The following is a 143,825-nucleotide window of genomic DNA, read 5'->3' on the forward strand; positions in this document are numbered from 1 at the left end:
TAGTGCCGGTATGAAGTGCCTGCCGTTTTCACTGTAAAACCGAGTTGGAGCTTGTACCTCCCCATATATATGTATGGAGTGGAGTTGGCAACTGAAAAGAAACTTTGTGTTCCCTTCAAGCTAGGTGAAGGACGGCTTTCACACACACTTATCTCTCAGAACTGAGCATGAGGAGAGACGTTCTTTCATCCAGCACCAAGGGAACGGTTTGCAGGGGAAACACTTACTCTGGTTTCTCAGTCTGTTTCCTAGTGCCGGTTTCAAGTGCCTGCCGTTTTCACTGTAAAACGGAGATGGAGCTTGTACCTCCCCATATATATGTATGGAGTGGAGTTGGCAACTGAAAAGAAACTTTGTGTTCCCTTCAAGCTAGGTGAAGGACGGCTTTCACACACACTTATCTCTCAGAACTGAGCATGTGGAGAGACGTTCGTTCATCCAGCACCAAGGGAACGGGTTGCAGGAGAAACACTTACTCTGGTTTCTGAGTCTGTTTCCAAGTGCCGGTTTGAAGTGCCTGCCGTTTTCACTGTAAAACCGAGTTGGAGCTTGTACCTCCCCATATAAATGTATGGAGTGGAGTTGGCAACTGAAAAGAAACTTTGTGTTCCCTTCAAGCTAGGTGAAGGACGGCTTTCACACACACTTATCTCTCAGAGCAGAGCATGTGGAGAGACGTTCGTTCATCCAGCACCAAGAGAACGCGTTGCAGGAGAAACACTTACTCTGGATTCTCAGTCTGTTTCCTAGTGCCGGTTTGAAGTGCCTGCGGTTTTCACTGTAAAACCGAGTTGGAGCTTGTACCTCCCCATATATATGTATGGAGTGGAGTTGGCAACTGAAAAGAAACTTTGTGTTCCCTTCAAGCTAGGTGAAGGACGGCTTTCACACACACTTATCTCTCAGAACTGAGCATGTGGAGAGACGTTTGTTCATCCAGCACCAAGGGAACGGGTTGCAGGAGAAACACTTACTCTGGTTTCTCAGTCTGTTTCCTAGTGCCGGTTTGAAGTGCCTGCCGTTTTCACTGTAAAACCGAGTTGGAGCTTGTACCTCCCCATATATATGTATGGAGTGGAGTTGGCAACTGAAAAGAAACTTTGTGTTCCCTTCAAGCTATGTGAAGGACGGCTTTCACACACACTTATCTCTCAGAACTTAGCATGTGGAGAGACGTTCGTTCATCCAGCACCAAGGGAACGGGTTGCAGGAGAAACACTTACTCTGGTTTCTCAGTCTGTTTCCTAGTGCCGGTTTGAAGTGCCTGCCGTTTTCACTGTAAAACCGAGTTGAAGCTTGTACCTCCCCATATATATGTATGGAGTGGAGTTGGCAACTGATAAGAAACTTTGTGTTCCCTTCAAGCTAGGTGAAGGACGGCTTTCGCACACACTTATCTCTCAGAACTGAGCATGTGGAGAGACGTTCGTTCATCCAGCACCAAGAGAACGCGTTGCAGGAGAAACATTTACTCTGGTTTCTCAGTCTGTTTCCTAGTGCCGGTTTGAAGTGCCTGCCGTTTTCACTGTAAAACCGAGTTGGAGCTTGTACCTCCCCATATATATGTATGGAGTGGTGTTGGCAACTGAAAAGAAACTTTGTGTTCCCTTCAAGCTAGGTGAAGGACGGCTTTCACACACACTTATCTCTCAGAACTGAGCATGTGGAGAGACGTTCGTTCATCCAGCACCAAGGGAACGGGTTGCAGGAGAAACACTTACTCTGGTTTCTCAGTCTGTCTCCTAGTGCCGGTTTGAAGTGCCTGCCGTTTTCACTGTAAAACCGAGTTGGAGCTTGTACCTCCCCATATATTTGTATGGAGTGGAGTTGGCAACTGAAAAGAAACTTTGTGTTCCCTTCAAGCTAGGTGAAGGACGGCTTTCACACACACATATCTCTCAGAACTGAGCATGTGGAGAGACGTTCGTTCATCCAGCACCAAGGGAACGGGTTGCAGGAGAAACACTTACTCTGGTTTCTCAGTCTGTTTCCTAGTGCCGGTTTGAAGTGCCTGCCGTTTTCACTGTAAAACCGTGTTGGAGCTTGTACCTCCCCATATATATGTATGGAGTGGAGTTGGCAACTGAAAAGAAAGTTTGTGTTCCCTTCAAGCTAGGTGAAGGACGGCTTTCACACACACTTATCTCTCAGAACTGAGCATGTGGAGAGACGTTTGTTCATCCAGCACCAAGGGAACGGGTTGCAGGAGAAACACTTACTCTGGTTTCTGAGTCTGTTTCCTAGTGCCGGTTTGAAGTGCCTGCCGTTTTCACTGTAAAACCGAGTTGGAGCTTGTACCTCCCCATATATATGTATGGAGTGGTGTTGGCAACTGAAAAGAAACTTTGTGTTCCCTTCAAGCTAGGTGAAGGACGGCTTTCACACACATTTATCTCTCAGAACTGAGCATGTGGAGAGACGTTCGTTCATCCAGCACCAAGAGAACGCGTTGCAGGAGAAACACTTACTCTGGTTTCTGAGTCTGTTTCCTAGTGCCGGTTTGAAGTGCCTGCCGTTTTCACTGTAAAACGGAGATGGAGCTTGTACCTCCCCATATATATGTATGGAGTGGAGTTGGCAACTGAAAAGAAACTTTGTGTTCCCTTCAAGCTAGGTGAAGGACGGCTTTCACACACACTTATCTCTCAGAACTGAGCATGTGGAGAGACGTTCGTTCATCCAGCACCAAGGGAACGGGTTGCAGGAGAAACACTTACTCTGGTTTCTCAGTCTGTTTCCTAGTGCCGGTTTGAAGTGCCTGCCGTTTTCACTGTAAAACCGAGTTGGAGCTTGTACCTCCCCATATATATGTATGGAGTGGAGTTGGCAACTGAAAAGAAACTTTGTGTTCCCTTCAAGCTAGGTGAAGGACGGCTTTCACACACACTTATCTCTCAGAACTGAGCATGTGGAGAGACGTTCGTTCATCCAGCACCAAGGGAACGGGTTGCAGGAGAAACACTTACTCTGGTTTCTCAGTCTGTTTCCTAGTGCCGGTTTGAAGTGCCTGCCGTTTTCACTGTAAAACCGAGTTGGAGCTTGTACCTCCCCATACATATGTATGGAGTGGAGTTGGCAACTGAAAAGAAACTTTGTGTTCCCTTCAAGCTAGGTGAAGGACGGCTTTCACACACACTTATCTCTCAGAACTGAGCATGTGGAGAGACGTTCGTTCATCCAGCACCAAGGGAACGGGTTGCAGGAGAAACACTTACTCTGGTTTCTGAGTCTGTTTCCTGTTGCCGGTTTGAAGTGCCTGCCGTTTTCACTGTAAAACCGAGTTGGAGCTTGTACCTCCCCATATATATGTATGGAGTGGAGTTGGCAACTGAAAAGAAACTTTGTGTTCCCTTCAAGCTAGGTGAAGGACGGCTTTCACACACACTTATCTCTCAGAACTGAGCATGTGGAGAGACGTTCGTTCATCCAGCACCAAGGGAACGGTTTGCAGGAGAAACACTTACTCTGGTTTCTGAGTCTGTTTCCTAGTGCCGGTTTGAAGTGCCTGCCGTTTTCAGTGTAAAACCGAGTTGGAGCTTGTTCCTCCCCATATATATGTATGGAGTGGAGTTGGCAACTGAAAAGAAACTTTGTGTTCCCTTCAAGCTAGGTGAAGGACGGCTTTCACACACAGTTATCTCTCAGAACTGAGCATGTGGAGAGACGTTCGTTCATCCAGCACCAAGGGAACGGGTTGCAGGAGAAACACTTACTCTGGTTTCTCAGTCTGTTTCCTAGTGCCGGTTTGAAGTGCCTGCCATTTTCACTGTAAAACCGAGTTGGAGCTTGTACCTCCCCATATATATGTATGGAGTGGAGTTGGCAACTGAAAAGAAACTTTGTGTTCCCTTCAAGCTAGGTGAAGGACGGCTTTCACACACACTTATCTCTCAGAACTGAGCATGTGGAGAGACGTTCGTTCATCCAGCACCAAGGGAACGGGTTGCAGGAGAAACACTTACTCTGGTTTCTGAGTCTGTTTCCTGGTGCCGGTTTGAAGTGCCTGCCGTTTTCACTGTAAAACCGAGTTGGAGCTTGTACCTCCCCATATATATGTATGGAGTGGAGTTGGCAACTGAAAAGAAACTTTGTGTTCCCTTCAAGCTAGGTGAAGGACGGCTTTCACACACACTTATCTCTCAGAACTGAGCATGTGGAGAGACGTTCGTTCATCCAGCACCAAGGGAACGGTTTACAGGAGAAACACTTACTCTGGTTTCTGAGTCTGTTTCCTAGTGCCGGTTTGAAGTGCCTGCCGTTTTCAGTGTAAAACCGAGTGGAAGCTTGTTCCTCCCCATATATATGTATGGAGTGGAGTTGGCAACTGAAAAGAAACTTTGTGTTCCCTTCAAGCTAGGTGAAGGACGGCTTTCACACACACTTATCTCTCAGAACTGAGCATGTGGAGAGACGTTCATTCATCCAGCACCAAGGGAACGGGTTGCAGGAGAAACACTTACTCTGGTTTCTCAGTCTGTTTCCTAGTGCCGGTTAGAAGTGCCTGCCGTTTTCACTGTAAATCCTAGTTGGAGCTTGTACCTCCCCATACATATGTATGGAGTGGAGTTGGCAACTGAAAAGAAACTTTGTGTTCCCTTCAAGCTATGTGAAGGACGGCTTTCACACACAATTATCTCTCAGAACTGAGCATGTGGAGAGACGTTCGTTCATCCAGCACCAAGGGAACGGGTTGCAGGAGAAACACTTACTCTGGTTTCTGAGTCTGTTTCCTGGTGCCGGTTTGAAGTGCCTGCCGTTTTCACTGTAAAACCGAGTTGGAGCTTGTACCTCCCCATATATATGTATGGAGTGGATTTGGCAACTGAAAAGAAACTTTGTGTTCCCTTCAAGCTAGGTGAAGGACGGCTTTCACACACACTTATCTCTCAGAACTGAGCATGTGGATAGACGTTCGTTCATCCAGCACCAAGGGATCGGGTTGCAGGAGAAAAACGTACTCTGGTTTCTCAGTCTGTTTCCTAGTGCCGGTTTGAAGTGCCTGCCGTTTTCACTGTAAAACCGAGTTGGAGCTTGTACATCCCCATATATATGTATGGAGTGGAGTTGGCAACTGAAAAGAAACTTTGTGTTCCCTTCAAGCTAGGTGAAGGACGGCTTTCACACACACTTATCTCTCAGAACTGAGCATGTGGAGAGACGTTCGTTCATCCAGCACCAGGGGAACGGGTTGCAGGAGAAACACTTACTCTGGTTTCTCAGTCTGTTTCCTAGTGCCGGTTTGAAGTGCCTGCCGTTTTCACTGTAAAACCGAGTTGGAGCTTGTACCTCCCCATATATATGTATGGAGTGGAGTTGGCAACTGAAAAGAAACTTTGTGTTCCCTTCAAGCTAGGTGAAGGACGGCTTTCACACACACTTATCTCTCAGAACTGAGCATGTGGAGAGACGTTCGTTCATCCAGCACCAAGGGAACGGGTTGCAGGAGAAACACTTACTCTGGTTTCTCAGTCTGTTTCCTAGTGCCGGTTTGAAGTGCCTGCCGTTTTCACTGTAAAACCGAGTTGGAGCTTGTACCTCCCCATATATATGTATGGAGTGGAGTTGGCAACTGAAAAGAAACTTTGTGTTCCCTTCAAGCTAGGTGAAGGACGGCTTTCACACACACTTATCTCTCAGAACTGAGCATGTGGAGAGACGTTCGTTCATCCAGCACCAAGGGAACGGATTGCAGGAGAAACACTTACTCTGGTTTCTCAGTCTGTTTCCTAGTGCCGGTTTGAAGTGCCTGCCGTTTTCACTGTAAAACCGAGTTGGAGCTTGTACCTCCCCATACATATGTATGGAGTGGAGTTGGCAACTGAAAAGAAACTTTGTGTTCCCTTCAAGCTAGGTGAAGGACGGCTTTCACACACACTTATCTCTCAGAACTGAGCATGTGGAGAGACGTTCGTTCATCCAGCACCAAGGGAACGGGTTGCAGGAGAAACACTTACTCTGGTTTCTGAGTCTGTTTCCTAGTGCCGGTTTGAAGTGCCTGCCGTTTTCAGTGTAAAACCGAGTGGGAGCTTGTTCCTCCCCATATATATGTATGGAGTGGAGTTGGCAACTGAAAAGAAACTTTGTGTTCCCTTCAAGCTAGGTGAAGGACGGCTTTCACACACAGTTATCTCTCAGAACTGAGCATGTGGAGAGACGTTCGTTCATCCAGCACCAAGGGAACGGGTTGCAGGAGAAACACTTACTCTGGTTTCTGAGTCTGTTTCCTAGTGCCGGTTTGAAGTGCCTGCCGTTTTCACTGTAAAACCGAGTTGGAGCTTGTACCTCCCCATATATATGTATGGAGTGGAGTTGGCAACTGAAAAGAAACTTTGTGTTCACTACAAGCTAGGTGAAGGACGGCTTTCACACACACTTATCTCTCAGAACTGAGCATGTGGAGAGACGTTCGTTCATCCAGCACCAAGGGAACGGGTTGCAGGAGAAACACTTACTCTGGTTTCTCAGTCTGTTTCCTAGTGCCGGTTTGAAGTGCCTGCCGTTTTCACTGTAAAACCGAGTTGGAGCTTGTACCTCCCCATATATATGTATGGAGTGGAGTTGGCAACTGAAAAGAAACTTTGTGTTCCCTTCAAGCTAGGTGAAGGACGGCTTTCACACACACTTATCTCTCAGAACTGAGCATGTGGAGAGACGTTCGTTCATCCAGCACCAAGGGAACGGGTTGCAGGAGAAACACTTACTCTGGTTTCTCAGTCTGTTTCCTAGTGCCGGTTTGAAGTGCCTGCCGTTTTCACTGTAAAACCGAGTTGGAGCTTGTACCTCCCCATACATATGTATGGAGTGGAGTTGGCAACTGAAAAGAAACTTTGTGTTCCCTTCAAGCTAGGTGAAGGACGGCTTTCACACACACTTATCTCTCAGAACTGAGCATGTGGAGAGACGTTCGTTCATCCAGCACCAAGGGAACGGTTTGCAGGAGAAACACTTACTCTGGTTTCTGAGTCTGTTTCCTGGTGCCGGTTTGAAGTGCCTGCCGTTTTCAGTGTAAAACCGAGTTGGAGCTTGTTCCTCCCCATATATATGTATGGAGTGGAGTTGGCAACTGAAAAGAAACTTTGTGTTCCCTTCAAGCTAGGTGAAGGACGGCTTTCACACACAGTTATCTCTCAGAACTGAGCATGTGGAGAGACGTTCGTTCATCCAGCACCAAGGGAACGGGTTGCAGGAGAAACACTTACTCTGGTTTCTCAGTCTGTTTCCTAGTGCCGGTTTGAAGTGCCTGCCATTTTCACTGTAAAACCGAGTTGGAGCTTGTACCTCCCCATACATATGTATGGAGTGGAGTTGGCAACTGAAAAGAAACTTTGTGTTCCCTTCAAGCTAGGTGAAGGACGGCTTTCACACACACTTATCTCTCAGAACTGAGCATGTGGAGAGACGTTCGTTCATCCAGCACCAAGGGAACGGGTTGCAGGAGAAACACTTACTCTGGTTTCTGAGTCTGTTTCCTGGTGCCGGTTTGAAGTGCCTGCCGTTTTCACTGTAAAACCGAGTTGGAGCTTGTACCTCCCCATATATATGTATGGAGTGGAGTTGGCAACTGAAAAGAAACTTTGTGTTCCCTTCAAGCTAGGTGAAGGACGGCTTTCACACACACTTATCTCTCAGAACTGAGCATGTGGAGAGACGTTCGTTCATCCAGCACCAAGGGAACGGTTTGCAGGAGAAACACTTACTCTGGTTTCTGAGTCTGTTTCCTAGTGCCGGTTTGAAGTGCCTGCCGTTTTCAGTGTAAAACCGAGTGGGAGCTTGTTCCTCCCCATATATATGTATGGAGTGGAGTTGGCAACTGAAAAGAAACTTTGTGTTCCCTTCAAGCTAGGTGAAGGACGGCTTTCACACACACTTATCTCTCAGAACTGAGCATGTGGAGAGACGTTCATTCATCCAGCACCAAGGGAACGGGTTGCAGGAGAAACACTTACTCTGGTTTCTCAGTCTGTTTCCTAGTGCCGGTTAGAAGTGCCTGCCGTTTTCACTGTAAATCCTAGTTGGAGCTTGTACCTCCCCATACATATGTATGGAGTGGAGTTGGCAACTGAAAAGAAACTTTGTGTTCCCTTCAAGCTATGTGAAGGACGGCTTTCACACACAATTATCTCTCAGAACTGAGCATGTGGAGAGACGTTCGTTCATCCAGCACCAAGGGAACGGGTTGCAGGAGAAACACTTACTCTGGTTTCTGAGTCTGTTTCCTGGTGCCGGTTTGAAGTGCCTGCCGTTTTCACTGTAAAACCGAGTTGGAGCTTGTACCTCCCCATATATATGTATGGAGTGGAGTTGGCAACTGAAAAGAAACTTTGTGTTCCCTTCAAGCTAGGTGAAGGACGGCTTTCACACACACTTATCTCTCAGAACTGAGCATGTGGATAGACGTTCTTTCATCCAGCACCAAGGGATCGGGTTGCAGGAGAAAAACGTACTCTGGTTTCTGAGTCTGTTTCCTAGTGCCGGTTTGAAGTGCCTGCCGTTTTCACTGTAAAACCGAGTTGGAGCTTGTACATCCCCATATATATGTATGGAGTGGAGTTGGCAACTGAAAAGAAACTTTGTGTTCCTTTCAAGCTAGGTGAAGGACGGCTTTCACACACACTTATCTCTCAGAACTGAGCATGTGGAGAGACGTTCGTTCATCCAGCACCAGGGGAACGGGTTGCAGGAGAAACACTTACTCTGGTTTCTCAGTCTGTTTCCTAGTGCCGGTTTGAAGTGCCTGCCGTTTTCACTGTAAAACCGAGTTGGAGCTTGTACCTCCCCATATATATGTATGGAGTGGAGTTGGCAACTGAAAAGAAACTTTGTGTTCCCTTCAAGCTAGGTGAAGGACGGCTTTCACACACACTTATCTCTCAGAACTGAGCATGTGGAGAGACGTTCGTTCATCCAGCACCAAGGGAACGGGTTGCAGGAGAAACACTTACTCTGGTTTCTCAGTCTGTTTCCTAGTGCCGGTTTGAAGTGCCTGCCGTTTTCACTGTAAAACCGAGTTGGAGCTTGTACCTCCCCATATATATGTATGGAGTGGAGTTGGCAACTGAAAAGAAACTTTGTGTTCCCTTCAAGCTAGGTGAAGGACGGCTTTCACACACACTTATCTCTCAGAACTGAGCATGTGGAGAGACGTTCGTTCATCCAGCACCAAGGGAACGGATTGCAGGAGAAACACTTACTCTGGTTTCTCAGTCTGTTTCCTAGTGCCGGTTTGAAGTGCCTGCCGTTTTCACTGTAAAACCGAGTTGGAGCTTGTACCTCCCCATACATATGTATGGAGTGGAGTTGGCAACTGAAAAGAAACTTTGTGTTCCCTTCAAGCTAGGTGAAGGACGGCTTTCACACACACTTATCTCTCAGAACTGAGCATGTGGAGAGACGTTCGTTCATCCAGCACCAAGGGAACGGGTTGCAGGAGAAACACTTACTCTGGTTTCTGAGTCTGTTTCCTGGTGCCGGTTTGAAGTGCCTGCCGTTTTCACTGTAAAACCGAGTTGGAGCTTGTACCTCCCCATATATATGTATGGAGTGGAGTTGGCAACTGAAAAGAAACTTTGTGTTCCCTTCAAGCTAGGTGAAGGACGGCTTTCACACACATTTATCTCTCAGAACTGAGCATGTGGAGAGAAGTTCGTTCATCCAGCACCAAGGGAACGGTTTGCAGGAGAAACACTTACTCTGGTTTCTGAGTCTGTTTCCTAGTGCCGGTTAGAAGTGCCTGCCGTTTTCACTGTAAAACCGAGTGGGAGCTTGTTCCTCCCCATATATATGTATGGAGTGGAGTTGGCAACTGAAAAGAAACTTTGTGTTCCCTTCAAGCTAGGTGAAGGACGGCTTTCACACACACTTATCTCTCAGAACTGAGCATGTGGAGAGACGTTCGTTCATCCAGCACCAAGGGAACGGGTTGCAGGAGAAACACTTACTCTGGTTTCTGAGTCTGTTTCCTAGTGCCGGTTTGAAGTGCCTGCCATTTTCACTGTAAAACCGAGTTGGAGCTTGTACCTCCCCATACATATGTATGGAGTGGAGTTGGCAACTGAAAAGAAACTTTGTGTTCCCTTCAAGCTAGGTGAAGGACGGCTTTCACACACACTTATCTCTCAGAACTGAGCATGTGGAGAGACGTTCGTTCATCCAGCACCAAGGGAACGGGTTGCAGGAGAAACACTTACTCTGGTTTCTGAGTCTGTTTCCTGGTGCCGGTTTGAAGTGCCTGCCGTTTTCACTGTAAAACCGAGTTGGAGCTTGTACCTCCCCATATATATGTATGGAGTGGAGTTGGCAACTGAAAAGAAACTTTGTGTTCCCTTCAAGCTAGGTGAAGGACGGCTTTCACACACACTTATCTCTCAGAACTGAGCATGTGGAGAGACGTTCGTTCATCCAGCACCAAGGGAACGGTTTGCAGGAGAAACACTTACTCTGGTTTCTGAGTCTGTTTCCTAGTGCCGGTTTGAAGTGCCTGCCGTTTTCAGTGTAAAACCGAGTGGGAGCTTGTTCCTCCCCATATATATGTATGGAGTGGAGTTGGCAACTGAAAAGAAACTTTGTGTTCCCTTCAAGCTAGGTGAAGGACGGCTTTCACACACACTTATCTCTCAGAACTGAGCATGTGGAGAGAAGTTCTTTCATCCAGCACCAAGGGAACGGGTTGCAGGAGAAACACTTACTCTGGTTTCTCAGTCTGTTTCCTAGTGCCGGTTAGAAGTGCCTGCCGTTTTCACTGTAAATCCTAGTTGGAGCTTGTACCTCCCCATACATATGTATGGAGTGGAGTTGGCAACTGAAAAGAAACTTTGTGTTCCCTTCAAGCTATGTGAAGGACGGCTTTCACACACACTTATCTCTCAGAACTGAGCATGTGGAGAGACGTTCGTTCATCCAGCACCAAGGGAACGGGTTGCAGGAGAAACACTTACTCTGGTTTCTCAGTCTGTTTCCTAGTGCCGGTTTGAAGTGCCTGCCGTTTTCACTGTAAAACCGAGTTGGAGCTTGTACCTCCCCATATATATGTATGGAGTGGAGTTGGCAACTGAAAAGAAACTTTGTGTTCCCTTCAAGCTAGGTGAAGGACGGCTTTCACACACACTTATCTCTCAGAACTGAGCATGTGGAGAGACGTTCGTTCATCCAGCACCAAGGGAACGGGTTGCAGGAGAAACACTTACTCTGGTTTCTGAGTCTGTTTCCTAGTGCCGGTTTGAAGTGCCTGCCGTTTTCACTGTAAAACCGAGTTGGAGCTTGTACCTCCCCATACATATGTATGAAGTGGAGTTGGCAACTGAAAAGAAACTTTGTGTTCCCTTCAAGCTAGGTGAAGGACGGCTTTCACACACACTTATCTCTCAGAACTGAGCATGTGGAGAGACGTTCGTTCATCCAGCACCAAGGGAACGGGTTGCAGGAGAAACACTTACTCTGGTTTCTGAGTCTGTTTCCTGTTGCCGGTTTGAAGTGCCTGCCGTTTTCACTGTAAAACCGAGTTGGAGCTTGTACCTCCCCATATATATGTATGGAGTGGAGTTGGCAACTGAAAAGAAACTTTGTGTTCCCTTCAAGCTAGGTGAAGGACGGCTTTCACACACACTTATCTCTCAGAACTGAGCATGTGGAGAGACGTTCGTTCATCCAGCACCAAGGGAACGGTTTGCAGGAGAAACACTTACTCTGGTTTCTGAGTCTGTTTCCTAGTGCCGGTTTGAAGTGCCTGCCGTTTTCAGTGTAAAACCGAGTGGGAGCTTGTTCCTCCCCATATATATGTATGGAGTGGAGTTGGCAACTGAAAAGAAACTTTGTGTTCCCTTCAAGCTAGGTGAAGGACGGCTTTCACACACAGTTATCTCTCAGAACTGAGCATGTGGAGAGACGTTCGTTCATCCAGCACCAAGGGAACGGGTTGCAGGAGAAACACTTACTCTGGTTTCTGAGTCTGTTTCCTAGTGCCGGTTTGAAGTGCCTGCCATTTTCACTGTAAAACCGAGTTGGAGCTTGTACCTCCCCATACATATGTATGGAGTGGAGTTGGCAACTGAAAAGAAACTTTGTGTTCCCTTCAAGCTAGGTGAAGGACGGCTTTCACACACACTTATCTCTCAGAACTGAGCATGTGGAGAGACGTTCGTTCATCCAGCACCAAGGGAACGGGTTGCATGAGAAACACTTACTCTGGTTTCTGAGTCTGTTTCCTGGTGCCGGTTTCAAGTGCCTGCCGTTTTCACTGTAAAACCGAGTTGGAGCTTGTACCTCCCCATATATATGTATGGAGTGGAGTTGGCAACTGAAAAGAAACTTTGTGTTCCCTTCAAGCTAGGTGAAGGACGGCTTTCACACACACTTATCTCTCAGAACTGAGCATGTGGAGAGACGTTCGTTCATCCAGCACCAAGGGAACGGTTTGCAGGAGAAACACTTACTCTGGTTTCTGAGTCTGTTTCCTAGTGCCGGTTTGAAGTGCCTGCCGTTTTCAGTGTAAAACCGAGTGGGAGCTTGTTCCTCCCCATATATATGTATGGAGTGGAGTTGGCAACTGAAAAGAAACTTTGTGTTCCCTTCAAGCTAGGTGAAGGACGGCTTTCACACACACTTATCTCTCAGAACTGAGCATGTGGAGAGACGTTCGTTCATCCAGCACCAAGGGAACGGGTTGCAGGAGAAACACTTACTCTGGTTTCTGAGTCTGTTTCCTAGTGCCGGTTTGAAGTGCCTGCCGTTTTCAGTGTAAAACCGAGTGGGAGCTTGTTCCTCCCCATATATATGTATGGAGTGGAGTTGGCAACTGAAAAGAAACTTTGTGTTCCCTTCAAGCTAGGTGAAGGACGGCTTTCACACACACTTATCTCTCAGAACTGAGCATGTGGAGAGACGTTCATTCATCCAGCACCAAGGGAACGGGTTGCAGGAGAAACACTTACTCTGGTTTCTCAGTCTGTTTCCTAGTGCCGGTTAGAAGTGCCTGCCGTTTTCACTGTAAATCCTAGTTGGAGCTTGTACCTCCCCATACATATGTATGGAGTGGAGTTGGCAACTGAAAAGAAACTTTGTGTTCCCTTCAAGCTATGTGAAGGACGGCTTTCACACACAATTATCTCTCAGAACTGAGCATGTGGAGAGACGTTCGTTCATCCAGCACCAAGGGAACGGGTTGCAGGAGAAACACTTACTCTGGTTTCTGAGTCTGTTTCCTGGTGCCGGTTAGAAGTGCCTGCCGTTTTCACTGTAAATCCTAGTTGGAGCTTGTACCTCCCCATACATATGTATGGAGTGGAGTTGGCAACTGAAAAGAAACTTTGTGTTCCCTTCAAGCTATGTGAAGGACGGCTTTCACACACAATTATCTCTCAGAACTGAGCATGTGGAGAGACGTTCGTTCATCCAGCACCAAGGGAACGGGTTGCAGGAGAAACACTTACTCTGGTTTCTGAGTCTGTTTCCTGGTGCCGGTTTGAAGTGCCTGCCGTTTTCACTGTAAAACCGAGTTGGAGCTTGTACCTCCCCATATATATGTATGGAGTGGAGTTGGCAACTGAAAAGAAACTTTGTGTTCCCTTCAAGCTAGGTGAAGGACGGCTTTCACACACACTTATCTCTCAGAACTGAGCATGTGGATAGACGTTCTTTCATCCAGCACCAAGGGATCGGGTTGCAGGAGAAAAACGTACTCTGGTTTCTGAGTCTGTTTCCTAGTGCCGGTTTGAAGTGCCTGCCGTTTTCACTGTAAAACCGAGTTGGAGCTTGTACATCCCCATATATATGTATGGAGTGGAGTTGGCAACTGAAAAGAAACTTTGTGTTCCCTTCAAGCTAGGTGAAGGACGGCTTTCACACACACTTATCTCTCAGAACTGAGCATGTGGAGAGACGTTCGTTCATCCAGCACCAGGGGAACGGGTTGCAGGAGAAACACTTACTCTGGTTTCTCAGTCTGTTTCCTAGTGCCGGTTTGAAGTGCCTGCCGTTTTCACTGTAAAACCGAGTTGGAGCTTGTACCTCCCCATATATATGTATGGAGTGGAGTTGGCAACTGAAAAGAAACTTTGTGTTCCCTTCAAGCTAGGTGAAGGACGGCTTTCACACACACTTATCTCTCAGAACTGAGCATGTGGAGAGACGTTCGTTCATCCAGCACCAAGGGAACGGGTTGCAGGAGAAACACTTACTCTGGTTTCTCAGTCTGTTTCCTAGTGCCGGTTTGAAGTGCCTGCCGTTTTCACTGTAAAACCGAGTTGGAGCTTGTACCTCCCCATATATATGTATGGAGTGGAGTTGGCAACTGAAAAGAAACTTTGTGTTCCCTTCAAGCTAGGTGAAGGACGGCTTTCACACACACTTATCTCTCAGAACTGAGCATGTGGAGAGACGTTCGTTCATCCAGCACCAAGGGAACGGATTGCAGGAGAAACACTTACTCTGGTTTCTCAGTCTGTTTCCTAGTGCCGGTTTGAAGTGCCTGCCGTTTTCACTGTAAAACCGAGTTGGAGCTTGTACCTCCCCATACATATGTATGGAGTGGAGTTGGCAACTGAAAAGAAACTTTGTGTTCCCTTCAAGCTAGGTGAAGGACGGCTTTCACACACACTTATCTCTCAGAACTGAGCATGTGGAGAGACGTTCGTTCATCCAGCACCAAGGGAACGGGTTGCAGGAGAAACACTTACTCTGGTTTCTGAGTCTGTTTCCTGGTGCCGGTTTGAAGTGCCTGCCGTTTTCACTGTAAAACCGAGTTGGAGCTTGTACCTCCCCATATATATGTATGGAGTGGAGTTGGCAACTGAAAAGAAACTTTGTGTTCCCTTCAAGCTAGGTGAAGGACGGCTTTCACACACACTTATCTCTCAGAACTGAGCATGTGGAGAGAAGTTCGTTCATCCAGCACCAAGGGAACTGTTTGCAGGAGAAACACTTACTCTGGTTTCTGAGTCTGTTTCCTAGTGCCGGTTAGAAGTGCCTGCCGTTTTCACTGTAAAACCGAGTGGGAGCTTGTTCCTCCCCATATATATGTATGGAGTGGAGTTGGCAACTGAAAAGAAACTTTGTGTTCCCTTCAAGCTAGGTGAAGGACGGCTTTCACACACACTTATCTCTCAGAACTGAGCATGTGGAGAGACGTTCGTTCATCCAGCACCAAGGGAACGGGTTGCAGGAGAAACACTTACTCTGGTTTCTGAGTCTGTTTCCTAGTGCCGGTTTGAAGTGCCTGCCATTTTCACTGTAAAACCGAGTTGGAGCTTGTACCTCCCCATACATATGTATGGAGTGGAGTTGGCAACTGAAAAGAAACTTTGTGTTCCCTTCAAGCTAGGTGAAGGACGGCTTTCACACACACTTATCTCTCAGAACTGAGCATGTGGAGAGACGTTCGTTCATCCAGCACCAAGGGAACGGGTTGCAGGAGAAACACTTACTCTGGTTTCTGAGTCTGTTTCCTGGTGCCGGTTTGAAGTGCCTGCCGTTTTCACTGTAAAACCGAGTTGGAGCTTGTACCTCCCCATATATATGTATGGAGTGGAGTTGGCAACTGAAAAGAAACTTTGTGTTCCCTTCAAGCTAGGTGAAGGACGGCTTTCACACACACTTATCTCTCAGAACTGAGCATGTGGAGAGACGTTCGTTCATCCAGCACCAAGGGAACGGTTTGCAGGAGAAACACTTACTCTGGTTTCTGAGTCTGTTTCCTAGTGCCGGTTTGAAGTGCCTGCCGTTTTCAGTGTAAAACCGAGTGGGAGCTTGTTCCTCCCCATATATATGTATGGAGTGGAGTTGGCAACTGAAAAGAAACTTTGTGTTCCCTTCAAGCTAGGTGAAGGACGGCTTTCACACACACTTATCTCTCAGAACTGAGCATGTGGAGAGAAGTTCTTTCATCCAGCACCAAGGGAACGGGTTGCAGGAGAAACACTTACTCTGGTTTCTCAGTCTGTTTCCTAGTGCCGGTTAGAAGTGCCTGCCGTTTTCACTGTAAATCCTAGTTGGAGCTTGTACCTCCCCATACATATGTATGGAGTGGAGTTGGCAACTGAAAAGAAACTTTGTGTTCCCTTCAAGCTATGTGAAGGACGGCTTTCACACACACTTATCTCTCAGAACTGAGCATGTGGAGAGACGTTCGTTCATCCAGCACCAAGGGAACGGGTTGCAGGAGAAACAATTACTCTGGTTTCTCAGTCTGTTTCCTAGTGCCGGTTTGAAGTGCCTGCCGTTTTCACTGTAAAACCGAGTTGGAGCTTGTACCTCCCCATATATATGTATGGAGTGGAGTTGGCAACTGAAAAGAAACTTTGTGTTCCCTTCAAGCTAGGTGAAGGACGGCTTTCACACACACTTATCTCTCAGAACTGAGCATGTGGAGAGACGTTCGTTCATCCAGCACCAAGGGAACGGGTTGCAGGAGAAACACTTACTCTGGTTTCTGAGTCTGTTTCCTAGTGCCGGTTTGAAGTGCCTGCCGTTTTCACTGTAAAACCGAGTTGGAGCTTGTACCTCCCCATACATATGTATGAAGTGGAGTTGGCAACTGAAAAGAAACTTTGTGTTCCCTTCAAGCTAGGTGAAGGACGGCTTTCACACACACTTATCTCTCAGAACTGAGCATGTGGAGAGACGTTCGTTCATCCAGCACCAAGGGAACGGGTTGCAGGAGAAACACTTACTCTGGTTTCTGAGTCTGTTTCCTAGTGCCGGTTTGAAGTGCCTGCCATTTTCACTGTAAAACCGAGTTGGAGCTTGTACCTCCCCATACATATGTATGGAGTGGAGTTGGCAACTGAAAAGAAACTTTGTGTTCCCTTCAAGCTAGGTGAAGGACGGCTTTCACACACACTTATCTCTCAGAACTGAGCATGTGGAGAGACGTTCGTTCATCCAGCACCAAGGGAACGGGTTGCAGGAGAAACACTTACTCTGGTTTCTGAGTCTGTTTCCTGGTGCCGGTTTCAAGTGCCTGCCGTTTTCACTGTAAAACCGAGTTGGAGCTTGTACCTCCCCATATATATGTATGGAGTGGAGTTGGCAACTGAAAAGAAACTTTGTGTTCCCTTCAAGCTAGGTGAAGGACGGCTTTCACACACACTTATCTCTCAGAACTGAGCATGTGGAGAGACGTTCGTTCATCCAGCACCAAGGGAACGGTTTGCAGGAGAAACACTTACTCTGGTTTCTGAGTCTGTTTCCTAGTGCCGGTTTGAAGTGCCTGCCGTTTTCAGTGTAAAACCGAGTGGGAGCTTGTTCCTCCCCATATATATGTATGGAGTGGAGTTGGCAACTGAAAAGAAACTTTGTGTTCCCTTCAAGCTAGGTGAAGGACGGCTTTCACACACACTTATCTCTCAGAACTGAGCATGTGGAGAGACGTTCGTTCATCCAGCACCAAGGGAACGGGTTGCAGGAGAAACACTTACTCTGGTTTCTCAGTCTGTTTCCTAGTGCCGGTTAGAAGTGCCTGCCGTTTTCACTGTAAATCCTAGTTGGAGCTTGTACCTCCCCATACATATGTATGGAGTGGAGTTGGCAACTGAAAAGAAACTTTGTGTTCCCTTCAAGCTATGTGAAGGACGGCTTTCACACACAATTATCTCTCAGAACTGAGCATGTGGAGAGACGTTCGTTCATCCAGCACCAAGGGAACGGGTTGCAGGAGAAACACTTACTCTGGTTTCTGAGTCTGTTTCCTGGTGCCGGTTTGAAGTGCCTGCCGTTTTCACTGTAAAACCGAGTTGGAGCTTGTACCTCCCCATATATATGTATGGAGTGGAGTTGGCAACTGAAAAGAAACTTTGTGTTCCCTTCAAGCTAGGTGAAGGACGGCTTTCACACACACTTATCTCTCAGAACTGAGCATGTGGATAGACGTTCGTTCATCCAGCACCAAGGGATCGGGTTGCAGGAGAAAAACGTACTCTGGTTTCTGAGTCTGTTTCCTAGTGCCGGTTTGAAGTGCCTGCCGTTTTCACTGTAAAACCGAGTTGGAGCTTGTACATCCCCATATATATGTATGGAGTGGAGTTGGCAACTGAAAAGAAACTTTGTGTTCCCTTCAAGCTAGGTGAAGGACGGCTTTCACACACACTTATCTCTCAGAACTGAGCATGTGGAGAGACGTTCGTTCATCCAGCACCAAGGGAACGGGTTGCAGGAGAAACACTTACCCTGGTTTCTCAGTCTGTTTCCTAGTGCCGGTTTGAAGTGCCTGCCGTTTTCACTGTAAAACCGAGTTGGAGCTTGTACCTCCCCATATATATGTATGGAGTGGAGTTGGCAACTGAAAAGAAACTTTGTGTTCCCTTCAAGCTAGGTGAAGGACGGCTTTCACACACACTTATCTCTCAGAACTGAGCATGTGGAGAGACGTTCGTTCATCCAGCACCAAGGGAACGGGTTGCAGGAGAAACACTTACTCTGGTTTCTCAGTCTGTTTCCTAGTGCCGGTTTGAAGTGCCTGCCGTTTTCACTGTAAAACCGAGTTGGAGCTTGTACCTCCCCATATATATGTATGGAGTGGAGTTGGCAACTGAAAAGAAACTTTGTGTTCCCTTCAAGCTAGGTGAAGGACGGCTTTCACACACACTTATCTCTCAGAACTGAGCATGTGGATAGACGTTCGTTCATCCAGCACCAAGGGATCGTGTTGCAGGAGAAAAACGTACTCTGGTTTCTGAGTCTGTTTCCTAGTGCCGGTTTGAAGTGCCTGCCGTTTTCACTGTAAAACCGAGTTGGAGCTTGTACCTCCCCATATATATGTATGGAGTGGAGTTGGCAACTGAAAAGAAACTTTGTGTTCCCTTCAAGCTAGGTGAAGGACGGCTTTCACACACACTTATCTCTCAGAACTGAGCATGTGGAGAGACGTTCGTTCATTCAGCACCACGGGAACGGGTTGCAGGAGAAACACTTACTCTGGTTTCTGAGTCTGTTTCCTAGTGCCGGTTTGAAGTGCCTGCCGTTTTCACTGTAAAACCGAGTTGGAGCTTGTACCTCCCCATATATATGTATGGAGTGGAGTTGGCAACTGAAAAGAAACTTTGTGTTCCCTTCAAGCTAGGTGAAGGACGGCTTTCACACACACTTATCTCTCAGAACTGAGCATGTGGAGAGACGTTCGTTCATCCAGCACCAAGGGAACGGGTTGCAGGAGAAACACTTACTCTGGTTTCTCAGTCTGTTTCCTAGTGCCGGTTTGAAGTGCCTGCCGTTTTCACTGTAAAACCGAGTTGTAGCTTGTACCTCCCCATACATATGTATGGAGTGGAGTTGGCAACTGAAAAGAAACTTTGTGTTCCCTTCAAGCTAGGTGAAGGACGGCTTTCACACACACTTATCTCTCAGAACTGAGCATGTGGAGAGACGTTCGTTCATCCAGCACCAAGGGAACGGGTTGCAGGAGAAACACTTACTCTGGTTTCTCAGTCTGTTTCCTAGTGCCGGTTTGAAGTGCCTGCCGTTTTCACTGTAAAACCGAGTTGGAGCTTGTACCTCCCCATATATATGTATGGAGTGGAGTTGGCAACTGAAAAGAAACTTTGTGTTCCCTTCAAGCTAGGTGAAGGACGGCTTTCACACACACTTATCTCTCAGAACTGAGCATGTGGAGAGACGTTCGTTCATCCAGCACCAAGGGAACGGGTTGCAGGAGAAACACTTACTCTGGTTTCTCAGTCTGTTTCCTGGTGCTGGTTTGAAGTGCCTGCCGTTTTCACTGTAAAACCGAGTTGGAGCTTGTACCTCCCCATATATATGTATGGAGTGGAGTTGGCAACTGAAAAGAAACTTTGTGTTCCCTTCAAGCTAGGTGAAGGACGGCTTTCACACACACTTATCTCTCAGAACTGAGCATGTGGAGAGACGTTCGTTCATCCAGCACCAAGGGAACGGTTTGCAGGAGAAACACTTACTCTGGTTTCTGAGTCTGTTTCCTAGTGCCGGTTAGAAGTGCCTGCCGTTTTCAGTGTAAAACCGAGTGGGAGCTTGTTCCTCCCCATATATATGTATGGAGTGGAGTTGGCAACTGAAAAGAAACTTTGTGTTCCCTTCAAGCTAGGTGAAGGACGGCTTTCACACACACTTATCTCTCAGAACTGAGCATGTGGAGAGACGTTCGTTCATCCAGCACCAAGGGAACGGGTTGCAGGAGAAACACTTACTCTGGTTTCTGAGTCTGTTTCCTAGTGCCGGTTTGAAGTGCCTGCCATTTTCACTGTAAAACCGAGTTGGAGCTTGTACCTCCCCATACATATGTATGGAGTGGAGTTGGCAACTGAAAAGAAACTTTGTGTTCCCTTCAAGCTAGGTGAAGGACGGCTTTCACACACACTTATCTCTCAGAACTGAGCATGTGGAGAGACGTTCTTTCATCCAGCACCAAGGGAACGGGTTGCAGGAGAAACACTTACTCTGGTTTCTGAGTCTGTTTCCTGGTGCCGGTTTGAAGTGCCTGCCATTTTCACTGTAAAACCGAGTTGGAGCTTGTACATCCCCATATATATGTATGGAGTGGAGTTGGCAACTGAAAAGAAACTTTGTGTTCCCTTCAAGCTAGGTGAAGGACGGCTTTCACACACACTTATCTCTCAGAACTGAGCATGTGGAGAGACGTTCGTTCATCCAGCACCATGGGAACGGTTTGCAGGAGAAACACTTACTCTGGTTTCTGAGTCTGTTTCCTAGTGCCGGTTTGAAGTGCCTGCCGTTTTCAGTGTAAAACCGAGTGGGAGCTTGTTCCTCCCCATATATATGTATGGAGTGGAGTTGGCAACTGAAAAGAAACTTTGTGTTCCCTTCAAGCTAGGTGAAGGACGGCTTTCACACACACTTATCTCTCAGAACTGAGCATGTGGAGAGACGTTCGTTCATCCAGCACCAAGGGAACGGGTTGCAGGAGAAACACTTACTCTGGTTTCTCAGTCTGTTTCCTAGTGCCGGTTTGAAGTGCCTGCCGTTTTCACTGTAAAACCGAGTTGGAGCTTGTACCTCCCCATATATATGTATGGAGTGGAGTTGGCAACTGAAAAGAAACTTTGTGTTCCCTTCAAGCTAGGTGAAGGACGGCTTTCACACACACTTATCTCTCAGAACTGAGCATGTGGAGAGACGTTCGTTCATCCAGCACCAAGGGAACGGGTTGCAGGAGAAACACTTACTCTGGTTTCTCAGTCTGTTTCCTGGTGCCGGTTTGAAGTGCCTGCCGTTTTCACTGTAAAACCGAGTTGGAGCTTGTACCTCCCCATATATATGTATGGAGTGGAGTTGGCAACTGAAAAGAAACTTTGTGTTCCCTTCAAGCTAGGTGAAGGACGGCTTTCACACACACTTATCTCTCAGAACTGAGCATGTGGAGAGACGTTCGTTCATCCAGCACCAAGGGAACGGTTTGCAGGAGAAACACTTACTCTGGTTTCTGAGTCTGTTTCCTAGTGCCGGTTAGAAGTGCCTGCCGTTTTCAGTGTAAAACCGAGTGGGAGCTTGTTCCTCCCCATATATATGTATGGAGTGGAGTTGGCAACTGAAAAGAAACTTTGTGTTCCCTTCAAGCTAGGTGAAGGACGGCTTTCACACACACTTATCTCTCAGAACTGAGCATGTGGAGAGACGTTCGTTCATCCAGCACCAAGGGAACGGGTTGCAGGAGAAACACTTACTCTGGTTTCTGAGTCTGTTTCCTAGTGCCGGTTTGAAGTGCCTGCCATTTTCACTGTAAAACCGAGTTGGAGCTTGTACCTCCCCATACATATGTATGGAGTGGAGTTGGCAACTGAAAAGAAACTTTGTGTTCCCTTCAAGCTAGGTGAAGGACGGCTTTCACACACACTTATCTCTCAGAACTGAGCATGTGGAGAGACGTTCTTTCATCCAGCACCAAGGGAACGGGTTGCAGGAGAAACACTTACTCTGGTTTCTGAGTCTGTTTCCTGGTGCCGGTTTGAAGTGCCTGCCGTTTTCACTGTAAAACCGAGTTGGAGCTTGTACCTCCCCATATATATGTATGGAGTGGAGTTGGCAACTGAAAAGAAACTTTGTGTTCCCTTCAAGCTAGGTGAAGGACGGCTTTCACACACACTTATCTCTCAGAACTGAGCATGTGGAGAGACGTTCGTTCATCCAGCACCAAGGGAACGGGTTGCAGGAGAAACACTTACTCTGGTTTCTCAGTCTGTTTCCTAGTGCCGGTTTGAAGTGCCTGCCGTTTTCACTGTAAAACCGAGTTGGAGCTTGTACCTCCCCATATATATGTATGGAGTGGAGTTGGCAACTGAAAAGAAACTTTGTGTTCCCTTCAAGCTAGGTGAAGGACGGCTTTCACACACACTTATCTCTCAGAACTGAGCATGTGGAGAGACGTTCGTTCATCCAGCACCAAGGGAACGGGTTGCAGGAGAAACACTTACTCTGGTTTCTCAGTCTGTTTCCTAGTGCCGGTTTGAAGTGCCTGCCGTTTTCACTGTAAAACCGAGTTGGAGCTTGTACCTCCCCATATATATGTATGGAGTGGAGTTGGCAACTGAAAAGAAACTTTGTCTTCCCTTCAAGCTAGGTGAAGGACGGCTTTCACACACACTTATCTCTCAGAACTGAGCATGTGGAGAGACGTTCGTTCATCCAGCACCAAGGGAACGGGTTGCAGGAGAAACACTTACTCTGGTTTCTCAGTCTGTTTCCTAGTGCCGGTTTGAAGTGCCTGCTGTTTTCACTGTAAAACCGAGTTGGAGCTTGTACCTCCCCATATATATGTATGGAGTGGAGTTGGCAACTGAAATAAACTTTGTCTTCCCTTCAAGCTAGGTGAAGGACGGCTTTCACACACACTTATCTCTCAGAACTGAGCATGTGGAGAGACGTTCGTTCATCCAGCACCAAGGGAACGGGTTGCAGGAGAAACACTTACTCTGGTTTCTCAGTCTGTTTCCTAGTGCCGGTTTGAAGTGCCTGCCGTTTTCACTGTAAAACCGAGTTGGAGCTTGTACCTCCCCATATATATGTATGGAGTGGAGTTGGCAACTGAAAAGAAACTTTGTGTTCCCTTCAAGCTAGGTGAAGGACGGCTTTCACACACACTTATCTCTCAGAACTGAGCATGTGGAGAGACGTTCGTTCATCCAGCACCAAGGGAACGGGTTGCAGGAGAAACACTTACTCTGGTTTCTCAGTCTGTTTCCTAGTGCCGGTTTGAAGTGCCTGCCGTTTTCACTGTAAAACCGAGTTGGAGCTTGTACCTCCCCATATATATGTATGGAGTGGAGTTGGCAACTGAAAAGAAACTTTGTGTTCCCTTCAAGCTAGGTGAAGGACGGCTTTCACACACACTTATCTCTCAGAACTGAGCATGTGGAGAGACGTTCGTTCATCCAGCACCAAGGGAACGGGTTGCAGGAGAAACACTTACTCTGGTTTCTCAGTCTGTTTCCTAGTGCCGGTTTGAAGTGCCTGCCGTTTTCACTGTAAAACCGAGTTGGAGCTTGTACCTCCCCATATATATGTATGGAGTGGAGTTGGCAACTGAAAAGAAACTTTGTGTTCCCTTCAAGCTAGGTGAAGGACGGCTTTCACACACACTTATCTCTCAGAACTGAGCATGTGGAGAGACGTTCGTTCATCCAGCACCAAGGGAACGGGTTGCAGGAGAAACACTTACTCTGGTTTCTCAGTCTGTTTCCTAGTGCCGGTTTGAAGTGCCTGCCGTTTTCACTGTAAAACAGAGTTGGAGTTTGTACCTCCCCATATATATGTATTGATTGGAGTTGGCAACTGAAAAGAAACTTTGTCTTCCCTTCAAGCTAGGTGAAGGACGGCTTTCACACACACTTATCTCTCAGAACTGAGCATGTGTAGAGACGTTCGTTCATCCAGCACCAAGGGAACGGGTTGCAGGAGAAACACTTACTCTGGTTTCTGAGTCTGTTTCCTAGTGCCGGTTTGAAGTGCCTGCCGTTTTCACTGTAAAACCGAGTTGGGCTTGTACCTCCCCATATATATGTATGGAGTGGAGTTGGCAACTGAAAAGAAACTTTGTCTTCCCTTCAAGCTAGGTGAAGGACGGCTTTCACACACACTTATCTCTCAGAACTGAGCATGTGGAGAGACGTTCGTTCATCCAGCACCAAGGGAACGGTTTGCAGGAGAAACACTTACTCTGGTTTCTCAGTCTGTTTCCTAGTGCCGGTTTGAAGTGCCTGCCGTTTTCACTGTAAAACGGAGTTGGAGCTTGTACCTCCCCATATATATGTATGGAGTGGAGTTGGCAACTGAAAAGAAACTTTGTGTTCCCTTCAAGCTAGGTGAAGGACGGCTTTCACACACACTTATCTCTCAGAATTGAGCATGTGGAGAAACGTTCGTTCATCCAGCACCAAGGGAATGGGTTGCAGGAGAAACACTTACTCTGGTTTCACAGTCTGTTTCCTAGTGCCGGTTTGAAGTGCCTGCCGTTTTCAGTGTAAAACCGAATTGGAGCTTGTACCTCCCCATATATATGTATGGAGTGGAGTTGGCAACTGAAAAGAAACTTTGTGTTCCCTTCAAGCTAGGTGAAGGACGGCTTTCACACACACTTATCTCTCAGAACTGAGCATGTGGAGAGACGTTCGTTCATCCAGCACCAAGGGAACGGGTTGCAGGAGAAACACTTACTCTGGTTTCTCAGTCTGTTTCCTAGTGCCGGTTTGAAGTGCCTGCCGTTTTCACTGTAAAACCGAGTTGGAGCTTGTACCTCCCCATATATATGTATGGAGTGGAGTTGGCAACTGAAATAAACTTTGTCTTCCCTTCAAGCTAGGTGAAGGACGGCTTTCACACACACTTATCTCTCAGAACTGAGCATGTGGAGAGACGTTCGTTCATCCAGCACCAAGGGAACGGGTTGCAGGAGAAACACTTACTCTGGTTTCTCAGTCTGTTTCCTAGTGCCGGTTTGAAGTGCCTGCCGTTTTCACTGTAAAACCGAGTTGGAGCTTGTACCTCCCCATATATATGTATGGAGTGGAGTTGGCAACTGAAAAGAAACTTTGTGTTCCCTTCAAGCTAGGTGAAGGACGGCTTTCACACACACTTATCTCTCAGAACTGAGCATGTGGAGAGACGTTCGTTCATCCAGCACCAAGGGAACGGGTTGCAGGAGAAACACTTACTCTGGTTTCTCAGTCTGTTTCCTAGTGCCGGTTTGAAGTGCCTGCCGTTTTCACTGTAAAACCGAGTTGGAGCTTGTACCTCCCCATATATATGTATGGAGTGGAGTTGGCAACTGAAAAGAAACTTTGTGTTCCCTTCAAGCTAGGTGAAGGACGGCTTTCACACACACTTATCTCTCGGAACTGAGCATGTGGAGAGACGTTCGTTCATCCAGCACCAAGGGAACGGGTTGCAGGAGAAACACTTACTCTGGTTTCTCAGTCTGTTTCCTAGTGCCGGTTTGAAGTGCCTGCCGTTTTCACTGTTAAACCGAGTTGGAGCTTGTACCTCCCCATATATATGTATGGAGTGGAGTTGGCAACTGAAAAGAAACTTTGTGTTCCCTTCAAGCTAGGTGAAGGACGGCTTTCACACACACTTATCTCTCAGAACTGAGCATGTGGAGAGACGTTCGTTCATCCAGCACCAAGAGAACGCGTTGCAGGAGAAATACTTACTCTGGATTCTGAGTCAGTTTTCTGGTGCCGGTTTGAAGTGCCTGCCGTTTTCACTGTAAAACCGAGTTGGAGCTTGTACCTCCCCTTATATATGTATGGAGTGGAGTTGGCAACTGAAAAGAAACTTTGTGTTCCCTTCAAGCTAGGTGAAGGACGGCTTTCACACACACTTATCTCTCAGAACTGAGCATGTGGATAGACGTTCGTTCATCCAGCACCAAGGGAACGGGTTGCAGGAGAAACACTTACTCTGGTTTCTGAGTCTGTTTCCTAGTGCCGGTTTGAAGTGCCTGCCGTTTTCACTGTAAAACCGAGTTGGAGCTTGTACCTCCCCATATATATGTATGGAGTGGAGTTGGCAACTGAAAAGAAACTTTGTCTTCCCTTCAAGCTAGGTGAAGGACGGCTTTCACACACACTTATCTCTCAGAACTGAGCATGTGGAGAGACGTTCGTTCATCCAGCACCAAGGGAACGGTTTGCAGGAGAAACACTTACTCTGGTTTCTCAGTCTGTTTCCTAGTGCCGGTTTGAAGTGCCTGCCGTTTTCACTGTAAAACGGAGTTGGAGCTTGTACCTCCCCATATATATGTATGGAGTGGAGTTGGCAACTGAAAAGAAACTTTGTGTTCCCTTCAAGCTAGGTGAAGGACGGCTTTCACACACACTTATCTCTCAGAATTGAGCATGTGGAGAAACGTTCGTTCATCCAGCACCAAGGGAATGGGTTGCAGGAGAAACACTTACTCTGGTTTCACAGTCTGTTTCCTAGTGCCGGTTTGAAGTGCCTGCCGTTTTCAGTGTAAAACCGAATTGGAGCTTGTACCTCCCCATATATATGTATGGAGTGGAGTTGGCAACTGAAAAGAAACTTTGTGTTCCCTTCAAGCTAGGTGAAGGACGGCTTTCACACACACTTATCTCTCAGAACTGAGCATGTGGAGAGACGTTCGTTCATCCAGCACCAAGGGAACGGGTTGCAGGAGAAACACTTACTCTGGTTTCTCAGTCTGTTTCCTAGTGCCGGTTTGAAGTGCCTGCCGTTTTCACTGTAAAACCGAGTTGGAGCTTGTACCTCCCCATATATATGTATGGAGTGGAGTTGGCAACTGAAATAAACTTTGTCTTCCCTTCAAGCTAGGTGAAGGACGGCTTTCACACACACTTATCTCTCAGAACTGAGCATGTGGAGAGACGTTCGTTCATCCAGCACCAAGGGAACGGGTTGCAGGAGAAACACTTACTCTGGTTTCTCAGTCTGTTTCCTAGTGCCGGTTTGAAGTGCCTGCCGTTTTCACTGTAAAACCGAGTTGGAGCTTGTACCTCCCCATATATATGTATGGAGTGGAGTTGGCAACTGAAAAGAAACTTTGTGTTCCCTTCAAGCTAGGTGAAGGACGGCTTTCACACACACTTATCTCTCAGAACTGAGCATGTGGAGAGACGTTCGTTCATCCAGCACCAAGGGAACGGGTTGCAGGAGAAACACTTACTCTGGTTTCTCAGTCTGTTTCCTAGTGCCGGTTTGAAGTGCCTGCCGTTTTCACTGTAAAACCGAGTTGGAGCTTGTACCTCCCCATATATATGTATGGAGTGGAGTTGGCAACTGAAAAGAAACTTTGTGTTCCCTTCAAGCTAGGTGAAGGACGGCTTTCACACACACTTATCTCTCGGAACTGAGCATGTGGAGAGACGTTCGTTCATCCAGCACCAAGGGAACGGGTTGCAGGAGAAACACTTACTCTGGTTTCTCAGTCTGTTTCCTAGTGCCGGTTTGAAGTGCCTGCCGTTTTCACTGTTAAACCGAGTTGGAGCTTGTACCTCCCCATATATATGTATGGAGTGGAGTTGGCAACTGAAAAGAAACTTTGTGTTCCCTTCAAGCTAGGTGAAGGACGGCTTTCACACACACTTATCTCTCAGAACTGAGCATGTGGAGAGACGTTCGTTCATCCAGCACCAAGAGAACGCGTTGCAGGAGAAATACTTACTCTGGATTCTGAGTCAGTTTTCTGGTGCCGGTTTGAAGTGCCTGCCGTTTTCACTGTAAAACCGAGTTGGAGCTTGTACCTCCCCTTATATATGTATGGAGTGGAGTTGGCAACTGAAAAGAAACTTTGTGTTCCCTTCAAGCTAGGTGAAGGACGGCTTTCACACACACTTATCTCTCAGAACTGAGCATGTGGATAGACGTTCGTTCATCCAGCACCAAGGGAACGGGTTGCAGGAGAAACACTTACTCTGGTTTCTCAGTCTGTTTCCTAGTGCCGGTTTGAAGTGCCTGCCGTTTTCACTGTAAAACCGAGTTGGAGCTTGTACCTCCCCATATATATGTATGGAGTGGAGTTGGCAACTGAAAAGAAACTTTGTGTTCCCTTCAAGCTAGGTGAAGGACGGCTTTCACACACACTTATCTCTCAGAACTGAGCACGTGGAGAGACGTTCGTTCATCCAGCACCAAGGGAACGGGTTGCAGGAGAAACACTTACTCTGGTTTCTCAGTCTGTTTCCTAGTGCCGGTTTGAAGTGCCTGCCGTTTTCACTGTAAAACCGAGTTGGAGCTTGTACCTCCCCATATATATGTATGGAGTGGAGTTGGCAACTGAAAAGAAACTTTGTGTTCCCTTCAAGCTAGGTGAAGGACGGCTTTCACACACACTTATCTCTCAGAACTGAGCACGTGGAGAGACGTTCGTTCATCCAGCACCAAGGGAACGGGTTGCAGGAGAAACACTTACTCTGGTTTCTCAGTCTGTTTCCTAGTGCCGGTTTGAAGTGCCTGCCGTTTTCACTGTAAAACCGAGTTGGAGCTTGTACCTCCCCATATATATGTATGGAGTGGAGTTGGCAACTGAAAAGAAACTTTGTGTTCCCTTCAAGCTAGGTGAAGGACGGCTTTCACACACACTTATCTCTCAGAACTGAGCATGTGGAGAGACGTTCGTTCATCCAGCACCAAGGGAACGGGTTGCAGGAGAAACACTTACTCTGGTTTCTCAGTCTGTTTCCTAGTGCCGGTTTGAAGTGCCTGCCGTTTTCACTGTAAAACCGAGTTGGAGCTTGTACCTCCCCATATATATGTATGGAGTGGAGTTGGCAACTGAAAAGAAACTTTGTGTTCCCTTCAAGCTAGGTGAAGGACGGCTTTCACACACACTTATCTCTCAGAACTGAGCATGTGGAGAGACGTTCGTTCATCCAGCACCAAGGGAACGGGTTGCAGGAGAAACACTTACTCTGGTTTCTCAGTCTGTTTCCTAGTGCCGGTTTGAAGTGCCTGCCGTTTTCACTGTAAAACCGAGTTGGAGCTTGTACCTCCCCATATATATGTATGGAGTGGAGTTGGCAACTGAAAAGAAACTTTGTGTTCCCTTCAAGCTAGGTGAAGGACGGCTTTCACACACACTTATCTCTCAGAACTGAGCATGTGGAGAGACGTTCGTTCATCCAGCACCAAGGGAACGGGTTGCAGGAGAAACACTTACTCTGGTTTCTCAGTCTGTTTCCTAGTGCCGGTTTGAAGTGCCTGCCGTTTTCACTGTAAAACCGAGTTGGAGCTTGTACCTCCCCATATATATGTATGGAGTGGAGTTGGCAACTGAAAAGAAACTTTGTCTTCCCTTCAAGCTAGGTGAAGGACGGCTTTCACACACACTTATCTCTCAGAACTGAGCATGTGGAGAGACGTTCGTTCATCCAGCACCAAGGGAACGGGTTGCAGGAGAAACACTTACTCTGGTTTCTCAGTCTGTTTCCTAGTGCCGGTTTGAAGTGCCTGCTGTTTTCACTGTAAAACCGAGTTGGAGCTTGTACCTCCCCATATATATGTATGGAGTGGAGTTGGCAACTGAAAAGAAACTTTGTGTTCCCTTCAAGCTAGGTGAAGGACGGCTTTCACACACACTTATCTCTCAGAACTGAGCATGTGGAGAGACGTTCGTTCATCCAGCACCAAGGGAACGGGTTGCAGGAGAAACACTTACTCTGGTTTCTCAGTCGGTTTCCTAGTGCCGGTTTGAAGTGCCTGCCGTTTTCACTGTAAAACCGAGTTGGAGCTTGTACCTCCCCATATATATGTATGGAGTGGAGTTGGCAACTGAAAAGAAACTTTGTGTTCCCTTCAAGCTAGGTGAAGGACGGCTTTCACACACACTTATCTCTCAGAACTGAGCATGTGGAGAGACGTTCGTTCATCCAGCACCAAGGGATCGGGTTGCAGGAGAAAAACGTACTCTGTTTTCTGAGTTTGTTTCCTAGTGCCGGTTTGAAGTGCCTGCCGTTTTCACTGTAAAACCGAGTTGGAGCTTGTACCTCCCCATATATATGTATGGAGTGGAGTTGGCAACTGAAAAGAAACTTTGTGTTCCCTTCAAGCTAGGTGAAGGACGGCTTTCACACACACTTATCTCTCAGAACTGAGCATGTGGAGAGACGTTCGTTCATCCAGCACCAAGGGAACGGGTTGCAGGAGAAACACTTACTCTGGTTTCTCAGTCTGTTTCCTAGTGCCGGTTTGAAGTGCCTGCCGTTTTCACTGTAAAACCGAGTTGGAGCTTGTACCTCCCCATATATATGTATGGAGTGGAGTTGGCTACTGAAAAGAAACTTTGTGTTCCCTTCAAGCTAGGTGAAGGACGGCTTTCACACACACTTATCTCTCAGAACTGAGCATGTGGAGAGACGTTCGTTCATCCAGCACCAAGGGAACGGGTTGCAGGAGAAACACTTACTCTGGTTTCTCAATCTGTTTCCTAGTGCCGGTTTGAAGTGCCTGCCGTTTTCACTGTAAAACCGAGTTGGAGCTTGTACCTCCCCATATATATGTATGGAGTGGAGTTGGCAACTGAAAAGAAACTTTGTGTTCCCTTCAAGCTAGGTGAAGGACGGCTTTCACACACACTTATCTCTCAGAACTGAGCATGTGGAGAGACGTTCGTTCATCCAGCACCAAGGGAACGGGTTGCAGGAGAAACACTTACTCTGGTTTCTCAGTCTGTTTCCTAGTGCCGGTTTGAAGTGCCTGCCGTTTTCACTGTAAAACCGAGTTGGAGCTTGTACCTCCCCATATATATGTATGGAGTGGAGTTGGCAACTGAAAAGAAACTTTGTGTTCCCTTCAAGCTAGGTGAAGGACGGCTTTCACACACACTTATCTCTCAGAACTGAGCATGTGGAGAGACGTTCGTTCATCCAGCACCAAGGGAACGGGTTGCAGGAGAAACACTTACTCTGGTTTCTCAGTCTGTCTCCTAGTGCCGGTTTGAAGTGCCTGCCGTTTTCACTGTAAAACCGAGTTGGAGCTTGTACCTCCCCATATATATGTATGGAGTGGAGTTGGCAACTGAAAAGAAACTTTGTGTTCCCTTCAAGCTAGGTGAAGGACGGCTTTCACACACACTTATCTCTCAGAACTGAGCATGTGGAGAGACGTTCGTTCATCCAGCACCAAGGGAACGGGTTGCAGGAGAAACACTTACTCTGGTTTCTCAGTCTGTTTCCTAGTGCCGGTTTGAAGTGCCTGCCGTTTTCACTGTAAAACCGAGTTGGAGCTTGTACCTCCCCATATATATGTATGGAGTGGAGTTGGCAACTGAAAAGAAACTTTGTGTTCCCATCAAGCTAGGTGAAGGACGGCTTTCACACACACTTATCTCTCAGAACTGAGCATGTGGAGAGACGTTCGTTCATCCAGCACCAAGGGAACGGGTTGCAGGAGAAACACTTACTCTGGTTTCTCAGTCTGTTTCCTAGTGCCGGTTTGAAGTGCCTGCCGTTTTCACTGTAAAACCGAGTTGGAGCTTGTACCTCCCCATATATATGTATGGAGTGGAGTTGGCAACTGAAAAGAAACTTTGTGTTCCCTTCAAGCTAGGTGAAGGACGGCTTTCACACACACTTATCTCTCAGAACTGAGTATGTGGAGAGACGTTCGTTCATCCAGCACCAAGGGAACGGGTTGCAGGAGAAACACTTACTCTGGTTTCTCAGTCTGTTTCCTAGTGCCGGTTTGAAGTGCCTGCCGTTTTCACTGTAAAACCGAGTTGGAGCTTGTACCTCCCCATATATATGTATGGAGTGGAGTTGGCAACTGAAAAGAAACTTTGTGTTCCCTTCAAGCTAGGTGAAGGACGGCTTTCACACACACTTATCTCTCAGAACCGAGCATGTGGAGAGACGTTCGTTCATCCAGCACCAAGGGAACGGGTTGCAGGAGAAACACTTACTCTGGTTTCTCAGTCTGTTTCCTAGTGCCGGTTTGAAGTGCCTGCCGTTTTCACTGTAAAACCGAGTTGGAGCTTGTACCTCCCCATATATATGTATGGAGTGGAGTTGGCAACTGAAAAGAAACTTTGTGTTCCCTTCAAGCTAGGTGAAGGACGGCTTTCACACACACTTATCTCTCAGAACTGAGCATGTGGATAGACGTTCGTTCATCCAGCACCAAGGGATCGGGTTGCAGGAGAAAAACGTACTCTGTTTTCTGAGTCTGTTTCCTAGTGCCGGTTTGAAGTGCCTGCCGTTTTCACTGTAAAACCGAGTTGGAGCTTGTACCTCCCCATATATATGTATGGAGTGGAGTTGGCAACTGAAAAGAAACTTTGTGTTCCCTTCAAGCTAGGTGAAGGACGGCTTTCACACACACTTATCTCTCAGAACTGAGCATGTGGAGAGACGTTCGTTCATCCAGCACCAAGGGAACGGGTTGCAGGAGAAACACTTACTCTGGTTTCTCAGTCTGTTTCCTAGTGCCGGTTTGAAGTGCCTGCCGTTTTCACTGTAAAACCGAGTTGGAGCTTGTACCTCCCCATATATATGTATGGAGTGGAGTTGGCAACTGAAAAGAAACTTTGTGTTCCCTTCAAGCTAGGTGAAGGACGGCTTTCACACACACTTATCTCTCAGAACTGAGCATGTGGAGAGACGTTCGTTCATCCAGCACCAAGGGAACGGGTTGCAGGAGAAACACTTACTCTGGTTTCTCAGTCTGTCTCCTAGTGCCGGTTTGAAGTGCCTGCCGTTTTCACTGTAAAACCGAGTTGGAGCTTGTACCTCCCCATATATATGTATGGAGTGGAGTTGGCAACTGAAAAGAAACTTTGTGTTCCCTTCAAGCTAGGTGAAGGACGGCTTTCACACACACTTATCTCTCGGAACTGAGCATGTGGAGAGACGTTCGTTCATCCAGCACCAAGGGAACGGGTTGCAGGAGAAACAATTACTCTGGTTTCTCAGTCTGTTTCCTAGTGCCGGTTTGAAGTGCCTGCCGTTTTCACTGTTAAACCGAGTTGGAGCTTGTACCTCCCCATATATATGTATGGAGTGGAGTTGGCAACTGAAAAGAAACTTTGTGTTCCCTTCAAGCTAGGTGAAGGACGGCTTTCACACACACTTATCTCTCAGAACTGAGCATGTGGAGAGACGTTCGTTCATCCAGCACCAAGAGAACGCGTTGCAGGAGAAATACTTACTCTGGATTCTGAGTCTGTTTTCTGGTGCCGGTTTGAAGTGCCTGCCGTTTTCACTGTAAAACCGAGTTGGAGCTTGTACCTCCCCTTATATATGTATGGAGTGGAGTTGGCAACTGAAAAGAAACTTTGTGTTCCCTTCAAGCTAGGTGAAGGACGGCTTTCACACACACTTATCTCTCAGAACTGAGCATGTGGATAGACGTTCGTTCATCCAGCACCAAGGGAACGGGTTGCAGGAGAAACACTTACTCTGGTTTCTCAGTCTGTTTCCTAGTGCCGGTTTGAAGTGCCTGCCGTTTTCACTGTAAAACCGAGTTGGAGCTTGTACCTCCCCATATATATGTATGGAGTGGAGTTGGCAACTGAAAAGAAACTTTGTGTTCCCTTCAAGCTAGGTGAAGGACGGCTTTCACACACACTTATCTCTCAGAACTGAGCACGTGGAGAGACGTTCGTTCATCCAGCACCAAGGGAACGGGTTGCAGGAGAAACACTTACTCTGGTTTCTCAGTCTGTTTCCTAGTGCCGTTTTGAAGTGCCTGCAGTTTTCACTGTAAAACCGAGTTGGAGCTTGTACCTCCCCATATATATGTATGGAGTGGAGTTGGCAACTGAAAAGAAACTTTGTGTTCCCTTCAAGCTAGGTGAAGGACGGCTTTCACACACACTTATCTCTCAGAACTGAGCATGTGGAGAGACGTTCGTTCATCCAGCACCAAGGGAACGGGTTGCAGGAGAAACACTTACTCTGGTTTCTCAGTCTGTTTCCTAGTGCCGGTTTGAAGTGCCTGCCGTTTTCACTGTAAAACCGAGTTGGAGCTTGTACCTCCCCATATATATGTATGGAGTGGAGTTGGCAACTGAAAAGAAACTTTGTGTTCCCTTCAAGCTAGGTGAAGGACGGCTTTCACACACACTTATCTCTCAGAACTGAGCATGTGGAGAGACGTTCGTTCATCCAGCACCAAGGGAACGGGTTGCAGGAGAAACACTTACTCTGGTTTCTCAGTCTGTTTCCTAGTGCCGGTTTGAAGTGCCTGCCGTTTTCACTGTAAAACCGAGTTGGAGCTTGTACCTCCCCATATATATGTATGGAGTGGAGTTGGCAACTGAAAAGAAACTTTGTGTTCCCTTCAAGCTAGGTGAAGGACGGCTTTCACACACACTTATCTCTCAGAACTGAGCATGTGGAGAGACGTTCGTTCATCCAGCACCAAGGGAACGGGTTGCAGGAGAAACACTTACTCTGGTTTCTCAGTCTGTTTCCTAGTGCCGGTTTGAAGTGCCTGCCGTTTTCACTGTAAAACCGAGTTGGAGCTTGTACCTCCCCATATATATGTATGGAGTGGAGTTGGCAACTGAAAAGAAACTTTGTCTTCCCTTCAAGCTAGGTGAAGGACGGCTTTCACACACACTTATCTCTCAGAACTGAGCATGTGGAGAGACGTTCGTTCATCCAGCACCAAGGGAACGGGTTGCAGGAGAAACACTTACTCTGGTTTCTCAGTCTGTTTCCTAGTGCCGGTTTGAAGTGCCTGCTGTTTTCACTGTAAAACCGAGTTGGAGCTTGTACCTCCCCATATATATGTATGGAGTGGAGTTGGCAACTGAAAAGAAACTTTGTGTTCCCTTCAAGCTAGGTGAAGGACGGCTTTCACACACACTTATCTCTCAGAACTGAGCATGTGTAGAGACGTTCGTTCATCCAGCACCAAGGGAACGGGTTGCAGGAGAAACACTTACTCTGGTTTCTCAGTCGGTTTCCTAGTGCCGGTTTGAAGTGCCTGCCGTTTTCACTGTAAAACCGAGTTGGAGCTTGTACCTCCCCATATATATGTATGGAGTGGAGTTGGCAACTGAAAAGAAACTTTGTGTTCCCTTCAAGCTAGGTGAAGGACGGCTTTCACACACACTTATCTCTCAGAACTGAGCATGTGGATAGACGTTCGTTCATCCAGCACCAAGGGATCGGGTTGCAGGAGAAAAACGTACTCTGTTTTCTGAGTTTGTTTCCTAGTGCCGGTTTGAAGTGCCTGCCGTTTTCACTGTAAAACCGAGTTGGAGCTTGTACCTCCCCATATATATGTATGGAGTGGAGTTGGCAACTGAAAAGAAACTTTGTGTTCCCTTCAAGCTAGGTGAAGGACGGCTTTCACACACACTTATCTCTCAGAACTGAGCATGTGGAGAGACGTTCGTTCATCCAGCACCAAGGGAACGGGTTGCAGGAGAAACACTTACTCTGGTTTCTCAGTCTGTTTCCTAGTGCCGGTTTGAAGTGCCTGCCGTTTTCACTGTAAAACCGAGTTGGAGCTTGTACCTCCCCATATATATGTATGGAGTGGAGTTGGCAACTGAAAAGAAACTTTGTGTTCCCTTCAAGCTAGGTGAAGGACGGCTTTCACACACACTTATCTCTCAGGACTGAGCATGTGGAGAGACGTTCGTTCATCCAGCACCAAGGGAACGGGTTGCAGGAGAAACACTTACTCTGGTTTCTCAATCTGTTTCCTAGTGCCGGTTTGAAGTGCCTGCCGTTTTCACTGTAAAACCGAGTTGGAGCTTGTACCTCCCCATATATATGTATGGAGTGGAGTTGGCAACTGAAAAGAAACTTTGTGTTCCCTTCAAGCTAGGTGAAGGACGGCTTTCACACACACTTATCTCTCAGAACTGAGCATGTGGAGAGACGTTCGTTCATCCAGCACCAAGGGAACGGGTTGCAGGAGAAACACTTACTCTGGTTTCTCAGTCTGTCTCCTAGTGCCGGTTTGAAGTGCCTGCCGTTTTCACTGTAAAACCGAGTTGGAGCTTGTACCTCCCCATATATATGTATGGAGTGGAGTTGGCAACTGAAAAGAAACTTTGTGTTCCCTTCAAGCTAGGTGAAGGACGGCTTTCACACACACTTATCTCTCAGAACTGAGCATGTGGAGAGACGTTCGTTCATCCAGCACCAAGGGAACGGGTTGCAGGAGAAACACTTACTCTGGTTTCTCAGTCTGTCTCCTAGTGCCGGTTTGAAGTGCCTGCCGTTTTCACTGTAAAACCGAGTTGGAGCTTGTACCTCCCCATATATATGTATGGAGTGGAGTTGGCAACTGAAAAGAAACTTTGTGTTCCCTTCAAGCTAGGTGAAGGACGGCTTTCACACACACTTATCTCTCAGAACTGAGCATGTGGAGAGACGTTCGTTCATCCAGCACCAAGGGAACGGGTTGCAGGAGAAACACTTACTCTGGTTTCTCAGTCTGTTTCCTAGTGCCGGTTTGAAGTGCCTGCCGTTTTCACTGTAAAACCGAGTTGGAGCTTGTACCTCCCCATATATATGTATGGAGTGGAGTTGGCAACTGAAAAGAAACTTTGTGTTCCCTTCAAGCTAGGTGAAGGACGACTTTCACACACACTTATCTCTCAGAACTGAGCATGTGGAGAGACGTTCGTTCATCCAGCACCAAGGGAACGGGTTGCAGGAGAAACACTTACTCTGGTTTCTGAGTCTGTTTCCTAGTGCCGGTTTGAAGTGCCTGCCGTTTTCACTGTAAAACCGAGTTGGAGCTTGTACCTCCCCATATATATGTATGGAGTGGAGTTGGCAACTGAAAAGAAACTTTGTGTTCCCTTCAAGCTAGGTGAAGGACGGCTTTCACACACACTTATCTCTCAGAACTGAGTATGTGGAGAGACGTTCGTTCATCCAGCACCAAGGGAACGGGTTGCAGCAGAAACACTTACTCTGGTTTCTCAGTCTGTTTCCTAGTGCCGGTTTGAAGTGCCTGCCGTTTTCACTGTAAAACCGAGTTGGAGCTTGTACCTCCCCATATATATGTATGGAGTGGAGTTGGCAACTGAAAAGAAACTTTGTGTTCACTACAAGCTAGGTGAAGGACGGCTTTCACACACACTTATCTCTCAGAACTGAGCATGTGGAGAGACGTTCGTTCATCCAGCACCAAGGGAACGGGTTGCAGGAGAAACACTTACTCTGGTTTCTGAGTCTGTTTCCTAGTGCCGGTTTGAAGTGCCTGCCGTTTTCACTGTAAAACCGAGTTGGAGCTTGTACCTCCCCATATATATGTATGGAGTGGAGTTGGCAACTGAAAAGAAACTTTGTGTTCCCTTCAAGCTAGGTGAAGGACGGCTTTCACACACACTTATCTCTCAGAACTGAGTATGTGGAGAGACGTTCGTTCATCCAGCACCAAGGGAACGGGTTGCAGGAGAAACACTTACTCTGGTTTCTCAGTCTGTTTCCTAGTGCCGGTTTGAAGTGCCTGCCGTTTTCACTGTAAAACCGAGTTGGAGCTTGTACCTCCCCATATATATGTATGGAGTGGAGTTGGCAACTGAAAAGAAACTTTGTGTTCACTACAAGCTAGGTGAAGGACGGCTTTCACACACACTTATCTCTCAGAACTGAGCATGTGGAGAGACGTTCGTTCATCCAGCACCAAGGGAACGGGTTGCAGGAGAAACACTTACTCTGGTTTCTCAGTCTGTTTCCTAGTGCCGGTTTGAAGTGCCTGCCGTTTTCACTGTAAAACCGAGTTGGAGCTTGTACCTCCCCATATATATGTATGGAGTGGAGTTGGCAACTGAAAAGAAACTTTGTGTTCCCTTCAAGCTAGGTGAAGGACGGCTTTCACACACACTTATCTCTCAGAACTGAGCATGTGGAGAGACGTTCGTTCATCCAGCACCAAGGGAACGGGTTGCAGGAGAAACACTTACTCTGGTTTCTGAGTCTGTTTCCTAGTGCCGGTTTGAAGTGCCTGCCGTTTTCACTGTAAAACCGAGTTGGAGCTTGTACCTCCCCATATATATGTATGGAGTGGAGTTGGCAACTGAAAAGAAACTTTGTGTTCCCTTCAAGCTAGGTGAAGGACGGCTTTCACACACACTTATCTCTCAGAACCGAGCATGTGGAGAGACGTTCGTTCATCCAGCATCAAGGGAACGGGTTGCAGGAGAAACACTTACTCTGGTTTCTCAGTCTGTTTCCTAGTGCCGGTTTGAAGTGCCTGCCGTTTTCACTGTAAAACCGAGTTGGAGCTTGTACCTCCCCATATATATGTATGGAGTGGAGTTGGCAACTGAAAAGAAACTTTGTGTTCCCTTCAAGCTAGGTGAAGGACGGCTTTCACACACACTTATCTCTCAGAACTGAGCATGTGGATAGACGTTCGTTCATCCATCACCAAGGGATCGGGTTGCAGGAGAAAAACGTACTATGTTTTCTGAGTCTGTTTCCTAGTGCCGGTTTGAAGTGCCTGCCGTTTTCACTGTAAAACCGAGTTGGAGCTTGTACCTCCCCATATATATGTATGGAGTGGAGTTGGCAACTGAAAAGAAACTTTGTGTTCCCTTCAAGCTAGGTGAAGGACGGCTTTCACACACACTTATCTCTCAGAACTGAGCATGTGGAGAGACGTTCGTTCATCCAGCACCAAGGGAACGGGTTGCAGGAGAAACACTTACTCTGGTTTCTCAGTCTGTTTCCTAGTGCCGGTTTGAAGTGCCTGCCGTTTTCACTGTAAAACCGAGTTGGAGCTTGTACCTCCCCATATATATGTATGGAGTGGAGTTGGCAACTGAAAAGAAACTTTGTGTTCCCTTCAAGCTAGGTGAAGGACGGCTTTCACACACACTTATCTCTCAGAACCGAGCATGTGGAGAGACGTTCGTTCATCCAGCACCAAGGGAACGGGTTGCAGGAGAAACACTTACTCTGGTTTCTCAGTCTGTTTCCTAGTGCCGGTTTGAAGTGCCTGCCGTTTTCACTGTAAAACCGAGTTGGAGCTTGTACCTCCCCATATATATGTATGGAGTGGAGTTGGCAACTGAAAAGAAACTTTGTGTTCCCTTCAAGCTAGGTGAAGGACGGCTTTCACACACACTTATCTCTCAGAACTGAGCATGTGGATAGACGCTCGTTCATCCAGCACCAAGGGATCGGGTTGCAGGAGAAAAACGTACTCTGTTTTCTGAGTCTGTTTCCTAGTGCCGGTTTGAAGTGCCTGCCGTTTTCACTGTAAAACCGAGTTGGAGCTTGTACCTCCCCATATATATGTATGGAGTGGAGTTGGCAACTGAAAAGAAACTTTGTGTTCCCTTCAAGCTAGGTGAAGGACGGCTTTCACACACACTTATCTCTCAGAACTGAGCATGTGGAGAGACGTTCGTTCATCCAGCACCAAGGGAACGGGTTGCAGGAGAAACACTTACTCTGGTTTCTCAGTCTGTTTCCTAGTGCCGGTTTGAAGTGCCTGCCGTTTTCACTGTAAAACCGAGTTGGAGCTTGTACCTCCCCATATATATGTATGGAGTGGAGTTGGCAACTGAAAAGAAACTTTGTGTTCCCTTCAAGCTAGGTGAAGGACGGCTTTCACACACACTTATCTCTCAGAACTGAGCATGTACAGAGACGTTCGTTCATCCAGCACCAAGGGAACGGGTTGCAGGAGAAACACTTACTCTGGTTTCTCAGTCTGTTTCCTAGTGCCGGTTTGAAGTGCCTGCCGTTTTCACTGTAAAACCGAGTTGGAGCTTGTACCTCCCCATATATATGTATGGAGTGGAGTTGGCAACTGAAAAGAAACTTTGTGTTCCCTTCAAGCTAGGTGAAGGACGGCTTTCACACACACTTATCTCTCAGAACTGAGCATGTGGAGAGACGTTCGTTCATCCAGCACCAAGGGAACGGGTTGCAGGAGAAACACTTACTCTGGTTTCTGAGTCTGTTTTCTAGTGCCGGTTTGAAGTGCCTGCCGTTTTCACTGTAAAACCGAGTTGGAGCTTGTACCTCCCCATATATATGTATGGAGTGGAGTTGGCAACTGAAAAGAAACTTTGTGTTCCCTTCAAGCTAGGTGAAGGACGGCTTTCACACACACTTATCTCTCAGAACTGAGCATGTGGAGAGACGTTCGTTCATCCAGCACCAAGGGAACGGGTTGCAGGGGAAACACTTACTCTGGTTTCTGAGTCTGTTTCCTAGTGCCGGTTTAAAGTGCCTGCCGTTTTCACTTTAAAACCGAGTTGGAGCTTGTACCTCCCCATATATATGTATGGAGTGGAGTTGGCAACTGAAAAGAAACTTTGTGTTCCCTTCAAGCTAGGTGAAGTACGGCTTTCACACACACTTATCTCTCAGAACTGAGCATGTGGAGAGACGTTCGTTCATCCAGCACCAAGGGAACGGGTTGCAGGAGAAACACTTACTCTGGTTTCTCAGTCTGTTTCCTAGTGCCGGTTTGAAGTGCCTGCCGTTTTCACTGTAAAACCGAGTTGGAGCTTGTACCTCCCCATATATATGTATGGAGTGGAGTTGGCAACTGAAAAGAAACTTTGTGTTCCCTTCAAGCTAGGTGAAGGACGGCTTTCACACACACTTATCTCTCAGAACTGAGCATGTGGAGAGACGTTCGTTCATCCAGCACCAAGGGAAAGGTTTGCAGGAGAAACACTTACTCTGGTTTCTGAGTCTGTTTTCTAGTGCCGGTTTGAAGTGCCTGCCGTTTTCACTGTAAAACCGAGTTGGAGCTTGTACCTCTCCATATATATGTATGGAGTGAAGTTGGCAACTGAAAAGAAACTTTGTGTTCCCTTCAAGCTAGGTGAAGGACGGCTTTCACACACACTTATCTCTCAGAACTGAGCATGTGGAGAGACGTTCGTTCATCCAGCACCAAGGGAACGGGTTGCAGGAGAAACACTTACTCTGGTTTCTCAGTCTGTTTCCTAGTGCCGGTTTGAAGTGCCTGCCGTTTTCACTGTAAAACCGAGTTGGAGCTTGTACCTCCCCATATATATGTATGGAGTGGAGTTGGCAACTGAAAAGAAACTTTGTGTTCCCTTCAAGCTAGGTGAAGGACGGCTTTCACACACACTTATCTCTCAGAACTGAGCATGTGGAGAGACGTTCGTTCATCCAGCACCAAGGGAACGGGTTGCAGGAGAAACACTTACTCTGGTTTCTCAGTCTGTTTCCTAGTGCCGGTTTGAAGTGCCTGCCGTTTTCACTGTAAAACCGGGTTGGAGCTTGTACCTCCCCATATATATGTATGGAGTGGAGTTGGCAACTGAAAAGAAACTTTGTGTTCCCTTCAAGCTAGGTGAAGGACGGCTTTCACACACACTTATCTCTCAGAACTGAGCATGTGGAGAGACGTTCGTTCATCCAGCACCAAGGGAACGGGTTGCAGGAGAAACACTTACTCTGGTTTCTCAGTCTGTTTCCTAGTGCCGGTTTGAAGTGCCTGCCGTTTTCACTGTAAAACCGAGTTGGAGCTTGTACCTCCCCATATATATGTATGGAGTGGAGTTGGCAACTGAAAAGAAACTTTGTGTTCCCTTCAAGCTAGGTGAAGGAAGGCTTTCACACACACTTATCTCTCAGAACTGAGCATGTGGAGAGACGTTCGTTCATCCAGCACCAAGAGAACGGGTTGCAGGAGAAACACTTACTCTGGTTTCTGAGTCTGTTTTCTAGTGCCGGTTTGAAGTGCCTGCCGTTTTCACTGTAAAACCGAGTTGGAGCTTGTACCTCCCCATATATATGTATGGAGTGGAGTTGGCAACTGAAAAGAAACTTTGTGTTCCCTTCAAGCTAGGTGAAGGACGGCTTTCACACACACTTATCTCTCAGAACTGAGCATGTGGAGAGACGTTCGTTCATCCAGCACCAAGGGAAAGGTTTGCAGGAGAAACACTTACTCTGGTTTCTGAGTCTGTTTTCTAGTGCCGGTTTGAAGTGCCTGCCGTTTTCACTGTAAAACCGAGTTGGAGCTTGTACCTCTCCATATATATGTATGGAGTGAAGTTGGCAACTGAAAAGAAACTTTGTGTTCCCTTCAAGCTAGGTGAAGGACGGCTTTCACACACACTTATCTCTCAGAACTGAGCATGTGGAGAGACGTTCGTTCATCCAGCACCAAGGGAACGGGTTGCAGGAGAAACACTTACTCTGGTTTCTCAGTCTGTTTCCTAGTGCCGGTTTGAAGTGCCTGCCGTTTTCACTGTAAAACCGAGTTGGAGCTTGTACCTCCCCATATATATGTATGGAGTGGAGTTGGCAACTGAAAAGAAACTTTGTGTTCCCTTCAAGCTAGGTGAAGGACGGCTTTCACACACACTTATCTCTCAGAACTGAGCATGTGGAGAGACGTTCGTTCATCCAGCACCAAGGGAACGGGTTGCAGGAGAAACACTTACTCTGGTTTCTCAGTCTGTTTCCTAGTGCCGGTTTGAAGTGCCTGCCGTTTTCACTGTAAAACCGGGTTGGAGCTTGTACCTCCCCATATATATGTATGGAGTGGAGTTGGCAACTGAAAAGAAACTTTGTGTTCCCTTCAAGCTAGGTGAAGGACGGCTTTCACACACACTTATCTCTCAGAACTGAGCATGTGGAGAGACGTTCGTTCATCCAGCACCAAGGGAACGGGTTGCAGGAGAAACACTTACTCTGGTTTCTCAGTCTGTTTCCTAGTGCCGGTTTGAAGTGCCTGCCGTTTTCACTGTAAAACCGAGTTGGAGCTTGTACCTCCCCATATATATGTATGGAGTGGAGTTGGCAACTGAAAAGAAACTTTGTGTTCCCTTCAAGCTAGGTGAAGGAAGGCTTTCACACACACGTATCTCTCAGAACTGAGCATGTGGAGAGACGTTCGTTCATCCAGCACCAAGAGAACGCATTGCAGGAGAAACACTTACTCTGGTTTCTGAGTCTGTTTTCTAGTGCCGGTTTGAAGTGCCTGCCGTTTTCACTGTAAAACCGAGTTGGAGCTTGTACCTCCCCATATATATGTATGGAGTGGAGTTGGCAACTGAAAAGAAACTTTGTGTTCCCTTCAAGCTAGGTGAAGGACGGCTTTCACACACACTTATCTCTCAGAACTGAGCATGTGGAGAGACGTTCGTTCATCCAGCACCAAGGGAACGGGTTGCAGGAGAAATAATTTCTCTGGTTTCTCAGTCTGTTTCCTAGTGCCGGTTTGAAGTGCCTGCCGTTTTAACTGTAAAACCGAGTTGGAGCTTGTACCTCCCCATATATATGTATGGAGTGGAGTTGGCAACTGAAAAGAAACTTTGTGTTCCCTTCAAGCTAGGTGAAGGACGGCTTTCACACACACTTATCTCTCAGAACTGAGCATGTGGAGAGACGTTCGTTCATCCAGCACCAAGGGAACGGGTTGCAGGAGAAACACTTACTCTGGTTTCTCAGTCTGTTTCCTAGTGCCGGTTTGAAGTGCCTGCCGTTTTCACTGTAAAACCGAGTTGGAGCTTGTACCTCCCCATATATATGTATGGATTGGAGTTGGCAACTGAAAAGAAACTTTGTGTTCCCTTCAAGCTAGGTGAAGGACGGCTTTCACACACACTTATCTCTCAGAACTGAGCATGTGTAGAGACGTTCGTTCATCCAGCACCAAGGGAACGGGTTGCAGGAGAAACACTTACTCTGGTTTCTGAGTCTGTTTCCTAGTGCCGGTTTGAAGTGCCTGCCGTTTTCACTGTAAAACCGAGTTGGAGCTTGTACCTCCCCATATATATGTATGGAGTGGAGTTGGCAACTGAAAAGAAACTTTGTGTTCCCTTCAAGCTAGGTGAAGGACGGCTTTCACACACACTTATCTCTCAGAACTGAGCATGTGGAGAGACGTTCGTTCATCCAGCACCAAGGGAACGGTTTGCAGGAGAAACACTTACTCTGGTTTCTCAGTCTGTTTCCTACTGCCGGTTTGAAGTGCCTGCCGTTTTCACTGCAAAACGGAGTTGGAGCTTGTACCTCCCCATATATATGTATGGAGTGGAGTTGGCAACTGAAAAGAAACTTTGTGTTCCCTTTAAGCTAGGTGAAGGACGGCTTTCACACACACGTATCTCTCAGAATTGAGCATGTGGAGAGACGTTCGTTCATCCAGCACCAAGGGAATGGGTTGCAGGAGAAACACTTACTCTGGTTTCTCAGTCTGTTTCCTAGTGCCGGTTTGAAGTGCCTGCCGTTTTCAGTGTAAAACCGAGTTGGAGCTTGTACCTCCCCATATATATGTATGGAGTGGAGTTGGCAACTGAAAAGAAACTTTGTGTTCCCTTCAAGCTAGGTGAAGGACGGCTTTCACACACACTTATCTCTCAGAACTGAGCATGTGGAGAGACGTTCGTTCATCCAGCACCAAGGGAACGGGTTGCAGGAGAAACACTTACTCTGGTTTCTCAGTCTGTTTCCTAGTGCCGGTTTGAAGTGCCTGCCGTTTTCACTGTAAAACCGAGTTGGAACTTGTACCTCCCCATATATATGTATGGAGTGGTGTTGGCAACTGAAATAAACTTTGTCTTCCCTTCAAGCTAGGTGAAGGACGGCTTTCACACACACTTATCTCTCAGAACTGAGCATGTGGAGAGACGTTCGTTCATCCAGCACCAAGGGAACGGGTTGCAGGAGAAACACTTACTCTGGTTTCTCAGTCTGTTTCCTAGTGCCGGTTTGAAGTGCCTGCCGTTTTCACTGTAAAACCGAGTTGGAGCTTGTACCTCCCCATATATATGTATGGAGTGGAGTTGGCAACTGAAAAGAAACTTTGTGTTCCCTTCAAGCTAGGTGAAGGATGGCTTTCACACACACTTATCTCTCAGAACTGAGCATGTGGAGAGACGTTCGTTCATCCAGCACCAAGGGAACGGGTTGCAGGAGAAACACTTACTCTGGTTTCTCAGTCTGTTTCCTAGTGCCGGTTTGAAGTGCCTGCCGTTTTCACTGTAAAACCGAGTTGGAGCTTGTACCTCCCCATATATATGTATGGAGTGGAGTTGGCAACTGAAAAGAAACTTTGTGTTCCCTTCAAGCTAGGTGAAGGACGGCTTTCACACACACTTATCTCTCGGAACTGAGCATGTGGAGAGACGTTCGTTCATCCAGCACCAAGGGAACGGGTTGCAGGAGAAACAATTACTCTGGTTTCTCAGTCTGTTTCCTAGTGCCGGTTTGAAGTGCCTGCCGTTTTCACTGTTAAACCGAGTTGGAGCTTGTACCTCCCCATATATATGTATGGAGTGGAGTTGGCAACTGAAAAGAAACTTTGTGTTCCCTTCAAGCTAGGTGAAGGACGGCTTTCACACACACTTATCTCTCAGAACTGAGCATGTGGAGAGACGTTCGTTCATCCAGCACCAAGAGAACGCGTTGCAGGAGAAATACTTACTCTGGATTCTGAGTCTGTTTTCTGGTGCCGGTTTGAAGTGCCTGCCGTTTTCACTGTAAAACCGAGTTGGAGCTTGTACCTCCCCATATATATGTATGGAGTGGAGTTGGCAACTGAAAAGAAACTTTGTGTTCCCTTCAAGCTAGGTGAAGGACGGCTTTCACACACACTTATCTCTCAGAACTGAGCATGTGGAGAGACGTTCGTTCATCCAGCACCAAGGGAACGGGTTGCAGGAGAAACACTTACTCTGGTTTCTCAGTCTGTTTCCTAGTGCCGGTTTGAAGTGCCTGCCGTTTTCACTGTAAAACCGAGTTGGAGCTTGTACCTCCCCATATATATGTATGGAGTGGAGTTGGCAACTGAAAAGAAACTTTGTGTTCCCTTCAAGCTAGGTGAAGGACGGCTTTCACACACACTTATCTCTCAGAACTGAGCATGTGGAGAGACGTTCGTTCATCCAGCACCAAGGGAACGGGTTGCAGGAGAAACACTTACTCTGGTTTCTCAGTCTGTTTCCTAGTGCCGGTTTGAAGTGCCTGCCGTTTTCACTGTAAAACCGAGTTGGAGCTTGTACCTCCCCATATATATGTATGGAGTGGAGTTGGCAACTGAAAAGAAACTTTGTGTTCCCTTCAAGCTAGGTGAAGGACGGCTTTCACACACACTTATCTCTCAGAACTGAGCATGTGGAGAGACGTTCGTTCATCCAGCACCAAGAGAACGCGTTGCAGGAGAAACACTTACTCTGGTTTCTGAGTCTGTTTTCTAGTGCCGGTTTGAAGTGCCTGCCGTTTTCACTGTAAAACCGAGTTGGAGCTTGTACCTCCCCATATATATGTATGGAGTGGAGTTGGCAACTGAAAAGAAACTTTGTGTTCCCTTCAAGCTAGGTGAAGGACGGCTTTCACACACACGTATCTCTCAGAATTGAGCATGTGGAGAGACGTTCGTTCATCCAGCACCAAGGGAATGGGTTGCAGGAGAAACACTTACTCTGGTTTCTCAGTCTGTTTCCTAGTGCCGGTTTGAAGTGCCTGCCGTTTTCAGTGTAAAACCGAGTTGGAGCTTGTACCTCCCCATATATATGTATGGAGTGGAGTTGGCAACTGAAAAGAAACTTTGTGTTCCCTTCAAGCTAGGTGAAGGACGGCTTTCACACACACTTATCTCTCAGAACTGAGCATGTGGTGAGACGTTCGTTCATCCAGCACCAAGGGAACGGGTTGCAGGAGAAACACTTACTCTGGTTTCTCAGTCTGTTTCCTAGTGCCGGTTTGAAGTGCCTGCCGTTTTCACTGTAAAACCGAGTTGGAGCTTGTACCTCCCCATATATATGTATGGAGTGGTGTTGGCAACTGAAATAAACTTTGTCTTCCCTTCAAGCTAGGTGAAGGACGGCTTTCACACACACTTATCTCTCAGAACTGAGCATGTGGAGAGACGTTCGTTCATCCAGCACCAAGGGAACGGGTTGCAGGAGAAACACTTACTCTGGTTTCTCAGTCTGTTTCCTAGTGCCGGTTTGAAGTGCCTGCCGTTTTCACTGTAAAACCGAGTTGGAGCTTGTACCTCCCCATATATATGTATGGAGTGGAGTTGGCAACTGAAAAGAAACTTTGTGTTCCCTTCAAGCTAGGTGAAGGACGGCTTTCACACACACTTATCTCTCAGAACTGAGCATGTGGAGAGACGTTCGTTCATCCAGCACCAAGGGAACGGGTTGCAGGAGAAACACTTACTCTGGTTTCTCAGTCTGTTTCCTAGTGCCGGTTTGAAGTGCCTGCCGTTTTCACTGTAAAACCGAGTTGGAGCTTGTACCTCCCCATATATATGTATGGAGTGGAGTTGGCAACTGAAAAGAAACTTTGTGTTCCCTTCAAGCTAGGTGAAGGACGGCTTTCACACACACTTATCTCTCGGAACTGAGCATGTGGAGAGACGTTCGTTCATCCAGCACCAAGGGAACGGGTTGCAGGAGAAACAATTACTCTGGTTTCTCAGTCTGTTTCCTAGTGCCGGTTTGAAGTGCCTGCCGTTTTCACTGTTAAACCGAGTTGGAGCTTGTACCTCCCCATATATATGTATGGAGTGGAGTTGGCAACTGAAAAGAAACTTTGTGTTCCCTTCAAGCTAGGTGAAGGACGGCTTTCACACACACTTATCTCTCGGAACTGAGCATGTGGAGAGACGTTCGTTCATCCAGCACCAAGGGAACGGGTTGCAGGAGAAACAATTACTCTGGTTTCTCAGTCTGTTTCCTAGTGCCGGTTTGAAGTGCCTGCCGTTTACACTGTTAAACCGAGTTGGAGCTTGTACCTCCCCATATATATGTATGGAGTGGAGTTGGCAACTGAAAAGAAACTTTGTGTTCCCTTCAAGCTAGGTGAAGGACGGCTTTCACACACACTTATCTCTCAGAACTGAGCATGTGGAGAGACGTTCGTTCATCCAGCACCAAGAGAACGCGTTGCAGGAGAAATACTTACTCTGGATTCTGAGTCTGTTTTCTGGTGCCGGTTTGAAGTGCCTGCCGTTTTCACTGTAAAACCGAGTTGGAGCTTGTACCTCCCCATATATATGTATGGAGTGGAGTTGGCAACTGAAAAGAAACTTTGTGTTCCCTTCAAGCTAGGTGAAGGACGGCTTTCACACACACTTATCTCTCAGAACTGAGCATGTGGAGAGACGTTCGTTCATCCAGCACCAAGGGAACGGGTTGCAGGAGAAACACTTACTCTGGTTTCTCAGTCGGTTTCCTAGTGCCGGTTTGAAGTGCCTGCCGTTTTCACTGTAAAACCGAGTTGGAGCTTGTACCTCCCCATATATATGTATGGAGTGGAGTTGGCAACTGAAAAGAAACTTTGTGTTCCCTTCAAGCTAGGTGAAGGACGGCTTTCACACACACTTATCTCTCAGAACTGAGCATGTGGAGAGACGTTCGTTCATCCAGCACCAAGGGAACGGGTTGCAGGAGAAACACTTACTCTGGTTTCTGAGTCTGTTTCCTAGTGCCGGTTTGAAGTGCCTGCCGTTTTCACTGTAAAACCGAGTTGGAGCTTGTACCTCCCCATATATATGTATGGAGTGGAGTTGGCAACTGAAAAGAAACTTTGTGTTCCCTTCAAGCTAGGTGAAGGACGGCTTTCACACACACTTATCTCTCAGAACTGAGCATGTGGAGAGACGTTCGTTCATCCAGCACCAAGGGAACGGGTTGCAGGAGAAACACTTACTCTGGTTTCTCAGTCTGTTTCCTAGTGCCGGTTTGAAGTGCCTGCTGTTTTCACTGTAAAACCGAGTTGGAGCTTGTACCTCCCCATATATATGTATGGAGTGGAGTTGGCAACTGAAAAGAAACTTTGTGTTCCCTTCAAGCTAGGTGAAGGACGGCTTTCACACACACTTATCTCTCAGAACTGAGCATGTGGAGAGACGTTCGTTCATCCAGCACCAAGGGAACGGGTTGCAGGAGAAACACTTACTCTGGTTTCTCAGTCTGTTTCCTAGTGCCGGTTTGAAATGCCTGCCGTTTTCACTGTAAAACTGAGTTGGAGCTTGTACCTCCCCATATATATGTATGGAGTGGAGTTGGCAACTGAAAAGAAACTTTGTGTTCCCTTCAAGCTAGGTGAAGGACGGCTTTCACACACACTTATCTCTCAGAACTGAGCATGTGGAGAGACGTTCGTTCATCCAGCATCAAGGGAACGGGTTGCAGGAGAAACACTTACTCTGGTTTCTGAGTCTGTTTCCTAGTGCCGGTTTGAAGTGCCTGCCGTTTTCACTGTAAAACCGAGTTGGAGCTTGTACCTCCCCATATATATGTATGGAGTGGAGTTGGCAACTGAAAAGAAACTTTGTGTTCCCTTCAAGCTAGGTGAAGGACGGCTTTCACACACACTTATCTCTCAGAACTGAGCATGTGGAGAGACGTTCGTTCATCCAGCACCAAGGGAACGCGTTGCAGGAGAAACACTTACTCTGGTTTCTCAGTCTGTTTCCTAGTGCCGGTTTGAAGTGCCTGCCGTTTTCAATGTAAAACCGAGTTGGAGCTTGTACCTCCCCATATATATGTATGGAGTGGAGTTGGCAACTGAAAAGAAACTTTGTGTTCCCTTCAAGCTAGGTGAAGGACGGCTTTCACACACACTTATCTCTCAGAACTGAGCATGTGGAGAGACGTTCGTTCATCCAGCACCAAGGGAACGCGTTGCAGGAGAAACACTTACTCTGGTTTCTGAGTCTGTTTTCTAGTGCCGGTTTGAAGTGCCTGCCGTTTTCACTGTAAAACCGAGTTGGAGCTTGTACCTCCCCATATATATGTATGGAGTGGAGTTGGCAACTGAAAAGAAACTTTGTGTTCCCTTCAAGCTAGGTGAAGGACGGCTTTCACACACAGTTATCTCTCAGAACTGAGCATGTGGAGAGACGTTCGTTCATCCAGCACCAAGGGAACGGGTTGCAGGAGAAACACTTACTCTGGTTTCTCAGTCTGTTTCCTAGTGCCGGTTTGAAGTGCCTGCCGTTTTCACTGTAAAACCGAGTTGGAGCTTGTACCTCCCCATATATATGTATGGAGTGGAGTTGGCAACTGAAAAGAAACTTTGTGTTCCCTTCAAGCTAGGTGAAGGACGGCTTTCACACACACTTATCTCTCAGAACTGAGCATGTGGAGAGACGTTCGTTCATCCAGCACCAAGGGAACGGGTTGCAGGAGAAACACTTACTCTGGTTTCTCAGTCTGTTTCCTAGTGCCGGTTTGAAGTGCCTGCCGTTTTCACTGTAAAACCGAGTTGGAGCTTGTACCTCCCCATATATATGTATGGAGTGGAGTTGGCAACTGAAAAGAAACTTTGTGTTCCCTTCAAGCTAGGTGAAGGACGGCTTTCACACACACTTATCTCTCAGAACTGAGCATGTGGAGAGACGTTCGTTCATCCAGCACCAAGGGAACGGGTTGCAGGAGAAACACTTACTCTGGTTTCTCAGTCTGTTTCCTAGTGCCGGTTTGAAGTGCCTGCCGTTTTCACTGTAAAACCGAGTTGGACCTTGTACCTCCCCATATATATGTATGGAGTGGAGTTGGCAACTGAAAAGAAACTTTGTGTTCCCTTCAAGCTAGGTGAAGGACGGCTTTCACACACACTTATCTCTCAGAACTGAGCATGTGGAGAGACGTTCGTTCATCCAGCACCAAGGGAACGGGTTGCAGGAGAAACACTTACTCTGGTTTCTCAGTCTGTTTCCTAGTGCCGGTTTGAAGTGCCTGCCGTTTTCACTGTAAAACCGAGTTGGAGCTTGTACCTCCCCATATATATGTATGGAGTGGAGTTGGCAACTGAAAAGAAACTTTGTGTTCCCTTCAAGCTAGGTGAAGGACGGCTTTCACACACACTTATCTCTCAGAACTGAGCATGTGGAGAGACGTTCGTTCATCCAGCACCAAGGGAACGGGTTGCAGGAGAAACACTTACTCTGGTTTCTCAGTCTGTTTCCTAGTGCCGGTTTGAAGTGCCTGCCGTTTTCACTGTAAAACAGAGTTGGAGTTTGTACCTCCCCATATATATGTATTGATTGGAGTTGGCAACTGAAAAGAAACTTTGTCTTCCCTTCAAGCTAGGTGAAGGACGGCTTTCACACACACTTATCTCTCAGAACTGAGCATGTGTAGAGACGTTCGTTCATCCAGCACCAAGGGAACGGGTTGCAGGAGAAACACTTACTCTGGTTTCTGAGTCTGTTTCCTAGTGCCGTTTTGAAGTGCCTGCCGTTTTCACTGTAAAACCGAGTTGGAGCTTGTACCTCCCCATATATATGTATGGAGTGGAGTTGGCAACTGAAAAGAAACTTTGTCTTCCCTTCAAGCTAGGTGAAGGACGGCTTTCACACACACTTATCTCTCAGAACTGAGCATGTGGAGAGACGTTCGTTCATCCAGCACCAAGGGAACGGTTTGCAGGAGAAACACTTACTCTGGTTTCTCAGTCTGTTTCCTAGTGCCGGTTTGAAGTGCCTGCCGTTTTCACTGTAAAACGGAGTTGGAGCTTGTACCTCCCCATATATATGTATGGAGTGGGGTTGGCAACTGAAAAGAAACTTTGTGTTCCCTTCAAGCTAGGTGAAGGACGGCTTTCACACACACTTATCTCTCAGAATTGAGCATGTGGAGAGACGTTCGTTCATCCAGCACCAAGGGAATGGGTTGCAGGAGAAACACTTACTCTGGTTTCTCAGTCTGTTTCCTAGTGCCGGTTTGAAGTGCCTGCCGTTTTCAGTGTAAAACCGAATTGGAGCTTGTACCTCCCCATATATATGTATGGAGTGGAGTTGGCAACTGAAAAGAAACTTTGTGTTCCCTTCAAGCTAGGTGAAGGACGGCTTTCACACACACTTATCTCTCAGAACTGAGCATGTGGAGAGACGTTCGTTCATCCAGCACCAAGGGAACGGGTTGCAGGAGAAACACTTACTCTGGTTTCTCAGTCTGTTTCCTAGTGCCGGTTTGAAGTGCCTGCCGTTTTCACTGTAAAACCGAGTTGGAGCTTGTACCTCCCCATATATATGTATGGAGTGGAGTTGGCAACTGAAATAAACTTTGTCTTCCCTTCAAGCTAGGTGAAGGACGGCTTTCACACACACTTATCTCTCAGAACTGAGCATGTGGAGAGACGTTCGTTCATCCAGCACCAAGGGAACGGGTTGCAGGAGAAACACTTACTCTGGTTTCTCAGTCTGTTTCCTAGTGCCGGTTTGAAGTGCCTGCCGTTTTCACTGTAAAACCGAGTTGGAGCTTGTACCTCCCCATATATATGTATGGAGTGGAGTTGGCAACTGAAAAGAAACTTTGTGTTCCCTTCAAGCTAGGTGAAGGACGGCTTTCACACACACTTATCTCTCAGAACTGAGCATGTGGAGAGACGTTCGTTCATCCAGCACCAAGGGAACGGGTTGCAGGAGAAACACTTACTCTGGTTTCTCAGTCTGTTTCCTAGTGCCGGTTTGAAGTGCCTGCCGTTTTCACTGTAAAACCGAGTTGGAGCTTGTACCTCCCCATATATATGTATGGAGTGGAGTTGGCAACTGAAAAGAAACTTTGTGTTCCCTTCAAGCTAGGTGAAGGACGGCTTTCACACACACTTATCTCTCGGAACTGAGCATGTGGAGAGACGTTCGTTCATCCAGCACCAAGGGAACGGGTTGCAGGAGAAACAATTACTCTGGTTTCTCAGTCTGTTTCCTAGTGCCGGTTTGAAGTGCCTGCCGTTTTCACTGTTAAACCGAGTTGGAGCTTGTACCTCCCCATATATATGTATGGAGTGGAGTTGGCAACTGAAAAGAAACTTTGTGTTCCCTTCAAGCTAGGTGAAGGACGGCTTTCACACACACTTATCTCTCAGAACTGAGCATGTGGAGAGACGTTCGTTCATCCAGCACCAAGAGAACGCGTTGCAGGAGAAATACTTACTCTGGATTCTGAGTCTGTTTTCTGGTGCCGGTTTGAAGTGCCTGCCGTTTTCACTGTAAAACCGAGTTGGAGCTTGTACCTCCCCTTATATATGTATGGAGTGGAGTTGGCAACTGAAAAGAAACTTTGTGTTCCCTTCAAGCTAGGTGAAGGACGGCTTTCACAGACACTTATCTCTCAGAACTGAGCATGTGGATAGACGTTCGTTCATCCAGCACCAAGGGAACGGGTTGCAGGAGAAACACTTACTCTGGTTTCTCAGTCTGTTTCCTAGTGCCGGTTTGAAGTGCCTGCCGTTTTCACTGTAAAACCGAGTTGGAGCTTGTACCTCCCCATATATATGTATGGAGTGGAGTTGGCAACTGAAAAGAAACTTTGTGTTCCCTTCAAGCTAGGTGAAGGACGGCTTTCACACACACTTATCTCTCAGAACTGAGCACGTGGAGAGACGTTCGTTCATCCAGCACCAAGGGAACGGGTTGCAGGAGAAACACTTACTCTGGTTTCTCAGTCTGTTTCCTAGTGCCGGTTTGAAGTGCCTGCCGTTTTCACTGTAAAACCGAGTTGAAGCTTGTACCTCCCCATATATATGTATGGAGTGGAGTTGGCAACTGAAAAGAAACTTTGTGTTCCCTTCAAGCTAGGTGAAGGACGGCTTTCACACACACTTATCTCTCAGAACTGAGCATGTGGAGAGACGTTCGTTCATCCAGCACCAAGGGAACGGGTTGCAGGAGAAACACTTACTCTGGTTTCTCAGTCTGTTTCCTAGTGCCGGTTTGATGTGCCTGCCGTTTTCACTGTAAAACCGAGTTGGAGCTTGTACCTCCCCATATATATGTATGGAGTGGAGTTGGCAACTGAAAAGAAACTTTGTGTTCCCTTCAAGCTAGGTGAAGGACGGCTTTCACACACACTTATCTCTCGGAACTGAGCATGTGGAGAGACGTTCGTTCATCCAGCACCAAGGGAACGGGTTGCAGGAGAAACACTTACTCTGGTTTCTCAGTCTGTTTCCTAGTGCCGGTTTGAAGTGCCTGCCGTTTTCACTGTAAAACCGAGTTGGAGCTTGTACCTCCCCATATATATGTATGGAGTGGAGTTGGCAACTGAAAAGAAACTTTGTGTTCCCTTCAAGCTAGGTGAAGGACGGCTTTCACACACACTTATCTCTCAGAACTGAGCATGTGGAGAGACGTTCGTTCATCCAGCACCAAGGGAACGGGTTGCAGGAGAAACACTTACTCTGGTTTCTCAGTCTGTTTCCTAGTGCCGGTTTGAAGTGCCTGCCGTTTTCAATGTAAAACCGAGTTGGAGCTTGTACCTCCCCATATATATGTATGGAGTGGAGTTGGCAACTGAAAAGAAACTTTGTGTTCCCTTCAAGCTAGGTGAAGGACGGCTTTCACACACACTTATCTCTCAGAACTGAGCATGTGGAGAGACGTTCGTTCATCCAGCACCAAGGGAACGGGTTGCAGGAGAAACACTTACTCTGGTTTCTCAGTCTGTTTCCTAGTGCCGGTTTGAAGTGCCTGCTGTTTTCACTGTAAAACCGAGTTGGAGCTTGTACCTCCCCATATATATGTATGGAGTGGAGTTGGCAACTGAAAAGAAACTTTGTGTTCCCTTCAAGCTAGGTGAAGGACGGCTTTCACACACACTTATCTCTCAGAACTGAGCATGTGGAGAGATGTTCGTTCATCCAGCACCAAGGGAACGGGTTGCAGGAGAAACACTTACTCTGGTTTCTCAGTCGGTTTCCTAGTGCCGGTTTGAAGTGCCTGCCGTTTTCACTGTAAAACCGAGTTGGAGCTTGTACCTCCCCATATATATGTATGGAGTGGAGTTGGCAACTGAAAAGAAACTTTGTGTTCCCTTCAAGCTAGGTGAAGGACGGCTTTCACACACACTTATCTCTCAGAACTGAGCATGTACAGAGACGTTCGTTCATCCAGCACCAATGGAACGGGTTGCAGGAGAAACACTTACTCTGGTTTCTGAGTCTGTTTCCTAGTGCCGGTTTGAAGTGCCTGCCGTTTTCACTGTAAAACGGAGTTGGAGCTTGTACCTCCCCATATATATGTATGGAGTGGAGTTGGCAACTGAAAAGAAACTTTGTGTTCCCTTCAAGCTAGGTGAAGGACGGCTTTCACACACACTTATCTCTCAGAACTGAGCATGTGGAGAGACGTTCGTTCATCCAGCACCAAGGGAACGGGTTGCAGGAGAAACACTTACTCTGGTTTCTCAGTCTGTTTCCTAGTGCCGGTTTGAAGTGCCTGCTGTTTTCACTGTAAAACCGAGTTGGAGCTTGTACCTCCCCATATATATGTATGGAGTGGAGTTGGCAACTGAAAAGAAACTTTGTGTTCCCTTCAAGCTAGGTGAAGGACGGCTTTCACACACACTTATCTCTCAGAACTGAGCATGTGGAGAGACGTTCGTTCATCCAGCACCAAGGGAACGGGTTGCAGGAGAAACACTTACTCTGGTTTCTCAGTCTGTTTCCTAGTGCCGGTTTGAAATGCCTGCCGTTTTCACTGTAAAACTGAGTTGGAGCTTGTACCTCCCCATATATATGTATGGAGTGGAGTTGGCAACTGAAAAGAAACTTTGTGTTCCCTTCAAGCTAGGTGAAGGACGGCTTTCACACACACTTATCTCTCAGAACTGAGCATGTGGAGAGACGTTCGTTCATCCAGCATCAAGGGAACGGGTTGCAGGAGAAACACTTACTCTGGTTTCTGAGTCTGTTTCCTAGTGCCGGTTTGAAGTGCCTGCCGTTTTCACTGTAAAACCGAGTTGGAGCTTGTACCTCCCCATATATATGTATGGAGTGGAGTTGGCAACTGAAAAGAAACTTTGTGTTCCCTTCAAGCTAGGTGAAGGACGGCTTTCACACACACTTATCTCTCAGAACTGAGCATGTGGAGAGACGTTCGTTCATCCAGCACCAAGGGAACGCGTTGCAGGAGAAACACTTACTCTGGTTTCTCAGTCTGTTTCCTAGTGCCGGTTTGAAGTGCCTGCCGTTTTCAATGTAAAACCGAGTTGGAGCTTGTACCTCCCCATATATATGTATGGAGTGGAGTTGGCAACTGAAAAGAAACTTTGTGTTCCCTTCAAGCTAGGTGAAGGACGGCTTTCACACACACTTATCTCTCAGAACTGAGCATGTGGAGAGACGTTCGTTCATCCAGCACCAAGGGAACGCGTTGCAGGAGAAACACTTACTCTGGTTTCTGAGTCTGTTTTCTAGTGCCGGTTTGAAGTGCCTGCCGTTTTCACTGTAAAACCGAGTTGGAGCTTGTACCTCCCCATATATATGTATGGAGTGGAGTTGGCAACTGAAAAGAAACTTTGTGTTCCCTTCAAGCTAGGTGAAGGACGGCTTTCACACACAGTTATCTCTCAGAACTGAGCATGTGGAGAGACGTTCGTTCATCCAGCACCAAGGGAACGGGTTGCAGGAGAAACACTTACTCTGGTTTCTCAGTCTGTTTCCTAGTGCCGGTTTGAAGTGCCTGCCGTTTTCACTGTAAAACCGAGTTGGAGCTTGTACCTCCCCATATATATGTATGGAGTGGAGTTGGCAACTGAAAAGAAACTTTGTGTTCCCTTCAAGCTAGGTGAAGGACGGCTTTCACACACACTTATCTCTCAGAACTGAGCATGTGGAGAGACGTTCGTTCATCCAGCACCAAGGGAACGGGTTGCAGGAGAAACACTTACTCTGGTTTCTCAGTCTGTTTCCTAGTGCCGGTTTGAAGTGCCTGCCGTTTTCACTGTAAAACCGAGTTGGAGCTTGTACCTCCCCATATATATGTATGGAGTGGAGTTGGCAACTGAAAAGAAACTTTGTGTTCCCTTCAAGCTAGGTGAAGGACGGCTTTCACACACACTTATCTCTCAGAACTGAGCATGTGGAGAGACGTTCGTTCATCCAGCACCAAGGGAACGGGTTGCAGGAGAAACACTTACTCTGGTTTCTCAGTCTGTTTCCTAGTGCCGGTTTGAAGTGCCTGCCGTTTTCACTGTAAAACCGAGTTGGACCTTGTACCTCCCCATATATATGTATGGAGTGGAGTTGGCAACTGAAAAGAAACTTTGTGTTCCCTTCAAGCTAGGTGAAGGACGGCTTTCACACACACTTATCTCTCAGAACTGAGCATGTGGAGAGACGTTCGTTCATCCAGCACCAAGGGAACGGGTTGCAGGAGAAACACTTACTCTGGTTTCTCAGTCTGTTTCCTAGTGCCGGTTTGAAGTGCCTGCCGTTTTCACTGTAAAACCGAGTTGGAGCTTGTACCTCCCCATATATATGTATGGAGTGGAGTTGGCAACTGAAAAGAAACTTTGTGTTCCCTTCAAGCTAGGTGAAGGACGGCTTTCACACACACTTATCTCTCAGAACTGAGCATGTGGAGAGACGTTCGTTCATCCAGCACCAAGGGAACGGGTTGCAGGAGAAACACTTACTCTGGTTTCTCAGTCTGTTTCCTAGTGCCGGTTTGAAGTGCCTGCCGTTTTCACTGTAAAACAGAGTTGGAGTTTGTACCTCCCCATATATATGTATTGATTGGAGTTGGCAACTGAAAAGAAACTTTGTCTTCCCTTCAAGCTAGGTGAAGGACGGCTTTCACACACACTTATCTCTCAGAACTGAGCATGTGTAGAGACGTTCGTTCATCCAGCACCAAGGGAACGGGTTGCAGGAGAAACACTTACTCTGGTTTCTGAGTCTGTTTCCTAGTGCCGTTTTGAAGTGCCTGCCGTTTTCACTGTAAAACCGAGTTGGAGCTTGTACCTCCCCATATATATGTATGGAGTGGAGTTGGCAACTGAAAAGAAACTTTGTCTTCCCTTCAAGCTAGGTGAAGGACGGCTTTCACACACACTTATCTCTCAGAACTGAGCATGTGGAGAGACGTTCGTTCATCCAGCACCAAGGGAACGGTTTGCAGGAGAAACACTTACTCTGGTTTCTCAGTCTGTTTCCTAGTGCCGGTTTGAAGTGCCTGCCGTTTTCACTGTAAAACGGAGTTGGAGCTTGTACCTCCCCATATATATGTATGGAGTGGGGTTGGCAACTGAAAAGAAACTTTGTGTTCCCTTCAAGCTAGGTGAAGGACGGCTTTCACACACACTTATCTCTCAGAATTGAGCATGTGGAGAGACGTTCGTTCATCCAGCACCAAGGGAATGGGTTGCAGGAGAAACACTTACTCTGGTTTCTCAGTCTGTTTCCTAGTGCCGGTTTGAAGTGCCTGCCGTTTTCAGTGTAAAACCGAATTGGAGCTTGTACCTCCCCATATATATGTATGGAGTGGAGTTGGCAACTGAAAAGAAACTTTGTGTTCCCTTCAAGCTAGGTGAAGGACGGCTTTCACACACACTTATCTCTCAGAACTGAGCATGTGGAGAGACGTTCGTTCATCCAGCACCAAGGGAACGGGTTGCAGGAGAAACACTTACTCTGGTTTCTCAGTCTGTTTCCTAGTGCCGGTTTGAAGTGCCTGCCGTTTTCACTGTAAAACCGAGTTGGAGCTTGTACCTCCCCATATATATGTATGGAGTGGAGTTGGCAACTGAAATAAACTTTGTCTTCCCTTCAAGCTAGGTGAAGGACGGCTTTCACACACACTTATCTCTCAGAACTGAGCATGTGGAGAGACGTTCGTTCATCCAGCACCAAGGGAACGGGTTGCAGGAGAAACACTTACTCTGGTTTCTCAGTCTGTTTCCTAGTGCCGGTTTGAAGTGCCTGCCGTTTTCACTGTAAAACCGAGTTGGAGCTTGTACCTCCCCATATATATGTATGGAGTGGAGTTGGCAACTGAAAAGAAACTTTGTGTTCCCTTCAAGCTAGGTGAAGGACGGCTTTCACACACACTTATCTCTCAGAACTGAGCATGTGGAGAGACGTTCGTTCATCCAGCACCAAGGGAACGGGTTGCAGGAGAAACACTTACTCTGGTTTCTCAGTCTGTTTCCTAGTGCCGGTTTGAAGTGCCTGCCGTTTTCACTGTAAAACCGAGTTGGAGCTTGTACCTCCCCATATATATGTATGGAGTGGAGTTGGCAACTGAAAAGAAACTTTGTGTTCCCTTCAAGCTAGGTGAAGGACGGCTTTCACACACACTTATCTCTCGGAACTGAGCATGTGGAGAGACGTTCGTTCATCCAGCACCAAGGGAACGGGTTGCAGGAGAAACAATTACTCTGGTTTCTCAGTCTGTTTCCTAGTGCCGGTTTGAAGTGCCTGCCGTTTTCACTGTTAAACCGAGTTGGAGCTTGTACCTCCCCATATATATGTATGGAGTGGAGTTGGCAACTGAAAAGAAACTTTGTGTTCCCTTCAAGCTAGGTGAAGGACGGCTTTCACACACACTTATCTCTCAGAACTGAGCATGTGGAGAGACGTTCGTTCATCCAGCACCAAGAGAACGCGTTGCAGGAGAAATACTTACTCTGGATTCTGAGTCTGTTTTCTGGTGCCGGTTTGAAGTGCCTGCCGTTTTCACTGTAAAACCGAGTTGGAGCTTGTACCTCCCCTTATATATGTATGGAGTGGAGTTGGCAACTGAAAAGAAACTTTGTGTTCCCTTCAAGCTAGGTGAAGGACGGCTTTCACAGACACTTATCTCTCAGAACTGAGCATGTGGATAGACGTTCGTTCATCCAGCACCAAGGGAACGGGTTGCAGGAGAAACACTTACTCTGGTTTCTCAGTCTGTTTCCTAGTGCCGGTTTGAAGTGCCTGCCGTTTTCACTGTAAAACCGAGTTGGAGCTTGTACCTCCCCATATATATGTATGGAGTGGAGTTGGCAACTGAAAAGAAACTTTGTGTTCCCTTCAAGCTAGGTGAAGGACGGCTTTCACACACACTTATCTCTCAGAACTGAGCACGTGGAGAGACGTTCGTTCATCCAGCACCAAGGGAACGGGTTGCAGGAGAAACACTTACTCTGGTTTCTCAGTCTGTTTCCTAGTGCCGGTTTGAAGTGCCTGCCGTTTTCACTGTAAAACCGAGTTGAAGATTGTACCTCCCCATATATATGTATGGAGTGGAGTTGGCAACTGAAAAGAAACTTTGTGTTCCCTTCAAGCTAGGTGAAGGACGGCTTTCACACACACTTATCTCTCAGAACTGAGCATGTGGAGAGACGTTCGTTCATCCAGCACCAAGGGAACGGGTTGCAGGAGAAACACTTACTCTGGTTTCTCAGTCTGTTTCCTAGTGCCGGTTTGATGTGCCTGCCGTTTTCACTGTAAAACCGAGTTGGAGCTTGTACCTCCCCATATATATGTATGGAGTGGAGTTGGCAACTGAAAAGAAACTTTGTGTTCCCTTCAAGCTAGGTGAAGGACGGCTTTCACACACACTTATCTCTCGGAACTGAGCATGTGGAGAGACGTTCGTTCATCCAGCACCAAGGGAACGGGTTGCAGGAGAAACACTTACTCTGGTTTCTCAGTCTGTTTCCTAGTGCCGGTTTGAAGTGCCTGCCGTTTTCACTGTAAAACCGAGTTGGAGCTTGTACCTCCCCATATATATGTATGGAGTGGAGTTGGCAACTGAAAAGAAACTTTGTGTTCCCTTCAAGCTAGGTGAAGGACGGCTTTCACACACACTTATCTCTCAGAACTGAGCATGTGGAGAGACGTTCGTTCATCCAGCACCAAGGGAACGGGTTGCAGGAGAAACACTTACTCTGGTTTCTCAGTCTGTTTCCTAGTGCCGGTTTGAAGTGCCTGCCGTTTTCAATGTAAAACCGAGTTGGAGCTTGTACCTCCCCATATATATGTATGGAGTGGAGTTGGCAACTGAAAAGAAACTTTGTGTTCCCTTCAAGCTAGGTGAAGGACGGCTTTCACACACACTTATCTCTCAGAACTGAGCATGTGGAGAGACGTTCGTTCATCCAGCACCAAGGGAACGGGTTGCAGGAGAAACACTTACTCTGGTTTCTCAGTCTGTTTCCTAGTGCCGGTTTGAAGTGCCTGCTGTTTTCACTGTAAAACCGAGTTGGAGCTTGTACCTCCCCATATATATGTATGGAGTGGAGTTGGCAACTGAAAAGAAACTTTGTGTTCCCTTCAAGCTAGGTGAAGGACGGCTTTCACACACACTTATCTCTCAGAACTGAGCATGTGGAGAGATGTTCGTTCATCCAGCACCAAGGGAACGGGTTGCAGGAGAAACACTTACTCTGGTTTCTCAGTCGGTTTCCTAGTGCCGGTTTGAAGTGCCTGCCGTTTTCACTGTAAAACCGAGTTGGAGCTTGTACCTCCCCATATATATGTATGGAGTGGAGTTGGCAACTGAAAAGAAACTTTGTGTTCCCTTCAAGCTAGGTGAAGGACGGCTTTCACACACACTTATCTCTCAGAACTGAGCATGTACAGAGACGTTCGTTCATCCAGCACCAATGGAACGGGTTGCAGGAGAAACACTTACTCTGGTTTCTGAGTCTGTTTCCTAGTGCCGGTTTGAAGTGCCTGCCGTTTTCACTGTAAAACGGAGTTGGAGCTTGTACCTCCCCATATATATGTATGGAGTGGAGTTGGCAACTGAAAAGAAACTTTGTGTTCCCTTCAAGCTAGGTGAAGGACGGCTTTCACACACACTTATCTCTCAGAATTGAGCATGTGGAGAGACGTTCATTCATCCAGCACCAAGGGAATGGGTTGCAGGAGAAACACTTACTCTGGTTTCTCAGTCTGTTTCCTAGTGCCGGTTTGAAGTGCCTGCCGTTTTCAGTGTAAAACCGAATTGGAGCTTGTACCTCCCCATATATATGTATGGAGTGGAGTTGGCAACTGAAAAGAAACTTTGTGTTCCCTTCAAGCTAGGTGAAGGACGGCTTTCACACACACTTATCTCTCAGAACTGAGCATGTGGAGAGACGTTCGTTCATCCAGCACCAAGGGAACGGGTTGCAGGAGAAACACTTACTCTGGTTTCTGAGTCTGTTTCCTAGTGCCGGTTTGAAGTGCCTGCCGTTTTCACTGTAAAACCGAGTTGGAGCTTGTACCTCCCCATATATATGTATGGAGTGGAGTTGGCAACTGAAATAAACTTTGTCTTCCCTTCAAGCTAGGTGAAGGACGGCTTTCACACACACTTATCTCTCAGAACTGAGCATGTGGAGAGACGTTCGTTCATCCAGCACCAAGGGAACGGGTTGCAGGAGAAACACTTACTCTGGTTTCTCAGTCTGTTTCCTAGTGCCGGTTTGAAGTGCCTGCCGTTTTCACTGTAAAACCGAGTTGGAGCTTGTACCTCCCCATATATATGTATGGAGTGGAGTTGGCAACTGAAAAGAAACTTTGTGTTCCCTTCAAGCTAGGTGAAGGACGGCTTTCACACACACTTATCTCTCAGAACTGAGCATGTGGAGAGACGTTCGTTCATCCAGCACCAAGGGAACGGGTTGCAGGAGAAACACTTACTCTGGTTTCTCAGTCTGTTTCCTAGTGCCGGTTTGAAGTGCCTGCCGTTTTCACTGTAAAACCGAGTTGGAGCTTGTACCTCCCCATATATATGTATGGAGTGGAGTTGGCAACTGAAAAGAAACTTTGTGTTCCCTTCAAGCTAGGTGAAGGACGGCTTTCACACACACTTATCTCTCAGAACTGAGCATGTGGAGAGACGTTCGTTCATCCAGCACCAAGGGAACGGGTTGCAGGAGAAACAATTACTCTGGTTTCTCAGTCTGTTTCCTAGTGCCGGTTTGAAGTGCCTGCCGTTTTCACTGTAAAACCGAGTTGGAGCTTGTACCTCCCCATATATATGTATGGAGTGGAGTTGGCAACTGAAAAGAAACTTTGTGTTCCCTTCAAGCTAGGTGAAGGACGGCTTTCACACACACTTATCTCTCAGAACTGAGCATGTGGAGAGACGTTCGTTCATCCAGCACCAAGAGAACGCGTTGCAGGAGAAATACTTACTCTGGATTCTGAGTCTGTTTTCTGGTGCCGGTTTGAAGTGCCTGCCGTTTTCACTGTAAAACCGAGTTGGAGCTTGTACCTCCCCTTATATATGTATGGAGTGGAGTTGGCAACTGAAAAGAAACTTTGTGTTCCCTTCAAGCTAGGTGAAGGACGGCTTTCACACACACTTATCTCTCAGAACTGAGCACGTGGAGAGACGTTCGTTCATCCAGCACCAAGGGAACGGGTTGCAGGAGAAACACTTACTCTGGTTTCTCAGTCTGTTTCCTAGTGCCGGTTTGAAGTGCCTGCCGTTTTCACTGTAAAACCGAGTTGGAGCTTGTACCTCCCCATATATATGTATGGAGTGGAGTTGGCAACTGAAAAGAAACTTTGTGTTCCCTTCAAGCTAGGTGAAGGACGGCTTTCACACACACTTATCTCTCAGAACTGAGCATGTGGAGAGACGTTCGTTCATCCAGCACCAAGGGAACGGGTTGCAGGAGAAACACTTACTCTGGTTTCTCAGTCTGTTTCCTAGTGCCGGTTTGAAGTGCCTGCCGTTTTCACTGTAAAACCGAGTTGGAGCTTGTACCTCCCCATATATATGTATGGAGTGGAGTTGGCAACTGAAAAGAAACTTTGTTTTCCCTTCAAGCTAGGTGAAGGACGGCTTTCACACACACTTATCTCTCAGAACTGAGCATGTGGAGAGACGTTCGTTCATCCAGCACCAAGGGAACGGGTTGCAGGAGAAACACTTACTCTGGTTTCTCAGTCTGTTTCCTAGTGCCGGTTTGAAGTGCCTGCCGTTTTCACTGTAAAACCGAGTTGGAGCTTGTACCTCCCCATATATATGTATGGAGTGGAGTTGGCAACTGAAAAGAAACTTTGTGTTCCCTTCAAGCTAGGTGAAGGACGGCTTTCACACACACTTATCTCTCAGAACTGAGCATGTGGAGAGACGTTCGTTCATCCAGCACCAAGGGAACGGGTTGCAGGAGAAACACTTACTCTGGTTTCTCAGTCTGTTTCCTAGTGCCGGTTTGAAGTGCCTGCCGTTTTCACTGTAAAACCGAGTTGGAGCTTGTACCTCCCCATATATATGTATGGAGTGGAGTTGGCAACTGAAAAGAAACTTTGTCTTCCCTTCAAGCTAGGTGAAGGACGGCTTTCACACACACTTATCTCTCAGAACTGAGCATGTGGAGAGACGTTCGTTCATCCAGCACCAAGGGAACGGGTTGCAGGAGAAACATTTACTCTGGTTTCTCAGTCTGTTTCCTAGTGCCGGTTTGAAGTGCCTGCCGTTTTCACTGTAAAACCGAGTTGGAGCTTGTACCTCCCCATATATATGTATGGAGTGGAGTTGGCAACTGAAAAGAAACTTTGTGTTCCCTTCAAGCTAGGTGAAGGACGGCTTTCACACACACTTATCTCTCAGAACTGAGCATGTGGAGAGACGTTCGTTCATCCAGCACCAAGGGAACGGGTTGCAGGAGAAACACTTACTCTGGTTTCTCAGTCGGTTTCCTAGTGCCGGTTTGTAGTGCCTGCCGTTTTCACTGTAAAACCGAGTTGGAGCTTGTACCTCCCCATATATATGTATGGAGTGGAGTTGGCAACTGAAAAGAAACTTTGTGTTCCCTTCAAGCTAGGTGAAGGACGGCTTTCACACACACTTATCTCTCAGAACTGAGCATGTACAGAGACGTTCGTTCATCCAGCACCAATGGAACGGGTTGCAGGAGAAACACTTACTCTGGTTTCTCAGTCTGTTTCCTAGTGCCGGTTTGAAATGCCTGCCGTTTTCACTGTAAAACCGAGTTGGAGCTTGTACCTCCCCATATATATGTATGGAGTGGAGTTGGCAACTGAAAAGAAACTTTGTGTTCCCTTCAAGCTAGGTGAAGGACGGCTTTCACACACACTTATCTCTCAGAACTGAGCATGTGGAGAGACGTTCGTTCATCCAGCACCAAGGGAACGGGTTGCAGGAGAAACACTTACTCTGGTTTCTCAGTCTGTTTCCTAGTGCCGGTTTGAAGTGCCTGCCGTTTTCACTGTAAAACCGAGTTGGAGCTTGTACCTCCCCATATATATGTATGGAGTGGAGTTGGCAACTGAAAAGAAACTTTGTGTTCCCTTCAAGCTAGGTGAAGGACGGCTTTCACACACACTTATCTCTCAGAACTGAGCATGTGGAGAGACGTTCGTTCATCCAGCACCAAGGGAACGGGTTGCAGGAGAAACACTTACTCTGGTTTCTCAGTCTGTTTCCTAGTGCCGGTTTGAAGTGCCTGCCGTTTTCAATGTAAAACCGAGTTGGAGCTTGTACATCCCCATATATATGTATGGAGTGGAGTTGGCAACTGAAAAGAAACTTTGTGTTCCCTTCAAGCTAGGTGAAGGACGGCTTTCACACACACTTATCTCTCAGAACTGAGCATGTGGAGAGACGTTCGTTCATCCAGCACCAAGGGAACGCGTTGCAGGAGAAACATTTACTCTGGTTTCTGAGTCTGTTTTCTAGTGCCGGTTTGAAGTGCCTGCCGTTTTCACTGTAAAACCGAGTTGGAGCTGGTACCTCCCCATATATATGTATGGAGTGGAGTTGGCAACTGAAAAGAAACTTTGTTTTCCCTTCAAGCTAGGTGAAGGACGGCTTTCACACACACTTATCTCTCAGAACTGAGCATGTGGAGAGACGTTCGTTCATCCAGCACCAAGGGAACGGGTTGCAGGAGAAACACTTACTCTGGTTTCTCAGTCTGTTTCCTAGTGCCGGTTTGAAGTGCCTGCCGTTTTCACTGTAAAACCGAGTTGGAGCTTGTACCTCCCCATATATATGTATGGAGTGGAGTTGGCAACTGAAAAGAAACTTAGTTTTCCCTTCAAGCTAGGTGAAGGACGGCTTTCACACACACTTATCTCTCAGAACTGAGCATGTGGAGAGACGTTCGTTCATCCAGCACCAAGGGAACGGGTTGCAGCAGAAACACTTACTCTGGTTTCTCAGTCTGTTTCCTAGTGCCGGTTTGAAGTGCCTGCCGTTTTCACTGTAAAACCGAGTTGGAGCTTGTACCTCCCCATATATATGTATGGAGTGGAGTTGGCAACTGAAAAGAAACTTTGTGTTCCCTTCAAGCTAGGTGAAGGACGGCTTTCACACACACTTATCTCTCAGAACTGAGCATGTGGAGAGACGTTCGTTCATCCAGCAACAAGGGAACGGGTTGCAGGAGAAACACTTACTCTGGTTTCTCAGTCTGTTTCCTAGTGCCGGTTTGAAGTGCCTGCCGTTTTCACTGTAAAACCGAGTTGGAGCTTGTACCTCCCCATATATATGTATGGAGTGGAGTTGGCAACTGAAAAGAAACTTTGTGTTCCCTTCAAGCTAGGTGAAGGACGGCTTTCACACACACTTATCTCTCAGAACTGAGCATGTGGAGAGACGTTCGTTCATCCAGCACCAAGAGAACGGGTTGCAGGAGAAACACTTACTCTGGTTTCTGAGTCTGTTTTCTAGTGCCGGTTTGAAGTGCCTGCCGTTTTCACTGTAAAAACGAGTTGGAGCTTGTACCTCCCCTTATATATGTATGGATTGGGCTTGGCAACTGAAAAGAAACTTTGTGTTCCCTTCAAGCTAGGTGAAGGACGGCTTTCACACACACTTATCTCTCAGAACTGAGCATGTGGAGAGACGTTCGTTCATCCAGCACCAAGGGAACGGGTTGCAGGAGAAACACTTACTCTGGTTTCTCAGTCTGTTTCCTAGTGCCGGTTTGAAGTGCCTGCCGTTTTCACTGTAAAACCGAGTTGGAGCTGGTACCTCCCTATATATATGTATGGAGTGGAGTTGGCAACTGAAAAGAAACTTTGTGTTCCCTTCAAGCTAGGTGAAGGACGGCTTTCACACACACTTATCTCTCAGAACTGAGCATGTGGAGAGACGTTCGTTCATCCAGCACCAAGGGAACTGGTTGCAGGAGAAACACTTACTCTGGTTTCTGAGTCTGTTTCCTAGTGCCGGTTTGAAGTGCCTGCCGTTTTCACTGTAAAACCGAGTTGGAGCTTGTACCTCCCCATATATATGTATGGAGTGGAGTTGGCAACTGAAAAGAAACTTTGTGTTCCCTTCAAGCTAGGTGAAGGACGGCTTTCACACACACTTATCTCTCAGAACTGAGCATGTGGAGAGACGTTCTTTCATCCAACACCAAGAGAACCCGTTGCAGGAGAAACACTTACTCTGGTTTCTGAGTCTGTTTTCTAGTGCCGGTTTGAAGTGCCTGCCGTTTTCACTGTAAAACCGAGTTGGAGCTTGTACCTCCCCATATATATGAATGGAGTGGAGTTGGCAACTGAAAAGAAACTTTGTGTTCCCTTCAAGCTAGGTGAAGGACGGCTTTCACACACACTTATCTCTCAGAACTGAGCATGTGGAGAGACGTTCGTTCATCCAGCACCAAGGGAACGGGTTGCAGGAGAAACACTTACTCTGGTTTCTGAGTCTGTTTCCTAGTGCCGGTTTGAAGTGCCTGCCGTTTTCACTGTAAAACCGAGTTGGAGCTTGTACCTCCCCATATATATGTATGGAGTGGAGTTGGCAACTGAAAAGAAACTTTGTGTTCCCTTCAAGCTAGGTGAAGGACGGCTTTCACACACACTTATCTCTCAGAACTGAGCATGTGGAGAGACGTTCGTTCATCCAGCACCAAGGGAACGGGTTGCAGGGGAAACACTTACTCTGGTTTCTCAGTCTGTTTCCTAGTGCCGGTTTGAAGTGCCTGCCGTTTTCACTGTAAAACCGAGTTGGAGCTTGTACCTCCCCATATATATGTATGGAGTGGAGTTGGCAACTGAAAAGAAACTTTGTGTTCCCTTCAAGCTAGGTGAAGGACGGCTTTCACACACACTTATCTCTCAGAACTGAGCATGTGGAGAGACGTTCGTTCATCCAGCACCAAGGGAACGGGTTGCAGGAGAAACACTTACTCTGGTTTCTGAGTCTGTTTCCTAGTGCCGGTTTGAAGTGCCTGCCGTTTTCACTGTAAAACCGAGTTGGAGCTTGTACCTCCCCGTATATATGTATGGAGTGGAGTTGGCAACTGAAAAGAAACTTTGTGTTCCCTTCAAGCTAGGTGAAGGACGGCTTTCACACACACTTATCTCTCAGAACTGAGCAAGTGGAGAGACGTTCGTTCATCCAGCACCAAGGGAACGGGTTGCAGGAGAAACACTTACTCTGGTTTCTCAGTCTGTTTCCTAGTGCCTGTTTGAAATGACTGCCGTTTTCACTGTCAAACCGAGTTGGAGCTTGTACCTCCCCATATATATGTATGGAGTGGAGTTGGCAACTGAAAAGAAACTTTGTGTTCCCTTCAAGCTAGGTGAAGGACGGCTTTCACACACACTTATCTCTCAGAATTGAGCATGTGGAGAGACGTTCGTTCATCCAGCACCAAGGGAACGGGTTGCAGGAGAAACACTTACTCTGGTTTCTCAGTCTGTTTCCTAGTGCCGGTTTGAAGTGCCTGCCGTTTTCACTGTAAAACCGAGTTGGAGCTTGTACCTCCCCATATATATGTATGGAGTGGAGTTGGCAACTGAAAAGAAACTTTGTGTTCCCTTCAAGCTAGGTGAAGGACGGCTTTCACACACACTTATCTCTCAGAACTGAGCATGTGGAGAGACGTTCGTTCATCCAGCACCAAGGGAACGGGTTGCAGGAGAAACACTTACTCTGGTTTCTCAGTCTGTTTCCTAGTGTCGGTTTGAAGTGCCTGCCGTTTTCACTGTAAAACCGAGTTGGAGCTTGTACCTCCCCATATATATGTATGGAGTGGAGTTGGCAACTGAAAAGAAACTTTGTCTTCCCTTCAAGCTAGGTGAAGGACGGCTTTCACACACACTTATCTCTCAGAACTGAGCATGTGGAGAGACGTTCGTTCATCCAGCACCAAGGGAACGGGTTGCAGGAGAAACACTTACTCTGGTTTCTCAGTCTGTTTCCTAGTGCCGGTTTGAAGTGCCTGCCGTTTTCACTGTAAAACCGAGTTGGAGCTTGTACCTCCCCATATATATGTATGGAGTGGAGTTGGCAACTGAAAAGAAACTTTGTGTTCCCTTCAAGCTAGGTGAAGGACGGCTTTCACACACACTTATCTCTCAGAACTGAGCATGTGGAGAGACGTTCGTTCATCCAGCACCAAGGGAACGGGTTGCAGGGGAAACACTTACTCTGGTTTCTCAGTCTGTTTCCTAGTGCCGGTTTGAAGTGCCTGCCGTTTTCACTGTAAAACCGAGTTGGAGCTTGTACCTCCCCATATATATGTATGGAGTGGAGTTGGCAACTGAAAACAAAATTTGTGTTCCCTTCAAGCTAGGTGAAGGACGGCTTTCACACACACTTATCTCTCAGAACTGAGCATGTGGAGAGACGTTCGTTCATCCAGCACCAAGGGAACGGGTTGCAGGAGAAACACTTACTCTGGTTTCTGAGTCTGTTTCCTAGTGCCGGTTTGAAGTGCCTGCCGTTTTCACTGTAAAACCGAGTTGGAGCTTGTACCTCCCCATATATATGTATGGAGTGGAGTTGGCAACTGAAAAGAAACTTTGTGTTCCCTTCAAGCTAGGTGAAGGACGGCTTTCACACACACTTATCTCTCAGAACTGAGCATGTGGAGAGACGTTCGTTCATCCAGCACCAAGGGAACGGGTTGCAGGGGAAACACTTACTCTGGTTTCTCAGTCTGTTTCCTAGTGCCGGTTTGAAGTGCCTGCCGTTTTCACTGTAAAACCGAGTTGGAGCTTGTACCTCCCCATATATATGTATGGAGTGGAGTTGGCAACTGAAAAGAAACTTTGTGTTCCCTTCAAGCTAGGTGAAGGACGGCTTTCACACACACTTATCTCTCAGAACTGAGCATGTGGAGAGACGTTCGTTCATCCAGCACCAAGGGAACGGGTTGCAGGAGAAATACTTACTCTGGTTTCTGAGTCTGTTTCTTAGTGCCGGTTTGAAGTGCCTGCCGTTTTCACTGTAAAACCGAGTTGGAGCTTGTACCTCCCCATATATATGTATGGAGTGGAGTTGGCAACTGAAAAGAAACTTTGTGTTCCCTTCAAGCTAGGTGAAGGACGGCTTTCACACACACTTATCTCTCAGAACTGAGCATGTGGAGAGACGTTCGTTCATCCAGCACCAAGGGAACGGGTTGCAGGAGAAACACTTACTCTGGTTTCTCAGTCTGTTTCCTAGTGCCGGTTTGAAGTGCCTGCCGTTTTCACTGTAAAACCGAGTTGGAGCTTGTACCTCCCCATATATATGTATGGAGTGGAGTTGGCAAATGAAAAGAAACTTTGTGTTCCCTTCAAGCTAGGTGAAGGACGGCTTTCACACACACTTATCTCTCAGAACTGAGCATGTGGAGAGACGTTCGTTCATCCAGCACCAAGGGAACGGGTTGCAGGAGAAACACTTACTCTGGTTTCTCAGTCTGTTTCCTAGTGCCGGTTTGAAGTGCCTGCCGTTTTCACTGTAAAACCGAGTTGGAGCTTGTACCTCCCCATATATATGTATGGAGTGGAGTTGGCAACTGAAAAGAAACTTTGTGTTCCCTTCAAGCTAGGTGAAGGACGGCTTTCACACACACTTATCTCTCAGAACTGAGCATGTGGAGAGACGTTCGTTCATCCAGCACCAAGGGAACGGGTTGCAGGAGAAACACTTACTCTGGTTTCTGAGTCTGTTTCCTAGTGCCGGTTTGAAGTGCCTGCCGTTTTCACTGTAAAACCGAGTTGGAGCTTGTACCTCCCCATATATATGTATGGAGTGGAGTTGGCAACTGAAAAGAAACTTTGTGTTCCCTTCAAGCTAGGTGAAGGACGGCTTTCACACACACTTATCTCTCAGAATTGAGCATGTGGAGAGACGTTCGTTCATCCAGCACCAAGGGAACGGGTTGCAGGAGAAACACTTACTCTGGTTTCTCAGTCTGTTTCCTAGTGCCGGTTTGAAGTGCCTGCCGTTTTCACTGTAAAACCGAGTTGGAGCTTGTACCTCCCCATATATATGTATGGAGTGGAGTTGGCAACTGAAAAGAAACTTTGTGTTCCCTTCAAGCTAGGTGAAGGACGGCTTTCACACACACTTATCTCTCAGAAGTGAGCATGTGGAGAGACGTTCGTTCATCCAGCACCAAGAGAGCGCGTTGCAGGAGAAACACTTACTCTGGTTTCTGAGTCTGTTTTCTAGTGCCGGTTTGAAGTGCCTGCCGTTTTCACTGTAAAACCGAGTTGGAGCTTGTACCTCCCCATATATATGAATGGAGTGGAGTTGGCAACTGAAAAGAAACTTTGTGTTCCCTTCAAGCTAGGTGAAGGACGGCTTTCACACACACTTATCTCTCAGAACTGAGCATGTGGAGAGACGTTCGTTCATCCAGCACCAAGGGAACGGGTTGCAGGAGAAATACTTTCTCTGGTTTCTCAGTCTGTTTCCTAGTGCCGGTTTGAAGTGCCTGCCGTTTTCACTGTAAAACCGAGTTGGAGCTTGTACCTCCCCATATATATGTATGGAGTGGAGTTGGCAACTGAAAAGAAACTTTGTGTTCCCTTCAAGCTAGGTGAAGGACGGCTTTCACACACACTTATCTCTCAGAATTGAGCATGTGGAGAGACGTTCGTTCATCCAGCACCAAGGGAACGGGTTGCAGGGGAAACACTTACTCTGGTTTCTCAGTCTGTTTCCTAGTGCCGGTTTGAAGTGCCTGCCGTTTTCACTGTAAAACCGAGTTGGAGCTTGTACCTCCCCATATATATGTATGGAGTGGAGTTGGCAACTGAAAAGAAACTTTGTGTTCCCTTCAAGCTAGGTGAAGGACGGCTTTCACACACACTTATCTCTCAGAACTGAGCATGTGGAGAGACGTTCGTTCATCCAGCACCAAGGGAACGGGTTGCAGGAGAAACACTTACTCTGGTTTCTGAGTCTGTTTCCTAGTGCCGGTTTGAAGTGCCTGCCGTTTTCACTGTAAAACCGAGTTGGAGCTTGTACCTCCCCATATATATGTATGGAGTGGAGTTGGCAACTGAAAAGAAACTTTGTGTTCCCTTCAAGCTAGGTGAAGGACGGCTTTCACACACACTTATCTCTCAGAACTGAGCAAGTGGAGAGACGTTCGTTCATCCAGCACCAAGGGAACGGGTTGCAGGAGAAACACTTACTCTGGTTTCTCAGTCTGTTTCCTAGTGCCGGTTTGAAGTGCCTGCCGTTTTCACTGTAAAACCGAGTTGGAGCTTGTACCTCCCCATATATATGTATGGAGTGGAGTTGGCAACTGAAAAGAAACTTTGTGTTCCCTTCAAGCTAGGTGAAGGACGGCTTTCACACACACTTATCTCTCAGAACTGAGCATGTGGAGAGACGTTCGTTCATCCAGCACCAAGGGAACGGGTTGCAGGAGAAACACTTACTCTGGTTTCTCAGTCTGTTTCCTAGTGCCGGTTTGAAGTGCCTGCCGTTTTCACTGTAAAACCGAGTTGGAGCTTGTACCTCCCCATATATATGTATGGAGTGGAGTTGGCAACTGAAAAGAAACTTTGTGTTCCCTTCAAGCTAGGTGAAGGACGGCTTTCACACACACTTATCTCTCAGAACTGAGCATGTGGAGAGACGTTCGTTCATCCAGCACCAAGGGAACGGGTTGCAGGAGAAACACTTACTCTGGTTTCTCAGTCTGTTTCCTAGTGCCGGTTTGAAGTGCCTGCCGTTTTCACTGTAAAACCGAGTTGGAGCTTGTACCTCCCCATATATATGTATGGAGTGGAGTTGGCAACTGAAATAAACTTTGTCTTCCCTTCAAGCTAGGTGAAGGACGGCTTTCACACACACTTATCTCTCAGAACTGAGCATGTGGAGAGACGTTCGTTCATCCAGCACCAAGGGAACGGGTTGCAGGAGAAACACTTACTCTGGTTCTCAGTCTGTTTCCTAGTGCCGGTTTGAAGTGCCTGCCGTTTTCACTGTAAAACCGAGTTGGAGCTTGTCCCTCCCCATATATATGTATGGAGTGGAGTTGGCAACTGAAAAGAAACTTTGTGTTCCCTTCAAGCTAGGTGAAGGACGGCTTTCACACACACTTATCTCTCAGAACTGAGCATGTGGAGAGACGTTCATTCATCCAGCACCAAGGGAACGGGTTGCAGGAGAAACACTTACTCTGGTTTCTCAGTCTGTTTCCTAGTGCCGGTTTGAAGTGCCTGCCGTTTTCACTGTAAAACCGAGTTGGAGCTTGTACCTCCCCATATATATGTATGGAGTGGAGTTGGCAACTGAAAAGAAACTTTGTGTTCCCTTCAAGCTAGGTGAAGGACGGCTTTCACACACACTTATCTCTCAGAACTGAGCATGTGGAGAGACGTTCGTTCATCCAGCACCAAGGGAACGGGTTGCAGGAGAAACACTTACTCTGGTTTCTGAGTCTGTTTCCTAGTGCCGGTTTGAAGTGCCTGCCGTTTTCACTGTAAAACCGAGTTGGAGCTTGTACCTCCCCATATATATGTATGGAGTGGAGTTGGCAACTGAAAAGAAACTTTGTGTTCCCTTCAAGCTAGGTGAAGGACGGCTTTCACACACACTTATCTCTCAGAACTGAGCATGTGGAGAGACGTTCGTTCATCCAGCACCAAGGGAACGGGTTGCAGGAGAAACACTTACTCTGGTTTCTGAGTCTGTTTCCTAGTGCCGGTTTGAAGTGCCTGCCGTTTTCACTGTAAAACCGAGTTGGAGCTTGTACCTCCCCATATATATGTATGGAGTGGAGTTGGCAACTGAAAAGAAACTTTGTGTTCCCTTCAAGCTAGGTGAAGGACGGCTTTCACACACACTTATCTCTCAGAACTGAGCATGTGGAGAGACGTTCGTTCATCCAGCACCAAGGGAACGGGTTGCAGGAGAAACACTTACTCTGGTTTCTGAGTCTGTTTCCTAGTGCCGGTTTGAAGTGCCTGCCGTTTTCACTGTAAAACCGAGTTGGAGCTTGTACCTCCCCATATATATGTATGGAGTGGAGTTGGCAACTGAAAAGAAACTTTGTGTTCCCTTCAAGCTAGGTGAAGTACGGCTTTCACACACACTTATCTCTCAGAATTGAGCATGTGTAGAGACGTTCGTTCATCCAGCACCAAGGGAACGGGTTGCAGGAGAAACACTTACTCTGGTTTCTGAGTCTGTTTCCTAGTGCCGGTTTGAAGTGCCTGCCGTTTTCACTGTAAAACCGAGTTGGAGCTTGTACCTCCCCATATATATGTATGGAGTGGAGTTGGCAACTGAAAAGAAACTTTGTGTTCCCTTCAAGCTAGGTGAAGGACGGCTTTCACACACACTTATCTCTCAGAACTGAGCATGTGGAGAGACGTTCGTTCATCCAGCACCAAGGGAACGGGTTGCAGGAGAAACACTTACTCTGGTTTCTGAGTCTGTTTCCTAGTGCCGGTTTGAAGTGCCTGCCGTTTTCACTGTAAAACCGAGTTGGAGCTTGTACCTCCCCATATATATGTATGGAGTGGAGTTGGCAACTGAAAAGAAACTTTGTGTTCCCTTCAAGCTAGGTGAAGGACGGCTTTCACACACACTTATCTCTCAGAACTGAGCATGTGGAGAGACGTTCGTTCATCCAGCACCAAGGGAACGGGTTGCAGGAGAAACACTTACTCTGGTTTCTCAGTCTGTTTCCTAGTGCCGGTTTGAAGTGCCTGCCGTTTTCACTGTAAAACCGAGTTGGAGCTTGTACCTCCCCATATATATGTATGGAGTGGAGTTGGCAACTGAAAAGAAACTTTGTGTTCCCTTCAAGCTAGGTGAAGGACGGCTTTCACACACACTTATCTCTCAGAACTGAGCATGTGGAGAGACGTTCGTTCATCCAGCACCAAGGGAACGGGTTGCAGGAGAAACACTTACTCTGGTTTCTGAGTCTGTTTCCTAGTGCCGGTTTGAAGTGCCTGCCGTTTTCACTGTAAAACCGAGTTGGAGCTTGTACCTCCCCATATATATGTATGGAGTGGAGTTGGCAACTGAAAAGAAACTTTGTGTTCCCTTCAAGCTAGGTGAAGGACGGCTTTCACACACACTTATCTCTCAGAACTGAGCATGTGGAGAGACGTTCGTTCATCCAGCACCAAGGGAACGGGTTGCAGGGGAAACACTTACTCTGGTTTCTGAGTCTGTTTCCTAGTGCCGGTTTGAAGTGCCTGCCGTTTTCACTGTAAAACCGAGTTGGAGCTTGTACCTCCCCATATATATGTATGGAGTGGAGTTGGCAACTGAAAAGAAACTTTGTGTTCCCTTCAAGCTAGGTGAAGGACGGCTTTCACACACACTTATCTCTCAGAACTGAGCATGTGGAGAGACGTTCGTTCATCCAGCACCAAGGGAACGGGTTGCAGGAGAAACACTTACTCTGGTTTCTCAGTCTGTTTCCTAGTGCCGGTTTGAAGTGCCTGCCGTTTTCACTGTAAAACCGAGTTGGAGCTTGTACCTCCCCATATATATGTATGGAGTGGAGTTGGCAACTGAAAAGAAACTTTGTGTTCCCTTCAAGCTAGGTGAAGGACGGCTTTCACACACACTTATCTCTCAGAACTGAGCATGTGGAGAGACGTTCGTTCATCCAGCACCAAGGGAACGGGTTGCAGGAGAAACACTTACTCTGGTTTCTGAGTCTGTTTCCTAGTGCCGGTTTGAAGTGCCTGCCGTTTTCACTGTAAAACCGAGTTGGAGCTTGTACCTCCCCATATATATGTATGGAGTGGAGTTGGCAACTGAAAAGAAACTTTGTGTTCCCTTCAAGCTAGGTGAAGGACGGCTTTCACACACACTTATCTCTCAGAACTGAGCAAGTGGAGAGACGTTCGTTCATCCAGCACCAAGGGAACGGGTTGCAGGAGAAACACTTACTCTGGTTTCTCACTCTGTTTCCTAGTGCCTGTTTGAAATGACTACCGTTTTCACTGTCAAACCGAGTTGGAGCTTGTACCTCCCCATATATATGTATGGAGTGGAGTTGGCAACTGAAAAGAAACTTTGTGTTCCCTTCAAGCTAGGTGAAGGACGGCTTTCACACACACTTATCTCTCAGAATTGAGCATGTGGAGAGACGTTCGTTCATCCAGCACCAAGGGAACGGGTTGCAGGAGAAACACTTACTCTGGTTTCTCAGTCTGTTTCCTAGTGCCTGTTTGAAGTGCCTGCCGTTTTCACTGTAAAACCGAGTTGGAGCTTGTACCTCCCCATATATATGTATGGAGTGGAGTTGGCAACTGAAAAGAAACTTTGTGTTCCCTTCAAGCTAGGTGAAGGACGGCTTTCACACACACTTATCTCTCAGAACTGAGCATGTGGAGAGACGTTCGTTCATCCAGCACCAAGGGAACGGGTTGCAGGAGAAACACTTACTCTGGTTTCTGAGTCTGTTTCCTAGTGCCGGTTTGAAGTGCCTGCCGTTTTCACTGTAAAACCGAGTTGGAGCTTGTACCTCCCCATATATATGTATGGAGTGGAGTTGGCAACTGAAAAGAAACTTTGTGTTCCCTTCAAGCTAGGTGAAGGACGGCTTTCACACACACTTATCTCTCAGAACTGAGCATGTGGAGAGACGTTCGTTCATCCAGCACCAAGGGAACTGGTTGCAGGAGAAACACTTACTCTGGTTTCTGAGTCTGTTTCCTAGTGCCGGTTTGAAGTGCCTGCCGTTTTCACTGTAAAACCGAGTTGGAGCTTGTACCTCCCCATATATATGTATGGAGTGGAGTTGGCAACTGAAAAGAAACTTTGTGTTCCCTTCAAGCTAGGTGAAGGACGGCTTTCACACACACTTATCTCTCAGAACTGAGCATGTGGAGAGACGTTCGTTCATCCAGCACCAAGAGAACGCGTTGCAGGAGAAACACTTACTCTGGTTTCTGAGTCTGTTTTCTAGTGCCGGTTTGAAGTGCCTGCCGTTTTCACTGTAAAACCGAGTTGGAGCTTGTACCTCCCCATATATATGAATGGAGTGGAGTTGGCAACTGAAAAGAAACTTTGTGTTCCCTTCAAGCTAGGTGAAGGACGGCTTTCACACACACTTATCTCTCAGAACTGAGCATGTGGAGAGACGTTCGTTCATCCAGCACCAAGGGAACGGGTTGCAGGAGAAACACTTACTCTGGTTTCTGAGTCTGTTTCCTAGTGCCGGTTTGAAGTGCCTGCCGTTTTCACTGTAAAACCGAGTTGGAGCTTGTACCTCCCCATATATATGTATGGAGTGGAGTTGGCAACTGAAAAGAAACTTTGTGTTCCCTTCAAGCTAGGTGAAGGACGGCTTTCACACACACTTATCTCTCAGAACTGAGCATGTGGAGAGACGTTCGTTCATCCAGCACCAAGGGAACGGGTTGCAGGAGAAACACTTACTCTGGTTTCTCAGTCTGTTTCCTAGTGCCGGTTTGAAGTGCCTGCCGTTTTCACTGTAAAACCGAGTTGGAGCTTGTACCTCCCCATATATATGTATGGAGTGGAGTTGGCAACTGAAAAGAAACTTTGTGTTCCCTTCAAGCTAGGTGAAGGACGGCTTTCACACACACTTATCTCTCAGAACTGAGCATGTGGAGAGACGTTCGTTCATCCAGCACCAAGGGAACGGGTTGCAGGAGAAACACTTACTCTGGTTTCTGAGTCTGTTTCCTAGTGCCGGTTTGAAGTGCCTGCCGTTTTCACTGTAAAACCGAGTTGGAGCTTGTACCTCCCCATATATATGTATGGAGTGGAGTTGGCAACTGAAAAGAAACTTTGTGTTCCCTTCAAGCTAGGTGAAGGACGGCTTTCACACACACTTATCTCTCAGAACTGAGCAAGTGGAGAGACGTTCGTTCATCCAGCACCAAGGGAACGGGTTGCAGGAGAAACACTTACTCTGGTTTCTCAGTCTGTTTCCTAGTGCCTGTTTGAAATGACTGCCGTTTTCACTGTCAAACCGAGTTGGAGCTTGTACCTCCCCATATATATGTATGGAGTGGAGTTGGCAACTGAAAAGAAACTTTGTGTTCCCTTCAAGCTAGGTGAAGGACGGCTTTCACACACACTTATCTCTCAGAATTGAGCATGTGGAGAGACGTTCGTTCATCCAGCACCAAGGGAACGGGTTGCAGGAGAAACACTTACTCTGGTTTCTCAGTCTGTTTCCTAGTGCCGGTTTGAAGTGCCTGCCGTTTTCAGTGTAAAACCGAGTTGGAGCTTGTACCTCCCCATATATATGTATGGAGTGGAGTTGGCAACTGAAAAGAAACTTTGTGTTCCCTTCAAGCTAGGTGAAGGACGGCTTTCACACACACTTATCTCTCAGAACTGAGCATGTGGAGAGACGTTCGTTCATCGAGCACCAAGAGAACGCGTTGCAGGAGAAACACTTACTCTGGTTTCTGAGTCTGTTTTCTAGTGCCGGTTTGAAGTGCCTGCCGTTTTCACTGTAAAACCGAGTTGGAGCTTGTACCTCCCCATATATATGAATGGAGTGGAGTTGGCAACTGAAAAGAAACTTTGTGTTCCCTTCAAGCTAGGTGAAGGACGGCTTTCACACACACTTATCTCTCAGAACTGAGCATGTGGAGAGACGTTCGTTCATCCAGCACCAAAGGAACGGGTTGCAGGAGAAATACTTTCTCTGGTTTCTCAGTCTGTTTCCTAGTGCCGGTTTGAAGTGCCTGCCGTTTTCACTGTAAAACCGAGTTGGAGCTTGTACCTCCCCATATATATGTATGGAGTGGAGTTGGCAACTGAAAAGAAACTTTGTGTTCCCTTCAAGCTAGGTGAAGGACGGCTTTCACACACACTTATCTCTCAGAACTGAGCATGTGGAGAGACGTTCGTTCATCCAGCACCAAGGGAACGGGTTGCAGGGGAAACACTTACTCTGGTTTCTCAGTCTGTTTCCTAGTGCCGGTTTGAAGTGCCTGCCGTTTTCACTGTAAAACCGAGTTGGAGCTTGTACCTCCCCATATATATGTATGGAGTGGAGTTGGCAACTGAAAAGAAACTTTGTGTTCCCTTCAAGCTAGGTGAAGGACGGCTTTCACACACACTTATCTCTCAGAACTGAGCATGTGGAGAGACGTTCGTTCATCCAGCACCAAGGGAACGGGTTGCAGGAGAAACACTTACTCTGGTTTCTCAGTCTGTTTCCTAGTGCCGGTTTGAAGTGCCTGCCGTTTTCACTGTAAAACCGAGTTGGAGCTTGTACCTCCCCATATATATGTATGGAGTGGAGTTGGCAACTGAAAAGAAACTTTGTGTTCCCTTCAAGCTAGGTGAAGGATGGCTTTCACACACACTTATCTCTCAGAACTGAGCAAGTGGAGAGACGTTCGTTCATCCAGCACCAAGGGAACGGGTTGCAGGAGAAACACTTACTCTGGTTTCTCAGTCTGTTTCCTAGTGCCTGTTTGAAATGACTGCCGTTTTCACTGTCAAACCGAGTTGGAGCTTGTACCTCCCCATATATATGTATGGAGTGGAGTTGGCAACTGAAAAGAAACTTTGTGTTCCCTTCAAGCTAGGTGAAGGACGGCTTTCACACACACTTATCTCTCAGAATTGAGCATGTGGAGAGACGTTCGTTCATCCAGCACCAAGGGAACGGGTTGCAGGAGAAACACTTACTCTGGTTTCTCAGTCTGTTTCCTAGTGCCGGTTTGAAGTGCCTGCCGTTTTCACTGTAAAACCGAGTTGGAGCTTGTACCTCCCCATATATATGTATGGAGTGGAGTTGGCAACTGAAAAGAAACTTTGTGTTCCCTTCAAGCTAGGTGAAGGACGGCTTTCACACACACTTATCTCTCAGAACTGAGCATGTGGAGAGACGTTCGTTCATCCAGCACCAAGGGAACGGGTTGCAGGAGAAACACTTACTCTGGTTTCTCAGTCTGTTTCCTAGTGCCGGTTTGAAGTGCCTGCCGTTTTCACTGTAAAACCGAGTTGGAGCTTGTACCTCCCCATATATATGTATGGAGTGGAGTTGGCAACTGAAATAAACTTTGTCTTCCCTTCAAGCTAGGTGAAGGACGGCTTTCACACACACTTATCTCTCAGAACTGAGCATGTGGAGAGACGTTCGTTCATCCAGCACCAAGGGAACGGGTTGCAGGAGAAACACTTACTCTGGTTTCTCAGTCTGTTTCCTAGTGCCGGTTTGAAGTGCCTGCCGTTTTCACTGTAAAACCGAGTTGGAGCTTGTACCTCCCCATATATATGTATGGAGTGGAGTTGGCAACTGAAAAGAAACTTTGTGTTCCCTTCAAGCTAGGTGAATGACGGCTTTCACACACACTTATCTCTCAGAACTGAGCATGTGGAGAGACGTTCGTTCATCCAGCACCAAGGGAACGGGTTGCAGGAGAAACACTTACTCTGGTTTCTGAGTCTGTTTCCTAGTGCCGGTTTGAAGTGCCTGCCGTTTTCACTGTAAAACCGAGTTGGAGCTTGTACCTCCCCATATATATGTATGGAGTGGAGTTGGCAACTGAAAAGAAACTTTGTGTTCCCTTCAAGCTAGGTGAAGGACGACTTTCACACACACTTATCTCTCAGAATTGAGCAAGTGGAGAGACGTTCGTTCATCCAGCACCAAGGGAACGGGTTGCAGGAGAAACACTTACTCTGGTTTCTCAGTCTGTTTCCTAGTGCCGGTTTGAAGTGCCTGCCGTTTTCACTGTAAAACCGAGTTGGAGCTTGTACCTCCCCATACATATGTATGGAGTGGAGTTGGCAACTGAAAAGAAACTTTGTCTTCCCTTCAAGGTAGGTGAAGTACGGCTTTCACACACACTTATCTCTCAGAACTGAGCATGTGGAGAGACGTTCGTTCATCCAGCACCAAGGGAACGGGTTGCAGGAGAAACCCTTACTCTGGTTTCTCAGTCTGTTTCCTAGTGCCGGTTTGAAGTGCCTGCCGTTTTCACTGTAAAACCGAGTTGGAGCTTGTACCTCCCCATATATATGTATGGAGTGGAGTTGGCAACTGAAAAGAAACTTTGTGTTCCCTTCAAGCTAGGTGAAGGACGGCTTTCACACACACTTATCTCTCAGAACTGAGCATGTGGAGAGACGTTCGTTCATCCAGCACCAAGGGAACGGGTTGCAGGAGAAACACTTACTCTGGTTTCTCAGTCTGTTTCCTAGTGCCGGTTTGAAGTGCCTGCCGTTTTCACTGTAAAACCGAGTTGGAGCTTGTACCTCTCCATATATATGTATGGAGTGGAGTTGGCAACTGAAATAAACTTTGTCTTCCCTTCAAGCTAGGTGAAGGACGGCTTTCACACACACTTATCTCTCAGAACTGAGCATGTGGAGAGACGTTCGTTCATCCAGCACCAAGGGAACGGGTTGCAGGAGAAACACTTACTCTGGTTTCTCAGTCTGTTTCCTAGTGCCGGTTTGAAGTGCCTGCCGTTTTCACTGTAAAACCGAGTTGGAGCTTGTACCTCCCCATATATATGTATGGAGTGGAGTTGGCAACTGAAAAGAAACTTTGTGTTCCCTTCAAGCTAGGTGAAGGACGGCTTTCACACACACTTATCTCTCAGAACTGAGCATGTGGAGAGACGTTCGTTCATCCAGCACCAAGGGAACGGGTTGCAGGAGAAACACTTACTCTGGTTTCTGAGTCTGTTTCCTAGTGCCGGTTTGAAGTGCCTGCCGTTTTCACTGTAAAACCGAGTTGGAGCTTGTACCTCCCCATATATATGTATGGAGTGGAGTTGGCAACTGAAAAGAAACTTTGTTTTCCCTTCAAGCTAGGTGAAGGACGACTTTCACACACACTTATCTCTCAGAACTGAGCATGTGGAGAGACGTTCATTCATCCAGCACCAAGGGAACGGGTTGCAGGAGAAACACTTACTCTGGTTTCTCAGTCTGTTTCCTAGTGCCGGTTTGAAGTGCCTGCCGTTTTCACTGTAAAACCGAGTTGGAGCTTGTACCTCCCCATATATATGTATGGAGTGGAGTTGGCAACTGAAAAGAAACTTTGTGTTCCCTTCAAGCTAGGTGAAGGACGGCTTTCACACACACTTATCTCTCAGAACTGAGCATGTGGAGAGACGTTCGTTCATCCAGCACCAAGGGAACGGGTTGCAGGAGAAACACTTACTCTGGTTTCTCAGTCTGTTTCCTAGTGTCGGTTTGAAGTGCCTGCCGTTTTCACTGTAAAACCGAGTTGGAGCTTGTACCTCCCCATATATATGTATGGAGTGGAGTTGGCAACTGAAAAGAAACTTTGTGTTCCCTTCAAGCTACGTGAAGGACGGCTTTCACACACACTTATCTCTCAGAACTGAGCATGTGGAGAGACGTTCATTCATCCAGCACCAAGGGAACGGGTTGCAGGAGAAACACTTACTCTGGTTTCTCAGTCTGTTTCCTAGTGCCGGTTTGAAGTGCCTGCCGTTTTCACTGTAAAACCGAGTTGGAGCTTGTACCTCCCCATATATATGTATGGAGTGGAGTTGGCAACTGAAAAGAAACTTTGTGTTCCCTTCAAGCTAGGTGAAGGACGGCTTTCACACACACTTATCTCTCAGAACTGAGCATGTGGAGAGACGTTCGTTCATCCAGCACCAAGGGAACGGGTTGCAGGAGAAACACTTACTCTGGTTTCTGAGTCTGTTTCCTAGTGCCGGTTTGAAGTGCCTGCCGTTTTCACTGTAAAACCGAGTTGGAGCTTGTACCTCCCCATATATATGTATGGAGTGGAGTTGGCAACTGAAAAGAAACTTTGTGTTCCCTTCAAGCTAGGTGAAGGACGGCTTTCACACACACTTATCTCTCAGAACTGAGCATGTGGAGAGACGTTCGTTCATCCAGCACCAAGGGAACGGGTTGCAGGAGAAACACTTACTCTGGTTTCTCAGTCTGTTTCCTAGTGCCTGTTTGAAATGACTGCCGTTTTCACTGTCAAACCGAGTTGGAGCTTGTACCTCCCCATATATATGTATGGAGTGGAGTTGGCAACTGAAAAGAAACTTTGTGTTCCCTTCAAGCTAGGTGAAGGACGGCTTTCACACACACTTATCTCTCAGAATTGAGCATGTGGAGAGACGTTCGTTCATCCAGCACCAAGGGAACGGGTTGCAGGAGAAACACTTACTCTGGTTTCTCAGTCTGTTTCCTAGTGCCGGTTTGAAGTGCCTGCCGTTTTCACTGTAAAACCGAGTTGGAGCTTGTACCTCCTCATATATATGTATGGAGTGGAGTTGGCAACTGAAAAGAAACTTTGTGTTCCCTTCAAGCTAGGTGAAGGACGGCTTTCACACACACTTATCTCTCAGAACTGAGCAAGTGGAGAGACGTTCGTTCATCCAGCACCAAGGGAACGGGTTGCAGGAGAAACACTTACTCTGGTTTCTCAGTCTGTTTCCTAGTGCCTGTTTGAAATGACTGCCGTTTTCACTGTCAAACCGAGTTGGAGCTTGTACCTCCCCATATATATGTATGGAGTGGAGTTGGCAACTGAAAAGAAACTTTGTGTTCCCTTCAAGCTAGGTGAAGGACGGCTTTCACACACACTTATCTCTCAGAATTGAGCATGTGGAGAGACGTTCGTTCATCCAGCACCAAGGGAACGGGTTGCAGGAGAAACACTTACTCTGGTTTCTCAGTCTGTTTCCTAGTGCCGGTTTGAAGTGCCTGCCGTTTTCACTGTAAAACCGAGTTGGAGCTTGTACCTCCCCATATATATGTATGGAGTGGAGTTGGCAACTGAAAAGAAACTTTGTGTTCCCTTCAAGCTAGGTGAAGGACGGCTTTCACACACACTTATCTCTCAGAACTGAGCAAGTGGAGAGACGTTCGTTCATCCAGCACCAAGGGAACGGGTTGCAGGAGAAACACTTACTCTGGTTTCTCAGTCTGTTTCCTAGTGCCTGTTTGAAATGACTGCCGTTTTCACTGTCAAACCGAGTTGGAGCTTGTACCTCCCCATATATATGTATGGAGTGGAGTTGGCAACTGAAAAGAAACTTTGTGTTCCCTTCAAGCTAGGTGAAGGACGGCTTTCACACACACTTATCTCTCAGAATTGAGCATGTGGAGAGACGTTCGTTCATCCAGCACCAAGGGAACGGGTTGCAGGAGAAACACTTACTCTGGTTTCTCAGTCTGTTTCCTAGTGCCGGTTTGAAGTGCCTGCCGTTTTCACTGTAAAACCGAGTTGGAGCTTGTACCTCCCCATATATATGTATGGAGTGGAGTTGGCAACTGAAAAGAAACTTTGTGTTCCCTTCAAGCTAGGTGAAGGACGGCTTTCACACACACTTATCTCTCAGAACTGAGCATGTGGAGAGACGTTCGTTCATCCAGCACCAAGGGAACGGGTTGCAGGAGAAACACTTACTCTGGTTTCTGAGTCTGTTTCCTAGTGCCGGTTTGAAGTGCCTGCCGTTTTCACTGTAAAACCGAGTTGGAGCTTGTACCTCCCCATATATATGTATGGAGTGGAGTTGGCAACTGAAAAGAAACTTTGTGTTCCCTTTAAGCTAGGTGAAGGACGGCTTTCACACACACTTATCTCTCAGAACTGAGCAAGTGGAGAGACGTTCGTTCATCCAGCACCAAGGGAACGGGTTGCAGGAGAAACACTTACTCTGGTTTCTCAGTCTGTTTCCTAGTGCCTGTTTGAAATGACTGCCGTTTTCACTGTCAAACCGAGTTGGAGCTTGTACCTCCCCATATATATGTATGGAGTGGAGTTGGCAACTGAAAAGAAACTTTGTGTTCCCTTCAAGCTACGTGAAGGACGGCTTTCACACACACTTATCTCTCAGAATTGAGCATGTGGAGAGACGTTCGTTCATCCAGCACCAATGGAACGGGTTGCAGGAGAAACACTTACTCTGGTTTCTCAGTCTGTTTCCTAGTGCCGGTTTGAAGTGCCTGCCGTTTTCACTGTAAAACCGAGTTGGAGCTTGTACCTCCCCATATATATGTATGGAGTGGAGTTGGCAACTGAAAAGAAACTTTGTGTTCCCTTCAAGCTAGGTGAAGGACGGCTTTCACACACACGTATCTCTCAGAACTGAGCATGTGGAGAGACGTTCGTTCATCCAGCACCAAGGGAACGGGTTGCAGGAGAAACACTTACTCTGGTTTCTGAGTCTGTTTCCTAGTGCCGGTTTGAAGTGCCTGCCGTTTTCACTGTAAAACCGAGTTGGAGCTTGTACCTCCCCATATATATGTATGGAGTGGAGTTGGCAACTGAAAAGAAACTTTGTGTTCCCTTCAAGCTAGGTGAAGGACGGCTTTCACACACACTTATCTCTCAGAACTGAGCATGTGGAGAGACGTTCGTTCATCCAGCACCAAGGGAACGGGTTGCAGGAGAAACCCTTACTCTGGTTTCTCAGTCTGTTTCCTAGTGCCGGTTTGAAGTGCCTGCCGTTTTCACTGTAAAACCGAGTTGGAGCTTGTACCTCCCCATATATATGTATGGAGTGGAGTTGGCAACTGAAAAGAAACTTTGTGTTCCCTTCAAGCTAGGTGAAGGACGGCTTTCACACACACTTATCTCTCAGAACTGAGCATGTGGAGAGACGTTCGTTCATCCAGCACCAAGGGAACGGGTTGCAGGAGAAACACTTACTCTGGTTTCTGAGTCTGTTTCCTAGTGCCGGTTTGAAGTGCCTGCCGTTTTCACTGTAAAACCGAGTTGGAGCTTGTACCTCCCCATATATATGTATGGAGTGGAGTTGGCAACTGAAAAGAAACTTTGTGTTCCCTTCAAGCTAGGTGAAGGACGGCTTTCACACACACTTATCTCTCAGAACTGAGCATGTGGAGAGACGTTCGTTCATCCAGCACCAAGGGAACGGGTTGCAGGAGAAACACTTACTCTGGTTTCTCAGTCTGTTTCCTAGTGCCGGTTTGAAGTGCCTGCCGTTTTCACTGTAAAACCGAGTTGGAGCTTGTACCTCCCCATATATATGTATGGAGTGGAGTTGGCAACTGAAAAGAAACTTTGTGTTCCCTTCAAGCTAGGTGAAGGACGGCTTTCACACACACTTATCTCTCAGAACTGAGCATGTGGAGAGACGTTCGTTCATCCAGCACCAAGGGAACGGGTTGCAGGAGAAACACTTACTCTGGTTTCTCAGTCTGTTTCCTAGTGCCGGTTTGAAGTGCCTGCCGTTTTCACTGTAAAACCGAGTTGGAGCTTGTACCTCCCCATATATATGTATGGAGTGGAGTTGGCAACTGAAAAGAAACTTTGTGTTCCCTTCAAGCTAGGTGAAGGACGGCTTTCACACACACTTATCTCTCAGAACCGAGCATGTGGAGAGACGTTCGTTCATCCAGCACCAAGGGAACGGGTTGCAGGAGAAACACTTACTCTGGTTTCTGAGTCTGTTTCCTAGTGCCGGTTTGAAGTGCCTGCCGTTTTCACTGTAAAACCGAGTTGGAGCTTGTACCTCCCCATATATATGTATGGAGTGGAGTTGGCAACTGAAAAGAAACTTTGTGTTCCCTTCAAGCTAGGTGAAGGACGGCTTTCACACACACTTATCTCTCAGAACTGAGCAAGTGGAGAGACGTTCGTTCATCCAGCACCAAGGGAACGGGTTGCAGGAGAAACACTTACTCTGGTTTCTCAGTCTGTTTCCTAGTGCCTGTTTGAAATGACTGCCGTTTTCACTGTCAAACCGAGTTGGAGCTTGTACCTCCCCATATATATGTATGGAGTGGAGTTGGCAACTGAAAAGAAACTTTGTGTTCCCTTCAAGCTAGGTGAAGGACGGCTTTCACACACACTTATCTCTCAGAATTGAGCATGTGGAGAGACGTTCGTTCATCCAGCACCAAGGGAACGGGTTGCAGGAGAAACACTTACTCTGGTTTCTCAGTCTGTTTCCTAGTGCCGGTTTGAAGTGCCTGCCGTTTTCACTGTAAAACCGAGTTGGAGCTTGTACCTCCCCATATATATGTATGGAGTGGAGTTGGCAACTGAAAAGAAACTTTGTGTTCCCTTCAAGCTAGGTGAAGGACGGCTTTCACACACACGTATCTCTCAGAACTGAGCATGTGGAGAGACGTTCGTTCATCCAGCACCAAGGGAACGGGTTGCAGGAGAAACACTTACTCTGGTTTCTGAGTCTGTTTCCTAGTGCCGGTTTGAAGTGCCTGCCGTTTTCACTGTAAAACCGAGTTGGAGCTTGTACCTCCCCATATATATGTATGGAGTGGAGTTGGCAACTGAAAAGAAACTTTGTGTTCCCTTCAAGCTAGGTGAAGGACGGCTTTCACACACACTTATCTCTCAGAACTGAGCATGTGGAGAGACGTTCGTTCATCCAGCACCAAGGGAACGGGTTGCAGGAGAAACACTTACTCTGGTTTCTCAGTCTGTTTCCTAGTGCCGGTTTGAAGTGCCTGCCGTTTTCACTGTAAAACCGAGTTGGAGCTTGTACCTCCCCATATATATGTATGGAGTGGAGTTGGCAACTGAAAAGAAACTTTGTGTTCCCTTCAAGCTAGGTGAAGGACGGCTTTCACACACACTTATCTCTCAGAACTGAGCATGTGGAGAGACGTTCGTTCATCCAGCACCAAGGGAACGGGTTGCAGGAGAAACACTTACTCTGGTTTCTGAGTCTGTTTCCTAGTGCCGGTTTGAAGTGCCTGCCGTTTTCACTGTAAAACCGAGTTGGAGCTTGTACCTCCCCATATATATGTATGGAGTGGAGTTGGCAACTGAAAAGAAACTTTGTGTTCCCTTCAAGCTAGGTGAAGGACGGCTTTCACACACACTTATCTCTCAGAACTGAGCATGTGGAGAGACGTTCGTTCATCCAGCACCAAGGGAACGGGTTGCAGGAGAAACACTTACTCTGGTTTCTCAGTCTGTTTCCTAGTGCCGGTTTGAAGTGCCTGCCGTTTTCACTGTAAAACCGAGTTGGAGCTTGTACCTCCCCATATATATGTATGGAGTGGAGTTGGCAACTGAAAAGAAACTTTGTGTTCCCTTCAAGCTAGGTGAAGGACGGCTTTCACACACACTTATCTCTCAGAACTGAGCATGTGGAGAGACGTTCGTTCATCCAGCACCAAGGGAACGGGTTGCAGGAGAAACACTTACTCTGGTTTCTCAGTCTGTTTCCTAGTGCCGGTTTGAAGTGCCTGCCGTTTTCACTGTAAAACCGAGTTGGAGCTTGTACCTCCCCATATATATGTATGGAGTGGAGTTGGCAACTGAAAAGAAACTTTGTGTTCCCTTCAAGCTAGGTGAAGGACGGCTTTCACACACACTTATCTCTCAGAACTGAGCATGTGGAGAGACGTTCGTTCATCCAGCACCAAGGGAACGGGTTGCAGGAGAAACACTTACTCTGGTTTCTGAGTCTGTTTCCTAGTGCCGGTTTGAAGTGCCTGCCGTTTTCACTGTAAAACCGAGTTGGAGCTTGTACCTCCCCATATATATGTATGGAGTGGAGTTGGCAACTGAAAAGAAACTTTGTGTTCCCTTCAAGCTAGGTGAAGGACGGCTTTCACACACACTTATCTCTCAGAACTGAGCAAGTGGAGAGACGTTCGTTCATCCAGCACCAAGGGAACGGGTTGCAGGAGAAACACTTACTCTGGTTTCTCAGTCTGTTTCCTAGTGCCTGTTTGAAATGACTGCCGTTTTCACTGTCAAACCGAGTTGGAGCTTGTACCTCCCCATATATATGTATGGAGTGGAGTTGGCAACTGAAAAGAAACTTTGTGTTCCCTTCAAGCTAGGTGAAGGACGGCTTTCACACACACTTATCTCTCAGAATTGAGCATGTGGAGAGACGTTCGTTCATCCAGCACCAAGGGAACGGGTTGCAGGAGAAACACTTACTCTGGTTTCTCAGTCTGTTTCCTAGTGCCGGTTTGAAGTGCCTGCCGTTTTCACTGTAAAACCGAGTTGGAGCTTGTACCTCCCCATATATATGTATGGAGTGGAGTTGGCAACTGAAAAGAAACTTTGTGTTCCCTTCAAGCTAGGTGAAGGACGGCTTTCACACACACTTATCTCTCAGAACTGAGCATGTGGAGAGACGTTCGTTCATCCAGCACCAAGGGAACGGGTTGCAGGAGAAACACTTACTCTGGTTTCTCAGTCTGTTTCCTAGTGCCGGTTTGAAGTGCCTGCCGTTTTCACTGTAAAACCGAGTTGGAGCTTGTACCTCCCCATATATATGTATGGAGTGGAGTTGGCAACTGAAAAGAAACTTTGTGTTCCCTTTAAGCTAGGTGAAGGACGGCTTTCACACACACTTATCTCTCAGAACTGAGCAAGTGGAGAGACGTTCGTTCATCCAGCACCAAGGGAACGGGTTGCAGGAGAAACACTTACTCTGGTTTCTCAGTCTGTTTCCTAGTGCCTGTTTGAAATGACTGCCGTTTTCACTGTCAAACCGAGTTGGAGCTTGTACCTCCCCATATATATGTATGGAGTGGAGTTGGCAACTGAAAAGAAACTTTGTGTTCCCTTCAAGCTACGTGAAGGACGGCTTTCACACACACTTATCTCTCAGAATTGAGCATGTGGAGAGACGTTCGTTCATCCAGCACCAAGGGAACGGGTTGCAGGAGAAACACTTACTCTGGTTTCTCAGTCTGTTTCCTAGTGCCGGTTTGAAGTGCCTGCCGTTTTCACTGTAAAACCGAGTTGGAGCTTGTACCTCCCCATATATATGTATGGAGTGGAGTTGGCAACTGAAAAGAAACTTTGTGTTCCCTTCAAGCTAGGTGAAGGACGGCTTTCACACACACGTATCTCTCAGAACTGAGCATGTGGAGAGACGTTCGTTCATCCAGCACCAAGGGAACGGGTTGCAGGAGAAACACTTACTCTGGTTTCTGAGTCTGTTTCCTAGTGCCGGTTTGAAGTGCCTGCCGTTTTCACTGTCAAACCGAGTTGGAGCTTGTACCTCCCCATATATATGTATGGAGTGGAGTTGGCAACTGAAAAGAAACTTTGTGTTCCCTTCAAGCTAGGTGAAGGACGGCTTTCACACACACTTATCTCTCAGAACTGAGCATGTGGAGAGACGTTCGTTCATCCAGCACCAAGGGAACGGGTTGCAGGAGAAACACTTACTCTGGTTTCTCAGTCTGTTTCCTAGTGCCGGTTTGAAGTGCCTGCCGTTTTCACTGTAAAACCGAGTTGGAGCTTGTACCTCCCCATATATATGTATGGAGTGGAGTTGGCAACTGAAAAGAAACTTTGTGTTCCCTTCAAGCTAGGTGAAGGACGGCTTTCACACACACTTATCTCTCAGAACTGAGCATGTGGAGAGACGTTCGTTCATCCAGCACCAAGGGAACGGGTTGCAGGAGAAACACTTACTCTGGTTTCTCAGTCTGTTTCCTAGTGCCGGTTTGAAGTGCCTGCCGTTTTCACTGTAAAACCGAGTTGGAGCTTGTACCTCCCCATATATATGTATGGAGTGGAGTTGGCAACTGAAAAGAAACTTTGTGTTCCCTTCAAGCTAGGTGAAGGACGGCTTTCACACACACTTATCTCTCAGAACTGAGCATGTGGAGACACGTTCGTTCATCCAGCACCAAGGGAACGGGTTGCAGCAGAAACACTTACTCTGGTTTCTCAGTCTGTTTCCTAGTGCCGGTTTGAAGTGCCTGCCGTTTTCACTGTAAAACCGAGTTGGAGCTTGTACCTCCCCATATATATGTATGGAGTGGAGTTGGCAACTGAAAAGAAACTTTGTGTTCCCTTCAAGCTAGGTGAAGGACGGCTTTCACACACACGTATCTCTCAGAACTGAGCATGTGGAGGGACGTTCGTTCATCCAGCAACAAGGGAACGGGTTGCAGGAGAAACACTTACTCTGGTTTCTCAGTCTGTTTCCTAGTGCCGGTTTGAAGTGCCTGCCGTTTTCACTGTAAAACCGAGTTGGAGCTTGTACCTCCCCATATATATGTATGGAGTGGAGTTGGCAACTGAAAAGAAACTTTGTGTTCCCTTCAAGCTAGGTGAAGGACGGCTTTCACACACACTTATCTCTCAGAACTGAGCATGTGGAGAGACGTTCGTTCATCCAGCACCAAGGGAACTGGTTGCAGGAGAAACACTTACTCTGGTTTCTGAGTCTGTTTCCTAGTGCCGGTTTGAAGTGCCTGCCGTTTTCACTGTAAAACCGAGTTGGAGCTTGTACCTCCCCATATATATGTATGGAGTGGAGTTGGCAACTGAAAAGAAACTTTGTGTTCCCTTCAAGCTAGGTGAAGGACGGCTTTCACACACACTTATCTCTCAGAACTGAGCATGTGGAGAGACGTTCGTTCATCCAGCACCAAGGGAACGGGTTGCAGGAGAAACACTTACTCTGGTTTCTGAGTCTGTTTCCTAGTGCCGGTTTGAAGTGCCTGCCGTTTTCACTGTAAAACCTACTTGGAGCTTGTACCTCCCCATATATATGTATGGAGTGGAGTTGGCAACTGAAAAGAAACTTTGTGTTCCCTTCAAGCTAGGTGAAGGACGGCTTTCACACACACTTATCTCTCAGAACTGAGCATGTGGAGAGACGTTCGTTCATCCAGCACCAAGGGAACGGGTTGCAGGAGAAACACTTACTCTGGTTTCTAAGTCTGTTTCCTAGTGCCGGTTTGAAGTGCCTGCCGTTTTCACTGTTAAACCGAGTTGGAGCTTGTACCTCCCCATATATATGTATGGAGTGGAGTTGGCAACTGAAAAGAAACTTTGTCTTCCCTTCAAGCTAGGTGAAGGACGGCTTTCACACACACTTATTTCTCAGAACTGAGCATGTGGAGAGACGTTCGTTCATCCAGCACCAAGGGAACGGGTTGCAGGAGAAACACTTACTCTGGTTTCTCAGTCTGTTTCCTAGTGCCGGTTTGAAGTGCCTGCCGTTTTCACTGTAAAACCGAGTTGGAGCTTGTACCTCCCCATATATATGTATGGAGTGGAGTTGGCAACTGAAAAGAAACTTTGTGATCCCTTCAAGCTAGGTGAAGGACGGCTTTCACACACACTTATCTCTCAGAACTGAGCATGTGGAGAGACGTTCGTTCATCCAGCACCAAGGGAACGGGTTGCAGGAGAAACACTTACTCTGGTTTCTCAGTCTGTTTCCTAGTGCCGGTTTGAAGTGCCTGCCGTTTTCACTGTAAAACAGAGTTGGAGTTTGTACCTCCACATATATATGTATGGAGTGTAGTTGGCAACTGAAAAGAAACTTTGTGTTCCCTTCAAGCTAGATGAAGGACGGCTTTCACACACACTTATCTCTCAGAACTGAGCATGTGGAGAGACGTTCGTTCATCCAGCACCAAGGGAACGGGTTGCAGGGGAAACACTTACTCTGGTTTCTCAGTCTGTTTCCTAGTGCCGGTTTGAAGTGCCTGCCGTTTTCACTGTAAAACCGAGTTGGAGCTTGTACCTCCCCATATATATGTATGGAGTGGAGTTGGCAACTGAAAAGAAACTTTGTGTTCCCTTCAAGCTAGGTGAAGGACGGCTTTCACACACACGTATCTCTCAGAACTGAGCATGTGGAGGGACGTTCGTTCATCCAGCAACAAGGGAACGGGTTGCAGGAGAAACACTTACTCTGGTTTCTCAGTCTGTTTCCTAGTGCCGGTTTGAAGTGCCTGCCGTTTTCACTGTAAAACCGAGTTGGAGCTTGTACCTCCCCATATATATGTATGGAGTGGAGTTGGCAACTGAAAAGAAACTTTGTGTTCCCTTCAAGCTAGGTGAAGGACGGCTTTCACACACACTTATCTCTCAGAACTGAGCATGTGGAGAGACGTTCGTTCATCCAGCACCAAGAGAACGGGTTGCAGGAGAAACACTTACTCTGGTTTCTGAGTCTGTTTTCTAGTGCCGGTTTGAAGTGCCTGCCGTTTTCACTGTAAAACCGAGTTGGAGCTTGTACCTCCCCTTATATATGTATGGATTGGGCTTGGCAACTGAAAAGAAACTTTCTGTTCCCTTCAAGCTAGGTGAAGGACGGCTTTCACACACACTTATCTCTCAGAACTGAGCATGTGGAGAGACGTTCATTCATCCAGCACCAAGGGAACGGGTTGCAGGAGAAACACTTACTCTGGTTTCTCAGTCTGTTTCCTAGTGCCGGTTTGAAGTGCCTGCCGTTTTCACTGTAAAACCGAGTTGGAGCTGGTACCTCCCCATATATATGTATGGAGTGGAGTTGGCAACTGAAAAGAAACTTTGTGTTCCCTTCAAGCTAGGTGAAGGACGGCTTTCACACACACTTATCTCTCAGAACTGAGCATGTGGAGAGACGTTCGTTCATCCAGCACCAAGGGAACTGGTTGCAGGAGAAACACTTACTCTGGTTTCTGAGTCTGTTTCCTAGTGCCGGTTTGAAGTGCCTGCCGTTTTCACTGTAAAACCGAGTTGGAGCTTGTACCTCCCCATATATATGTATGGAGTGGAGTTGGCAACTGAAAAGAAACTTTGTGTTCCCTTCAAGCTAGGTGAAGGACGGCTTTCACACACACTTATCTCTCAGAACTGAGCATGTGGAGAGACGTTCGTTCATCCAGCACCAAGGGAACGGGTTGCAGGAGAAACACTTACTCTGGTTTCTCAGTCTGTTTCCTAGTGCCGGTTTGAAGTGCCTGCCGTTTTCACTGTAAAACCTACTTGGAGCTTGTACCTCCCCATATATATGTATGGAGTGGAGTTGGCAACTGAAAAGAAACTTTGTGTTCCCTTCAAGCTAGGTGAAGGACGGCTTTCACACACACTTATCTCTCAGAACTGAGCATGTGGAGAGACGTTCGTTCATCCAGCACCAAGGGAACGGGTTGCAGGAGAAACACTTACTCTGGTTTCTAAGTCTGTTTCCTAGTGCCGGTTTGAAGTGCCTGCCGTTTTCACTGTTAAACCGAGTTGGAGCTTGTACCTCCCCATATATATGTATGGAGTGGAGTTGGCAACTGAAAAGAAACTTTGTCTTCCCTTCAAGCTAGGTGAAGGACGGCTTTCACACACACTTATTTCTCAGAACTGAGCATGTGGAGAGACGTTCGTTCATCCAGCACCAAGGGAACGGGTTGCAGGAGAAACACTTACTCTGGTTTCTCAGTCTGTTTCCTAGTGCCGGTTTGAAGTGCCTGCCGTTTTCACTGTAAAACCGAGTTGGAGCTTGTACCTCCCCATATATATGTATGGAGTGGAGTTGGCAACTGAAAAGAAACTTTGTGATCCCTTCAAGCTAGGTGAAGGACGGCTTTCACACACACTTATCTCTCAGAACTGAGCATGTGGAGAGACGTTCGTTCATCCAGCACCAAGGGAACGGGTTGCAGGAGAAACACTTACTCTGGTTTCTCAGTCTGTTTCCTAGTGCCGGTTTGAAGTGCCTGCCGTTTTCACTGTAAAACAGAGTTGGAGTTTGTACCTCCACATATATATGTATGGAGTGTAGTTGGCAACTGAAAAGAAACTTTGTGTTCCCTTCAATCTAGATGAAGGACGGCTTTCACACACACTTATCTCTCAGAACTGAGCATGTGGAGAGACGTTCGTTCATCCAGCACCAAGGGAACGGGTTGCAGGGGAAACACTTACTCTGGTTTCTCAGTCTGTTTCCTAGTGCCGGTTTGAAGTGCCTGCCGTTTTCACTGTAAAACCGAGTTGGAGCTTGTACCTCCCCATATATATGTATGGAGTGGAGTTGGCAACTGAAAAGATACTTTGTGTTCCCTTCAAGCTAGGTGAAGGGCGGCTTTCACACACACTTATCTCTCAGAACTGAGCATGTGGAGAGACGTTCGTTCATCCAGCACCAAGGGAACGGGTTGCAGGAGAAACACATACTCTGGTTTCTGAGTCTGTTTCCTAGTGCCGGTTTGAAGTGCCTGCCGTTTTCACTGTAAAACCGAGTTGGAGCTTGTACCTCCCCATATATATGTATGGAGTGGAGTTGGCAACTGAAAAGAAACTTTGTGTTCCCTTCAAGCTAGGTGAAGGACGGCTTTCACACACACTTATCTCTCAGAACTGAGCATGTGGAGAGACGTTCGTTCATCCAGCACCAAGGGAACGGGTTGCAGGAGAAACACTTACTCTGGTTTCTCAGTCTGTTTCCTAGTGCCGGTTTGAAGTGCCTGCCGTTTTCACTGTAAAACCGAGTTGGAGCTTGTACCTCCCCATATATATGTATGGAGTGGAGTTGGCAACTGAAAAGAAACTTTGTGATCCCTTCAAGCTAGGTGAAGGACGGCTTTCACACACACTTATCTCTCAGAACTGAGCATGTGGAGAGACGTTCGTTCATCCAGCACCAAGGGAACGGGTTGCAGGAGAAACACTTACTCTGGTTTCTCAGTCTGTTTCCTAGTGCCGGTTTGAAGTGCCTGCCGTTTTCACTGTAAAACAGAGTTGGAGTTTGTACCTCCACATATATATGTATGGAGTGGAGTTGGCAACTGAAAAGAAACTTTGTGTTCCCTTCAAGCTAGATGAAGGACGGCTTTCACACACACTTATCTCTCAGAACTGAGCATGTGGAGAGACGTTCGTTCATCCAGCACCAAGGGAACGGGTTGCATGGGAAACACTTACTCTGGTTTCTCAGTCTGTTTCCTAGTGCCGGTTTGAAGTGACTGCCGTTTTCACTGTAAAACCGAGTTGGAGCTTGTACCTCCCCATATATATGTATGGAGTGGAGTTGGCAACTGAAAAGATACTTTGTGTTCCCTTCAAGCTAGGTGAAGGGCGGCTTTCACACACACTTATTTCTCAGAACTGAGCATGTGGAGAGACGTTCGTTCATCCAGCACCAAGGGAACGGGTTGCAGGAGAAACACTTACTCTGGTTTCTCAGTCTGTTTCCTAGTGCCGGTTTGAAGTGCCTGCCGTTTTCACTGTAAAACCGAGTTGGAGCTTGTACCTCCCCATATATATGTATGGAGTGGAGTTGGCAACTGAAAAGAAACTTTGTGATCCCTTCAAGCTAGGTGAAGGACGGCTTTCACACACACTTATCTCTCAGAACTGAGCATGTGGAGAGACGTTCGTTCATCCAGCACCAAGGGAACGGGTTGCAGGAGAAACACTTACTCTGGTTTCTCAGTCTGTTTCCTAGTGCCGGTTTGAAGTGCCTGCCGTTTTCACTGTAAAACAGAGTTGGAGTTTGTACCTCCACATATATATGTATGGAGTGTAGTTGGCAACTGAAAAGAAACTTTGTGTTCCCTTCAAGCTAGATGAAGGACGGCTTTCACACACACTTATCTCTCAGAACTGAGCATGTGGAGAGACGTTCGTTCATCCAGCACCAAGGGAACGGGTTGCAGGGGAAACACTTACTCTGGTTTCTCAGTCTGTTTCCTAGTGCCGGTTTGAAGTGCCTGCCGTTTTCACTGTAAAACCGAGTTGGAGCTTGTACCTCCCCATATATATGTATGGAGTGGAGTTGGCAACTGAAAAGATACTTTGTGTTCCCTTCAAGCTAGGTGAAGGGCGGCTTTCACACACACTTATCTCTCAGAACTGAGCATGTGGAGAGACGTTCGTTCATCCAGCACCAAGGGAACGGGTTGCAGGAGAAACACATACTCTGGTTTCTGAGTCTGTTTCCTAGTGCCGGTTTGAAGTGCCTGCCGTTTTCACTGTAAAACCGAGTTGGAGCTTGTACCTCCCCATATATATGTATGGAGTGGAGTTGGCAACTGAAAAGAAACTTTGTGTTCCCTTCAAGCTAGGTGAAGGACGGCTTTCACACACACTTATCTCTCAGAACTGAGCATGTGGAGAGACGTTCGTTCATCCAGCACCAAGGGAACGGGTTGCAGGAGAAACACTTACTCTGGTTTCTCAGTCTGTTTCCTAGTGCCGGTTTGAAGTGCCTGCCGTTTTCACTGTAAAACCGAGTTGGAGCTTGTACCTCCCCATATATATGTATGGAGTGGAGTTGGCAACTGAAAAGAAACTTTGTGATCCCTTCAAGCTAGGTGAAGGACGGCTTTCACACACACTTATCTCTCAGAACTGAGCATGTGGAGAGACGTTCGTTCATCCAGCCCCAAGGGAACGGGTTGCAGGAGAAACACTTACTCTGGTTTCTCAGTCTGTTTCCTAGTGCCGGTTTGAAGTGCCTGCCGTTTTCACTGTAAAACAGAGTTGGAGTTTGTACCTCCACATATATATGTATGGAGTGGAGTTGGCAACTGAAAAGAAACTTTGTGTTCCCTTCAAGCTAGATGAAGGACGGCTTTCACACACACTTATCTCTCAGAACTGAGCATGTGGAGAGACGTTCGTTCATCCAGCACCAAGGGAACGGGTTGCATGGGAAACACTTACTCTGGTTTCTCAGTCTGTTTCCTAGTGCCGGTTTGAAGTGACTGCCGTTTTCACTGTAAAACCGAGTTGGAGCTTGTACCTCCCCATATATATGTATGGAGTGGAGTTGGCAACTGAAAAGATACTTTGTGTTCCCTTCAAGCTAGGTGAAGGGCGGCTTTCACACACACTTATTTCTCAGAACTGAGCATGTGGAGAGACGTTCGTTCATCCAGCACCAAGGGAACGGGTTGCAGGAGAAACACTTACTCTGGTTTCTCAGTCTGTTTCCTAGTGCCGGTTTGAAGTGCCTGCCGTTTTCACTGTAAAACCGAGTTGGAGCTTGTACCTCCCCATATATATGTATGGAGTGGAGTTGGCAACTGAAAAAAAACTTTGTGATCCCTTCAAGCTAGGTGAAGGACGGCTTTCACACACACTTATCTCTCAGAACTGAGCATGTGGAGAGACGTTCGTTCATCCAGCACCAAGGGAACGGGTTGCAGGAGAAACACTTACTCTGGTTTCTCAGTCTGTTTCCTAGTGCCGGTTTGAAGTGCCTGCCGTTTTCACTGTAAAACAGAGTTGGAGTTTGTACCTCCACATATATATGTATGGAGTGTAGTTGGCAACTGAAAAGAAACTTTGTGTTCCCTTCAAGCTAGATGAAGGACGGCTTTCACACACACTTATCTCTCAGAACTGAGCATGTGGAGAGACGTTCGTTCATCCAGCACCAAGGGAACGGGTTGCAGGGGAAACACTTACTCTGGTTTCTCAGTCTGTCTCCTAGTGCCGGTTTGAAGTGCCTGCCGTTTTCACTGTAAAACCGAGTTGGAGCTTGTACCTCCCCATATATATGTATGGAGTGGAGTTGGCAACTGAAAAGATACTTTGTGTTCCCTTCAAGCTAGGTGAAGGGCGGCTTTCACACACACTTATCTCTCAGAACTGAGCATGTGGAGAGACGTTCGTTCATCCAGCACCAAGGGAACGGGTTGCAGGAGAAACACATACTCTGGTTTCTGAGTCTGTTTCCTAGTGCCGGTTTGAAGTGCCTGCCGTTTTCACTGTAAAACCGAGTTGGAGCTTGTACCTCCCCATATATATGTATGGAGTGGAGTTGGCAACTGAAAAGAAACTTTGTGTTCCCTTCAAGCTAGGTGAAGGACGGCTTTCACACACACTTATCTCTCAGAACTGAGCATGTGGAGAGACGTTCGTTCATCCAGCACCAAGGGAACGGGTTGCAGGAGAAACACTTACTCTGGTTTCTCAGTCTGTTTCCTAGTGCCGGTTTGAAGTGCCTGCCGTTTTCACTGTAAAACCGAGTTGGAGCTTGTACCTCCCCATATATATGTATGGAGTGGAGTTGGCAACTGAAAAGAAACTTTGTGATCCCTTCAAGCTAGGTGAAGGACGGCTTTCACACACACTTATCTCTCAGAACTGAGCATGTGGAGAGACGTTCGTTCATCCAGCACCAAGGGAACGGGTTGCAGGAGAAACACTTACTCTGGTTTCTCAGTCTGTTTCCTAGTGCCGGTTTGAAGTGCCTGCCGTTTTCACTGTAAAACAGAGTTGGAGTTTGTACCTCCACATATATATGTATGGAGTGTAGTTGGCAACTGAAAAGAAACTTTGTGTTCCCTTCAAGCTAGATGAAGGACGGCTTTCACACACACTTATCTCTCAGAACTGAGCATGTGGAGAGACGTTCGTTCATCCAGCACCAAGGGAACGGGTTGCAGGGGAAACACTTACTCTGGTTTCTCAGTCTGTTTCCTAGTGCCGGTTTGAAGTGCCTGCCGTTTTCACTGTAAAACCGAGTTGGAGCTTGTACCTCCCCATATATATGTATGGAGTGGAGTTGGCAACTGAAAAGATACTTTGTGTTCCCTTCAAGCTAGGTGAAGGGCGGCTTTCACACACACTTATCTCTCAGAACTGAGCATGTGGAGAGACGTTCGTTCATCCAGCACCAAGGGAACGGGTTGCAGGAGAAACACATACTCTGGTTTCTGAGTCTGTTTCCTAGTGCCGGTTTGAAGTGCCTGCCGTTTTCACTGTAAAACCGAGTTGGAGCTTGTACCTCCCCATATATATGTATGGAGTGGATTTGGCAACTGAAAAGAAACTTTGTGTTCCCTTCAAGCTAGGTGAAGGACGGCTTTCACACACACTTATCTCTCAGAACTGAGCATGTGGAGAGACGTTCGTTCATCCAGCACCAAGGGAACGGGTTGCAGGAGAAACACTTACTCTGGTTTCTGAGTCTGTTTCCTAGTGCCGGTTTGAAGTGCCTGCCGTTTTCACTGTAAAACCGAGTTGGAGCTTGTACCTCCCCATATATATGTATGGAGTGGAGTTGGCAACTGAAAAGAAACTTTGTGTTCCCTTCAAGCCAAGTGAAGGACGGCTTTCACACACACTTATCTCTCAGAACTGAGCATGTGGAGAGACGTTCGTTCATCCAACACCAAGGGAACGGGTTGCAGGAGAAACACTTACTCTGGTTTCTCAGTCTGTTTCCTAGTGCCGGTTTGAAGTGCCTGCCGTTTTCACTGTAAAACCGAGTTGGAGCTTGTACCTCCCCATATATATGTATGGAGTGGAGTTGGCAACTGAAAAGAAACTTTGTGTTCCCTTCAAGCTAGGTGAAGGACGGCTTTCACACACACTTATTTCTCAGAACTGAGCACGTGAAGAGACGTTCGTTCATCCAGCACCAAGGGAACGGGTTGCAGGAGAAACACTTACTCTGGTTTCTGAGTCTGTTTCCTAGTGCCGGTTTGAAGTGCCTGCCGTTTTCACTGTAAAACCGAGTTGGAGCTTGTACCTCCCCATATATATGTATGGAGTGGAGTTGGCAACTGAAAAGAAACTTTGTGTTCCCTTCAAGCTAGGTGAAGGACGGCTTTCACACACACTTATCTCTCAGAACTGAGCATGTGGAGAGACGTTCGTTCATCCAGCACCAAGAGAACTCGTTGCAGGAGAAACACTTACTCTGGTTTCTGAGTCTGTTTCCTAGTGCCGGTTTGAAGTGCCTGCCGTTTTCACTGTAAAACCGAGTTGGAGCTTGTACCTCCCCATATATATGTATGGAGTGGAGTTGGCAACTGAAAAGAAACTTTGTGTTCCCTTCAAGCTAGGTGAAGGACGGCTTTCACACACACTTATCTCTCAGAACTGAGCATGTGGAGAGACGTTCGTTCATCCAGCACCTAGGGAACGGGTTGCAGGAGAAACACTTACTCTGGTTTCTCAGTCTGTTTCCTAGTGCCGGTTTGAAGTGCCTGCCGTTTTCACTGTAAAACCGAGTTGGAGCTTGTACCTCCCCATATATATGTATGGAGTGGAGTTGGCAACTGAAAAGAAACTTTGTGTTCCCTTCAAGCTAGGTGAAGGACGGCTTTCACACACACTTATCTCTCAGAACTGAGCATGTGGAGAGACGTTCGTTCATCCAGCACCAAGGGAACGGGTTGCAGGAGAAACACTTACTCTGGTTTCTCAGTCTGTTTCCTAGTGCCGGTTTGAAGTGCCTGCCGTTTTCACTGTTAAACCGAGTTGGAGCTTGTACCTCCCCATATATATGTATTGAGTGGAGTTGGCAACTGAAAAGAAACTTTGTCTTCCCTTCAAGCTAGGTGAAGGACGGCTTTCACACACACTTATTTCTCAGAACTGAGCATGTGGAGAGACGTTCGTTCATCCAGCACCAAGGGAACGGGTTGCAGGAGAAACACTTACTCTGGTTTCTCAGTCTGTTTCCTAGTGCCGGTTTGAAGTGCCTGCCGTTTTCACTGTAAAACCGAGTTGGAGTTTGTACCTCCCCATATATATGTATGGAGTGGAGTTGGCAACTGAAAAGAAACTTTGTGTTCCCTTCAAGCTAGATGAAGGACGGCTTTCACACACACTTATCTCTCAGAACTGAGCATGTGGAGAGACGTTCGTTCATCCAGCACCAAGGGAACGGGTTGCAGGGGAAACACTTACTCTGGTTTCTCAGTCTGTTTCCTAGTGCCGGTTTGAAGTGCCTGCCGTTTTCACTGTAAAACCGAGTTGGAGCTTGTACCTCCCCATATATATGTATGGAGTGGAGTTGGCAACTGAAAAGAAACTTTGTGTTCCCTTCAAGCTAGGTGAAGGACGGCTTTCACACACACTTATCTCTCAGAACTGAGCATGTGGAGAGACGTTCGTTCATCCAGCACCAAGGGAACGGGTTGCAGGAGAAACACTTACTCTGGTTTCTCAGTCTGTTTCCTAGTGCCGGTTTGAAGTGCCTGCCGTTTTCACTGTAAAACCGAGTTGGAGCTTGTACCTCCCCATATATATGTATGGAGTGGAGTTGGCAACTGAAAAGAAACTTTGTCTTCCCTTCAAGCTAAGTGAAGGACGGCTTTCACACACACTTATTTCTCAGAACTGAGCATGTGCAGAGACGTTCGTTCATCCAGCACCAAGGGAACGGGTTGCAGGAGAAACACTTACTCTGGTTTCTCAGTCTGTTTCCTAGTGCCGGTTTGAAGTGCCTGCCGTTTTCACTGTAAAACCGAGTTGGAGCTTGTACCTCCCCATATATATGTATGGAGTGGAGTTGGCAACTGAAAAGAAACTTTGTGTTCCCTTCAAGCTAGGTGAAGGACGGCTTTCACACACACTTATCTCTCAGAACTGAGCATGTGGAGAGACGTTCGTTCATCCAGCACCAAGGGAACGGGTTGCAGGAGAAACACTTACTCTGGTTTCTCAGTCTGTTTCCTAGTGCCGGTTTGAAGTGCCTGCCGTTTTCACTGTAAAACCGAGTTGGAGTTTGTACCTCCCCATATATATGTATGGAGTGGAGTTGGCAACTGAAAAGAAACTTTGTGTTCCCTTCAAGCTAGGTGAAGGACGGCTTTCACACAAACTTATCTCTCAGAACTGAGCATGTGGAGAGACGTTCGTTCATCCAGCACCAAGGGAACGGGTTGCAGGGGAAACACTTACTCTGGTTTCTCAGTCTGTTTCCTAGTGCCGGTTTGAAGTGCCTGCCGTTTTCACTGTAAAACCGAGTTGGAGCTTGTACCTCCCCATATATATGTATGGAGTGGAGTTGGCAACTGAAAAGAAACTTTGTGTTCCCTTCAAGCTAGGTGAAGGACGGCTTTCACACACACTTATCTCTCAGAAATGAGCACGTGGAGAGACGTTCGTTCATCCAGCACCAAGGGAACGGGTTGCAGGAGAAACACTTACTCTGGTTTCTGAGTCTGTTTCCTAGTGCCGGTTTGAAGTGCCTGCCGTTTTCACTGTAAAACCGAGTTGGAGCTTGTACCTCCCCATATATATGTATGGAGTGGATTTGGCAACTGAAAAGAAACTTTGTGTTCCCTTCAAGCTAGGTGAAGGACGGCTTTCACACACACTTATCTCTCAGAACTGAGCATGTGGAGAGACGTTCGTTCATCCAGCACCAAGAGAACTCGTTGCAGGAGAAACACTTACGCTGGTTTCTGAGTCTGTTTCCTAGTGCCGGTTTGAAGTGCCTGCCGTTTTCACTGTAAAACCGAGTTGGAGCTTGTACCTCCCCATATATATGTATGGAGTGGAGTTGGCAACTGAAAAGAAACTTTGTGTTCCCTTCAAGCTAGGTGAAGGACGGCTTTCACACACACTTATCTCTCAGAACTGCGCATGTGGAGAGACGTTCGTTCATCCAGCACCAAGGGAACGGGTTGCAGGAGAAACACTTACTCTGGTTTCTCATTCTGTTTCCTAGTGCCGGTTTGAAGTGCCTGCCGTTTTCACTGTAAAACCGAGTTGGAGCTTGTACCTCCCCATATATATGTATGGAGTGGAGTTGGCAACTGAAAAGAAACTTTGTGTTCCCTTCAAGCTAGGTGAAGGACGGCTTTCACACACACTTATCTCTCAGAACTGAGCATGTGGAGAGACGTTCGTTCATCCAGCACCAAGGGAACGGGTTGCAGGAGAAACACTTACTCTGGTTTCTCAGTCTGTTTCCTAGTGCCGGTTTGAAGTGCCTGCCGTTTTCACTGTAAAACCGAGTTGGAGCTTGTACCTCCCCATATATATGTATGGAGTGGAGTTGGCAACTGAAAAGAAACTTTGTGTTCCCTTCAAGCTAGGTGAAGGACGGCTTTCACACACACTTATCTCTCAGAACTGAGCATGTGAAGAGACGTTCGTTCATCCAGCACCAAGAGAACTCGTTGCAGGAGAAACACTTACTCTGGTTTCTGAGTCTGTTTCCTAGTGCCGGTTTGAAGTGCCTGCCGTTTTCACTGTAAAACCGAGTTGGAGCTTGTACCTCCCCATATATATGTATGGAGTGGAGTTGGCAACTGAAAAGAAACTTTGTGTTCCCTTCAAGCTAGGTGAAGGACGGCTTTCACACACACTTATCTCTCAGAACTGAGCATGTGGAGAGACGTTCGTTCATCCAGCACCAAGGGAACGGGTTGCAGGAGAAACACTTACTCTGGTTTCTCAGTCTGTTTCCTAGGGCCGGTTTGAAGTGCCTGCCGTTTTCACTGTAAAACCTACTTGGAGCTTGTACCTCCCCATATATATGTATGGAGTGGAGTTGGCAACTGAAAAGAAACTTTGTGTTCCCTTCAAGCTAGGTGAATTACGGCTTTCACACACACTTATCTCTCAGAACTGAGCATGTGGAGAGACGTTCGTTCATCCAGCACCAAGGGAACGGGTTGCAGGAGAAACACTTACTCTGGTTTCTAAGTCTGTTTCCTAGTGCCGGTTTGAAGTGCCTGCCGTTTTCACTGTAAAACCGAGTTGGAGTTTGTACCTCCCCATATATATGTATTGAGTGGAGTTGGCAACTGAAAAGAAACTATGTCTTCCCTTCAAGCTAGGTGAAGGACGGCTTTCACACACACTTATTTCTCAGAACTGAGCATGTGGAGAGACGTTCGTTCATCCAGCACCAAGGGAACGGGTTGCAGGAGAAACACTTACTCTGGTTTCTCAGTCTGTTTCCAAGTGCCGGTTTGAAGTGCCTGCCGTTTTCACTGTAAAACCGAGTTGGAGCTTGTACCTCCCCATATATATGTATGGAGTGGAGTTGGCAACTGAAAAGAAACTTTGTGATCCCTTCAAGCTAGGTGAAGGACGGCTTTCACACACACTTATCTCTCAGAACTGAGCATGTGGAGAGACGTTCGTTCATCCAGCACCAAGGGAACAGGTTGCAGGAGAAATACTTACTCTGGTTTCTCAGTCTGTTTCCTAGTGCCGGTTTGAAGTGCCTGCCGTTTTCACTGTAAAACCGAGTTGGAGCTTGTACCTCCCCATATATATGTATGGAGTGGAGTTGGCAACTGAAAAGAAACTTTGTGTTCCCATCAAGCTAGATGAAAGACGGCTTTCACACACACTTATCTCTCAGAACTGAGCATGTGGAGAGACGTTCGTTCATCCAGCACCAAGGGAACGGGTTGCAGGGGAAACAATTACTCTGGTTTCTCAGTCTGTTTCCTAGTGCCGGTTTGAAGTGCCTGCCGTTTTCACTGTAAAACCGAGTTGGAGCTTGTACCTCCCCATATATATGTATGGAGTGGAGTTGGCAACTGAAAAGAAACTTTGTGTTCCCTTCAAGCTAGGTGAAGGACGGCTTTCACACACACTTATCTCTCAGAACTGAGCATGTGGAGTGAAGTTCGTTCATCCAGCACCAAGGGAAAGGTTTGCAGGAGAAACACTTACTCTGGTTTCTGAGTCTGTTTCCTAGTGCCGGTTTGAAGTGCCTGCCGTTTTCACTGTAAAACCGAGTTGGAGCTTGTACATCCCCATATATATGTATGGAGTGGAGTTGGCAACTGAAAAGAAACTTTGTGTTCCCTTCAAGCTAGGTGAAGGACGGCTTTCACACACACTTATCTCTCAGAACTGAGCATGTGGAGAGACGTTCGTTCATCCAGCACCAAGGGAACGGGTTGCAGGAGAAACACTTACTCTGGTTTCTCAGTCTGTTTCCTAGTGCCGGTTTGAAGTGCCTGCCGTTTTCCCTGTAAAACCGAGTTGGAGCTTGTACCTCCCCATATATATGTATGGAGTGGAGTTGGCAACTGAAAAGAAACTTTGTGTTCCCTTCAAGCTAGGTGAAGGACGGCTTTCACACACACTTATCTCTCAGAACTGAGCATGTGGAGAGACGTTCGTTCATCCAGCACCAAGGGAACGGGTTGCAGGAGAAACACTTACTCTGGTTTCTCAGTCTGTTTCCTAGTGCCGGTTTGAAGTGCCTGCCGTTTTCACTGTAAAACCGAGTTGGAGCTTGTACCTCCCCATATATATGTATGGAGTGGAGTTGGCAACTGAAAAGAAACTTTGTGTTCCCTTCAAGCTAGGTGAAGGACGGCTTTCACACATACTTATATTCTCAGAACTGAGCATGTGGAGAGACGTTCGTTCATCCAGCACCAAGGGAACGGGTTGCAGGAGAAACACTTACTCTGGTTTCTCAGTCTGTTTCCTAGTGCCGGTTTGAAGTGCCTGCCGTTTTCACTGTAAAACCGAGTTGGAGCTTGTACCTCCCCATATATATGTATGGAGTGGAGTTGGCAACTGAAAAGAAACTTTGTGTTCCCTTCAAGCTAGGTGAAGGACGGCTTTCACACACACTTATCTCTCAGAACTGAGCATGTGGAGAGACGTTCGTTCATCCAGCACCAGGAGAACTCGTTGCAGGAGAAACACTTACTCTGGTTTCTGAGTCTGTTTCCTAGTGCCGGTTTGAAGTGCCTGCCGTTTTCACTGTAAAACCGAGTTGGAGCTTGTACCTCCCCATATATATGTATGGAGTGGAGTTGGCAACTGAAAAGAAACTTTGTGTTCCCTTCAAGCTAGGTGAAGGACGGCTTTCACACACACTTATCTCTCAGAACTGAGCATGTGGAGAGACTTTCGTTCATCCAGCACCAAGGGAACGGGTTGCAGGAGAAACACTTACTCTGGTTTCTCAGTCTGTTTCCTAGTGCCGGTTTGAAGTGCCTGCCGTTTTCACTGTAAAACCTACTTGGAGCTTGTACCTCCCCATATATATGTATGGAGTGGAGTTGGCAACTGAAAAGAAACTTTGTGTTCCCTTCAAGCTAGGTGAAGGGCGGCTTTCACACACACATATCTCTCAGAACTGAGCATGTGGATAGACGTTCGTTCATCCAGCACCAAGGGAACGGGTTGCAGGAGAAACACTTACTCTGGTTTCTCAGTCTGTTTCCTAGTGCCGGTTTGAAGTGCCTGCCGTTTTCACTGTAAAACCGAGTTGGAGCTTGTACCTCCCCATATATATGTATGGAGTGGAGTTGGCAACTGAAAAGAAACTTTGTGTTCCCTTCAAGCTAGGTGAAGGACGGCTTTCACACACACATATCTCTCAGAACTGAGCATGTGGATAGACGTTCGTTCATCCAGCACCAAGGGAACGGGTTGCAGGAGAAACACTTACTCTGGTTTCTCAGTCTGTTTCCTAGTGCCGGTTTGAAGTGCCTGCCGTTTTCACTGTAAAACCGAGTTGGAGCTTGTACCTCCCCATATATATGTATGGAGTGGATTTGGCAACTGAAAAGAAACTTTGTGTTCCCTTCAAGCTAGGTGAAGGACGGCTTTCACACACACTTATCTCTCAGAACTGAGCATGTGGAGAGACGTTCGTTCATCCAGCACCAAGGGAACGGGTTGCAGGAGAAACACTTACTCTGCTTTCTCAGTCTGTTTCCTAGTGCCGGTTTGAAGTGCCTGCCGTTTTCACTGTAAAACCGAGTTGGAGCTTGTACCTCCCCATATATATGTATGGAGTGGAGTTGGCAACTGAAAAGAAACTTTGTGTTCCCTTCAAGCTAGGTGAAGGACGGCTTTCACACACACTTATCTCTCAGAACTGAGCATGTGGAGAGACGTTCGTTCATCCAGCACCAAGAGAACGCGTTGCAGGAGAAATACTTACTCTGGTTTCTGAGTCTGTTTTCTAGTGCCGGTTTGAAGTGCCTGCCGTTTTCACTGTAAAACCGAGTTGGAGCTTGTACCTCCCCATATATATGTATGGAGTGGAGTTGGCAACTGAAAAGAAACTTTGTGTTCCCTTCAAGCTAGGTGTAGGACGGCTTTCACACACACTTATCTCTCAGAACTGAGCATGTGGAGAGACGTTCGTTCATCCAGCACCAAGGGAACGGGTTGCAGGAGAAACACTTACTCTGGTTTCTGAGTCTGTTTCCTAGTGCCGGTTTGAAGTGCCTGCCGTTTTCACTGTTAAACCGAGTTGGAGCTTGTACCTCCCCATATATATGTATGGAGTGGAGTTGGCAACTGAAAAGAAACTTTGTGTTCCCTTCAAGCTAGGTGAAGGACGGCTTTCACACACACTTATCTCTCAGAACTGAGCATGTGGAGAGACGTTCGTTCATCCAGCACCAAGAGAACGCGTTGCAGGAGAAATACTTACTCTGGTTTCTGAGTCTGTTTTCTAGTGCCGGTTTGAAGTGCCTGCCGTTTTCACTGTAAAACCGAGTTGGAGCTTGTACCTCCCCATATATATGTATGGAGTGGAGTTGGCAACTGAAAAGAAACTTTGTGTTCCCTTCAAGCTAGGTGAAGGACGGCTTTCACACACACTTATCTCTCAGAACTGAGCATGTGGAGAGACGTTCGTTCATCCAGCACCAAGGGAACGGGTTGCAGGGGAAACACTTTCTCTGGTTTCTCAGTCTTTTTCCTAGTGCCGGTTTGAAGTGCCTGCCGTTTTCAGTGTAAAACCGAGTTGGAGCTTGTACTTCCCCATATATATGTATGGAGTGGAGTTGGCAACTGAAAAGAAACTTTGTGTTCCCTTCAAGCTAGGTGAAGGACGGCTTTCACACACACTTATCTCTCAGAACTGAGCATGTGGAGAGACGTTCGTTCATCCAGCACCAAGGGAACGGGTTGCAGGAGAAACACTTACTCTGGTTTCTCAGTCTGTTTCCTAGTGCCGGTTTGAAGTGCCTGCCGTTTTCACTGTAAAACCGAGTTGGAGCTTGTACCTCCCCATATATATGTATGGAGTGGAGTTGGCAACTGAAAAGAAACTTTGTGTTCCCTTCAAGCTAGGTGAAGGACGACTTTCACACACACTTATCTCTCAGAACTGAGCATGTGGAGAGACGTTCATTCATCCAGCACCAAGGGAACGGGTTGCAGGAGAAACACTTACTCTGGTTTCTCAGTCTGTTTCCTAGTGCCGGTTTGAAGTGCCTGCCGTTTTCACTGTAAAACCGAGTTGGAGCTTGTACCTCCCCATATATATGTATGGAGTGGAGTTGGCAACTGAAAAGAAACTTTGTGTTCCCTTCAAGCTAGGTGAAGGACGGCTTTCACACACACTTATCTCTCAGAAATGAGCATGTGGAGAGACGTTCGTTCATCCAGCACCAAGGGAACGGGTTGCAGGAGAAACACTTACTCTGGTTTCTCAGTCTGTTTCCTAGTGCCGGTTTGAAGTGCCTGCCGTTTTCAGTGTAAAACCGAGTTGGAGCTTGTACCTCCCCATATATATGTATGGAGTGGAGTTGGCAACTGAAAAGAAACTTTGTGTTCCCTTCAAGCTAGGTGAAGGACGGCTTTCACACACACTTATCTCTCAGAACTGAGCATGTGGAGAGACGTTCGTTCATCCAGCACCAAGGGAACGGGTTGCAGGAGAAACACTTACTCTGGTTTCTGAGTCTGTTTCCTAGTGCCGGTTTGAAGTGCCTGCCGTTTTCACTGTAAAACCGAGTTGGAGCTTGTACCTCCCCATATATATGTATGGAGTGGAGTTGGCAACTGAAAAGAAACTTTGTGTTCCCTTCAAGCTAGGTGAAGGACGGCTTTCACACACACTTATCTCTCAGAACTGAGCATGTGGAGAGACGTTCGTTCATCCAGCACCAAGAGAACTCGTTGCAGGAGAAACACTTACTCTGGTTTCTGAGTCTGTTTCCTAGTGCCGGTTTGAAGTGCCTGCCGTTTTCACTGTAAAACCGAGTTGGAGCTTGTACCTCCCCATATATATGTATGGAGTGGAGTTGGCAACTGAAAAGAAACTTTGTGTTCCCTTCAAGCTAGGTGAAGGACGGCTTTCACACACACTTATCTCTCAGAACTGAGCATGTGGAGAAACGTTCGTTCATCCAGCACCAAGGGAACGGGTTGCAGGAGAAACACTTACTCTGGTTTCTCAGTCTGTTTCCTAGTGCCGGTTTGAAGTGCCTGCCGTTTTCACTGTAAAACCGAGTTGGAGCTTGTACCTCCCCATATATATGTATGGAGTGGAGTTGGCAACTGAAAAGAAACTTTGTGTTCCCTTCAAGCTAGGTGAAGGACGGCTTTCACACACACTTATCTCTCAGAACTGAGCATGTGGAGAGACGTTCGTTCATCCAGCACCAAGGGAACGGGTTGCAGGAGAAACACTTACTCTGGTTTCTCAGTCTGTTTCCTAGTGCCGGTTTGAAGTGCCTGCCGTTTTCACTGTTAAACCGAGTTGGAGCTTGTACCTCCCCATATATATGTATTGAGTGGAGTTGGCAACTGAAAAGAAACTTTGTCTTCCCTTCAAGCTAGGTGAAGGACGGCTTTCACACACACTTATTTCTCAGAACTGAGCATGTGGAGAGACGTTCGTTCATCCAGCACCAAGGGAACGGGTTGCAGGAGAAACACTTACTCTGGTTTCTCAGTCTGTTTCCTAGTGCCGGTTTGAAGTGCCTGCCGTTTTCACTGTAAAACCGAGTTGGAGTTTGTACCTCCCCATATATATGTATGGAGTGGAGTTGGCAACTGAAAAGAAACTTCGTGTTCCCTTCAAGCTAGATGAAGGACGGCTTTCACACACACTTATCTCTCAGAACTGAGCATGTGGAGAGACGTTCGTTCATCCAGCACCAAGGGAACGGGTTGCAGGGGAAACACTTACTCTGGTTTCTCAGTCTGTTTCCTAGTGCCGGTTTGAAGTGCCTGCCGTTTTCACTGTAAAACCGAGTTGGAGCTTGTACCTCCCCATATATATGTATGGAGTGGAGTTGGCAACTGAAAAGAAACTTTGTGTTCCCTTCAAGCTAGGTGAAGGACGGCTTTCACACACACTTATCTCTCAGAACTGAGCATGTGGAGAGACGTTCGTTCATCCAGCACCAAGGGAACGGGTTGCAGGAGAAACACTTACTCTGGTTTCTCAGTCTGTTTCCTAGTGCCGGTTTGAAGTGCCTGCCGTTTTCACTGTAAAACCGAGTTGGAGCTTGTACCTCCCCATATATATGTATGGAGTGGAGTTGGCAACTGAAAAGAAACTTTGTGTTCCCTTCAAGCTAGGTGAAGGACGGCTTTCACACACACTTATCTCTCAGAACTGAGCATGTGGACAGACGTTCGTTCATCCAGTACCAAGGGAACGGGTTGCAGGAGAAACACTTACTCTGGTTTCTCAGTCTGTTTCCTAGTGCCGGTTTGAAGTGCCTGCCGTTTTCACTGTAAAACCGAGTTGGAGCTTGTACCTCCCCATATATATGTATGGAGTGGAGTTGGCAACTGAAAAGAAACTTTGTCTTCCCTTCAAGCTAAGTGAAGGACGGCTTTCACACACACTTATTTCTCAGAACTGAGCATGTGCAGAGACGTTCGTTCATCCAGCACCAAGGGAACGGGTTGCAGGAGAAACACTTACTCTGGTTTCTCAGTCTGTTTCCTAGTGCCGGTTTGAAGTGCCTGCCGTTTTCACTGTAAAACCGAGTTGGAGCTTGTACCTCCCCATATATATGTATGGAGTGGAGTTGGCAACTGAAAAGAAACTTTGTGTTCCCTTCAAGCTAGGTGAAGGACGGCTTTCACACACACTTATCTCTCACAACTGAGCATGTGGAGAGACGTTCGTTCATCCAGCACCAAGGGAACGGGTTGCAGGAGAAACACTTACTCTGGTTTCTCAGTCTGTTTCCTAGTGCCGGTTTGAAGTGCCTGCCGTTTTCACTGTAAAACCGAGTTGGAGTTTGTACCTCCCCATATATATGTATGGAGTGGAGTTGGCAACTGAAAAGAAACTTTGTGTTCCCTTCAAGCTAGGTGAAGGACGGCTTTCACACAAACTTATCTCTCAGAACTGAGCATGTGGAGAGACGTTCGTTCATCCAGCACCAAGGGAACGGGTTGCAGGGGAAACACTTACTCTGGTTTCTCAGTCTGTTTCCTAGTGCCGGTTTGAAGTGCCTGCCGTTTTCACTGTAAAACCGAGTTGGAGCTTGTACCTCCCCATATATATGTATGGAGTGGAGTTGGCAACTGAAAAGAAACTTTGTGTTCCCTTCAAGCTAGGTGAAGGACGGCTTTCACACACACTTATCTCTCAGAAATGAGCACGTGGAGAGACGTTCGTTCATCCAGCACCAAGGGAACGGGTTGCAGGAGAAACACTTACTCTGGTTTCTGAGTCTGTTTCCTAGTGCCGGTTTGAAGTGCCTGCCGTTTTCACTGTAAAACCGAGTTGGAGCTTGTACCTCCCCATATATATGTATGGAGTGGATTTGGCAACTGAAAAGAAACTTTGTGTTCCCTTCAAGCTAGGTGAAGGACGGCTTTCACACACACTTATCTCTCAGAACTGAGCATGTGGAGAGACGTTCGTTCATCCAGCACCAAGAGAACTCGTTGCAGGAGAAACACTTACGCTGGTTTCTGAGTCTGTTTCCTAGTGCCGGTTTGAAGTGCCTGCCGTTTTCACTGTAAAACCGAGTTGGAGCTTGTACCTCCCCATATATATGTATGGAGTGGAGTTGGCAACTGAAAAGAAACTTTGTGTTCCCTTCAAGCTAGGTGAAGGACGGCTTTCACACACACTTATCTCTCAGAACTGCGCATGTGGAGAGACGTTCGTTCATCCAGCACCAAGGGAACGGGTTGCAGGAGAAACACTTACTCTGGTTTCTCATTCTGTTTCCTAGTGCCGGTTTGAAGTGCCTGCCGTTTTCACTGTAAAACCGAGTTGGAGCTTGTACCTCCCCATATATATGTATGGAGTGGAGTTGGCAACTGAAAAGAAACTTTGTGTTCCCTTCAAGCTAGGTGAAGGACGGCTTTCACACACACTTATCTCTCAGAACTGAGCATGTGGAGAGACGTTCGTTCATCCAGCACCAAGGGAACGGGTTGCAGGAGAAACACTTACTCTGGTTTCTCAGTCTGTTTCCTAGTGCCGGTTTGAAGTGCCTGCCGTTTTCACTGTAAAACCGAGTTGGAGCTTGTACCTCCCCATATATATGTATGGAGTGGAGTTGGCAACTGAAAAGAAACTTTGTGTTCCCTTCAAGCTAGGTGAAGGACGGCTTTCACACACACTTATCTCTCAGAACTGAGCATGTGAAGAGACGTTCGTTCATCCAGCACCAAGAGAACTCGTTGCAGGAGAAACACTTACTCTGGTTTCTGAGTCTGTTTCCTAGGGCCGGTTTGAAGTGCCTGCCGTTTTCACTGTAAAACCTACTTGGAGCTTGTACCTCCCCATATATATGTATGGAGTGGAGTTGGCAACTGAAAAGAAACTTTGTGTTCCCTTCAAGCTAGGTGAAGGACGGCTTTCACACACACTTATCTCTCAGAACTGAGCATGTGGAGAGACGTTCGTTCATCCAGCACCAAGGGAACGGGTTGCAGGAGAAACACTTACTCTGGTTTCTAAGTCTGTTTCCTAGTGCCGGTTTGAAGTGCCTGCCGTTTTCACTGTAAAACCGAGTTGGAGTTTGTACCTCCCCATATATATGTATTGAGTGGAGTTGGCAACTGAAAAGAAACTATGTCTTCCCTTCAAGCTAGGTGAAGGACGGCTTTCACACACACTTATTTCTCAGAACTGAGCATGTGGAGAGACGTTCGTTCATCCAGCACCAAGGGAACGGGTTGCAGGAGAAACACTTACTCTGGTTTCTCAGTCTGTTTCCAAGTGCCGGTTTGAAGTGCCTGCCGTTTTCACTGTAAAACCGAGTTGGAGCTTGTACCTCCCCATATATATGTATGGAGTGGAGTTGGCAACTGAAAAGAAACTTTGTGATCCCTTCAAGCTAGGTGAAGGACGGCTTTCACACACACTTATCTCTCAGAACTGAGCATGTGGAGAGACGTTCGTTCATCCAGCACCAAGGGAACAGGTTGCAGGAGAAATACTTACTCTGGTTTCTCAGTCTGTTTCCTAGTGCCGGTTTGAAGTGCCTGCCGTTTTCACTGTAAAACCGAGTTGGAGCTTGTACCTCCCCATATATATGTATGGAGTGGAGTTGGCAACTGAAAAGAAACTTTGTGTTCCCTTCAAGCTAGATGAAAGACGGCTTTCACACACACTTATCTCTCAGAACTGAGCATGTGGAGAGACGTTCGTTCATCCAGCACCAAGGGAACGGGTTGCAGGGGAAACAATTACTCTGGTTTCTCAGTCTGTTTCCTAGTGCCGGTTTGAAGTGCCTGCCGTTTTCACTGTAAAACCGAGTTGGAGCTTGTACCTCCCCATATATATGTATGGAGTGGAGTTGGCAACTGAAAAGAAACTTTGTGTTCCCTTCAAGCTAGGTGAAGGACGGCTTTCACACACACTTATCTCTCAGAACTGAGCATGTGGAGTGAAGTTCGTTCATCCAGCACCAAGGGAAAGGTTTGCAGGAGAAACATTTACTCTGGTTTCTGAGTCTGTTTCCTAGTGCCGGTTTGAAGTGCCTGCCGTTTTCACTGTAAAACCGAGTTGGAGCTTGTACATCCCCATATATATGTATGGAGTGGAGTTGGCAACTGAAAAGAAACTTTGTGTTCCCTTCAAGCTAGGTGAAGGACGGCTTTCACACACACTTATCTCTCAGAACTGAGCATGTGGAGAGACGTTCGTTCATCCAGCACCAAGGGAACGGGTTGCAGGAGAAACACTTACTCTGGTTTCTCAGTCTGTTTCCTAGTGCCGGTTTGAAGTGCCTGCCGTTTTCCCTGTAAAACCGAGTTGGAGCTTGTACCTCCCCATATATATGTATGGAGTGGAGTTGGCAACTGAAAAGAAACTTTGTGTTCCCTTCAAGCTAGGTGAAGGACGGCTTTCACACACACTTATCTCTCAGAACTGAGCATGTGGAGAGACGTTCGTTCATCCAGCACCAAGGGAACGGGTTGCAGGAGAAACACTTACTCTGGTTTCTCAGTCTGTTTCCTAGTGCCGGTTTGAAGTGCCTGCCGTTTTCACTGTAAAACCGAGTTGGAGCTTGTACCTCCCCATATATATGTATGGAGTGGAGTTGGCAACTGAAAAGAAACTTTGTGTTCCCTTCAAGCTAGGTGAAGGACGGCTTTCACACATACTTATATTCTCAGAACTGAGCATGTGGAGAGACGTTCGTTCATCCAGCACCAAGGGAACGGGTTGCAGGAGAAACACTTACTCTGGTTTCTCAGTCTGTTTCCTAGTGCCGGTTTGAAGTGCCTGCCGTTTTCACTGTAAAACCGAGTTGGAGCTTGTACCTCCCCATATATATGTATGGAGTGGAGTTGGCAACTGAAAAGAAACTTTGTGTTCCCTTCAAGCTAGGTGAAGGACGGCTTTCACACACACTTATCTCTCAGAACTGAGCATGTGGAGAGACGTTCGTTCATCCAGCACCAGGAGAACTCGTTGCAGGAGAAACACTTACTCTGGTTTCTGAGTCTGTTTCCTAGTGCCGGTTTGAAGTGCCTGCCGTTTTCACTGTAAAACCGAGTTGGAGCTTGTACCTCCCCATATATATGTATGGAGTGGAGTTGGCAACTGAAAAGAAACTTTGTGTTCCCTTCAAGCTAGGTGAAGGACGGCTTTCACACACACTTATCTCTCAGAACTGAGCATGTGGAGAGACTTTCGTTCATCCAGCACCAAGGGAACGGGTTGCAGGAGAAACACTTACTCTGGTTTCTCAGTCTGTTTCCTAGTGCCGGTTTGAAGTGCCTGCCGTTTTCACTGTAAAACCTACTTGGAGCTTGTACCTCCCCATATATATGTATGGAGTGGAGTTGGCAACTGAAAAGAAACTTTGTGTTCCCTTCAAGCTAGGTGAAGGACGGCTTTCACACACACATATCTCTCAGAACTGAGCATGTGGATAGACGTTCGTTCATCCAGCACCAAGGGAACGGGTTGCAGGAGAAACACTTACTCTGGTTTCTCAGTCTGTTTCCTAGTGCCGGTTTGAAGTGCCTGCCGTTTTCACTGTAAAACCGAGTTGGAGCTTGTACCTCCCCATATATATGTATGGAGTGGAGTTGGCAACTGAAAAGAAACTTTGTGTTCCCTTCAAGCTAGGTGAAGGACGGCTTTCACACACACATATCTCTCAGAACTGAGCATGTGGATAGACGTTCGTTCATCCAGCACCAAGGGAACGGGTTGCAGGAGAAACACTTACTCTGGTTTCTCAGTCTGTTTCCTAGTGCCGGTTTGAAGTGCCTGCCGTTTTCACTGTAAAACCGAGTTGGAGCTTGTACCTCCCCATATATATGTATGGAGTGGATTTGGCAACTGAAAAGAAACTTTGTGTTCCCTTCAAGCTAGGTGAAGGACGGCTTTCACACACACTTATCTCTCAGAACTGAGCATGTGGAGAGACGTTCGTTCATCCAGCACCAAGGGAACGGGTTGCAGGAGAAACACTTACTCTGCTTTCTCAGTCTGTTTCCTAGTGCCGGTTTGAAGTGCCTGCCGTTTTCACTGTAAAACCGAGTTGGAGCTTGTACCTCCCCATATATATGTATGGAGTGGAGTTGGCAACTGAAAAGAAACTTTGTGTTCCCTTCAAGCTAGGTGAAGGACGGCTTTCACACACACTTATCTCTCAGAACTGAGCATGTGGAGAGACGTTCGTTCATCCAGCACCAAAGGAACGGGTTGCAGGAGAAACACTTACTCTGGTTTCTCAGTCTGTTTCCTAGTGCCGGTTTGAAGTGCCTGCCGTTTTCACTGTAAAACCGAGTTGGAGCTTGTACCTCCCCATATATATGTATGGAGTGGAGTTGGCAACTGAAAAGAAACTTTGTCTTCCCTTCAAGCTAGGTGAAGGACGGCTTTCACACACACTTATCTCTCAGAACTGAGCATGTGGAGAGACGTTCGTTCATGCAGCACCAAGGGAACGGGTTGCAGGAGAAACACTTACTCTGGTTTCTCAGTCTGTTTCCTAGTGCCGGTTTGAAGTGCCTGCCGTTTTCACTGTAAAACCGAGTTGGAGCTTGTACCTCCCCATATATATGTATGGAGTGGAGTTGGCAACTGAAAAGAAACTTTGTGTTCCCTTCAAGCTAGGTGAAGGACGGCTTTCACACACAATTATCTCTCAGAACTGAGCATGTGGAGAGACGTTCGTTCATCCAGCACCAAGAGAACTCGTTGCAGGAGAAACACTTACTCTGTTTTCTGAGTCTGTTTCCTAGTGCCGGTTTGAAGTGCCTGCCGTTTTCACTGTAAAACCGAGTTGGAGCTTGTACCTCCCCATATATATGTATGGAGTGGAGTTGGCAACTGAAAAGAAACTTTGTGTTCCCTTCAAGCTAGGTGAAGGACGGCTTTCACACACACTTATCTCTCAGAACTGAGCATGTGGAGAGACGTTCGTTCATCCAGCACCAAGGGAACGGGTTGCAGGAGAAACACTTACTCTGGTTTCTCAGTCTGTTTCCTAGTGCCGGTTTGAAGTGCCTGCCGTTTTCACTGTAAAACCTAGTTGGAGCTTGTACCTCCCCATATATATGTAAGGAGTGGAGTTGGCAACTGAAAAGAAACTTTGTGTTCCCTTCAAGCTAGGTGAAGGACGGCTTTCACACACACTTATCTCTCAGAACTGAGCATGTGGAGAGACGTTCGTTCATCCAGCACCAAGGGATCGGGTTGCAGGAGAAACACTTACTCTGGTTTCTCAGTCTGTTTCCTAGTGCCGGTTTGAAGTGCCTGCCGTTTTCACTGTAAAACCGAGTTGGAGCTTGTACCTCCCCATATATATGTATGGAGTGGAGTTGGCAACTGAAAAGAAACTTTGTGTTCCCTTCAAGCTAGGTGAAGGACGGCTTTCACACACACTTATCTCTCAGAACTGAGCATGTGGAGAGACGTTCGTTCATCCAGCACCAAGGGAACGGGTTGCAGGAGAAACACTTACTCTGGTTTCTGAGTCTGTTTCCTAGTGCCGGTTTGAAGTGCCTGCCGTTTTCACTGTAAAACCGAGTTGGAGCTTGTACCTCCCCATATATATGTATGGAGTGGAGTTGGCAACTGAAAAGAAACTTTGTGTTCCCTTCAAGCTAGGTGAAGGACGGCTTTCACACACACTTATCTCTCAGAACTGAGCATGTGGAGAGACGTTCGTTCATCCAGCACCAAGGGAACGGGTTGCAGGAGAAACACTTACTCTGGTTTCTGAGTCTGTTTCCTAGTGCCGGTTTGAAGTGCCTGCCGTTTTCACTGTAAAACCGAGTTGGAGCTTGTACCTCCCCATATATATGTATGGAGTGGAGTTGGCAACTGAAAAGAAACTTTGTCTTCCCTTCAAGGTAGGTGAAGTACGGCTTTCACACACACTTATCTCTCAGAACTGAGCATGTGGAGAGACGTTCGTTCATCCAGCACCAAGGGAACGGGTTGCAGGAGAAACACTTACTCTGGTTTCTCAGTCTGTTTCCTAGTGCCGGTTTGAAGTGCCTGCCGTTTTCACTGTAAAACCGAGTTGGAGCTTGTACCTCCCCATATATATGTATGGAGTGGAGTTGGCAACTGAAAAGAAACTTTGTCTTCCCTTCAAGCTAGGTGAAGGACGGCTTTCACACACACTTATCTCTCAGAACTGAGCATGTGGAGAGACGTTCGTTCATCCAGCACCAAGGGAACGGGTTGCAGGAGAAACACTTACTCAGGTTTCTCAGTCTGTTTCCTAGTGCCGGTTTGAAGTGCCTGCCGTTTTCACTGTAAAACCGAGTTGGAGCTTGTACCTCCCCATATATATGTATGGAGTGGAGTTGGCAACTGAAAAGAAACTTTGTCTTCCCTTCAAGCTAGGTGAAGGACGGCTTTCACACACACTTATCTCTCAGAACTGAGCATGTGGAGAGACGTTCGTTCATCCAGCACCAAGGGAACGGGTTGCAGGAGAAACACTTACTCTGGTTTCTCAGTCTGTTTCCTAGTGCCGGTTTGGAGTGCCTGCCGTTTTCACTGTAAAACCGAGTTGGAGCTTGTACCTCCCCATATATATGTATGGAGTGGAGTTGGCAAGTGAAAAGAAACTTTGTGTTCCCTTCAAGCTAGGTGAAGGACGGCTTTCACACACACTTATCTCTCAGAACTGAGCATGTGGAGAGACGTTCGTTCATCCAGCACCAAGGGAACGGGTTGCAGGAGAAACACTTACTCTGGTTTCTCAGTCTGTTTCCTAGTGCCGGTTTGAAGTGCCTGCCGTTTTCACTGTAAAACCGAGTTGGAGCTTGTACCTCCCCATATATATGTATGGAGTGGAGTTGGCAACTGAAAAGAAACTTTGTGTTCCCTTCAAGCTAGGTGAAGGACGGCTTTCACACACACTTATCTCTCAGAACTGAGCATGTGGAGAGACGTTCGTTCATCCAGCACCAAGAGAACTCGTTGCAGGAGAAACACTTACTCTGGTTTCTGAGTCTGTATCCTAGTGCCGGTTTGAAGTGCCTGCCGTTTTCACTGTAAAACCGAGTTGGAGCTTGTACCTCCCCATATATATGTATGGAGTGGAGTTGGCAACTGAAAAGAAACTTTGTGTTCCCTTCAAGCTAGGTGAAGGACGGCTTTCACACACACTTATCTCTCAGAACTGAGCATGTGGAGAGACGTTCGTTCATCCAGCACCAAGGGAACGGGTTGCAGGAGAAACACTTACTCTGGTTTCTGAGTCTGTTTCCTAGTGCCGGTTTGAAGTGCCTGCCGTTTTCACTGTAAAACCGAGTTGGAGCTTGTACCTCCCCATATATATGTATGGAGTGGAGTTGGCAACTGAAAAGAAACTTTGTGTTCCCTTCAAGCTAGGTGAAGGACGGCTTTCACACACACTTATCTCTCAGAACTGAGCATGTGGAGAGACGTTCGTTCATCCAGCACCAAGGGAACGGGTTGCAGGAGAAACACTTACTCTGGTTTCTGAGTCTGTTTCCTAGTGCCGGTTTGAAGTGCCTGCCGTTTTCACTGTAAAACCGAGTTGGAGCTTGTACCTCCCCATATATATGTATGGAGTGGAGTTGGCAACTGAAAAGAAACTTTGTCTTCCCTTCAAGCTAGGTGAAGGACGGCTTTCACACACACTTATCTCTCAGAACTGAGCATGTGGAGAGACGTTCGTTCATCCAGCACCAAGGGAACGGGTTGCAGGAGAAACACTTACTCTGGTTTCTGAGTCTGTTTCCTAGTGCCGGTTTGAAGTGCCTGCCGTTTTCACTGTAAAACCGAGTTGGAGCTTGTACCTCCCCATATATATGTATGGAGTGGAGTTGGCAACTGAAAAGAAACTTTGTCTTCCCTGCAAGGTAGGTGAAGTACGGCTTTCACACACACTTATCTCTCAGAACTGAGCATGGGGAGAGACGTTCGTTCATCCAGCACCAAGGGAACGGGTTGCAGGAGAAACACTTACTCTGGTTTCTCAGTCTGTTTCCTAGTGCCGGTTTGAAGTGCCTGCCGTTTTCACTGTAAAACCGAGTTGGAGCTTGTACCTCCCCATATATATGTATGGAGTGGAGTTGGCAACTGAAAAGAAACTTGTCTTCCCTTCAAGCTAGGTGAAGGACGGCTTTCACACACACTTATCTCTCAGAAGTGAGCATGTGGAGAGACGTTCGTTCATCCAGCACCAAGAGAACGCGTTGCAGGAGAAACACTTACTCTGGTTTCTCAGTCTGTTTCCTAGTGCCGGTTTGAAGTGCCTGCCGTTTTCACTGTAAAACCGAGTTGGAGCTTGTACCTCCCCATATATATGTATGGAGTGGAGTTGGCAACTGAAAAGAAACTTTGTGTTCCCTTCAAGCTAGGTGAAGGACGGCTTTCACACACACTTATCTCTCAGAACTGAGCATGTGGAGAGACGTTCGTTCATCCAGCACCAAGGGAACGGGTTGCAGGAGAAACACTTACTCTGGTTTCTCAGTCTGTTTCCTAGTGCCGGTTTGAAGTGCCTGCCGTTTTCACTGTAAAACCGAGTTGGAGCTTGTACCTCCCCATATATATGTATGGAGTGGAGTTGGCAACTGAAAAGAAACTTTGTGTTCCCTTCAAGCTAGGTGAAGGACGGCTTTCACACACACTTATCTCTCAGAACTGAGCATGTGGAGAGACGCTCGTTCATCCAGCACCAAGAGAACTCGTTGCAGGAGAAACACTTACTCTGGTTTCTGAGTCTGTATCCTAGTGCCGGTTTGAAGTGCCTGCCGTTTTCACTGTAAAACCGAGTTGGAGCTTGTACCTCCCCATATATATGTATGGAGTGGAGTTGGCAACTGAAAAGAAACTTTGTGTTCCCTTCAAGCTAGGTGAAGGACGGCTTTCACACACACTTATCTCTCAGAACTGAGCATGTGGAGAGACGTTCGTTCATCCAGCACCAAGGGAACGGGTTGCAGGAGAAACACTTACTCTGGTTTCTCAGTCTGTTTCCTAGTGCCGGTTTGAAGTGCCTGCCGTTTTCACTGTAAAACCGAGTTGGAGCTTGTACCTCCCCATATATATGTATGGATTGGAGTTGGCAACTGAAAAGAAACTTTGTGTTCCCTTCAAGCTAGGTGAAGGACGGCTTTCACACACACTTATCTCTCAGAACTGAGCATGTGGAGAGACGTTCGTTCATCCAGCACCAAGGGAACGGGTTGCAGGAGAAACACTTACTCTGGTTTCTCAGTCTGTTTCCTAGTGCCGGTTTGAAGTGCCTGCCGTTTTCACTGTAAAACCGAGTTGGAGCTTGTACCTCCCCATATATATGTATGGAGTGGAGTTGGCAACTGAAAAGAAACTTTGTCTTCCCTTCAAGCTAGGTGAAGGACGGCTTTCACACACACTTATCTCTCAGAACTGAGCATGTGGAGAGACGTTCGTTCATCCAGCACCAAGGGAACGGGTTGCAGGAGAAACACTTACTCTGGTTTCTGAGTCTGTTTCCTAGTGCCGGTTTGAAGTGCCTGCCGTTTTCACTGTAAAACCGAGTTGGAGCTTGTACCTCCCCATATATATGTATGGAGTGGAGTTGGCAACTGAAAAGAAACTTTGTGTTCCCTTCAAGCTAGGTGAAGGACGGCTTTCACACACACTTATCTCTCAGAACTGAGCATGTGGAGAGACGTTCGTTCATCCAGCACCAAGGGAACGGGTTGCAGGAGAAACACTTACTCTGGTTTCTGAGTCTGTTTCCTAGTGCCGGTTTGAAGTGCCTGCCGTTTTCACTGTAAAACCGAGTTGGAGCTTGTACCTCCCCATATATATGTATGGAGTGGAGTTGGCAACTGAAAAGAAACTTTGTCTTCCCTTCAAGGTAGGTGAAGTACGGCTTTCACACACACTTATCTCTCAGAACTGAGCATGTGGAGAGACGTTCGTTCATCCAGCACCAAGGGAACGGGTTGCAGGAGAAACACTTACTCTGGTTTCTGAGTCTGTTTCCTAGTGCCGGTTTGAAGTGCCTGCCGTTTTCACTGTAAAACCGAGTTGGAGCTTGTACCTCCCCATATATATGTATGGAGTGGAGTTGGCAACTGAAAAGAAACTTTGTGTTCCCTTCAAGCTAGGTGAAGGACGGCTTTCACACACACTTATCTCTCAGAACTGAGCATGTGGAGAGACGTTCATTCATCCAGCACCAAGGGAACGGGTTGCAGGAGAAACACTTACTCTGGTTTCTGAGTCTGTTTCCTAGTGCCGGTTTGAAGTGCCTGCCGTTTTCACTGTAAAACCGAGTTGGAGCTTGTACCTCCCCATATATATGTATGGAGTGGAGTTGGCAACTGAAAAGAAACTTTGTCTTCCCTTCAAGGTAGGTGAAGTACGGCTTTCACACACACTTATCTCTCAGAACTGAGCATGTGGAGAGACGTTCGTTCATCCAGCACCAAGGGAACGGGTTGCAGGAGAAACACTTACTCTGGTTTCTCAGTCTGTTTCCTAGTGCCGGTTTGAAGTGCCTGCCGTTTTCACTGTAAAACCGAGTTGGAGCTTGTACCTCCCCATATATATGTATGGAGTGGAGTTGGCAACTGAAAAGAAACTTTGTCTTCCCTTCAAGCTAGGTGAAGGACGGCTTTCACACACACTTATCTCTCAGAACTGAGCATGTGGAGAGACGTTCGTTCATCCAGCACCAAGGGAACGGGTTGCAGGAGAAACACTTACTCAGGTTTCTCAGTCTGTTTCCTAGTGCCGGTTTGAAGTGCCTGCCGTTTTCACTGTAAAACCGAGTTGGAGCTTGTACCTCCCCATATATATGTATGGAGTGGAGTTGGCAACTGAAAAGAAACTTTGTCTTCCCTTCAAGCTAGGTGAAGGACGGCTTTCACACACACTTATCTCTCAGAACTGAGCATGTGGAGAGACGTTCGTTCATCCAGCACCAAGGGAACGGGTTGCAGGAGAAACACTTACTCTGGTTTCTCAGTCTGTTTCCTAGTGCCGGTTTGGAGTGCCTGCCGTTTTCACTGTAAAACCGAGTTGGAGCTTGTACCTCCCCATATATATGTATGGAGTGGAGTTGGCAAGTGAAAAGAAACTTTGTGTTCCCTTCAAGCTAGGTGAAGGACGGCTTTCACACACACTTATCTCTCAGAACTGAGCATGTGGAGAGACGTTCGTTCATCCAGCACCAAGGGAACGGGTTGCAGGAGAAACACTTACTCTGGTTTCTCAGTCTGTTTCCTAGTGCCGGTTTGAAGTGCCTGCCGTTTTCACTGTAAAACCGAGTTGGAGCTTGTACCTCCCCATATATATGTATGGAGTGGAGTTGGCAACTGAAAAGAAACTTTGTGTTCCCTTCAAGCTAGGTGAAGGACGGCTTTCACACACACTTATCTCTCAGAACTGAGCATGTGGAGAGACGTTCGTTCATCCAGCACCAAGAGAACTCGTTGCAGGAGAAACACTTACTCTGGTTTCTGAGTCTGTATCCTAGTGCCGGTTTGAAGTGCCTGCCGTTTTCACTGTAAAACCGAGTTGGAGCTTGTACCTCCCCATATATATGTATGGAGTGGAGTTGGCAACTGAAAAGAAACTTTGTGTTCCCTTCAAGCTAGGTGAAGGACGGCTTTCACACACACTTATCTCTCAGAACTGAGCATGTGGAGAGACGTTCGTTCATCCAGCACCAAGGGAACGGGTTGCAGGAGAAACACTTACTCTGGTTTCTGAGTCTGTTTCCTAGTGCCGGTTTGAAGTGCCTGCCGTTTTCACTGTAAAACCGAGTTGGAGCTTGTACCTCCCCATATATATGTATGGAGTGGAGTTGGCAACTGAAAAGAAACTTTGTGTTCCCTTCAAGCTAGGTGAAGGACGGCTTTCACACACACTTATCTCTCAGAACTGAGCATGTGGAGAGACGTTCGTTCATCCAGCACCAAGGGAACGGGTTGCAGGAGAAACACTTACTCTGGTTTCTGAGTCTGTTTCCTAGTGCCGGTTTGAAGTGCCTGCCGTTTTCACTGTAAAACCGAGTTGGAGCTTGTACCTCCCCATATATATGTATGGAGTGGAGTTGGCAACTGAAAAGAAACTTTGTCTTCCCTTCAAGCTAGGTGAAGGACGGCTTTCACACACACTTATCTCTCAGAACTGAGCATGTGGAGAGACGTTCGTTCATCCAGCACCAAGGGAACGGGTTGCAGGAGAAACACTTACTCTGGTTTCTGAGTCTGTTTCCTAGTGCCGGTTTGAAGTGCCTGCCGTTTTCACTGTAAAACCGAGTTGGAGCTTGTACCTCCCCATATATATGTATGGAGTGGAGTTGGCAACTGAAAAGAAACTTTGTCTTCCCTGCAAGGTAGGTGAAGTACGGCTTTCACACACACTTATCTCTCAGAACTGAGCATGGGGAGAGACGTTCGTTCATCCAGCACCAAGGGAACGGGTTGCAGGAGAAACACTTACTCTGGTTTCTCAGTCTGTTTCCTAGTGCCGGTTTGAAGTGCCTGCCGTTTTCACTGTAAAACCGAGTTGGAGCTTGTACCTCCCCATATATATGTATGGAGTGGAGTTGGCAACTGAAAAGAAACTTTGTCTTCCCTTCAAGCTAGGTGAAGGACGGCTTTCACACACACTTATCTCTCAGAAGTGAGCATGTGGAGAGACGTTCGTTCATCCAGCACCAAGAGAACGCGTTGCAGGAGAAACACTTACTCTGGTTTCTCAGTCTGTTTCCTAGTGCCGGTTTGAAGTGCCTGCCGTTTTCACTGTAAAACCGAGTTGGAGCTTGTACCTCCCCATATATATGTATGGAGTGGAGTTGGCAACTGAAAAGAAACTTTGTGTTCCCTTCAAGCTAGGTGAAGGACGGCTTTCACACACACTTATCTCTCAGAACTGAGCATGTGGAGAGACGTTCGTTCATCCAGCACCAAGGGAACGGGTTGCAGGAGAAACACTTACTCTGGTTTCTCAGTCTGTTTCCTAGTGCCGGTTTGAAGTGCCTGCCGTTTTCACTGTAAAACCGAGTTGGAGCTTGTACCTCCCCATATATATGTATGGAGTGGAGTTGGCAACTGAAAAGAAACTTTGTGTTCCCTTCAAGCTAGGTGAAGGACGGCTTTCACACACACTTATCTCTCAGAACTGAGCATGTGGAGAGACGCTCGTTCATCCAGCACCAAGAGAACTCGTTGCAGGAGAAACACTTACTCTGGTTTCTGAGTCTGTATCCTAGTGCCGGTTTGAAGTGCCTGCCGTTTTCACTGTAAAACCGAGTTGGAGCTTGTACCTCCCCATATATATGTATGGAGTGGAGTTGGCAACTGAAAAGAAACTTTGTGTTCCCTTCAAGCTAGGTGAAGGACGGCTTTCACACACACTTATCTCTCAGAACTGAGCATGTGGAGAGACGTTCGTTCATCCAGCACCAAGGGAACGGGTTGCAGGAGAAACACTTACTCTGGTTTCTCAGTCTGTTTCCTAGTGCCGGTTTGAAGTGCCTGCCGTTTTCACTGTAAAACCGAGTTGGAGCTTGTACCTCCCCATATATATGTATGGATTGGAGTTGGCAACTGAAAAGAAACTTTGTGTTCCCTTCAAGCTAGGTGAAGGACGGCTTTCACACACACTTATCTCTCAGAACTGAGCATGTGGAGAGACGTTCGTTCATCCAGCACCAAGGGAACGGGTTGCAGGAGAAACACTTACTCTGGTTTCTCAGTCTGTTTCCTAGTGCCGGTTTGAAGTGCCTGCCGTTTTCACTGTAAAACCGAGTTGGAGCTTGTACCTCCCCATATATATGTATGGAGTGGAGTTGGCAACTGAAAAGAAACTTTGTCTTCCCTTCAAGCTAGGTGAAGGACGGCTTTCACACACACTTATCTCTCAGAACTGAGCATGTGGAGAGACGTTCGTTCATCCAGCACCAAGGGAACGGGTTGCAGGAGAAACACTTACTCTGGTTTCTGAGTCTGTTTCCTAGTGCCGGTTTGAAGTGCCTGCCGTTTTCACTGTAAAACCGAGTTGGAGCTTGTACCTCCCCATATATATGTATGGAGTGGAGTTGGCAACTGAAAAGAAACTTTGTGTTCCCTTCAAGCTAGGTGAAGGACGGCTTTCACACACACTTATCTCTCAGAACTGAGCATGTGGAGAGACGTTCGTTCATCCAGCACCAAGGGAACGGGTTGCAGGAGAAACACTTACTCTGGTTTCTGAGTCTGTTTCCTAGTGCCGGTTTGAAGTGCCTGCCGTTTTCACTGTAAAACCGAGTTGGAGCTTGTACCTCCCCATATATATGTATGGAGTGGAGTTGGCAACTGAAAAGAAACTTTGTCTTCCCTTCAAGGTAGGTGAAGTACGGCTTTCACACACACTTATCTCTCAGAACTGAGCATGTGGAGAGACGTTCGTTCATCCAGCACCAAGGGAACGGGTTGCAGGAGAAACACTTACTCTGGTTTCTGAGTCTGTTTCCTAGTGCCGGTTTGAAGTGCCTGCCGTTTTCACTGTAAAACCGAGTTGGAGCTTGTACCTCCCCATATATATGTATGGAGTGGAGTTGGCAACTGAAAAGAAACTTTGTGTTCCCTTCAAGCTAGGTGAAGGACGGCTTTCACACACACTTATCTCTCAGAACTGAGCATGTGGAGAGACGTTCGTTCATCCAGCACCAAGGGAACGGGTTGCAGGAGAAACACTTACTCTGGTTTCTGAGTCTGTTTCCTAGTGCCGGTTTGAAGTGCCTGCCGTTTTCACTGTAAAACCGAGTTGGAGCTTGTACCTCCCCATATATATGTATGGAGTGGAGTTGGCAACTGAAAAGAAACTTTGTCTTCCCTTCAAGGTAGGTGAAGTACGGCTTTCACACACACTTATCTCTCAGAACTGAGCATGTGGAGAGACGTTCGTTCATCCAGCACCAAGGGAACGGGTTGCAGGAGAAACACTTACTCTGGTTTCTCAGTCTGTTTCCTAGTGCCGGTTTGAAGTGCCTGCCGTTTTCACTGTAAAACCGAGTTGGAGCTTGTACCTCCCCATATATATGTATGGAGTGGAGTTGGCAACTGAAAAGAAACTTTGTCTTCCCTTCAAGCTAGGTGAAGGACGGCTTTCACACACACTTATCTCTCAGAACTGAGCATGTGGAGAGACGTTCGTTCATCCAGCACCAAGGGAACGGGTTGCAGGAGAAACACTTACTCAGGTTTCTCAGTCTGTTTCCTAGTGCCGGTTTGAAGTGCCTGCCGTTTTCACTGTAAAACCGAGTTGGAGCTTGTACCTCCCCATATATATGTATGGAGTGGAGTTGGCAACTGAAAAGAAACTTTGTCTTCCCTTCAAGCTAGGTGAAGGACGGCTTTCACACACACTTATCTCTCAGAACTGAGCATGTGGAGAGACGTTCGTTCATCCAGCACCAAGGGAACGGGTTGCAGGAGAAACACTTACTCTGGTTTCTCAGTCTGTTTCCTAGTGCCGGTTTGGAGTGCCTGCCGTTTTCACTGTAAAACCGAGTTGGAGCTTGTACCTCCCCATATATATGTATGGAGTGGAGTTGGCAAGTGAAAAGAAACTTTGTGTTCCCTTCAAGCTAGGTGAAGGACGGCTTTCACACACACTTATCTCTCAGAACTGAGCATGTGGAGAGACGTTCGTTCATCCAGCACCAAGGGAACGGGTTGCAGGAGAAACACTTACTCTGGTTTCTCAGTCTGTTTCCTAGTGCCGGTTTGAAGTGCCTGCCGTTTTCACTGTAAAACCGAGTTGGAGCTTGTACCTCCCCATATATATGTATGGAGTGGAGTTGGCAACTGAAAAGAAACTTTGTGTTCCCTTCAAGCTAGGTGAAGGACGGCTTTCACACACACTTATCTCTCAGAACTGAGCATGTGGAGAGACGTTCGTTCATCCAGCACCAAGAGAACTCGTTGCAGGAGAAACACTTACTCTGGTTTCTGAGTCTGTATCCTAGTGCCGGTTTGAAGTGCCTGCCGTTTTCACTGTAAAACCGAGTTGGAGCTTGTACCTCCCCATATATATGTATGGAGTGGAGTTGGCAACTGAAAAGAAACTTTGTGTTCCCTTCAAGCTAGGTGAAGGACGGCTTTCACACACACTTATCTCTCAGAACTGAGCATGTGGAGAGACGTTCGTTCATCCAGCACCAAGGGAACGGGTTGCAGGAGAAACACTTACTCTGGTTTCTGAGTCTGTTTCCTAGTGCCGGTTTGAAGTGCCTGCCGTTTTCACTGTAAAACCGAGTTGGAGCTTGTACCTCCCCATATATATGTATGGAGTGGAGTTGGCAACTGAAAAGAAACTTTGTGTTCCCTTCAAGCTAGGTGAAGGACGGCTTTCACACACACTTATCTCTCAGAACTGAGCATGTGGAGAGACGTTCGTTCATCCAGCACCAAGGGAACGGGTTGCAGGAGAAACACTTACTCTGGTTTCTGAGTCTGTTTCCTAGTGCCGGTTTGAAGTGCCTGCCGTTTTCACTGTAAAACCGAGTTGGAGCTTGTACCTCCCCATATATATGTATGGAGTGGAGTTGGCAACTGAAAAGAAACTTTGTCTTCCCTTCAAGCTAGGTGAAGGACGGCTTTCACACACACTTATCTCTCAGAACTGAGCATGTGGAGAGACGTTCGTTCATCCAGCACCAAGGGAACGGGTTGCAGGAGAAACACTTACTCTGGTTTCTGAGTCTGTTTCCTAGTGCCGGTTTGAAGTGCCTGCCGTTTTCACTGTAAAACCGAGTTGGAGCTTGTACCTCCCCATATATATGTATGGAGTGGAGTTGGCAACTGAAAAGAAACTTTGTCTTCCCTGCAAGGTAGGTGAAGTACGGCTTTCACACACACTTATCTCTCAGAACTGAGCATGGGGAGAGACGTTCGTTCATCCAGCACCAAGGGAACGGGTTGCAGGAGAAACACTTACTCTGGTTTCTCAGTCTGTTTCCTAGTGCCGGTTTGAAGTGCCTGCCGTTTTCACTGTAAAACCGAGTTGGAGCTTGTACCTCCCCATATATATGTATGGAGTGGAGTTGGCAACTGAAAAGAAACTTTGTCTTCCCTTCAAGCTAGGTGAAGGACGGCTTTCACACACACTTATCTCTCAGAAGTGAGCATGTGGAGAGACGTTCGTTCATCCAGCACCAAGAGAACGCGTTGCAGGAGAAACACTTACTCTGGTTTCTCAGTCTGTTTCCTAGTGCCGGTTTGAAGTGCCTGCCGTTTTCACTGTAAAACCGAGTTGGAGCTTGTACCTCCCCATATATATGTATGGAGTGGAGTTGGCAACTGAAAAGAAACTTTGTGTTCCCTTCAAGCTAGGTGAAGGACGGCTTTCACACACACTTATCTCTCAGAACTGAGCATGTGGAGAGACGTTCGTTCATCCAGCACCAAGGGAACGGGTTGCAGGAGAAACACTTACTCTGGTTTCTCAGTCTGTTTCCTAGTGCCGGTTTGAAGTGCCTGCCGTTTTCACTGTAAAACCGAGTTGGAGCTTGTACCTCCCCATATATATGTATGGAGTGGAGTTGGCAACTGAAAAGAAACTTTGTGTTCCCTTCAAGCTAGGTGAAGGACGGCTTTCACACACACTTATCTCTCAGAACTGAGCATGTGGAGAGACGCTCGTTCATCCAGCACCAAGAGAACTCGTTGCAGGAGAAACACTTACTCTGGTTTCTGAGTCTGTATCCTAGTGCCGGTTTGAAGTGCCTGCCGTTTTCACTGTAAAACCGAGTTGGAGCTTGTACCTCCCCATATATATGTATGGAGTGGAGTTGGCAACTGAAAAGAAACTTTGTGTTCCCTTCAAGCTAGGTGAAGGACGGCTTTCACACACACTTATCTCTCAGAACTGAGCATGTGGAGAGACGTTCGTTCATCCAGCACCAAGGGAACGGGTTGCAGGAGAAACACTTACTCTGGTTTCTCAGTCTGTTTCCTAGTGCCGGTTTGAAGTGCCTGCCGTTTTCACTGTAAAACCGAGTTGGAGCTTGTACCTCCCCATATATATGTATGGAGTGGAGTTGGCAACTGAAAAGAAACTTTGTGTTCCCTTCAAGCTAGGTGAAGGACGGCTTTCACACACACTTATCTCTCAGAACTGAGCATGTGGAGAGACGTTCGTTCATCCAGCACCAAGGGAACGGGTTGCAGGAGAAACACTTACTCTGGTTTCTCAGTCTGTTTCCTAGTGCCGGTTTGAAGTGCCTGCCGTTTTCACTGTAAAACCGAGTTGGAGCTTGTACCTCCCCATATATATGTATGGAGTGGAGTTGGCAACTGAAAAGAAACTTTGTCTTCCCTTCAAGCTAGGTGAAGGACGGCTTTCACACACACTTATCTCTCAGAACTGAGCATGTGGAGAGACGTTCGTTCATCCAGCACCAAGGGAACGGGTTGCAGGAGAAACACTTACTCTGGTTTCTGAGTCTGTTTCCTAGTGCCGGTTTGAAGTGCCTGCCGTTTTCACTGTAAAACCGAGTTGGAGCTTGTACCTCCCCATATATATGTATGGAGTGGAGTTGGCAACTGAAAAGAAACTTTGTCTTCCCTTCAAGGTAGGTGAAGTACGGCTTTCACACACACTTATCTCTCAGAACTGAGCATGTGGAGAGACGTTCGTTCATCCAGCACCAAGGGAACGGGTTGCAGGAGAAACACTTACTCTGGTTTCTCAGTCTGTTTCCTAGTGCCGGTTTGAAGTGCCTGCCGTTTTCACTGTAAAACCGAGTTGGAGCTTGTACCTCCCCATATATATGTATGGAGTGGAGTTGGCAACTGAAAAGAAACTTTGTCTTCCCTTCAAGCTAGGTGAAGGACGGCTTTCACACACACTTATCTCTCAGAACTGAGCATGTGGAGAGACGTTCGTTCATCCAGCACCAAGGGAACGGGTTGCAGGAGAAACACTTACTCTGGTTTCTCAGTCTGTTTCCTAGTGCCGGTTTGAAGTGCCTGCCGTTTTCACTGTAAAACCGAGTTGGAGCTTGTACCTCCCCATATATATGTATGGAGTGGAGTTGGCAACTGAAAAGAAACTTTGTCTTCCCTTCAAGCTAGGTGAAGGACGGCTTTCACACACACTTATCTCTCAGAACTGAGCATGTGGAGAGACGTTCGTTCATCCAGCACCAAGGGAACGGGTTGCAGGAGAAACACTTACTCTGGTTTCTGAGTCTGTTTCCTAGTGCCGGTTTGAAGTGCCTGCCGTTTTCACTGTAAAACCGAGTTGGAGCTTGTACCTCCCCATATATATGTATGGAGTGGAGTTGGCAACTGAAAAGAAACTTTGTCTTCCCTTCAAGCTAGGTGAAGGACGGCTTTCACACACACTTATCTCTCAGAACTGAGCATGTGGAGAGACGTTCGTTCATCCAGCACCAAGGGAACGGGTTGCAGGAGAAACACTTACTCTGGTTTCTCAGTCTGTTTCCTAGTGCCGGTTTGAAGTGCCTGCCGTTTTCACTGTAAAACCGAGTTGGAGCTTGTACCTCCCCATATATATGTATGGAGTGGAGTTGGCAACTGAAAAGAAACTTTGTGTTCCCTTCAAGCTAGGTGAAGGACGGCTTTCACACACACTTATCTCTCAGAACTGAGCATGTGGAGAGACGTTCGTTCATCCAGCACCAAGGGAACGGGTTGCAGGAGAAACACTTACTCTGGTTTCTGAGTCTGTTTCCTAGTGCCGGTTTGAAGTGCCTGCCGTTTTCACTGTAAAACCGAGTTGGAGCTTGTACCTCCCCATATATATGTATGGAGTGGAGTTGGCAACTGAAAAGAAACTTTGTGTTCCCTTCAAGCTAGGTGAAGGACGGCTTTCACACACACTTATCTCTCAGAACTGAGCATGTGGAGAGACGTTCGTTCATCCAGCACCAAGGGAACGGGTTGCAGGAGAAACACTTACTCTGGTTTCTGAGTCTGTTTCCTAGTGCCGGTTTGAAGTGCCTGCCGTTTTCACTGTAAAACCGAGTTGGAGCTTGTACCTCCCCATATATATGTATGGAGTGGAGTTGGCAACTGAAAAGAAACTTTGTCTTCCCTTCAAGGTAGGTGAAGTACGGCTTTCACACACACTTATCTCTCAGAACTGAGCATGTGGAGAGACGTTCGTTCATCCAGCACCAAGGGAACGGGTTGCAGGAGAAACACTTACTCTGGTTTCTCAGTCTGTTTCCTAGTGCCGGTTTGAAGTGCCTGCCGTTTTCACTGTAAAACCGAGTTGGAGCTTGTACCTCCCCATATATATGTATGGAGTGGAGTTGGCAACTGAAAAGAAACTTTGTCTTCCCTTCAAGCTAGGTGAAGGACGGCTTTCACACACACTTATCTCTCAGAACTGAGCATGTGGAGAGACGTTCGTTCATCCAGCACCAAGGGAACGGGTTGCAGGAGAAACACTTACTCAGGTTTCTCAGTCTGTTTCCTAGTGCCGGTTTGAAGTGCCTGCCGTTTTCACTGTAAAACCGAGTTGGAGCTTGTACCTCCCCATATATATGTATGGAGTGGAGTTGGCAACTGAAAAGAAACTTTGTCTTCCCTTCAAGCTAGGTGAAGGACGGCTTTCAAACACACTTATCTCTCAGAACTGAGCATGTGGAGAGACGTTCGTTCATCCAGCACCAAGGGAACGGGTTGCAGGAGAAACACTTACTCTGGTTTCTCAGTCTGTTTCCTAGTGCCGGTTTGAAGTGCCTGCCGTTTTCACTGTAAAACCGAGTTGGAGCTTGTACCTCCCCATATATATGTATGGAGTGGAGTTGGCAAGTGAAAAGAAACTTTGTGTTCCCTTCAAGCTAGGTGAAGGACGGCTTTCACACACACTTATCTCTCAGAACTGAGCATGTGGAGAGACGTTCGTTCATCCAGCACCAAGGGAACGGGTTGCAGGAGAAACACTTACTCTGGTTTCTCAGTCTGTTTCCTAGTGCCGGTTTGAAGTGCCTGCCGTTTTCACTGTAAAACCGAGTTGGAGCTTGTACCTCCCCATATATATGTATGGAGTGGAGTTGGCAACTGAAAAGAAACTTTGTGTTCCCTTCAAGCTAGGTGAAGGACGGCTTTCACACACACTTATCTCTCAGAACTGAGCATGTGGAGAGACGTTCGTTCATCCAGCACCAAGAGAACTCGTTGCAGGAGAAACACTTACTCTGGTTTCTGAGTCTGTATCCTAGTGCCGGTTTGAAGTGCCTGCCGTTTTCACTGTAAAACCGAGTTGGAGCTTGTACCTCCCCATATATATGTATGGAGTGGAGTTGGCAACTGAAAAGAAACTTTGTGTTCCCTTCAAGCTAGGTGAAGGACGGCTTTCACACACACTTATCTCTCAGAACTGAGCATGTGGAGAGACGTTCGTTCATCCAGCACCAAGGGAACGGGTTGCAGGAGAAACACTTACTCTGGTTTCTCAGTCTGTTTCCTAGTGCCGGTTTGAAGTGCCTGCCGTTTTCACTGTAAAACCGAGTTGGAGCTTGTACCTCCCCATATATATGTATGGAGTGGAGTTGGCAACTGAAAAGAAACTTTGTGTTCCCTTCAAGCTAGGTGAAGGACGGCTTTCACACACACTTATCTCTCAGAACTGAGCATGTGGAGAGACGTTCGTTCATCCAGCACCAAGGGAACGGGTTGCAGGAGAAACACTTACTCTGGTTTCTGAGTCTGTTTCCTAGTGCCGGTTTGAAGTGCCTGCCGTTTTCACTGTAAAACCGAGTTGGAGCTTGTACCTCCCCATATATATGTATGGAGTGGAGTTGGCAACTGAAAAGAAACTTTGTCTTCCCTTCAAGCTAGGTGAAGGACGGCTTTCACACACACTTATCTCTCAGAACTGAGCATGTGTAGAGACGTTCGTTCATCCAGCACCAAGGGAACGGGTTGCAGGAGAAACACTTACTCTGGTTTCTGAGTCTGTTTCCTAGTGCCGTTTTGAAGTGCCTGCCGTTTTCACTGTAAAACCGAGTTGGAGCTTGTACCTCCCCATATATATGTATGGAGTGGAGTTGGCAACTGAAAAGAAACTTTGTCTTCCCTGCAAGGTAGGTGAAGTACGGCTTTCACACACACTTATCTCTCAGAACTGAGCATGGGGAGAGACGTTCGTTCATCCAGCACCAAGGGAACGGGTTGCAGGAGAAACACTTACTCTGGTTTCTCAGTCTGTTTCCTAGTGCCGGTTTGAAGTGCCTGCCGTTTTCACTGTAAAACCGAGTTGGAGCTTGTACCTCCCCATATATATGTATGGAGTGGAGTTGGCAACTGAAAAGAAACTTTGTCTTCCCTTCAAGCTAGGTGAAGGACGGCTTTCACACACACTTATCTCTCAGAAGTGAGCATGTGGAGAGACGTTCGTTCATCCAGCACCAAGAGAACGCGTTGCAGGAGAAACACTTACTCTGGTTTCTCAGTCTGTTTCCTAGTGCCGGTTTGAAGTGCCTGCCGTTTTCACTGTAAAACCGAGTTGGAGCTTGTACCTCCCCATATATATGTATGGAGTGGAGTTGGCAACTGAAAAGAAACTTTGTGTTCCCTTCAAGCTAGGTGAAGGACGGCTTTCACACACACTTATCTCTCAGAACTGAGCATGTGGAGAGACGTTCGTTCATCCAGCACCAAGGGAACGGGTTGCAGGAGAAACACTTACTCTGGTTTCTCAGTCTGTTTCCTAGTGCCGGTTTGAAGTGCCTGCCGTTTTCACTGTAAAACCGAGTTGGAGCTTGTACCTCCCCATATATATGTATGGAGTGGAGTTGGCAACTGAAAAGAAACTTTGTGTTCCCTTCAAGCTAGGTGAAGGACGGCTTTCACACACACTTATCTCTCAGAACTGAGCATGTGGAGAGACGTTCGTTCATCCAGCACCAAGAGAACTCGTTGCAGGAGAAACACTTACTCTGGTTTCTGAGTCTGTATCCTAGTGCCGGTTTGAAGTGCCTGCCGTTTTCACTGTAAAACCGAGTTGGAGCTTGTACCTCCCCATATATATGTATGGAGTGGAGTTGGCAACTGAAAAGAAACTTTGTGTTCCCTTCAAGCTAGGTGAAGGACGGCTTTCACACACACTTATCTCTCAGAACTGAGCATGTGGAGAGACGTTCGTTCATCCTGCACCAAGGGAACGGGTTGCAGGAGAAACACTTACTCTGGTTTCTCAGTCTGTTTCCTAGTGCCGGTTTGAAGTGCCTGCCGTTTTCACTGTAAAACCGAGTTGGAGCTTGTACCTCCCCATATATATGTATGGAGTGGAGTTGGCAACTGAAAAGAAACTTTGTGTTCCCTTCAAGCTAGGTGAAGGACGGCTTTCACACACACTTATCTCTCAGAACTGAGCATGTGGAGAGACGTTCGTTCATCCAGCACCAAGGGAACGGGTTGCAGGAGAAACACTTACTCTGGTTTCTGAGTCTGTTTCCTAGTGCCGGTTTGAAGTGCCTGCCGTTTTCACTGTAAAACCGAGTTGGAGCTTGTACCTCCCCATATATATGTATGGAGTGGAGTTGGCAACTGAAAAGAAACTTTGTCTTCCCTTCAAGCTAGGTGAAGGACGGCTTTCACACACACTTATCTCTCAGAACTGAGCATGTGGAGAGACGTTCGTTCATCCAGCACCAAGGGAACGGGTTGCAGGAGAAACACTTACTCTGGTTTCTGAGTCTGTTTCCTAGTGCCGGTTTGAAGTGCCTGCCGTTTTCACTGTAAAACCGAGTTGGAGCTTGTACCTCCCCATATATATGTATGGAGTGGAGTTGGCAACTGAAAAGAAACTTTGTCTTCCCTGCAAGGTAGGTGAAGTACGGCTTTCACACACACTTATCTCTCAGAACTGAGCATGGGGAGAGACGTTCGTTCATCCAGCACCAAGGGAACGGGTTGCAGGAGAAACACTTACTCTGGTTTCTCAGTCTGTTTCCTAGTGCCGGTTTGAAGTGCCTGCCGTTTTCACTGTAAAACCGAGTTGGAGCTTGTACCTCCCCATATATATGTATGGAGTGGAGTTGGCAACTGAAAAGAAACTTTGTCTTCCCTTCAAGCTAGGTGAAGGACGGCTTTCACACACACTTATCTCTCAGAAGTGAGCATGTGGAGAGACGTTCGTTCATCCAGCACCAAGAGAACGCGTTGCAGGAGAAACACTTACTCTGGTTTCTCAGTCTGTTTCCTAGTGCCGGTTTGAAGTGCCTGCCGTTTTCACTGTAAAACCGAGTTGGAGCTTGTACCTCCCCATATATATGTATGGAGTGGAGTTGGCAACTGAAAAGAAACTTTGTGTTCCCTTCAAGCTAGGTGAAGGACGGCTTTCACACACACTTATCTCTCAGAACTGAGCATGTGGAGAGACGTTCGTTCATCCAGCACCAAGGGAACGGGTTGCAGGAGAAACACTTACTCTGGTTTCTCAGTCTGTTTCCTAGTGCCGGTTTGAAGTGCCTGCCGTTTTCACTGTAAAACCGAGTTGGAGCTTGTACCTCCCCATATATATGTATGGAGTGGAGTTGGCAACTGAAAAGAAACTTTGTGTTCCCTTCAAGCTAGGTGAAGGACGGCTTTCACACACACTTATCTCTCAGAACTGAGCATGTGGAGAGACGTTCGTTCATCCAGCACCAAGAGAACTCGTTGCAGGAGAAACACTTACTCTGGTTTCTCAGTCTGTTTCCTAGTGCCGGTTTGAAGTGCCTGCCGTTTTCACTGTAAAACCGAGTTGGAGCTTGTACCTCCCCATATATATGTATGGAGTGGAGTTGGCAACTGAAAAGAAACTTTGTGTTCCCTTCAAGCTAGGTGAAGGACGGCTTTCACACACACTTATCTCTCAGAACTGAGCATGTGGAGAGACGCTCGTTCATCCAGCACCAAGAGAACTCGTTGCAGGAGAAACACTTACTCTGGTTTCTGAGTCTGTATCCTAGTGCCGGTTTGAAGTGCCTGCCGTTTTCACTGTAAAACCGAGTTGGAGCTTGTACCTCCCCATATATATGTATGGAGTGGAGTTGGCAACTGAAAAGAAACTTTGTGTTCCCTTCAAGCTAGGTGAAGGACGGCTTTCACACACACTTATCTCTCAGAACTGAGCATGTGGAGAGACGTTCGTTCATCCAGCACCAAGGGAACGGGTTGCAGGAGAAACACTTACTCTGGTTTCTCAGTCTGTTTCCTAGTGCCGGTTTGAAGTGCCTGCCGTTTTCACTGTAAAACCGAGTTGGAGCTTGTACCTCCCCATATATATGTATGGAGTGGAGTTGGCAACTGAAAAGAAACTTTGTGTTCCCTTCAAGCTAGGTGAAGGACGGCTTTCACACACACTTATCTCTCAGAACTGAGCATGTGGAGAGACGTTCGTTCATCCAGCACCAAGGGAACGGGTTGCAGGAGAAACACTTACTCTGGTTTCTCAGTCTGTTTCCTAGTGCCGGTTTGAAGTGCCTGCCGTTTTCACTGTAAAACCGAGTTGGAGCTTGTACCTCCCCATATATATGTATGGAGTGGAGTTGGCAACTGAAAAGAAACTTTGTGTTCCCTTCAAGCTAGGTGAAGGACGGCTTTCACACACACTTATCTCTCAGAACTGAGCATGTGGAGAGACGTTCGTTCATCCAGCACCAAGGGAACGGGTTGCAGGAGAAACACTTACTCTGGTTTCTGAGTCTGTTTCCTAGTGCCGGTTTGAAGTGCCTGCCGTTTTCACTGTAAAACCGAGTTGGAGCTTGTACCTCCCCATATATATGTATGGACTGGAGTTGGCAACTGAAAAGAAACTTTGTCTTCCCTTCAAGGTAGGTGAAGTACGGCTTTCACACACACTTATCTCTCAGAACTGAGCATGTGGAGAGACGTTCGTTCATCCAGCACCAAGGGAACGGGTTGCAGGAGAAACACTTACTCTGGTTTCTCAGTCTGTTTCCTAGTGCCGGTTTGAAGTGCCTGCCGTTTTCACTGTAAAACCGAGTTGGAGCTTGTACCTCCCCATATATATGTATGGAGTGGAGTTGGCAACTGAAAAGAAACTTTGTCTTCCCTTCAAGCTAGGTGAAGGACGGCTTTCACACACACTTATCTCTCAGAACTGAGCATGTGGAGAGACGTTCGTTCATCCAGCACCAAGGGAACGGGTTGCAGGAGAAACACTTACTCTGGTTTCTCAGTCTGTTTCCTAGTGCCGGTTTGAAGTGCCTGCCGTTTTCACTGTAAAACCGAGTTGGAGCTTGTACCTCCCCATATATATGTATGGAGTGGAGTTGGCAACTGAAAAGAAACTTTGTCTTCCCTTCAAGCTAGGTGAAGGACGGCTTTCACACACACTTATCTCTCAGAACTGAGCATGTGGAGAGACGTTCGTTCATCCAGCACCAAGGGAACGGGTTGCAGGAGAAACACTTACTCTGGTTTCTGAGTCTGTTTCCTAGTGCCGGTTTGAAGTGCCTGCCGTTTTCACTGTAAAACCGAGTTGGAGCTTGTACCTCCCCATATATATGTATGGAGTGGAGTTGGCAACTGAAAAGAAACTTTGTCTTCCCTTCAAGGTAGGTGAAGTACGGCTTTCACACACACTTATCTCTCAGAACTGAGCATGTGGAGAGACGTTCGTTCATCCAGCACCAAGGGAACGGGTTGCAGGAGAAACACTTACTCTGGTTTCTCAGTCTGTTTCCTAGTGCCGGTTTGAAGTGCCTGCCGTTTTCACTGTAAAACCGAGTTGGAGCTTGTACCTCCCCATATATATGTATGGAGTGGAGTTGGCAACTGAAAAGAAACTTTGTGTTCCCTTCAAGCTAGGTGAAGGACGGCTTTCACACACACTTATCTCTCAGAACTGAGCATGTGGAGAGACGCTCGTTCATCCAGCACCAAGAGAACTCGTTGCAGGAGAAACACTTACTCTGGTTTCTGAGTCTGTATCCTAGTGCCGGTTTGAAGTGCCTGCCGTTTTCACTGTAAAACCGAGTTGGAGCTTGTACCTCCCCATATATATGTATGGAGTGGAGTTGGCAACTGAAAAGAAACTTTGTGTTCCCTTCAAGCTAGGTGAAGGACGGCTTTCACACACACTTATCTCTCAGAACTGAGCATGTGGAGAGACGTTCGTTCATCCAGCACCAAGGGAACGGGTTGCAGGAGAAACACTTACTCTGGTTTCTCAGTCTGTTTCCTAGTGCCGGTTTGAAGTGCCTGCCGTTTTCACTGTAAAACCGAGTTGGAGCTTGTACCTCCCCATATATATGTATGGAGTGGAGTTGGCAACTGAAAAGAAACTTTGTGTTCCCTTCAAGCTAGGTGAAGGACGGCTTTCACACACACTTATCTCTCAGAACTGAGCATGTGGAGAGACGTTCGTTCATCCAGCACCAAGGGAACGGGTTGCAGGAGAAACACTTACTCTGGTTTCTGAGTCTGTTTCCTAGTGCCGGTTTGAAGTGCCTGCCGTTTTCACTGTAAAACCGAGTTGGAGCTTGTACCTCCCCATATATATGTATGGAGTGGAGTTGGCAACTGAAAAGAAACTTTGTGTTCCCTTCAAGCTAGGTGAAGGACGGCTTTCACACACACTTATCTCTCAGAACTGAGCATGTGGAGAGACGTTCGTTCATCCAGCACCAAGGGAACGGGTTGCAGGAGAAACACTTACTCTGGTTTCTGAGTCTGTTTCCTAGTGCCGGTTTGAAGTGCCTGCCGTTTTCACTGTAAAACCGAGTTGGAGCTTGTACCTCCCCATATATATGTATGGAGTGGAGTTGGCAACTGAAAAGAAACTTTGTCTTCCCTTCAAGGTAGGTGAAGTACGGCTTTCACACACACTTATCTCTCAGAACTGAGCATGTGGAGAGACGTTCGTTCATCCAGCACCAAGGGAACGGGTTGCAGGAGAAACACTTACTCTGGTTTCTCAGTCTGTTTCCTAGTGCCGGTTTGAAGTGCCTGCCGTTTTCACTGTAAAACCGAGTTGGAGCTTGTACCTCCCCATATATATGTATGGAGTGGAGTTGGCAACTGAAAAGAAACTTTGTCTTCCCTTCAAGCTAGGTGAAGGACGGCTTTCACACACACTTATCTCTCAGAACTGAGCATGTGGAGAGACGTTCGTTCATCCAGCACCAAGGGAACGGGTTGCAGGAGAAACACTTACTCTGGTTTCTCAGTCTGTTTCCTAGTGCCGGTTTGAAGTGCCTGCCGTTTTCACTGTAAAACCGAGTTGGAGCTTGTACCTCCCCATATATATGTATGGAGTGGAGTTGGCAACTGAAAAGAAACTTTGTCTTCCCTTCAAGCTAGGTGAAGGACGGCTTTCACACACACTTATCTCTCAGAACTGAGCATGTGGAGAGACGTTCGTTCATCCAGCACCAAGGGAACGGGTTGCAGGAGAAACACTTACTCTGGTTTCTCAGTCTGTTTCCTAGTGCCGGTTTGAAGTGCCTGCCGTTTTCACTGTAAAACCGAGTTGGAGCTTGTACCTCCCCATATATATGTATGGAGTGGAGTTGGCAACTGAAAAGAAACTTTGTGTTCCCTTCAAGCTAGGTGAAGGACGGCTTTCACACACACTTATCTCTCAGAACTGAGCATGTGGAGAGACGTTCGTTCATCCAGCACCAAGGGAACGGGTTGCAGGAGAAACACTTACTCTGGTTTCTCAGTCTGTTTCCTAGTGCCGGTTTGAAGTGCCTGCCGTTTTCACTGTAAAACCGAGTTGGAGCTTGTACCTCCCCATATATATGTATGGAGTGGAGTTGGCAACTGAAAAGAAACTTTGTGTTCCCTTCAAGCTAGGTGAAGGACGGCTTTCACACACACTTATCTCTCAGAACTGAGCATGTGGAGAGACGCTCGTTCATCCAGCACCAAGAGAACTCGTTGCAGGAGAAACACTTACTCTGGTTTCTGAGTCTGTATCCTAGTGCCGGTTTGAAGTGCCTGCCGTTTTCACTGTAAAACCGAGTTGGAGCTTGTACCTCCCCATATATATGTATGGAGTGGAGTTGGCAACTGAAAAGAAACTTTGTCTTCCCTTCAAGCTAGGTGAAGGACGGCTTTCACACACACTTATCTCTCAGAACTGAGCATGTGGAGAGACGTTCGTTCATCCAGCACCAAGGGAACGGGTTGCAGGAGAAACACTTACTCTGGTTTCTCAGTCTGTTTCCTAGTGCCGGTTTGAAGTGCCTGCCGTTTTCACTGTAAAACCGAGTTGGAGCTTGTACCTCCCCATATATATGTATGGAGTGGAGTTGGCAACTGAAAAGAAACTTTGTCTTCCCTTCAAGCTAGGTGAAGGACGGCTTTCACACACACTTATCTCTCAGAACTGAGCATGTGGAGAGACGTTCGTTCATCCAGCACCAAGGGAACGGGTTGCAGGAGAAACACTTACTCTGGTTTCTCAGTCTGTTTCCTAGTGCCGGTTTGAAGTGCCTGCCGTTTTCACTGTAAAACCGAGTTGGAGCTTGTACCTCCCCATATATATGTATGGAGTGGAGTTGGCAACTGAAAAGAAACTTTGTGTTCCCTTCAAGCTAGGTGAAGGACGGCTTTCACACACACTTATCTCTCAGAACTGAGCATGTGGAGAGACGTTCGTTCATCCAGCACCAAGGGAACGGGTTGCAGGAGAAACACTTACTCTGGTTTCTCAGTCTGTTTCCTAGTGCCGGTTTGAAGTGCCTGCCGTTTTCACTGTAAAACCGAGTTGGAGCTTGTACCTCCCCATATATATGTATGGAGTGGAGTTGGCAACTGAAAAGAAACTTTGTGTTCCCTTCAAGCTAGGTGAAGGACGGCTTTCACACACACTTATCTCTCAGAACTGAGCATGTGGAGAGACGCTCGTTCATCCAGCACCAAGAGAACTCGTTGCAGGAGAAACACTTACTCTGGTTTCTGAGTCTGTATCCTAGTGCCGGTTTGAAGTGCCTGCCGTTTTCACTGTAAAACCGAGTTGGAGCTTGTACCTCCCCATATATATGTATGGAGTGGAGTTGGCAACTGAAAAGTAACTTTGTGTTCCCTTCAAGCTAGGTGAAGGACGGCTTTCACACACAATTATCTCTCAGAACTGAGCATGTGGAGAGACGTTCGTTCATCCAGCACCAAGGGAACGGGTTGCAGGAGAAACACTTACTCTGGTTTCTCAGTCTGTTTCCTAGTGCCGGTTTGAAGTGCCTGCCGTTTTCACTGTAAAACCTACTTGGAGCTAGTACCTCCCCATATATATGTATGGAGTGGAGTTGGCAACTGAAAAGAAACTTTGTGTTCCCTTCAAGCTAGGTGAAGGACGGCTTTCACACACACTTATCTCTCAGAACTGAGCATGTGGAGAGACGTTCGTTCATCCAGCACCAAGGGAACGGGTTGCAGGAGAAACACTTACTCTGGTTTCTCAGTCTGTTTCCTAGTGCCGGTTTGAAGTGCCTGCCGTTTTCACTGTAAAACCGAGTTGGAGCTTGTACCTCCCCATATATATGTATGGAGTGGAGTTGGCAACTGAAAAGAAACTTTGTGTTCCCTTCAAGCTAGGTGAAGGACGGCTTTCACACACACTTATCTCTCAGAACTGAGCATGTGGAGAGACGTTCGTTCATCCAGCACCAAGGGAACGGGTTGCAGGAGAAACACTTACTCTGGTTTCTCAGTCTGTTTCCTAGTGCCGGTTTGAAGTGCCTGCCGTTTTCACTGTAAAACCGAGTTGGAGCTTGTACCTCCCCATATATATGTATGGAGTGGAGTTGGCAACTGAAAAGAAACTTTGTGTTCCCTTCAAGCTAGGTGAAGGACGGCTTTCACACACACTTATCTCTCAGAACTGAGCATGTGGAGAGACGTTCGTTCATCCAGCACCAAGGGAACGGGTTGCAGGAGAAACACTTACTCTGGTTTCTCAGTCTGTTTCCTAGTGCCGGTTTGAAGTGCCTGCCGTTTTCACTGTAAAACCGAGTTGGAGCTTGTACCTCCCCATATATATGTATGGAGTGGAGTTGGCAACTGAAAAGAAACTTTGTCTTCCCTTCAAGCTAGGTGAAGGACGGCTTTCACACACACTTATCTCTCAGAACTGAGCATGTGGAGAGACGTTCGTTCATCCAGCACCAAGGGAACGGGTTGCAGGAGAAACACTTACTCTGGTTTCTCAGTCTGTTTCCTAGTGCCGGTTTGAAGTGCCTGCCGTTTTCACTGTAAAACCGAGTTGGAGCTTGTACCTCCCCATATATATGTATGGAGTGGAGTTGGCAACTGAAAAGAAACTTTGTGTTCCCTTCAAGCTAGGTGAAGGACGGCTTTCACACACACTTATCTCTCAGAACTGAGCATGTGGAGAGACGTTCGTTCATCCAGCACCAAGGGAACGGGTTGCAGGAGAAACACTTACTCTGGTTTCTCAGTCTGTTTCCTAGTGCCGGTTTGAAGTGCCTGCCGTTTTCACTGTAAAACCGAGTTGGAGCTTGTACCTCCCCATATATATGTATGGAGTGGAGTTGGCAACTGAAAAGAAACTTTGTGTTCCCTTCAAGCTAGGTGAAGGACGGCTTTCACACACACTTATCTCTCAGAACTGAGCATGTGGAGAGACGTTCGTTCATCCAGCACCAAGGGAACGGGTTGCAGGAGAAACACTTACTCTGGTTTCTCAGTCTGTTTCCTAGTGCCGGTTTGAAGTGCCTGCCGTTTTCACTGTAAAACCGAGTTGGAGCTTGTACCTCCCCATATATATGTATGGAGTGGAGTTGGCAACTGAAAAGAAACTTTGTGTTCCCTTCAAGCTAGGTGAAGGACGGCTTTCACACACACTTATCTCTCAGAACTGAGCATGTGGAGAGACGTTCGTTCATCCAGCACCAAGGGAACGGGTTGCAGGAGAAACACTTACTCTGGTTTCTCAGTCTGTTTCCTAGTGCCGGTTTGAAGTGCCTGCCGTTTTCACTGTAAAACCGAGTTGGAGCTTGTACCTCCCCATATATATGTATGGAGTGGAGTTGGCAACTGAAAAGAAACTTTGTGTTCCCTTCAAGCTAGGTGAAGGACGGCTTTCACACCCACTTATCTCTCAGAACTG

This window comes from Vicugna pacos, chromosome 14, assembly GCF_048564905.1.
Source record: "Vicugna pacos chromosome 14, VicPac4, whole genome shotgun sequence".
Classification (NCBI taxonomy): domain Eukaryota; kingdom Metazoa; phylum Chordata; class Mammalia; order Artiodactyla; family Camelidae; genus Vicugna; species Vicugna pacos.